General features: G+C 49.1%; 5 protein-coding genes across 6 annotated transcripts; all 5 read right to left on the reverse strand.

The window, feature by feature from the left end:
* Nucleotides 1-16,363: 16,363 nt before the first annotated feature.
* On the reverse strand, nucleotides 16,364-25,460 carry LOC111157813 (keratin 71). Its single transcript, XM_022519474.1, has 9 exons — nucleotides 25,014-25,460; nucleotides 22,449-22,663; nucleotides 21,704-21,764; nucleotides 21,112-21,207; nucleotides 20,585-20,749; nucleotides 20,261-20,386; nucleotides 18,631-18,851; nucleotides 17,900-17,934; nucleotides 16,364-17,122 (listed from the first exon to the last, which is right to left on the reverse strand). Exons 1-9 carry the CDS (start codon nucleotides 25,458-25,460, stop codon nucleotides 16,911-16,913), a joined length of 1,578 nt encoding a protein of 525 aa, XP_022375182.1. The 3' UTR covers nucleotides 16,364-16,910.
* Nucleotides 25,461-36,805: 11,345 nt separating this feature from the next.
* Nucleotides 36,806-44,072, reverse strand: LOC111157798 (keratin 74). The gene is made up of 9 exons (XM_022519454.1): nucleotides 43,446-44,072; nucleotides 42,626-42,840; nucleotides 42,180-42,240; nucleotides 41,605-41,700; nucleotides 40,968-41,132; nucleotides 39,653-39,778; nucleotides 37,977-38,197; nucleotides 37,498-37,532; nucleotides 36,806-37,017 (listed from the first exon to the last, which is right to left on the reverse strand). Exons 1-9 carry the CDS (start codon nucleotides 43,914-43,916, stop codon nucleotides 36,806-36,808), a joined length of 1,602 nt encoding a protein of 533 aa, XP_022375162.1. The 5' UTR covers nucleotides 43,917-44,072.
* An 8,324-nt stretch (nucleotides 44,073-52,396) lies between these two features.
* LOC111157797 (keratin, type II cytoskeletal 72) lies at nucleotides 52,397-63,806 on the reverse strand. 2 transcript variants are annotated; one of them, XM_022519451.1, is made up of 9 exons: nucleotides 63,345-63,806; nucleotides 61,556-61,770; nucleotides 58,726-58,786; nucleotides 58,254-58,349; nucleotides 57,395-57,559; nucleotides 56,655-56,780; nucleotides 53,998-54,218; nucleotides 53,325-53,359; nucleotides 52,397-52,587 (listed from the first exon to the last, which is right to left on the reverse strand). In XM_022519451.1, exons 1-9 carry the CDS (start codon nucleotides 63,804-63,806, stop codon nucleotides 52,397-52,399), a joined length of 1,572 nt encoding a protein of 523 aa, XP_022375159.1. The 2 variants fall into 2 exon arrangements, with proteins under 2 accessions (XP_022375159.1, XP_022375161.1); XM_022519453.1 differs by lacking the exon at nucleotides 56,655-56,780.
* Nucleotides 63,807-72,187: 8,381 nt separating this feature from the next.
* On the reverse strand, nucleotides 72,188-82,099 carry LOC111157799 (keratin, type II cytoskeletal 73). Its single transcript, XM_022519455.1, has 9 exons — nucleotides 81,653-82,099; nucleotides 79,899-80,113; nucleotides 79,028-79,088; nucleotides 78,291-78,386; nucleotides 77,325-77,489; nucleotides 74,863-74,988; nucleotides 74,252-74,472; nucleotides 73,221-73,255; nucleotides 72,188-72,444 (listed from the first exon to the last, which is right to left on the reverse strand). The coding sequence occupies exons 1-9, from the start codon at nucleotides 82,097-82,099 to the stop codon at nucleotides 72,188-72,190; spliced, it is 1,623 nt and encodes a 540-aa protein (XP_022375163.1).
* A 20,581-nt stretch (nucleotides 82,100-102,680) lies between these two features.
* LOC111157800 (keratin 2) lies at nucleotides 102,681-109,934 on the reverse strand. The gene is made up of 10 exons (XM_022519456.1): nucleotides 109,625-109,934; nucleotides 109,293-109,576; nucleotides 108,119-108,333; nucleotides 107,714-107,774; nucleotides 106,860-106,955; nucleotides 106,070-106,234; nucleotides 105,642-105,767; nucleotides 104,611-104,831; nucleotides 103,245-103,279; nucleotides 102,681-103,147 (listed from the first exon to the last, which is right to left on the reverse strand). The coding sequence occupies exons 1-10, from the start codon at nucleotides 109,932-109,934 to the stop codon at nucleotides 102,681-102,683; spliced, it is 1,980 nt and encodes a 659-aa protein (XP_022375164.1).
* Between the last annotated feature and the right edge of the window lie 19,096 nt (nucleotides 109,935-129,030).

The raw sequence follows: 129,030 nt of genomic DNA on the forward strand, positions 1-129,030 counted from the left end.
TGTCAAGGGCCCATGGAAACGGGTCAGCCTTTTCCAAGAGAGACACAATGTCCAAGGCAACTGTGAAAACACTTGTACCAATTATTTCATCATTTCTTCGTTTAACACAAGTGTTTTGAGCTGTTGTGGGGGTTCCATGCAGTGAGCCGCCACCGTGGGAGTGTGACAGTGAACAGGACGGGCCTGTGGGGTAGACACAAGGTCTGAGGACAGGATTGGGTCCCCCTGATCTCCTTGCCAGGCCCAGGATGGTGACCCCTATCAGCCGCCTGCGTTCAGCGGGTGGTCGTGCAAGGGCTGGGTGGAGACTGGCCTCTGAGCCAAAGTCGGCACCAAGGCCCTTTCCCCTGAAGACATCTGCCCCTGCCAGGCCTGGTCCCTCCAGGGGCTGGTGCCAGAGATGATGAGGAACAAGTACTGGAAACCCCTTTGCTCCTGCCTTTCTCCCATCCCTCCTCCCACTGATGGAAGGAGTGAGAATCACACACTGTTCACCTATGTCCAGACCACATTGTGTACTCAGCTAGCTGTCTACTCAAATCCATATCCTCTGGAGTCATTTTCAAGGGCTCCCATCGTCCCTCATCCCACCCAGTCCCTGGATTTCCATGGCCGTCCAGCCAGCCAGGTGGATCCATTCACACCCCTACCCCTGGGCCCACCCTCTCCCTGCCTTTCATACTAAGAGGGGCAGTTACCCTGAGTGTTGCCTCTGTCTCTCCATCTGTCTCTGTCTTTCTGTGTCTCTCTCTGACTCATCCTCTGTCTTGGCTTCTCTGCCACAAAACATGAGACAGAGACCCAGAGGCTTCTCAGGCAGTCTGTTCCAAATGGGTGCCTGACAATGGCTAGTTGGGGTGCCTTTCTGACCCTGGACTTGTCCATGATCCCGAACCACTGGATCATGCTCAGGATGTGCTCTGTGGTATGATAGAAGACAGTAACCATAGGCACACTTAGCACCGGCTGAGGGCCAGGCCCAGGTCTGGATATAGTAATTCATTCAATCTTTACAACATCATGAGGTGAGCCAGTTATTATCCTTATTTTACAAATGAGGAAATCGAGGCCCAGAGAACATAAGTAGCTGGTAAGTGCCAGAGCCTCGACATGAACATGGGCAAGTAAGACACCAAAAGCCCTTGTCTTCACCATTGTTGATGCTCAGGTTTTTGGTCCATGACCCTGACTTGACCTGACGAGGACCTCGGCAGTGTCTCTGGTCTCCGGGCAGCCTGTGAGGGCAGCAAACACAGAGGGCCTCAGATGCCACTCAGCCATGAGTGTGTATCAGCATCTTGCAGCAGCCCTGGTGAGGAGGAGTGTCCATCCTTGAGTGGGGATAGAGGGGTGGTCCTTGGGGAGACCCCTTCCCTCTCGGGACTGCTAGGACCTGGGGTGGGGCAGCTGGGAATCTGGGGCAAGACTCCAGAGGACTGGGGTCATCCTATACAATGTCCCTGGGATGGAAGCTTGGAGATCGCCTACTACCACTCCTCTCCCTATATCTCTGGCACCAGACGTGGGGCAAAGGCCCAGATGTTTCTGCGGCTGTCTACCCCAGATGGCCAAGATGTGTCTGACCACCACTTTTCCCAAGGCCACATGTGTGACCAAGTGTCTTGGTTTGACCTCCAGCCTTTCCCTCTATTGCTCCTCTTTCCCACCCTTGAAACTCTCTACACCAAGACACCGGGATAGTGTCCCCCAGAACTTTACTCTGGTTGAAAAGAGGCCATGAATACAAGTGGCTAAGAAGGGGTGACCCCGCCTGAGGGTTATTTGGCATTTTTGATTCTTGGGGGTGGACGGGCTACCAAGTGACCTCATAGGAATTAGACTAACTCCTTGAGTTAGGCCACACTATTCGGAAAATAAATGAACCCCATCTCACTCAGATGAAGCCTCATTTCTTTTGGTGACATTGGACCTGATTTCCTCTCACTCTTCTTTGAAATAAATGGCTATTGAAGCCTCACTGTGTGCCTGAAATTGTGCTAAGATTGAACATACCTTGTCTTATTTACTACTCACATTACCATAGGCAGTAAAGCCATTATTATCCCTGTTTTCTGAACCTCAGAAAGGAGTTGTGTCTTGTATAAGGTCATCAGCTAGTAAGTGGCAAACCTGAGATTTGACCTCAGGTCTGGCTGTTCCTAATGCCTACGTTCTCAACCAGCATCCAAGTGGTGATACCCAGGGGACCCCAAGGAGCCCAGCACAGCCATAAACTCCATCAGCAGCCCACACACCAATGCCTCCTCAAATCACCATACCACCTTAATGAAAATGGTGTGCTGCTCTGCCCACCAGTTCTGAGCCAGCCCTGTCATCCCATTGCCCCTTTCCAATCATATCACAGTCCTTAAGCCCCAAGCCCTGCTCTTGCAGAAATTCTGGAGGCACCCTTAGGACCATCAACACCATGATGCCCCCACAAGGTGAGACTTCCTGACTTCTTGGATCTATGAGGCCTGGTTCTCCATTTACCCATCTGCCTTCCCAGACAGGGTATGTGTCAAGGAGTGAACAAAAGCTTCATTCACAGTGATTCCCCCCACCCCGCCCCCACCATGCCCTACTTCCCTCCTCAGTGGCCCAGGAGCCCCAACCGGTTTGAGTCTGCCTCTAGGGCCTGTCCCACCCATCGACCTCCTCACCCTCTAGACCTCCTCGGAAAGGGCAGTCTCACCATTCAGGACCGGGGAGACACTCGGTGGCAATCGATATTTCCCAGCCTTCTACCCAGGCTCTCAGGCAGTCCCTAGCTCCCAGATGACCTAGGCATCCCCGAGGGCTGGGGCCCCTCACTCTGGCGCCAGCTATGGCCTCCTGCAGGTTGGCACATTGCCCTCAGCAGAGAACAATAACGTGTTATGGTCTGCAAGACCTCAGACATAACATGGCTTCATTGTTCTGAGTCTGGAAAATGATCTCACATTAACCCTGAGAATTGAAGTTATCCCCCAGTCACTTGGTAAAGCGTGGCCTTCCTTTGCTCGAGAACGCACAGTAGCTTCCTACTGGCCTTATACTCACCTCCTCATTCCTCTGGATCCCCCTTCCTCACCACCCCTACTACCATCTGGTATGGGCACAGGTCCATGCCCTAATGCCCACAACCTGGACAATGATATGTTACCTGGCAAAGGGAAATTAAGGCTGCAGAAAAAATTAAGGTTGTTAATCAGCTACCCTTAAAATTAGGATAATTACCCTAGATTATCTAGGTGGATCCAACATAGTCCCAAGGGTCCTTAAATGTGGAGGAAGGAGGCAGAGGGGAGGTCAGAGTGATGTCAAGCCAGAAGACCACCATGGCCACTTTTGAAGAAGGGACAAAGGGACCTGTGAGCCAAGGCAGGTGGGTGGCCTCTAGAAGCTGCAAAGGGCAAGAAAATGAATTCTCCCCTAGAGCATCCAGAAGAAACACAGCCCTGCCCACACCTTGCTTTTAGCCCAGCAGATACCCCTTTCTGACTCTGACTTCTGCAGCTATGAGATAATAAGTTTGTGTTGTTTCTATCACTGAGTTTCTGATTGTTTGTTACTGCAACAGTAGGATACAAATGCACTGTCTCTATCCAGATTCTGCTCTGGCCAAAGAACCTACTCTTTATCCTCCACACCACACCCAGTTAACCCTCTCCCAATCTCGAGACCTCACCCCTGCCTCTTCCACCCAGTGCTGCCCCACATCCTTCCAGTTCCTCTTCTCACAGCCTTCTTGCAAAAGCTGCTCACACCAGACAACCACCTTAGATCTCATTTATTTGCCCATTTCCCATGTTGTGCCATCAGGAACTGGACTAGGTCCATAGAACAGTACCATCTCCTGTAGCTCCTCTGCCAGATACGTTTTTCTGACCCAGGAACTATATACACTCTGAGTTTTTGTTCACTGATCTCAGTTGGAGAGGTCACTCCAGATGGGTTCCTGAGTCCATCTTCCTCAGCACTGACCTTTCCCTCTTGACCCCTCCACATTGCCTTGCCCCAAGGTGCAGCAGGAGCAGTGCCTGGCACAAACTGACAGTCACAGGTGCTCACTTGTTGGTGGAGGATAGGAAGAACCTGGGCTGGAATTAGACCCATCCTTTGGTTACTATTTGATAGCTTGAGCCTTCAAGTTCACATCTGCTCCATCCTGCAGCCTGGCCTCTTGGGCGGGGCCCAGGCTGCTTGGTAAAGATCACTCCACTTTGCCAGGCTTCATCCTGGTTGTCTTGAGGGGAATGGTCTTGACAGCTCAGTGGCCTGGTCACCTGATTTTCCTCATTCCTGTTTTTGTCCACCTTGGGTTCTCCCCCTGTCACTAGCTATAAGTCTTCATGCTGGTGTGACCAAGAAAGGCAAGAGGTCAATTTGTAGGGAAGTCTCTGACAGTTGGTGAAGAATGTGTCTTTCCTGGAAAATGACACCACAGCTGGTATCTCCCTGAGGACTTTGGCCTCATGGACAAACACTGACATTTCCCAGTGGTCCGGTTCCTTGTGAAGGAGGCATTGGAAATGGCCCCACCCTTTCCCAAACATCCCCAGAGGGCTTACCCCAAACAGAATGGGCTCTGTTCATCCTCCCAAAGCCCCAGTTTTCTTGGTTGGCCAAAACAGAGACTGCCTTTTCTTTGTATTGGGATCTTGACCGAGGTTCTACTCCTTGAGAAGAATGGGACATGCCTAATATGAAAATAGCTCTGGATATCTTGGGAATTCTGCCCTCCCTGTCACCTTGCACCCTCACGAGAACTCCCACAGCCTGGTCCTCTCCACATTCCTCCAGGGAAATGAGCATGGCTGGCTCACGGCTCTTCCACTGGTGAAGGATAGCCCCAGATGGAAGTAGGAGTAGAGTAAGTGATGTCTTAGTTTTGCTCCCTGAGGAAACCCAGGCAGCATTGCTGTCCTAACACCCAAACACAGGGTTCAGATTGCCAAATTGGGCCCCACCTTATGAGTCAGTTGGGCAGACACCTCCAAAGGCCTCCAGCACCGACAATTACCTGCCTCAGTGTGGTACGGGGATTCAAGCTGGGCCTCAGGCTGGGCAGCAGGTTGGCCACGTTCTTCATTCTGACACGTTCAGCTCCAGGCTGTGGTTGTTTTCCACGGACCAGAATCTCAAGATGTCTGAGGCAGGGCCTCCATCTGAACATCTCCTGAGATCTGAGGGAAGGAGTACATTCTGTCAGGTTCCACAGAGTCTCACTCTCCCTGTTCTCATTCATTCCATTCCCAACAACCAAAGTTGGCCTCAACTGGCCATGAGCCTCTTCTCAGCTGCCACTGAGAGCGTGGTGGTTATGTCCCTCCCACTTTGCCTCATTGGAGAGTCACACTGTACTTGCCAGGAGGAACCCGAGGGGAGGGGATGCCCTTCCCTAACCCTACTGGAGGCCAGTGAGAGGACCACTCTGCCCTGGCTCAGGGCCCATTTTCAGACAGTTCCCTTTAGAAGAAAGTCCTTCCTCACTACATGTTGAAGTCACCTCCCCCCAACATATACTTCATGGTTTTGGTTCTGCTCAATGGAGAGACACAGATGAGGCTCAAATTTCTCTTTCCCTTTGCCAAATGTTTCCATATTTGGGGACATTTCTGAGTCTCTACCCCCTCTCTGACTTGGAGGACACTTACTCCCAAGGAGAAAAATGTGGTTCTATCCTAAGCTGTCTACACCGTGGCAGCTTGCCCAACCCTGAGCTTCTCACAGCCCTCAGGAGCTGGCCCCACCCTGGCAGCCAACCCAGAGCTGTGCTGGGATAGCTGGCCTCTGCCGACGGCGCCTGTTTGCCCCTCTCTAACATGTACATGTCTCCTCCAATATTTCCCCATCTACAGCCATTCAGGTGCCATGTGGGATTTTGCCCATATCTACAAACCACCTGGACTGTCATTTTCTTTAATATTTTTGCTTTAGATGGGCCTGCAAGTTTACCCAATATATTTACTTTTAAGGCAACTTTTTAAACGATTGAATGACATCTTTTCTAATACACATCAAAATAACGTCAGGACTATAAAACAGGTGATGGCAGAGCCTGGGCTGATTTCGTGTGCCAGCACAGGCTGGCATCTGTGCTTTGGGAAGCAGCCTTTCACCTGTCTGCAAGGAGGGAGCTGGGTTCCAGTGTCCCTCCTGCTCATCTCAGCCCCATCCTCAGGACTCTGCCCCAGACTCCTTGCTAACATGCCTCCAGGTTCCTCTTGGGGTTCTCCAAAATAGGACTAGACCATCCACTCTATTTCCTGGCTCCCTGCATCTATTCTCCACCACAAGTCTGGGTCTTGCTCTCTGTTCTCAGGCCTTCTCTCCCACCAGGTGAGAAGGAGACCCTTCTGTGGCACTTAGGGCAGGTGCAGGGGGAAATACCCGGGCTGCTTTCTGTCTTCAGAATGTTCAGCTACAAACCTTGGGCCAACAGGTACACCTGACCCAGAGTCAGGGAGGTGGCAAGTCCATTTCTGTAATTATACCATCGAGTGTCTGGAAACCACAAACGAGCACTTAGAAAGCGCCAAATTACAGTCCTTAGAGGGCGAGAAGGTGAATGTAGCAAGTAGCAGCTTCTGACAGGGTAGTCAAAACAACTGGGGCTGTGGCCGATTCAGCCCTGGTGTGTTTTGGGGAGAGAGGGCGGCTTTGGCACCTGACCCTACCCACCCTGGGATAGGTGATGCCTACCTAGAGATACCGAGAGCCACTATCACTGACCCCAAGCAGAACCCAAGAGAAATTCCTAAAAACCTTCTCCTTTGAAGGCATTTGCCCCCTCCCCCACATACCAGGGGTCATTACCATGGTCACACTGGCCCTCCCCTAAAGATGACCTTGACCATGTGGCACTCGGGCCCTTGCATGTCCTTGAGCATATCTGGCAGACCTGCCCAGTTTGCAGGACTGGCTCCAGCCTCACCCTTTGCTCTCTCACACCCATATCTTTGGTCCCAGAGTCCCCAGCTTCATAGTACACCTCTACCAATACCAGTGTCTCAGACCTGGCTTCCAAAGACAGAGCCAAGGCCTGGGGCAGAAACAAGAGGGAAACAGAAATTCCCTCTGCCCAATCTCTAGCACACATGCACCATCCAGGTAGGAGAGTGTGGGGGCCACTTCTGGTTCATGCCCCAAGTGCATTTCATAGTCTCTTTGCCCCTAAGTTTTCTTAGTGTGGGTCCTTATACTAGGTCACTGGGGCCCCTGCTCTGGACCCTTCTTTAGCAGGCCCTGTTTTGGTCCCTCCCAGCTGTCCTCTCCCCACAGAGCTAGGAGGAGTCTGTAGGGTCACTGAGACAAGCTCATCTGCAGCCACTCTCCTCTATTAGGCAATCCAAACCCCAGAATTTCCTACCCACTACCCTCAGCCCATACCCAGGCTTATACAGTCCTCTTCCCAAGGTCCATCAGACTGCTTTGCTGGTGGGCTCTCCTCCGGTCTGTCTGCAGCTGTGGCTGGAGGTTGGAATTGAAGGCCAGTGTTTGCATGAGGTCCTTACAGTAAGGACAGAGCCAAGGGTAGGAAGAGAAGGGCAGGCTATAGGAGGGGAGTTGGGGGCCCTCTCTGTGCTGCCACATTCAGACTTGGAGCTCTGAGGAGTCCAAGAAGATTCCATTTGAGCCTGGCCTGCTGGCCCGTCTGTTGCAGACCCAAAGCCTGGATCAAGAACAACTCCTATATGCTCCTGTTCCACCAGCCTTTGGCTCAGTGTGTAGGGGGGTTGGGGCTATCTGGGGTGCTTGGGGCTCTCAAGAGGTCCGACAGTGAGTCTCCTTGGTACTTCAGCTCTGTGAGGCAAGGATGGGGATGCAAAGAAGATGCTACTGGGTCTCCCCTTGTGAGAACAGATGCAAGGCCAAGGTGTCCAAATATGCAGACCCTTTCTCAGAGAATAATAAAAGCTACTTAATTTAATCAGTTGTTCTCATGTTTTTTTATTAGGCATTTCATAGTATTCTTCCCATTCTCCCTGCCATTTTCTGAAGTTGCCTTTCTGAGAGACCTGGACCACCCCCTCCCAACCCCATCAATGCATATGGAAATAAGTTGCTAACTGGGATAATTACATGAATGTGTGAGTTTGGGCATGAATGCATAAATTAAAAACATACTTAATCTGTATCAAGTCAAGGGGACCTGATTTTTCCAGCTACTAGCTGTCTGACCATGGGCAAGTTCTTTGACGTCTCTAATCCTCATGTTCCTCATCTACTAGATCTCTAAATAAAATCTAAGAACAAAACTCTAAACCAACTCTAAAACTCTGGTGTGTGCCCTCTTTGCTCTTCCTTCCCTTTTATTCTGCAGTCACACCAGGGTAATCATCTCCTGAGCAAAGTGTCCTTCCCATTCCTGCCCCTAAAGTGTGATGTCATCTAGGAAGCCACCACTGCTCTTGTCATCTGAGAAGACACCTCAGCAGCTGGAAGAGAAACTTCTCATTCAACACAGAGGAAGCTGAGGACAAAGTGAGGCAATGACCTGAAGACAGAGCCAGATGTCCTTTTACCTCTTCACCTCTGGGGTCCACAGCCCTTCGGGTCACCTTTAGAGCTTGCACAAGTTATGGTTTCTGCAACCATCTGTGCCTCCCTTAGATCTTAAGACCTCTGAGGGCCAAAATCATATTCCCACCCTCCCTTCCCTACACCAGTCCTCTTACACAATCCCTATGCCAGAAGGGACCTTAATGTTTTTGTCAGAAAGAAACAGAAACTAAAAAGAGATAGGTAGATAGATAGACGGATGGATAGATAGATAGATAGATAGATAGATAGATAGATAGATAGATACAGACATTCATTATAGGTAATTGGCTCACATGACTGGGGAGGCTGAGAAGTTCCAAGACCTGTAGCCAGTAAGCTAGAGACCCAGGCGAGGTAGTGGTGTTGTTCCAGTGGGTGTTCGAAGGTCTGAGGACCAGGAAAGCTGATGTGCACATTCTAGTCTGAGGGACAAGACCAATGTCCCAGCTCAAATAGTCAAGCCAGCAAAGTTTCTTCTAACTCAGCATTTTTGTTCTATTCGGGTACTCAGTGGATTTGATGAGGCTCACCCCGTTTGGGAAGACCATCTGCTTTACCCAGTCTACAGATTCAAATGTTCTCTTCATCTAGAAACACCCTCACGGACACACCTGGAATAATGTTTGACCAAATGTCTGGTAGCACAGTTGAGCTGACACATAAAATTAACCACCACTGTCAATAAATGCCTGTTTAGTTCAACAAAGAGAAATCCTATTTTCATTTCTGCCAAAACCCATTGGCCCCTTTGAAGCCTTTCTTTTTTCTTATCTCTCGCCAGTGTTGTGCTGGGGCAAGTTCAGTGGGCTGACGACAGCCAACTGCTAGATTTTTAAGAATTTGTGGGCTGCTTATTATACAGAGCCATAATTCGACTTAAATTATCTAAACTTACAATTAGATAAATTAAACTAAAAACAAAGTTAAGAAGCATTTAAAACTCATAACTTCTTAGTTAAGTTACTATTATCTAAGCTCTTGAGATGACTTACATCTCTTGAATCAGTATGGTAGAAATGCTATGCAATGATGTACACTCTGTAATCAGCAGCATCGTATTGGTGATGGAAATCACCATTATGGGAATATTTATACCAAAGGAATCACCAAACACTACAAATCAAAGCTTCGTTCATTGTTTTTTTATAGTTTTAAAAATTGAGATATAACTGACACATAACATTATATTCGTTTTGAGTGTACAACATAACGACTCTATATGTGAACGTATTTTGAAGTGATGTATTGTTCTGTTTATTGTCTAAAGCCATAATGTCTGTTAAAATTGCCACTAGCCCCACCTGGTCACTGAACACTTGAAATGTGGCTAGTCCAGTTTAGATGTATTGTTAACATAATACACATGCCGGATTAGAAAGTCTTAGCCTGGGAAAAGAATGTAAAATATTTCATTTGCAATTCTGACATTGATTCCGTGTCAAAATGATAATATTTGTGTTAAGTATAATATATCATGAAAATAAATTTGAGCTTTTTTTTTTAATGGGGCTACTAGAAAATTTTAAATTATATGTGTGGCTTGCATTGCACTTGGATTGGACAGTCCGGGCCTAGATTTAATTATTAGAGAAGATGTGGTGCAGATTAAATTTAAAAGTGTGTCATTTCTGTAGCCATTACATGATAAACAGCAAAAAGAAAGAAAGAAGAAAGGAAGGAAGGAAGGAAGGAAGGAAGGAAGGAAGAAAGAAAAAAAGAAAGAAAGGAAGGAAGAAAAAACCCTGACAGAATAATCTTCCAGTATCCAAAAACTATGACCTGATTCGCTGGCATCATCACTCCCATCTCTGAGGAGCGAGTGAAGTTTCAACATCCATCCTCCTTGCTTTGCTTCCATCTTCAGCCTTAGGATGATAATAAGGACCAGCATCTGTACCTATTTATATACATATGTACATATATGCATGTGTATGTATATCCATGTATACACATGTTTTTCAGAGAACTGACAAAGCTTTTATCAGGTCACGGCTGTCTCCAACCCTCCGGCTGCCCCCTGCCCACCCTCCAGGCCCTGTCCTCTGCAGGGTTGGCCAGAATGTCCCTCCCCGTGCTTCATTTCCACATCTGCAGGCATCAGAGGTTAGTTTCCCGAAGGAGGCAGAGTTCAGAAACACGGACTCAAATACAAGAGCCTGGGGTACAAGATAAAGACAGGAGGAGACGGTCACTCTCGCTGGCGGGAGATCAAATTAGGATCAGAGTTTTCTGGGAAGCCCTAAACATTACCCAGATTTCCTAGATGGTTACCACTGTCTCAACAGTAGTAGTGAGAATAATAGTAATAAATAATAATAGCAGCTCAGATTTACTGTGGGGCTGGCATTTTGTGTCTCAGTTGCAACGGTGCCAGGAGGTAACACTTCTTCCCCTTTTTGCAGAAGAGGAAACAGACGGAGAGAGGATAATAAACTTGCCATAGGGCGTGGTGCCGCCTTCCACACCTGGAACCAGAGTGACTGCCCAGCAACGGCTCACAGCCTCGTCTCTGCAGCGTCACACCCGCAACACTGCAAACACTCATGCTGGGTCCCTACCAGCTTCCTTTTGTTGTTCCTTCTGACAATTTTGTAAACACTGTGTAGTTGACAGAGTGATTTTATCCTCCTTGTTGAGACGAGGACACATAGATCACAAAGAGATGGCAGCTTGGAGGGGTTTTCCCTTGTCCTGTGCGAACAGAGGAAAATTAAGAAGGGGCAATATGGGTTGTCACGTGGGGCTAACTTGACTTACAGGATTGAACTTCATTCTGAGAGGCGTCCTTCCCACTGTTAGATTGTCCTTTTCCTTTATGAGATGATGAAAGTAGGAGATGGTAATTGTTGCTTTTTTTTTTTTTAAATGTCCCATTTTGGCAAAATGAAAGGCTGGCCACCGTAGTATCTGATTTGAAATCCTAACGGATAGTGGGCTCTCTGCATCCTGCCCTCCGGTCCTGGAGCGCAGAGGTTTCAGAGCTCTCCATGGCACCCCTCTTCCAGTCTGGCCCATTTACCCAGGGGCTCCATTGCTGCTGACAAAGTGTGAAGTATACTCAAAGGGTAGTGCCCAACCTGCCTCCCACTGAGCTGGAAAGACGCCCTCCATTACCCTGGACTATGAAGGAGGGCATCTCAGAGAGAGCAAGGGGCCTGGGCTGACCCGGCCACTGACGACGTGCAGAGGGAACACTCTGGGCTTTCTGGCTTCAGAGAGTGAGTATCCCCACCAACCCTCTTCAAATCTGCCCCTTTCCCTGCTGCTCCACTTGTTTGTCTGGGGAAGAACGTCCAGCAGGGATCCCCTCACCACCTACCCTTATCCCATCCCTTCCTTGTCCTTGTCCTTTTCCTATCTGTCCTGAAAGCCATGATTCACCCACCTTGTCTTTCTTTTGAGGATTTTCCATGGCAGCCTGGAGGCCCCTCCCTCCTGATTTGGCTAGATTCCAAGACAATCAAAGAGCCACTCAAACAAACAAACAAACAAACAAACAAAAATCAGGGCCGTGTGAGGAGAGCTAGTTCCTAGAGGATAAATATTTTCTGTTTCTAATAAATGGAAAAAATCCTTAGGTCATCTGTGCTTCTGAATGACCTGTTTCATGGCTCGTTCTTCATTTTTGGGTGGCTCTTTCTCCTCCTCCACTAGCACCCATGAGGACAGGGACCGTATTCCAGTCTAGCGTGGGGGGACGGGAAATAGCCTCGGCAAAGGAAAGGAGAAACTTTGGTTTGAAAGATAATTTTCCTCCCTCCAGCTGTGCTGGGATTAGCCCCCACCTGACAGAGTGAGCACAGGAGAACCAGGCCAGCGAGGGTGGGCGGTGGGACCTGGGAACCTCCAGCCCTGAGAAGGGCAGCCGGGGAGGGAGCCAGACAAGAAACAGTGTTTATTGCTGGGCAGGACAGTGCATTCATGCCAGAAGCCGAGGTCCTGTGTATCTGCAGAAGGGTGGAGAGGCAAAGCAGAATTTTCCTAATGCCAAGTTACGAGACATGAGAGCTCCAGAGCCTCCTCAGAGTGCTCAAGAAAAGCAGAGATGGGGGTGCCTGGGTGGCTCAGCGGGTTAAAGCCTCTGCCTTCAGCTCAGGTCATGATCCCAGGGTCCTGGGATCGAGCCCCACATCGGGCTCTGCTCAGCAGGGAGCCTGCTTCCTCCTCTCTCTCTCTGCCTGCTTCTCTGCCTATGTGTAATCTCTGTCTGTCAAATAAATAAATAAAATCTTTAAAAAAAAAGAAAAGCAGAGATGTCTCTGCCAGCAGTGGTGGCTGTCTTTGGCTGGCTGGGTTGGTCACCGTACCATTGTCTGGAGAAAGGACAGTGCCCGGAAAAGCCCACTCCCATAAGCGTGTCCACCTCCTTCATGCTGCTCCAGATTCTTCTTGCTGGTCTGGGATTTCGTTTTGATACTTCTGTTCCCAGAGCCCAGCCAGCTTCTCAGGATAAACTGTCCACCCCAGTCAGCTTCAGCCCATTCCCTTCAAAAGCACCCCTCCCCACTCACTAGGTCCATCCCAGGCCACCTCTACCACCTTTTTGAGGCTCCCTTCTTGTCCCCTCCTGCTCCTACTCCAGATCCAACACCACCCAGCTTTCCTGGCCACCTCTGGCACAGGATACCAGAACTTCAGGGGGGAACTTGATCTAAGTGCTGCTTTGAACACCCCTAACTCCTACCACTGAGGGGATCTGATTCTGTGACTGGCAGGTGGCAAGGGGCCACAGCCTCCGTGGGCAGCCTACAGTGGGGAAATCTGAGATGGGTTACAGGGCAATTGTAGGCATAAAAGGAACCCAGCTCAGTGCCCAGGACACAGAGCCATCAGGCTTCAGATGATGGAATATGATGGAAGTTCCAATAAACCATGGGCAGGGAACCCGCAGGCCATCAGGGAAGCCTGGGAACGCATAGCAGCTGGGTGGGCAGAGGCAGGTGGTTCCCATACCGGGAGGCAGGGCGGTGATGTGGAAAGAGTGTGGGCTTCGGAGAGGCAGACCTCATGGAATTCTGGCTGCATGTTCTGGCTCTGCAGCCGTGGCTATAGCAGATGTCTGTCTCAGGAATAATAACGCCCACCTCAGAGAGGTGACACAGGGGACATGCCCAGCTCAGGGAGATTCCAGCCCATGGTAGGTGCTCCATAAACATCAGTCTCCCAACCCTCGGGCCCCCATCTCATATGCTGGGCCTAAAATATAGGAAAGGGCTGAGGGGGGTGAGGCTTCACAGATGGAGAGGAGTGAGTAGTGATCAAGGCGGGAGGCCTCAGCCCCCTTGGCGGGCACCCTAGGAACCCTGTGGGAACCTTTTTGTTTCCTTGCCCTCCAGAGACATCCTGAAGGTGCCAGCTTGACCCACGGCAGTCCCCCAGCTGGACTGATGCTGTGTCTGGCTTGGCCTGTTGCAGGGTCCCCTCCAGGCAGTGTCCCCAGGGCCCGCTCCCATCAGTGGCCACAGCAGCAGCCTGGAGCCGGGGTCCAGAGTGCAGAGGGCTAGTTATTCCACCAGCTTGTGCTCGGTGCAAATGGTGTGCCAGACATAAGAGTACAAAGGTGAGGACAGTTCAGGCCCTGTCAACGGCTTTGGGGGAGGGGATACAAAGGACAAATAAGGTGGGCTGAGGACTTTATTCACTCGCACCACTTTTTCCTCCACCTGGATCCTTCCTGAGTGGTCCATAGGCCAGAAGGTTCCTGAGAGCAGGGGTTGGAACTTCACTTTCTCTCTTTCCTGCATCCACTCCACAAGCGTCCCTTCACTCTGAGGGGAGGAAGACAGCCTCGTGTCTCAGACCCAGAGACAGGATGTGAGGCCTGTCACAGTGCTCTTACCCAGCTGTCCCTCAGCCTCTGTTGGCGTCCCATACCACCTCTCACCCTGTCCCTCAGCACACGGCCTTGCACCTGACTAAAGTCTAGGCTATTAGGTGTAAGTGTTCTCAGTGCCACAATCCCATGTCCCTTTCAGAGCCTGTCCCGCCATCTTAATTCCTTGACCCCATCTCCATTCCCTCATTCCAAAACCTTGCTCCATTTGCTAGGAGTTTGGGTCTCTTTCTCAGCTGATTATATTCTCAGCTCTGAATGCTTGCTAGAATCCCTTCCCTGACTTTCAAAAGATCCCCATGAGCACCCGGACCCTACTCCAGGAGACCGCCTTCACTGGTCTGGAGTACTGGCTTAGACCTCCGTATTTTTTCAAAGTTCCCAGGTTATTTCTGAGCCTGTGTAAAGCACCACGGTTCTTGGCAACTGGGATCAAATAGCCACTTAGACTCATGGGACTTCATGGTCACCGTCCCTGCGAGTCATTGTCCTTATTCTCTCTCCTCAGAGCCCTCTTTTGTCCCCCAAGTCATCCATCAGCTCCTGCCTGGTCTGTAGCCCACAGCCAGCTGAGCCCCCTCACTCTAACACCTACCAAGCTCGGAACTCGGTTCTCTGCCGTGGGCTCTCACGATCTCCCACAGGAAACCCCGCTCAGCCTCCAGCACCCTGGTTAGCTGCTCTGGAAAAAAAATTCCAAACCCAGGATAACTCTGCCCACCCAGGAAACCCCTGTGAGCTCTAGGGCACAAAGAGATGTGGGAGAGTTCTTAACTTCTTCCCCAAATCTGGGTGAGAAAACAGTAGCATCTAGAGAATTAGCCTCCATCCCTCCATTTGAGAAGCCAGTCTTCTTCTAAGCCTTTCAACTGGAAAGTTCCTTCTGCTATCCCAGCTCAATTCTTACTGTTGCAAAGGTAGCAGGGGCAGTGGTTTTATGTGGATCCTTTGCTGAGGAAGTGACAGTGTCTCTACCCAGTTCTGAAAACGCGCACACACACACACACACACACACACACACACACACACACACAGGCTTGGCCTTGTTGACCAGGGAAGCAAACTTGCCTCTGAGCCTTGAACTCCTGGCCCTCCTCCACCCACACGGTGGTGTTGACACCCAGGTTCAGTACGGTGGGAAGCTCTCGTTAATAGCCACCTCCTGTGGCAAGGGGTTGAGCCTGGTCCTATGACCTTGGCCTGCACCCCAGCCACTACTCTGAAGTTCTGTCTGTCAACCTAACCTATTCATCCCTTTCTCCAATCCCTGTACCTCTGATTTTTTAAGCTCCTCAAGCCCCCAAGGACTTCCTGGCTGAGGTTTGCTGGCTCATGCAGGGTCGCTGGGTGATCTGTCTGTCTGTCTTCCTTATATTCCTCCTCACTCCAGGACAGACAGGTATCTGGGCCAGTGACTGACACTCACAGGCTGCCCCGACCCCCAACTAACTTCACCCTCGTCTGGCCTCAGGGTCTCCGAACTGGTTCCCTATCTTAGCTTCCCAGCAGGCCCAGAGTGTGGCGTCTCCCTCAACTCCACCCTTCCTGGGTGATACCCCACAAGCCCAGGCCTCTGTGCAGTGAGGAAAGGGTTGAAAAATACAGACCCCTGCCTGCCACACCCCCAGCTTCCCTCTAGGAAAGATCCAGTTCTTAGATGGAGGCTAGGGTCCCTGTCAGGAGCAGGACCATTTCTGCCGGTAGACACAGGTACTTCTTTTGTTGAAAGCCACAACCATGCTACACATTCACCCTTCCCATGTTCTTCCTTTTTTCTCTCTCTCCTCTTCTTCCTCCGTCCTCCCTAACTCGGCCCCACGCTTCATGCGTGCTCTGTTTTTTCGGCTCTACGGAGAAAATTCCCCTAGAAACACGGGTTGCACAGGCAATCCGCAGTGTGTTCGGTGTGTGTGTGTCTGTGTGTGTCTGGGTGGTGCCTGCTCCTGTGGGCTCTGGACTGCGGACGTGTACACACCTTGACTACTCAGAGACCAAGCCATCAGATCGTGCTGTTTATTGAGGATGCAATGGGAGGACCTCTAAGAAGAAAGGAGATGTGGAGGGGCTGCCTCTTCTGTTTCTGGATACAGGAGAGAGAAGAGAGACCTGAACCGTGAGATGGGGCCAGGTGGTGGGGACTGGGCTCTCTTGTCCTTCGGCCCTCCCAGAATAGGCAGTTGTTGGGACTGAGGGCCCAGTGTGAGAGGGGGGCCTGGGTCCGAGATCCAGTAGCCGGACAGAGTAGTTAGTGACTAAGCGGGATGTTGTGTCCAAGGCGGAAGGCCAGGAGCCTGGAGCTGAGCCCATCGCCTGGCTGGGGGACCTCAGCCAAGAAACTGAATGCCAGGCACGTACCAGGAGGAATTTCACCAAGTTTAGCCATCCACACCTGTCCAGGCTCAGGAAGACGCAGGCTGGGAGAAGTGTGATGGCCAGAGGGACAATGGCAGGGCAGGGTGGAGAGGGGGCTGACAGCAGGCTGGGGGACAGAGCATGTGGAAGACAGCTGGGGATGCAGGGGTGGCGGGAGGGCAGGGGGCAGCCCTCTCTACCTGCTGGCTTTCTTGGAGGAGGTGCTCTGGCTGGAGCCCCTCCCCAGGGTATCTTTGTAGTCACTGCTGCTGCCCCTGCCCCGGACGTCCCCGCCGCGGACGCTGCACACGCCAGAGATGCAGCTGCTGCTACTGGCCACGTAGCCGCCGCTCACGGAGCTGGGCCGGAAGCCATAGCCGCCGCTGCCGCTGGTGCTGCTGATGATAGCTGCAGAGGGACAGCGGGGGGCGGTACCCTCAGGGGCGGGGCTAGGCGAGGCCCCAGCCCCCGCCCCGGGGCTCAGGGTCTCTTGGAACAATGGGTTAGGTGCCCGCCCCGCGGCTCCGCCCCCTCCCCTGGGGAAAATAGCCCAAAGACCGCTTCCCCCTGGTCCTGTCCTTGCCATGCCCCCGCCGTAGACCCAATCTAGCTGATTAATTCTCAGAAGCCTAACATTTTGGTCCAGGTACCAATACAACCACCTGTTTTTCTGGATACACACCCCCTCTTCTATTAGCCTTTTTGCCAAACTTCCCCTCCAACCTTTCTTTCCCTCTCACTAGCTGCCCTATAAATGGCATCTTTTGGAGCTCTGGTTAAACTCCTAGTCCTGCTGAGAAATACAGAGATCCAACACTGTCAGCTTATGCTCTGAGGTCCCCATTCAACAATTCCTTCAGCCGCCTCTAATTCTCCAGCCCAGGGCTGGTTGCAACTTGTGGCCCTGGTGCCCCAGGTCTCACAGACACTCATCCTCTACTTCCTCTTCTAGCTTTCCTAGAGGCCACCCCCTGGGAGCAGGGAGACAGAGGGATAGGGAGGAAGAACTCTGCTCTGGGAGTCAGGAGAACTGATTGCTGGCTATGCCTCTGCTATGTGGCTGTGTGATCTCAAAGTTTTTGCTCCCCGGTCCTGAGTTTGCTCAGCTACACACACGGGGTGCAACTAAGGCCCTTTCCTGTCTGCAGATTCTACAGTTCTAGGGCCCAGCACACAAGTACTTACAGATGCTGACTGGGGAGGGAAATTCTCCTGACATCCTGTAAGGGAGAGAAATAAAGTAAGAGCAAGCAGTCATCCAACCCACAGTCTATTAACCTCAAAGCTAGTATCCCCACCGGCCTGTTGTGGGTTTTTGAACCCAATAGGCACCTCTGGAAATTTCCTGGGCTTTTGGTGAAAGCAGAGCTTAGGAAGCTGTGGCTGTAGCCCCTGAATCTTTGGGGGTAAGCAGGCAAAAACCCGAATCAAACAGTAGGCACAAGGTACACATGCAGGCTGACATGCACACTTCCCAAGGACCGGCCTCAGCCCTGAGTCTTTCTCGGCTGCTGAGAACATTGGGGAAGCTGGAGTGGTTGCCCTGGGACACGTCTGATAAGCTCATCTTATTTCTGGACAGGTAAGGATGATGGAACAAGAAGGCCTAACATAGTAATGGGGTGGGGTTTATTTTTTTATTTTTTGGTTGGGGTTGGGGGGGTGGTAGTATGCTGAGGTATACCCAGGAAAATTGTAAAATGGAATGAGCTAATCGCTGAGGTGCAGTGCTTGGCATGAGTGAGGGCTCACGCAGGCGTAGGTATTATTTATTACTGTTATTATTCCCATCATCACCACCCCTTCACTCCCAAGGACTCATCTTTTCTGGATGAGTATGTTAAGCATTCTCTTTTGTCCTTCTCAAACCCCCCTCACCCCTCCCCCGCCTTTCCTGCCAGAGCACCGCCCCCCACCTGCACTCCTCGCTCTCCAGCAGCTTGCGGTAGGTGGCGATCTCCATGTCCAGGGCCAGCTTCAGGCTCATGAGCTCCTGGTACTCGCGCAGCATCCGGGCCAGCTCCTCCTTGGCCTGGTGCAGGGCGGACTCCAGCTCATCCAGCTTGGCCCGGGCGTCCTTCAGGGCATTGTCACCCCTCTGCTCAGCATCCGCGATGGCCGTCTCCAGGTTGGAAGCCTAAACAGGGAATCAAAGAAGCTGGAAAACTGGACGGGGTGATTAGAGTCATCCACATCCAAACCCCACTAGTGCTTGGAGACTCCTAGGTGGGGATGCCCACTTCTATCTTTCCCACCTCCCACTCCTCTAATAGGCTGGAGCCCCTTCTGGGGCCAGCAAGTCCTTCCTAGCTCTATCTCCACTTGCTTGTATTTAGGCATTGGTGGTGATGATCAATAGTGCACCCTGCCCTCCTGCTCTCCTATGATTGTGGCCAGTACCACGTCAGTTCATTAGGAAGACATTTACTTGGTCATCCATGTGCCAAGGATACAGAAGAGCTTTCTGCTCTTGAGTTGTTTCAAGTCTGGGATGACAGATCCTTAGAATGTTGTGTTGTGGGTACAATGAGAGTGGCTGCCCAGGTACATAGGACCACAGATGAGGGGCACAGGGAAGGAGGTTCCCTAGAACTAACTATTACTTCCCAAGTGCTTACCATATGCCTGGCACTACCCTCAGCCCCGACATGCCTTTTGTGTGTCTTAGCTCATGCAGTCCTTAAACTCGCTTGTGCAGAGGACAGCTAACTTGCCCCACGTCATGGAGTCACTAAGTGTTAAAGCCCCTGGGAAGGTGGAAAGAGCACTGGACTAGGAGTCATCGTGGGTTCCAATCACAGCTCTGCCATTCGCCAGCTTGCAACCCACTTAACCTCTCTAAGGTTTCCTCATTTGTAACAATGGGTAGCTCTTGCCTCATAGAATCTTTGAGACACTTCTGGGTGAGAAAATGATAAGAGCCACCGCTGTCGTTATTCTGTAACCTCATCCTGTCTCCCCATCTACTCAAGCTGAGACTGCAGCCTAGAGCCCTGGGAAGAGTTTGAGCAAGGCCTTACTGATAGTTAAATAGTTACAGAAGGCTCTTGAATGGCGCTCTCTGAGCCCACTTGTCAGTCATTTCACTAACAAATGTTTATTAAGCTGTTACTATGGCCTGGCACTGTACTAGATGCTGGAAAAGCAATGGGGGAACAGAACAGCCAGCTCCCTGCCTTCCTCCAGTTCCATGGAAGAAGGGACAGGTTGCTGTGAGGCAATCACCAAAGTGTGACAAGGACAAGAGAAGCACAGATGCCAGAACAGCATGCGATTAAGGCAGAAGGCACAGGGGGGTGTGGCCCTACCCCATTCTGGGGAATGAGAGAGACGGCTTCCCGTAGGAAGGGCATCAAAGCAGAGGTTCTTGGGGAGAGTGGGAGATGAGACGCCCCAGGGATGTCTGCTCTAAGTATTTGAGGCAGTGACCTCATTGGTTCCTTTCCTTTCATGGGCAGAGATTTGAGAGGCTGATATTCTTGACCAACCCTTTCCCCCTCCAATTATGCCCTCCTGCCCCAGGCCATGGGCAACCAGTTCCCTCACCTGCTTCTTCACATTCTCAATCTCTGAGCGGATTCTCTGGATGAGCCGGGTGAGCTCTGAGATCTCATTCTTGGTGTTCTTGAGGTCATCCCCGTGCCGGCCAGCTGCCAGCTGTAGCTCCTGGAACTGGGACCCCAAAGCACAGAGCATGGTGAGCATGCTGGATGGTCCATAGGACCACATGATATCTCGGGATTGCTGATGTCATGGGGGAAGGACATGTTAGACACTTAACTGGACATGGCCTCTGTTCTGAGAATGATCAGGCCCAGTCCTCATGCCTGCTGGGGTTGCCCTCCCCAGTCCTGCTTCAGCCCAGCTCACCTTGGTCTGGTACAGCGCCTCGGCCTCGGCCTTGCTTTTCAGGGCGATCTCCTCATACTGGGCACGGACCTCATCAATGATGCTGTCCAAGTTCAGATCCCGGTTGTTGTCCATGGACAGGATGACGGACATATCGCTGATGTGGGACTGGATCTGAGCAATCTCCTATATGGAAACAAGGCTGGTCTCACGTCTTGACTTTCAGAGGCTAACAGCCCTCCCACCCATTCCTTCAAGCAAGATAAGCAAATCTGGGTGATGCTAACTTAGAGGCTCTGGGGCAAAGCTGTTGCTCCCTGGGCAAAGTGAGTTTCCTCCAGGCCGCAGATAGATTCCTGCCACCATGAAGCCAGGACATGGACCATTTCCTTTCCACCCAGAAGGTGGAGACTGGGAGCCTCTCAGGGCTGAAGTGGGAGATGAATGGCTAACCACGGGGTCTCCCTGAGATCAAAGAGCCTCTCTCAGCCCCCAGAACAGAGTTTTACTTACTGCCAGCAGACGGGTGGGTGGAGACAGAGACTTACGGCTTCATAGAGACACTTGAAGAACTTGATCTCCTGGTCCATGGAGTCCACTTTGGCCTGAAGCTCAACCTTATTGGCATAAGCAGCATCCACATCCTGGAAGATGCCCCCAACATCCCTTGGTCACTGCCAGTGCAGCAGAGAAGGAAACACCCCAGCCTGGGTGCCCGGCACACTAAAATAGTTGCCCTTTTCTCTCTGAGAGGCTCATGGGAGAGGAGACGACGGAGCAAAAGGCCCAGCCTTGCACAATCCTGCTCCTTCAGCAGGGATGGGGTACCCCCCCCAAGGAAGGGAGCCCCAGCCAGGCTGCTGTCAGTCATCCCTTTGATGTGTAAGTTGGGCCCTGTGGCTGCAGGGGAGCCCCTGTGTGTCATCTTCTGCTGTTTTTTACTGTAGACATGAAACACTCAGAAAGGCCATCATCTCTCTGCCTTTTCATTCCCTTTTTGGATAGTCCATTGTGTTTCTCCTCAGCCTTTACGTCATTAGTTTGGAATCAGCTCTTTCACTGAGAGCAGAGGATACTGCTAAGCTCAGCTCTCTCTGGTCCCAAGCCAGCCCTGGACTCAAGGCCTGTCTTGCCTCTCACCTTCTTGAGCAACACAAACTCATTCTCTGCAGCTGTTCGCCTGTTGATTTCTTCCTCATACCTGCAAGAATGCCAGAGCTTTGTCAGTGAATATGTCTCACTTAGAACCTTCTCACTGAAAACCTCTTTCACTCAAAGAAAACTTTAAGAGGCAGTATGGTCATTTGAGGGACAGATGCTAATGGGCCACAGAGACCTGGGCTAGTGAGGCCACCTGGCAAGGAAGGCTTCCTGGAGGAGGGGACATGGTAACTAAGTCTGGAGGGGAAAAAAAGGTGATTATTGAAGATCCAGCTACAAAACTGAGGTAAGAGCATGTGGAGCAAATGTTCTATGGGAAATCTTACAGGAAGCAAGAAGCAAACTCTTCCTTGAAAATTTGAATGAAGCCTTACAAATGAATGGGAGTGTTTTCTTTGTTCCTCCTCATAGCCATTCCTCCAGTGAGGACCCAGAAGCTCCAGGAAATTATGAGTAGCTTCATCAAGGTTTCCCTCATCCAGGCAGATAAGGTCCTTTGACCACTGTTCAGCTCAATGGACATTTGTCCCAAGGGCCAGACCAGAGGCTGGAGGAGCAGAGAGCAGTTTCCAGAGTTGTGTTGGGATGATTCTGCCTGGTAAGACGAAGAACAATGCCCCTCATCTCCAAAAACTTTAAGCCGGGGGTAGCTGCCACTCCTGCAGAAGGAGCTCAGAGGAAAGGGACAACTGTCCAGCTGCAGGGGGATCCCTTCCCCACTCACTTCTTCTTGTAGTCCTCCACCACATCCCGCACGCTCCTCAGCTCCGAGTCCAGCCGCACCCTGTCCCCGGACAGCGTCTCCAGCTGCTTCCGCAGGTTGCTGATGTAGCCCTCGAGGATGGGCTCCAGGTTGTTCTTGCAGTTGTTCAGGTCCAGCTGCTGCAGCAGCTCCCACTTGGTCTCCAGCACCTGGTTCTGCTGCTCCAGGAACCGCACCTGGGACCCAAAGAGCAGAAACTGTTGAGCTCCCATGGGAATAGTCACACCTGTCATTCACAAGGCTCTGTGCAAGGCGCTCTGCCTGCATTTTCTCCTTAACCCGCTCACAACAGCTGTACGAGGCGGGCGAGTTGTCAACCCCATTAGATAGGAAGGAAATGGACCCATAGAGAAGTTGAGCCTCTTTCCATGGTCTACCAGTTTGTTAAGAGGGGGAGCCCAGAAATAAACCCAGACTTGTGTCCCATAACTCATGCATCCAGTCACTTAGAACCCCATTATGGCCAATCCAGCTCAGGATAGGGGAGTGCCTAAAAACTACCAAGACAGGGTCAGGCTGGGTCCATCTTTGGAAAAGTTGACCGTTCTGCAGAAGGGAATCTGCTCTTCATTTTGTAGCCTATCAAACTCAGTGAGGCTCAATGGGCCAAGAGCTTCTGGGTGTTCTAAATTTCTGCATCAGGCCCCAGCTCCATCATTGCTCATGGCCTCCTCCCTCCGCCCTAGTTCAGCCCCTTAGAACCATCTTCCACAGAGCAAGCATGGCACGTGGGGCAGGATGGATAAATAGGGCTCCCCATGCCACTGTCACCTCACTGGGCCAAGAAACTGACCAGAGGGAGGGGATCTACATACTTTTCTCTTGTGCAGTTTGGGTGGGGGGGCACGACTTTTAAAATATGACTTAATCCACATGAGCACAGCCATTATCTAAATAAGGTTGTGTTCTCTATTATCATAAGCACAGGACCTCCAAAAACTGGCTGGGATTCAGCGTTGAGATGGGAACAGCTGCCAAACTGCTTGCCCCCTGCAGATCATCCAGCCTTGGTTTGGTTTAATCAGTCCTGACTCTTTCACGTATATCCCTAAGACTGAGCGTTAGTCGCAGAGTAAACCCTACACCCAGGACGCCACAACTGGCATCTGGGCTACACATTGGACTGTCAGGATCACAAATAGGTTGTGTCCTCATTCTGAGGAATAAAGTCACAGGGACAGTGCTGGCCCCTGAGGCAAACAAGGGATGCTCGGAGCAGGAGTCTAGAGCTGGGGCTTGGGGTGGGGAGATGGGGAGGCTCCAATGGCCAATGCCCATTTCAAGCATAAGCTTTGTCCTGGGTTGACCCACCCTTGGTGCCTTATTGTCATTTAGTCAACGTAGCCCCCAGCGCCCAGGAGTGGGTCTCACCTTCCTCCCTCCTGCTCCCACCCCAGATGCCATACCCTGGCAAGGCATGTCCCTCCATGCTTTTGCAACTCATAGAATGAGAGTAATAATTTCTCATCTATCAAAAGTCAGGGGCATCTCTGGCTTAGATGATGCCTTGAGCCCTCCTCCAGACCCTGGATCCTCCCCTTCTCAACCCTCCTCCCCCATCTCTCTGAAGATGAAAATGATAGTAACGCTAACCATCCCTTCGGAGCACTTCCGTCTGTGGGAGGAGGCACTGTGCCAAGATCTTCACATGCATTTTCTTTTATCAACCTGACAAAACCCCGGAGAGGCAGGCTATTATCTGCATTATAGAGATAAGGAAACAGAGGTGCAGACAGAATAAATAACTCTCCACACAGCTGCTCCGTGGCTGGCTTAGTCAAGACCCAGCTGGTAAGTGATGGGGCCAGAGCAGAAGCTAGGTCTGACTTCAGAGCACTGTGGAGGCGTCCTCCCCACTGCACTCTTCTGCTTCTCTCTTGAGTCCTTAGCCAAGTGAAAAAAATGCCCATGGCCAAGCCATCTGGCAATGACCCGTCAAATGACTAGTGGATGAGACCTGCTGATAATGGACGAGAGGAAGACTCTGGGGCAGATTCCCTCTCACTGCTTTTTTTTTTTTTTATTTTTTTTTAAGATTTTGTTTATTTATTTGACAGGGCAAGATCACAAGTAGGCAGAGAGGCAGGCAGAGAGAGAGGGGGGGAGAAGTAGGCTCCCTGCTGAGCAAAGAGCCCAATGTGGGGATCAATCCCAGGACCCTGAGATCATGACCTGAGCTGAAGGTAGAGGCTTAACCCACTGAGCCACCCAGGTGCTCCCTCTCACTGCTTTTTCCACACACAGCCTGCACGGACCCCAAGCTTAGCTATGGCACCAAGCCAACCCTCGATTAAGAGACAGAGATCTTTCCTTTGGAGGTCCTGCCAGTAGCCCCCATCAGCCTCTGCCAGTAGAGACAGACCTCCCTCTGTGTTCTCTTGAGAACGACTGCAGGGAACCATACATAAGTCACCTCAATGAAAGAAAACATCTGCTTTATCCACATTCAGTGCCTCCTCATATCTAAACTGAATCCCTGCTCCTGTAACAGAAGCTCATGCCCTGAGAAGAGAAGGTTAGACCCACCTTGTCAATGAAAGAGGCAAACTTGTTGTTCAGAGCCTTGATCTGCTCCCGCTCCTGGGCTCGCACTTTCTGGATCTCCGGGTCCAGCTCCACATTGAGGGGGGCCAGGAGGCTTTCGTTGACAGTGACCTGATGGATGCCCCCTGGAGGGCACACAGATGGACACACAGGCCCCAGGGCCACACTGCCAAACATGCTGCCAGCAAAGCCACTGGCCCGGCCTCGACCAAACCCATAGCCTCCACTCTTTCCGCTGCCGCTGGTCATGTTGAAGGAGATATTCCGGATGCCCCCCAGGCTGTAGAGGCTCCGGCTTCCAAAGCCCCCGCTGATCCCTTTGCCCCCTGCCCGGTAGGAGGATGAGCTGCCCCCTGAGAGCACCGCTGAGCAGCCACTGAAGCCCCCCTTGGTGGCAGCTCCCGACTTGCAGGTGAATTGGCGGCTCATGCTGGTGGTGGAGAGAGGGTTCAGATGCAGGAGGGATGAAGACCAAATCCTACACAGGCTCTACAGGTTGCAGTGAGGACCGGCAGGCACCCTGCCTTATATGTGCTTGGCGTTGGGGCTCATGGATGGGCAGTCAAGAGCTTAATTCATGGGTTTGACTTGCCTGGGAGCAAGAAGTCATTTTCTCTATGCTGAGCTAGAGATCAAGCCCTCCCCACCTCTGAAACAACATGAAACCTTCAAATTGCTGGGCTTGCAAGCCTTGCTCATGTAATTTGGGTTTTATCTAATTAACCTGCTGTTATAGGGTAATTTGCCCCAGGCCCCAGCCTCTCCAGAGGGATGTCACTGGACTTCACCATCCCTATCCTGATTAATCTCTGGGTCATGGACTTCCTCCTGGGGGCTCAGGGAGTTAGAAGGAGATAGACCCTCGGACAGGGCAGACTCCTGGGTATAGTATCTGGGGGCTCCATCCATAGGTGTATCCTCCTCTTTCATGGAAAGACCCCCTTCATTCAGGCCTCCCAGAGAGACACCCCACTGGTGCCCCCTTCACCTAACCCACAGAGGACAGTGGCCATGTCTGCTGGGCCGTGTGGAGTGGAGTGACCTTCTCCCTGGCACAGGACATGAGCCCATGGGGAGTCATATGCTTTCATCAGTTCTCCAAGAACTGGGATCTCCACACTTCACCTCTCTCAAACTCCTACAAGGCAGGAGGGAGGCCACACAAGTCACGATCATTGTCTGATCCAAATGCTGGACAGAGTGAAGGAGGCTGGGATTGCTGCAGGTGGGTGAAAATTCAGGCAGTCAGCACAGAGGAGGCAGGGAAATGGCAGAGAGAGGCTCGCCAGGGCCTGGAGGCTTCGAGGGAAGACTCCTGTACCAGCGGGGGATGTCTGCACATTTCTTCCTTCTGATGTGTATCTGTTAGTAAGAGCAGCAGCAGCTGAGGACAGGAAATATTTGTTTGCTTGTTTGTTGTTTGTTTGGGACCATCTCTTTAGAGATCAAATGGAGGAGCTGCTGTCGGGTGACATTGAACCCTGATGCCTCTCTCCAGACGCATGTGAGCCAGAGGTCCAGGCTGGCTGGGAGCCCCCCAGAGAGCAGGCATCTCCACAGTGACTCTGTGGGCTGCTCCCATGAGTTCCCTCTGAAGGCTGTGTCATATGTCATCTCAGTGTTCCTTTGTAAGGAAAGTAGATGGTCCTTCGGCTCAAAGACCCCCTAGTTATTCCTCCCACCCTCCCTCCATCCCTCCTTTTCTCCCTCCGGTCACCTCTATTGAAAGCTTCTCTGTGCCAGGCAGGTGCCCACTGTAGGGGACATGGGGGCTAGTGGTCTAATGCTAAAGGCTTTTCCCAGCTCTTGGAACCCATCCTAGCCCTATGTCCCCCTTGATGGCTTCGCTGGCTGTATGGCTTCACTGGGATGTGCGTAACAGCTCACCAGCTCAGGCTTCGACATCCCCACAGCTGCCATCCTGTCCCACCCTGCCCACGACTGTCGTCCTGACTGTTCCCTGCCTCAGCCAGGGACATCTCACCCACATTCCTTATCTCCAAATATTTCCTTGGTTTTGCAAGGAAAATCCCTATGCAGCCTGAAACACCTTTTCTCCCCAACTCTTCTGATCCAAATCCTCTGCTCTTTCAAAACAACACTTCAAACCCTGGTTTAACCCCGTCTCCTCCTCTGTGTGCTGAACTCTTCTGTCCACTGAGACCTGAGCTGCTGTGTTCGCTAGGACCTGGGGTCTGGGTGAAGGTCCAGTGTCTCCCAGTCAGCTCCTCCCTCTGTACCTTTCCTCGGGGCCCAAGACCAGCCTCTGGACATCCCTTCCCATGTGCCAGAGGACTGCCGGTTGTTGGAGCAGCGACCAAACAGCAGGGACAGTGCACCTTCAGGGAGCCCCTGGGCCTGCATCCAGCTAGAAGGCCACCAGGTAGGAGCCCAGACGAGGAGCTGGCTGCAGGGGTCTGAATCCCACCCCACCACCCAGCAGCACATAACCTCTCGAAGCTTCCATTTCCCTGACATAAATGGGATAATAAACTCCTCATAGGGTAGTAGTGACAATTACAGGCACTGATCCGTGTGAAGTGCTTGATATGTGCCTGCTGCTTATTCAGTGTTTAACAGATATTTCAATGACCAAAAGTAGGGAGTAAAGTGGAAGTTAGGACTCAGGCTGTCCTCTCCTCTTCTGCTCTCTGTCCTTCTTCCTGTCCTCTGGAAGAGGACGTCTGGATCAGCACATCTCCATACGGTGTCATCTGCTGTTGGAGGACAAGGAGGGACTGATGTTCCCAGAGACCCCAGGCTTAAGGAATCTCTCCACTCAGACCATGTCTGGTCATGGAAAATTCGCCATTAGAAAGAATAATAATCGCCGCTGTCTAACAAGTATCTGCCGAGTGCAAAACTCAGTAGGAAACACTTTTCAAACATTAGTCCTCTCACAATTGATCCATTTATCAGATACTTACTGAGCACCTACCAGGTGCTGAGGGGGGCAACACCAAGCATTCTGTTCTTAAAGAACTTAGTTTCTGGATCCATCCAAAGGCAGGTGTCCCTGGGAAAAGCATCTCATCAAGCTATTAACAAGTCATTAACACCTTAGCGTGAAGTAGTTAATCAGATACTGGCCATCGGGAATGAAACACCCAATGTTGTTGATGAGGATGATGATAGGAGAGGAAGGTGAAGAGTTTTGGACCACCCACAGGAAGGGTGGGCCCATGTAGGTCTCCTAGGGTGTCTGTGTTTTTGCTGCAGGAAAAAGGGAGGGACAGAAGGAAACCAGAACAGAGCCACAGTTCAGCAAGGTTACGAAGGCCCCGCCCTAGCTTTAAGTCTCTGGAGAGATTCAGGGGTAGGAGGAAGCAGAGCCCCCTGCCTTGGGATACCTCTGCCGCTGGCAGGGGAGACTGGAGACAATTTCCTACATCCCATGTCCCAGCTTCATCTTCCCTCACACCCTTTGAGGTATCAGGATCACTTGGTTTTCTAGGCGAGAATTAAATTTGGAGCCAGGCACGGACATCTCTGAGTCTCCGTTTTACTCATTTGTGAAATGGTGGGGAAGTATGTCATACCAGAGAATCAAACCCCCAAGTTTCCAGGACCCCATAGTTTTCCTTAGACACTCAAGGAAAATTTAAATTGCTTGTTAAATAAATGACATTTGTATGGTTCTTGATTTTATAGCCAAAATGTTTTATTTCATTTACCTAAATAATTTGTAGCTTTTTTTGGTGGTCTTTGTTTCTACATTGTGGTGATCAGTTGGACATGCTTGTGATCCCATGGCTCCAGTCGAGACCCATTGGCTCCTTACTCTCAGCCTTTAGGGTCTGATAAACCACGAGAGAAGGTCTCAGAGGGAGACAGGCAAGAAATCTAGTATAATCCAAGAGAGTACTTGCTAGATGAGAGAAAAAGAAAAAACACAGAGGAGAGGGGACGCTGAATCCACAAGGGCTGCCTGGAGGAGGGGGTTTGGGTTCCAGTCTGTTAGGGGAAAAAACCTTGGGTAGACTGGCAATGCGGAATGGCAAAAGCAGTCCAGGAAGGGCATTTGTGAGGAAAGTACCCTGCAGCCGCAGCAAGTACTAGTGAAGGGCAACCACAGGTGAGGACTCACAGAGCCCAAGCTCTGTATGTGATAGGATGAGTGATAGGGAGCCATTGAGGGCTCTTGAGCCAGGCAGAACCTAAGCAATACAGTCTGAGGAAGCAGAATGTGGCTGCTGGTGGGTAGGAGTAGCGGGGGTGGGGAGAGGCTGGAGGCACTGAGAGAGGGGCAGGTGGTTCTCTGAGCAAATAATCGTCTCCAAAATTAAAGAGAATGAGCTGGGTTATTTGGATGACATCAGCTTGGATCCTGCCAGCTCTGCTCAGCAGACCGACTCAAGAAGGGAGCATGCTACCCGTGAGCCCCCCGCAGGGGTCCCTCCTTGTACCCTTGTACCCCCTGCAGTTCCAGGCAGGTGAGGCACTGAGCCCCAAGCCAGCTGGATGGAGTGCAGTCTCTGGGGAACTTGGCCGCAATCAGAGCCACTCATCTGGGGGCAGGATGGCTGCTCAGCAGGTTTGAAGCTGGCAAGGCTGAAGGTGAGCTCATCCCAGAGGAGCTGGGGTATAAAGGATGGAAAAGGGCTGTCCTGGCAGGCACTCAGCTCCACTCCCACCCACAGTGTGGCTGCCAGAGAGGCTTACTCCTCACTCAGCTCTGGGGCCGGGAGCATCTCCTTCGAACTTTGCTGACCATCTTCTTCCTCCAGTCCCACCCTAAGCTTCTGGTGAAGGGTGTGGATTATGGGAATCTGAGGACCCAGGTCCAGGTCCTGCCAGGTGACCATGGGCAGGTCTCCCAACTTCCTAAGCCTCTGTTTCCACATCTCTAAAAAGGGGGCTGTTCATACCTGCTGCACCTGCTCCCAGGGGTGGATGGGAGACACCACTTAAATAATCACGATGATGATGATGCTGATAGTACTAATGATAGCTACCACACGCTGTGAGCTCTGTGGGGTACTGCTCTGAGCACTTCCCTTGTAGTAACTCATTTAGTCCTCTCAACAGCTGTGTGAGGCAGATACTATTATTACCCTGTTTTGCAAATGGAGATACTGAGGCACCAAGAAATTAAGTAACTCACTGGAGGGCACACAGCCACACAGCTCATGAGCAGGGGAACCAGGGCTCAATCCCAGCAGCTTGGTGACAGTGTGCACACTTAGCCTCTACGCTGTCCTGGCTTAATCGTGTACAGATGTCCAGCACAGGTGCCTGTCCTTTTCCAGGTGCACAGGACCATCTCTAGTCTCCCCCAAGCTCCGGTTCTGTGTCCCTGCTCTCCCTCCATCATCTGAACCTCAACGTGATGAAATGTGCTCGCCAGGACCGACTTCCTCCCACTCTTCTTCCTGCCACCACAGACCCTCCAGCCAGTGGGATCTGACCCCATGCTCTCCTTCTCAGCCTTCTCAGCTCTCCTGAAGAAAGTTAAGGTAGTGTCAGGACTTGGGTGAAGATGGGCAGCAAGAGCCTATGAGGTGGTTCCGTGTTTCTCACACACAGCAAGGCTTTTCCCTGATGTCCTGCTCTGGACTGTTCCCCCAGCCTCCTGCCCACTAGGGCAGCTTGTCCCATCCTTTAAGACAAACCAAGACACACCTCCTCTAAGAAGCTCCTCCCCAATTTCCACATCCTGCCTCTCAGGATCAGCTGCACCTCTCTGCACAAGCCTGATTGCCCATGTGCTGTGTGCATCCCTCTAAAATGATCAAAGAGGTCCCTCCAAGGTCAGGCAATGCATTTTGCTCCTGTGGCCCCAGGCTCCAGGGCTTGTGCCAACTGATAGATGTGCTCTAGCACGTGTCAGAGGGTGCATGTGGGTGCGTAGCGGTGTGGGGGTGGTCATGAACATGGATGTGAGCACCGTGGGTATCCAGCCTGTAGGGAGTGGCATGGCGGTCCCAGTGATGACAGTTACTGTGATGGGCCAGAGCCCAGCTGTATGGGCCTTCGAGCCGCTGGCATGTGTCTGAGCACATATACACTGGCTTCTGGTGACAGTCCACCTGACAGTGGGTCCCTCTCAGATTAGCTCTCTGTTCTTCTCTGTTAGTGGCACATGGGTGACTGTTCCACCTTCATCATATCCTTTTTTAATTTAAGATTTTACATATTTATCTGAGAGAGAGAGAGAGTCCACACAAGTGGGGGGAGAGGCAGAGGGAGAAGCAGGTTCCCTGCTAAGCAGAGAGCCCGACGCCAGGCTCGATCCCAGGAACCTGGGACCATGACCTAAGCTGAAGGCAGATGCTTAACCAACTGAGCTACCCAGGCACCTTTCTTCTTTTTCAATAATAGCCAAAGGAGGAAGCATGGTGACTCCAGCTGGTGACCAATTGAGGGAATCAAATTCATTCATTCGTTCATTCATTCATTCAACATCCCCTAAACCATGAAAATTCGAGGTTCTAGCTAGCTGGAACTGAAAAAGCATTCATTCCACTGAGACCTTCTCTACCAGAGAACACAGATGAATCAGTGAAAGCCTCGCACAATACCAAGTTTGGAAGCCAGGGAGAACACTTCTACAGGTGAGAAAATGGGAAGGTTTGAGGCCAAGGGAAAGGCACAGGAAGGAAAGGCTTGGAAGAGCGGCGGCTCCAAGAGGCAGGGCACATACATTGTGACTGCCTTCTTTCACATTGTGTGATTCATTCTCCAATTACGGAGCAAGCAGTCTGGGCCAGAGGAAGACGGAGGCTGGCAAATTCCCGGGCTTGCCCTTGGCCAATCAAACAGAGCGCTAGTTATTTCCATGCTCCTACTAGCCCCATCTGCTCCCCCATCTTTATTCCAGGTTGCTATTTGCCATATGGTGGGAAAGGCCAGGAGTGTGTCCAAGGACGTGGTTTCTTTGGCGTCTTCCTTGCTACCCTTCTGCCCCCAAATTTTATTTTTTATTTGGGTGAGATTCACGTTACATAAAATTTACCATTTTTAAGTGAACAATTCAGTAGCATTTAGTGTATTCACAGTGTGGTATAAACACCACCTCTATCTACGTCCATACATCTCATCACTCCAAAAGGAAATGCAGTACCCCCTAGCAGGCACTCCCCATTCCCCTATCCCAGTCTCTGCCACTGCATAGTTTCCATGGATTTACCTGTTCTGGACATTTCATATGAATGGAGTCATACAATATGTGACCTTCCACATCTGCCTTCCCTCACTTAGCATCACGTTTCCAAGATTCATCCATATTACAGCACATGTCTGCACTTCCTTTCTTTTTATGCCTGAATAATACCCTGTTGCAAAGCATATACTATAATTTTTTTATAACCATTCATTGTGGACATTTAGGCTATGTCTTTGTCCTGTCAGGCTGCTGCAACAAATACCACAGACTGGTACCTTATAAACAACAGAAATTTACTTCTCACAATTCTGGAAGCTGGGAAGTCCAAGGTCAAGGCACCAGCATGGTCGCACTGCAGGGGGTGCACAGCCAGCAACTTCCCCTATGTCCCCATGTGGTGGGAGGGGCTAGAGAGCTCTGGGCGGTCTCTTTATTAGAGTACCAGTCCCATTCATGACCTAAAACCTAAGTACTTCCCAAAGGCCCCACCTCCTAATACCACCATCTTTGGGGATTAGGGTTTCAACATGTGAATTTGGGGGAGACACAAACACTTAGAGCATAGCAATCTGTTTCTACCTTTGGTTATTGTGAACCATGCTGCTGTGAACATGCATGTACAAGAATTTGTTTAAGCACCTGTTTTCAATTCTTTTGGATATATAGACCAAGGAGGGTAACTGCTCTCTTGCCAGTCCTATGTTTAACTTTATGAGGACATGCCTGACTTTTTCACAATGGCTGAACCATTTTACATTCCCACCAGTCACATACAAAAGTTCCAATGTCTCCACATCCTTGTCAACACTTTTTATTTTCCTTTTTTTTTTCTTTAATTACAACGGTCCTAGTGAGTGTGGGGTGGTACTTCACTATGGTTTGGGTTTGCATTTTCCTCATGATAAGTCACATTGAGCATCCTTTCATGTACTTTTTGACCATTTGTATATCTTCTTAGAAATAAAGTCCATTGAAGTCCTTTGCTCATGTTTTAATTGGGTTGTTTGTCCTTTGGTTGTTGAGTGCTAAGAGTTCTTTATATGTTCTGGATGCTAGACCTTCAGCAGATAGATGATGTGCAAAGGTTTTCTCTCATTCTGCAGGATTTCTTTTCACTTTCTTGGTAGTGTCCTTGGATGTACAGAAGTTTTAAATTTTGATGAAGTTCAACTTAATCTATTTTATCTTTTGGTGCTTGTGCTTTCATGTCGTATCTAAGAATCCTTTGCCAAATCCAGGCTCATGAAGATTTATCCCTTTATTTCTTCTAAGAGCTTTCCAGTTTTAGCTCCTATATTTAGGTTGTTGATCGATTTGACATAATTTTTGTATATATTGAGAAGTGGGAGTCCAACTTCATTCTTTTGCGTGTGGCTAGCCAGTTGTCCCAGCATATCCAGGAATGGTGTCTGCATACTTGTCAAAATGGCCATAAATGCATGGGTTTTCTCCCCCAAATCTTTTAAACGTATTTGTGCTAGGTAAGAAGACCCTATAAGCACTATCCTTAGGTGTCTCTGCTAGGTGAAGCTTCCTTAAGTGGAAAGCCCAGCAAAGAATAAAGCCAGTCCTTGCCCTCGAGGCCCCCAAGTCTGGCACTGATGGAATCAGTCACACAGAAAGATCATCTCAACTGCATGTGGAAATGTCATGTTGGATGTGAGCAGTGGGCTTAGCAAGGTCCTAGAAAACAGACACTCAGACAGGCCTAAAGATTCAGAAAGATTTCCAAGAGGAGTGAGTACCCAAATGGAATGTCAAAGGAGCAGTTAAGAGTTGTCCGCATAATAAAAGGTGTAAATGGAAGTCTCCATGCCCAAAGACCGTGTGAGCACAGGCATCACCCAGACAGATGACTCAGCCCCTAAGTGGACGTTTGCTGAAGGTCTACAGAGAACAAATGAATAAGATACTTATGCTCCCAGACAGTGTGGACACTCCTTCACTCCCCACTCCTCTAGACTGCTCTCCAATCAAAACTTCCATGCACACATCTTCCTTCTGGTCTCTTTGCCCTGTGTGCTGAAGTCAGACCCACAGAATTTAAGTTGGCGACCATGGTCCTAGCTCTATGATTTCCTCTCTTGGGCTTCAAAGGAGTCTTCAACTGAGTCATAAAGCAAGAGCGAAGTCATCCTTGTGCACTTCTCAGGATCTTAATTAGGCCCCAGATGACAAAGAATTTCTCCATTTCTCAGGCAGATAAACTGCAACCAGAGGGGTTGCCCCTCTGCCCTCCTCAATACCCCAGCATAAGACATGTTCCCTCAGTTCCCCAAAATCACATCTGCCTAGCCTCTGGGTCCTTCATTATGCACCCAGCACCAGGCACAGCACCCAAGCCTCATATCCCAATGGCATACCAGCACTCTGGTCCTGGAGGAGGCAACTCCATGGATGTTTCATGGGTTCCTCTAAAGGCTGTCTCAGGTTGTAGATCCGATCTGCCCATCCCTTCCCCATAGCCCCTCTTACTGGGTCACTGGGAATTTGGTCTTTGGGGAAAGGCAGAGTATCAACACTGGGAAGGGCCTTAGGGTTTTCTGGTCCTGGGGTTCATGACCCAGGGAGTCCATGGATGGGCTTTGGGGGGTTTGCAAACCTCTGAACAGGTAGACATAATTCTGTACCTTTTTCAGGGGGAAAATGTCCATAGCTCATCTCAGTTGGTCTGAGTGTAACAGGTGACTGGTTAGTGGCTGAGCCAGAACAGAACCCCTGTAAGTCCCAGGGCATTATTCCCCATAGTCACCATAGCAGTAACATCAGAGGGAGGCATTTGGGCAGAAAACCCACCAGACTCTTGGGCTCTTGTGATTCCCAAGGTTTACTGCATCTTGGCATACAGATGAGAACCTCCATAATACATGAAAGACACAGTGAGGCTAATGGAGTTGGCAGCTTGGGGCCTCTCGCCCCTGTCTTTGGAAGACCAGCCACTATTACCCTGAGGGATGGAGGAGCAAACAGCTCAGGACACCCATGCTACTAGATGGACCAGAAAGCACATCCAAGGGCTGAATTCTGCATACCAAAGCTGAGGGACTAGAAATCCCACCCAGCCCCGCTACCCACTTCAGAAAATCTAAGATCTCCCAGCCCTCACCAAAACCTATTGTGACGGTGTGATTTAAGTTCTCTCTCCAGGAATCTATGTGCCCATCTTTCTAGTTATTTGATTAAACTTTCCTTCTCCTCTAGGAGGCCTTCCTTGTTTAGCTTCTACATCCTGGTCCCCAATCAGCGATGCCACACAGGGCTTCCCTTTCCTGATTTGTACCAGGACATGGTTTTATGCATATGTCCATCTCTCCCATCAGCCTTGAGATCACGTCCAGAGCAGCCTGCTCTGATCTGCCTCCAGACTCCCTAAAGGCTTGTATACGTGTGTGGGCTGGAGCCCATTATCATTAGGGGGTGGGCAATTTGGTGAGATTGACACACTGACAAGACTGACACACTGATATCACCCAAGGGCAGTTTATTGAATGTACAGCAGAAATCCTGAGTCCTTAACCCAAGTGATGGAGGGACTGGGTGTTGCCATTCTTGGGAATATTTACACCAAAAGCCATGACTTCCAGGCTGGACAGTGCCACCAGAGATGGATCAAGCTCCCCTCACTGAACACAGCTCATAGCAACAGGAATGGAGGATCACAAGCACTGCAGGATACGGCCCTAGCAAGAGGACTAAAGATACATCACATACCATAGTCCTTGACAAAAAGGTAACATAATCATGTTGCCCTCATCAAAAAACCTAGTGTTTGAAACAATTCCCTCTGTTACAGAGGCAGTGATATGCCATGGAAAGAACATAGACTGCGGAGTCAGCTAGACCTGGGCTCTACTCCCAGCCCAGGGAACTTAGTGGGTGACAGGGATGGGTTCTGCAGCCTCTCTCTTGGAGGCTGGGACTTCTCCTCTGTCCTGAGGTTGCCGATTGCACCCACCTTGCAGGCTGGGTAAGCACGAGGGGCAATGCATGCAGGGAGCCTGGCACATAGCAGCTGCTTATCATAGGGTAGTAGCTCTTACCAGTAGTAGAGTGGGTGGGTGACACAAGGTGGCAGGAAACCCCCAGTTCTCTGTCACTTGGCTTTGTGAAGCTGGGTATAGCTGGTGGTCTGAGCATACACACCTTTTCTCCTGAATAAAGGGGTCATTCAGCAAAGAGCTTTTGGAGGGGACAGGCAAAGCCTGGCTGACCGTGCCCCTCCCGGGAACACACCTTCATCCTCACCCCCGAAGCTGGGGTTGTGGGGGGGGGAACTTCCCAGACACCTGCTGATTCAGCCTAAGCCCCAAACAAGACTATTCCTCTTCCCCTCCCTCTCCGCCTCCCTCCTCTTCTCTCCCTCTGGGGAGGACCATAACTTCCCAGAGCCAAGAAGGCAATTATAGCCTGGGTCTCAAAGCCTTCTGCCAGCTGAAAGCAGTAAGGAAAACAAGAAGTCAGTGTCCACACGGGACCTGAGAGGATAGAGAGGCGATGGTGCCAGTCAGAGCTGGACAGCGAGGGGGGCCAAGGCACAGGTGGTCAAGTACACTACAGACAGTCCAGGACTCAGGGGGTGGAGGATGGAGAACAGTAGCCATCTCTGGGCTTGGTGGCGGCTGCAAGGGCATCTCTTCTCCCAGATCCTGAGGGGAGTGGGCCCTCGGGCTTATCGGGCGGCTTTTCTGGCTGGGGTGCTGGCAGAGGTGCTCTTGCCCTTGAGGTCTTGGGAGTCCTTGAGGTCTCCCCCACGGGCCTCTTTGGCCCTGGACTGCCCAGCCCGAGAGCTGCTGTAGCTGCCCACCACGCTGCTGGCCCCGGCGTCGGCACTAGAGGAAGAGCTGGGATGGTAGTAGCCGCTCCCACCGCTGCTGATGACGGCTGAGGAGGAAGGGCCAAGAGCAAAGAAGAAGGGAAGCAAGGATCAGTCAGAAAAGGAGCCATCCTCCCTTGTTCCCAGCAACCCTCAGCAGCCAGGAAACACCATCAAGATGAATGAGCATCCTGCAAAGTGCCAGGCTCTGGGTGAAGTGGGGACCACATGACACAGACGCGGTCTCTGCCCTCCTGGCGTTTCCTGGACCATTTGACACCCCAAGTGCACATTTGCAACCTTGTCTCTCATTAACAATGTCCCGGGGAGAGACAGAGAAGAAATGCAGTGGGAATGACTTCAGCCACTCTTTCCATGGGCCAAAGGGAAATAGGTTTCCTTTGAAGCCAGAGAAGTTTCAAAAGACAGTAACGGAAACTCCCCAACTGGGGGAGACCATGAGTGGAGGTAGCATCGCCCTATCCTGGGGTCCCCGCCTGCCTACCCAGCCAGAATCCCCACCCGACCTATCTCTCAGGGATACTTACAGATGCTCACAGAGGATGGATTCTCACCAGACATCCTGTAAGACAGAAAGTTAGAGAAGGATAAAACCTCAGTGAAGTGTCTACACTCAGCTACAACCTTGATGGGCACCTGCTTTACCATGTACGTTATTTTTACTCATCCTTAAAACACTCTGTGAGATGGAAATTATAATCCCATTTTATAGGTGAAGAAATAAAGACACAGAGACACTAAAGGATCTGCCAGAACCACAGCTTGTATGTGCCAAAGGAGTGAGGAAATCTGGTCTGTCTGATCCCACTTGCTCTTTTCACAGCATCACCTGTGCTGCCTGCTTCATGTTTGAGTTCCCCTTGCAGGGAGCAGGAGCTGAGCTCCCCAGTCAAACCAGCACTCTGTGCTTATGTCTTTCATCTTCCACTTCCCAAATGTCCCCAGCCCAGCAGGGAGCCTCCCACATCCCTTCTCCCCAGAGTTCCCCTCCACATCCCCCCACAACCTGCACTCCTCGCCCTCCAGCAGCTTGCGGTAGGTGGCGATCTCCATGTCCAGGGCCAACTTCAGGCTCATGAGCTCCTGGTACTCGCGCAGCATCCGGGCCAGCTCCTCCTTGGCCTGGTGCAGGGCGGACTCCAGTTCGTCCAGCTTGGCCCAGGCATCCTTCAGGGCACAGTCGCCCCGTTGCTCAGCATCGGCGATGGCCATCTCCAGGTTGGCACACTGAAAGCCAAAGAACAGGGAGCTCATCAGAATGCAAAATAGTTCTCAGATCTTCTGGGTTTGGGAGCAAAACCCCCTCACTTCCCAGATGAGGCCCAAGGTGACAGTGAGTAAGGCTCCAGGGACAGGACTATAGCCCGGCCTCCTCTATTTTCTATTGCAGATGGATTTTCTGTGAGAAGCTATTGAAGTAATTGCATTTCACGAATATAGGAAGAAACTTGTGATGTTTGTGAAGTTGACTAGTTCCTGCTGTTGGAGGCCACCAATGGCTCTAGGCTGAAAGGATACCAGGTCCAGGAGAATCATGCTGAGACCCCAGCCAAGTCACCTCTAGGGATCAGACAGCATGACAAGGCACCACTATAGTCAGATTCCTGTCTGCAGGACAGCTCCCTGTGGGGACCCTTGACCTGTTAGCACCAAGAGTGAGCGTTTCTGGAACACTCCAGCATTTTGCAGGAGGGTCTGGCTAAACACTTCCCTTGTCAGCTTGAATTGGGTGAGGGAGGCTTTCCTTAGAGCTGGAGGTTAAAGGCATGAAATCATACCTCAACCTCAGAAACTGGGTTCTGACAAACATCTAGCAGCACTGGGATGCTGCTGGATGTTTGATGATGGAGAGGAAGGCTGTTGCCATGCTCCTTACATTGCCTGGCGTGGAGGTTGTGGGGACACAGGGAGGAGAATGGGCTCCAATCTTTCACCTTGGTGTCCTATCACTAGTAGAGTTGACCTGGTTCTTTGAGGAGGACAAAGAAAGAATTCCCCACCCCTTTAATATTATCTCCCCGCTGCCATGGTGTTTAAGCTTTGCTGCTTTCAGGGAAGACAGGATTCCCTAGATGAAGTGGACATGGTACCATGATACAGGGAAGGGACACCCAGGAGGGCTTCATCTGCTGCTGTCCTCCTTTGGTCACCAGGATGATGCCCCACCTTAAGGGCAGGAACTTAGCATGGCCACAGAAGAGCCTAGGATACATTCCCTATGTGCTCCTCCATATGTATTATGTGTATAGTGGGAAGAGAAGGCGTGGGACGTGCCATCAGAGGATACGTCTGAAGGGAATGTAGGGCAGGTTTGTTGCACGCAGAAAAGGTCTGAGTAAAAAGAGGAAAGAAGGAGGAAACCTGATTTCTGTCCTGACTGCTGATAACAGCTGGGGACCTTGGGCAAGTCACTTCCCCTCTCCTCATCTGCCCATCTTCTTTATCTGCAAACTGGGAGTCAGATGAAGTAAGCTCAAGGCACTTCCCAGCTCTTAGCAGAGTGCCAGCTCTGACCAAAGGTACAGAGGCAGGTAGGAAAGAGAGACGTTAGATGGCTGTGGGGCTCCCAAATCCAAATTGGGAGATATGCTTTTTACTAAACTGGGCTCCAATTTCTCCACCGCAGAGGATGAAATTGAACTTCACAAAGAACTTGACATTCTTGGCAAGGTTGCTGCCCACCTGCTTCTTTACATTTGCAATCTCACACCGGATCCTCTGGATGAGCCGGTTCAGCTCTGACATCTCGTTCTTGGTGTGTTTGAGGTCATCACCATGCCAGCCTACTGCCAGCTGCAGCTCTTGGATCTGGTTTCCGAGAGATAGAAAGTTGGTTATGAGACAGGACTGCACCCCCACCCCCCATTCGAAGTAGGGGAAGGGTCCTGAGCAAACAATTCCATGGCTGAGGCCAGACAGGGGAGGTGGGTCCAGGACAGGGCACAATGGAGCCGGAGCCTGGGCATCCCTCCGGCTGTGTGGTGGTGGTTCCCACCGGGAAGTCCACCCACTTCTCTAAGCGGAAACTGTGCACTGGACACACTCTTTCTCTCTGCCCTGCCTGCAGTCTTTTCTGAGCTGGCTGAAAGAAAAGTACAGGTCACATTTATTAAGCACTTTTGAAATGTAAGAAGAACTCTCTACTCATTAAGCATCTCTATATAGAGGCCTCTGCTAAAGGCCAGATTATACTACTCCATGTGCTAAGGATGCAGCAATGAGCAGGATAGGTGAGGTCCCAGCCCTCACAGAACATGAATTCTCCTGCAGCCCTTTCTCAGTGACAAGTGGAGGGCCAGAAGCTGAGGGCAGTGTGTACACTTGGGGTGGTTGGATTGTTAGCTCAGGGTTTGTAGCTCATACCTTCCCCTCTTCCTTGCCCAGTCCTCCAGAGAAGAGGGGATGGCATATCCATGGACAGGGGATGAGGAACCTATGATCTTTGCTGTGGGTGGGATTTAACAAATGTGAAAAGGAGTGCCAGAACAGGGCAGGTATAAAACCCTGGAGAGCAAGCAGGTAAAGGGTCTTCTCCAAGCATTACTCCCAGTACCCAGAAGTCAGATAGACTTCCACTTCCTCCTCTTGGAAGTCTTCCCATATTGGCCAGAAAAGAGCTCATGGCTTCCTTTTTACTCCCTACCCCACCCTGGATTTCCCATAGCTGCTCTCCATCATATTTGTTACTCTCTCTCCTTCTGCCCCATGATGGCAAGCCCTAATCCCTGGAAACATATTTGTTCTACAGCAGAAACACCTCTCTTCTTTTCTCCATCAGATGATTGCCTGTCCTTTTCTGTTGAATGTGCCCATCAATTCATCTTTGATAACAGTCTCTACTGAGAATTCTTTTTGAATAGAATATCATTAAAGCATTGGTTATAACCATCCTTTCATTCAACACATCTACAAAGGTCGCTCTTACATTCCCTGGTGGAGGTATCCCTTCCCAGGAAAGGAGAGGCTGGTGGAGGACAGAGATGCCCCTGGTGCCCACCTTGCTCTGGTATAGCGCCTCGGCCTCAGCCTTGCTCTTCAGGGCGATCTCCTCATACTGAGCTCGGACCTTGGCAATGATGCTGTCCAGGTCCAGGTCCCGGTTGTTGTCCATGGACAGGATGACTGAGGTTTCACTGGCATGAGTCTGAATCTGGGCCATCTCCTGAATTGAGAGATAAAGACAGAGTCAGGGTCCCCTAGCCTGCCTTGGTTGCCTATTCATCTTCTGGGCTGAAGTGGTGGGAAGAAGTTCCTGCTCCAGATCTGAATGTTGGAGCCAAAGGAGAAGGCTCACAGCAGCAGGATGCACCCTTCATGGGCAGTGGGCAGTGAGAGACATTTCCTATAATTCACAGAGTCAAGAGCCTGTGCTTGAATAAGACCTCAATGGGTCATTTTTTTCTGCCTGAGTGAAAGATCACTGTCAGCCCAGGTAGGATTGTCTCTTGTGTATGGTCTCTGGGGACCAAGATCCTACACTTCCATGGTCTCTTGTGCAGAGTTTTGCACCTTCCTATCAAAACGTCCTTCATTCTGTTATCCTAAATCCCTCTTACTGGCATCTCCCCAGAAGAGCCAAGTGAAGCCCTCAGCTGGAAAGAGGCGGGGTGGGGGAAAGGCAGGAGCATCCTCACCGCGTCATACAAACACTTGAGGAACTTGATGTCTTTGTCCAGAGAATCTACTTTGGCCTGGAGCTCCACCTTCACTGTGTAGGCTGCATCGGCATCCTGCCAAGAGGCACCCAAAACATTCAGTCAATACAACCCTCATCTTGTGAGCTTTCCCTGTCCCTGCTCCCAGTGCCATCTGACTTCCTATTGTTTGCCTGCAAAGGGAAGCATATGGATGAATAAAATTATTCAATATTGCTTTTTCTCATACTCAATGACTCTTTGAAAATAGAGAAAGGGGAAAGTTGCTCTGTTCCACTGGAGGGAACAAAGTCCAGAGAGGTAGAATGAGTTTCCCCCAATTCACACAGGAAGGCCAAGCTGGACCAGAGTTTCCCTTTTCCCAGAACAGAATTCTCTCCTGTCTGTCTCTGTCCTTTGGTTGGGTGTATATCCTGCCTCTAGCTAGAGGCCAGAACCATGACTCCATCCCAACTCAGGCATCTGCCCCTCTCCAGAAGGCCTGAGCTGGAGTCCTGAGCATAGTTAGTTAGGAGGGGGATGCAAAAGAGAGCATAGGCTCTTTGTTCCCTTACCTTCTTGAGCACCACAAAATCATTCTCAGCTGCTGTGCGCCGATTAATCTCCACCTCATACCTGTGGGCGAAGAGAGAAGATAGCAGATCCCTGCAGGATCTCCTAGAGGTGAGTGCCACATAGGCTGGGGGTGGCAGGACTCTGCCCCTGAGTTACCTCATATATATTCCACTCACTGGATCCTATGAAAATATCCAAGTGCCTATTAGGTTCCCCAAACTGGCCACTGAACCAATCACTGGATCAAAGAGCAAGAAACTCCTTCTGATCAACCAGGTAGGAAGTTCTCATCAAACAGGGCAGGCTCTTCCCCCACAACCAAGGGAGGGGTGTGAGCCCCTGGCACTAGTTCTTGCTCTTTCCCCTCCTAAAAAGTAGGCACAGAGATTGGGTTTCCCAGGAATCTCTGGGAACATGACCCACGACCTTGGTAGGGCCTGCTCACCTCTTCTTGTAGTCCTCCACCACGTCCCGCACGCTCCTCAGCTCCGAGTCCAGCCGCACCCTGTCCCCGGACAGCATCTCCAGCTGCTTCCGCAGGTTGCTGATGTAGCCCTCGAGGATGGGCTCCAGGTTCTTTCTGCAGTTGCTCAGGTCCAGCTGCTGCAGCAGCTCCCACTTGGTCTCCAGCACCTGGTTCTGCTGCTCCAGGAACCGCACCTGGGACCACAATGGAGGTGACCATGTCCATGGACATAGACTATTGACTCTCAGGTTACATAGATTTTTCTAAAGTCATTAGTCTCAGGTGTTGACTCTACACTCTTGGAATTCCATGCAAACTAGACCCTGTACGAATGCTCATCCCATAGCTTTCTAGACAAAACCAATCCCTGAAAACTCATGGAGGAAGGAAATACCATAATTTTCTTTCATTGTCTGACTCAGCATACAAGAGATGCTCCTCCTGATGACTCAGCCAAGTGTTTCTTCTGTACCGTGAGCCCTCCCCTCCCACTGGTGTTGCCTCTACTAGTTCTTCATCTTCTTTAAAGAGCTGGAGATTCGTCCAACTGTCCTCCAGAAACCCAGTACTTCTTTCTCAAGATGGGGCTACACTTTACTCAATTTTCCACCCTTCTCTGCAAAATACCCTGCAGAAGCAACACATTCATTTATTCCTTTGTGCTACCTAGCTTACAGGATGTTATGATGGAGGAGCCCCAGGTGCCACCTTTCCATCCACAGTGCCCTGTCCACTCCCAGGCAGCAGGGAATTGCTCACATCTCACTGAACTCTCTCATCCTCCTCCCGTGAGACCCACCTTATCAATGAAGGAGGCAAACTTGTCATTCAGAGTCTTGATCTGCTCCCGCTCCTGGGTGCGCACTCTCTGGATCTCAGGGTCCAGCTCCACGTTGAGGGGAGCCAGGAGGCTCTTGTTGATGGTGACCCGGTAGATACCCCCAGGTGGGCACATGGATGGGCACACAGGCCCTGAGGCCACACTGCCAAACATGCTTCCAGCAAAGCCAGTGGCCCGGCCCCCTCCATACCCAGAGCCAGGCCCAAAGCTATAACCTCCAATCCGAACACCACCACCTGCCATGTTGAGGGAAATACATCGATTCCCTCCAAGGCTGTAGAGGCTCCGACTGCCAAAGCCAGCCCCGGGTCCTTTGCCAGCTGCACGGTAAGAAGACGCACTGCCCACAGCCTTCCTCAGCACCACTGCTGAGCGCCCACTGAAGCCACCCTTGTCACCACCAGATTTGATGTTCAGTTGCCGACTCATGGTGGGAAATATGGAGTTGACAGAGTTGGAGGAAAGCAGTCACTAAGGGATAGAGAACGAACGCTCCGATGAGGCACCCAGAGTGCGGCCTCCTTTTATCCTGTCAAGCCCAGGACACCGGAAAAGGGCGTCTCTCCACTATCTTCTTTCCTTGTGCTGAAGGGCCAGGAGCCATGGGTAATTTGTAGAACAGAGATCTCCAAGCTCTTTGTGGCAACAAAGCGTTTCCGATAGCCAGCAGAATATGCTGCCCTTGCAGACTGGAGTGGTCTAATCGGGCATTTATCTGCGCTCTTAATTAGGGACCTGGGGACTTATCCCCTTCTGAGATCTCCTAGCTTTCTTTTTCCAGGGCTACCTCCTTCTTGCTTATCTATCAGCAAGGAGCAGGGGAAATGTCTGGCTTTATCAAGAAAGGGCTCCTCTGAAAACCCAAGGTTTCCTTCCAAGATAATACGTCTCCTAGTATCTGGTCTTGTTGAGGAGTCAAAGTGTTCATGCCAGAGAAAAGGAGACTCGGAAACATGAGGGGTGTCTTCAAAGATCTAGATCCAAGACAGAATTTCCAGAGTCACTCTTTGTGTCTCTAAGAACCCCAGCTGTCCAACGGTGGAACAGACCCCAGGAAGATAGTGGAAATGACCCCACAGAGTCTGCATGGTCCTCAGCTCGGGTATTGTCTGGGGATTTCCGTGGGTGAGACCTGGGTGGTGGTGACCTTGATGTTGCCTTTTCAACAGTGAGAAACTTTTCAGGCAGCTGGCAGTTCCTTCAGCCACATTTTTGCTCCTGAACAAGGTCTGCCCCATCCTGGGAGCCCAAGCATTAGTTCTTCCCTCCTTGGGGAGAACATCTTCCCAACTCTTATGCTCCCTGGGGAAACATTCCATGCCCAGGTACCAAGAGACAGAGGTCCCTGAGTCTCACTCATGGGTTCAGAGTGGTCTGTTCTGCCAGTTTCCAGATCACTTCAAGAAGTTACTCAAGTTGGGGACATGAGAAAGCAGTCCCTTGTTAGCTCAGGTAGTCCTGGCAGGGTGAAATGTTACAAAATTACTCCAAAAACAGACATCTGGTAGCTACCCTAATGCAGGACTCTGACCACTTCCTATAAGTAAACTGAGCAGCTTTAACCCATCTGGATCAGCCAGATAGTGGTAGATCAGTGTTCCCACTACTGGGGAGGACGGTGGAGATGGTGCTAGCCAGCAGGCTGGAGCCTGGAATGCTTCTCAGAGGGTCTTCCCTTCACATGGTGCTCTCCTCACATCCCAGAAAGTGGCAGTGGGAGTTCCTTCTCTAGGAACCCTGTCTCCCCACCTTCCCGGCAGGGCCTAGCCCCAAGGCATAGGAGGGCATAATTTAAATGGTTTCTTACGGTTTTCTAAGCCAAACTGAAATTGCTGGTGTGTGCATGTCAACAAACGGTGTAATTCCCTAGACCAACATATGGCCCCAGTCCCCAAGGAGGCTCCAGACCAAAGAGAGGGATCTACATAAAGAACTGAATCTGGGGCCCATGCTCCAGACTGACAGAAGAGCTTTGTGAAGCAAGGATTTGGAGGTATGTTGGGGAAAACAGGGTAATTTTGATTTTAAAAAATCAAATTTTTTAAAATGTCCGGGTTTTAAAAATGTCCGGAAGGCTGGGCTTGTACCCCCACCAGCACTCATAGCAGGGAGTGCTTCCCGGTAGCTTCCCCCTGGCAGTGGGGACTGACATACTACTTGTAGTAGCAGCAATGGTGGCAGCAATAGTACCCACCATAGTGATCATCACAGTCATAACAAAAAGAGTCCATATCCGTTGTTCACATTGCATGAGCCAGGCATCGTGCTGAGGACTACTAAGATGTCTATTTCAAACCTGATGTTACTAACTTCCCTTGACAGGTGAAGAATTGGAGGCTTAGAGATGTTAAAGAACTTGCCCAAGGTCACTCAGCCAGTTCATCAGAGCTGGGACTGGAATCCGAGGGTGTCCGGTCTCAAGGTCATGTTCCTAACCAGCACGTTAAGTGATAGGATGACAGCTAGAGGGAAGACACGGGGCTTTCTGTGTTGGGGACCAGGAAATAAAGGGGGCAGTGATGGTGATGATGGTGACTTGGTGGTGACTGTGACACAGAAGGAAGAGGAGGAGGCAGAGGGGGATTTCCTGACAAAGGTCATCATGGTGACCACACAAGATGTCCCTCCTAGCTAATGCTAGGGGATGTAACTGCAGGGATTGTCTCTGCCTACCCAGTAGGATCTCCAGCAGTCCAAACCTTTGTAGCATTGGTTACCTTCTAATCAGTCACCATACTCCAGACCCCAGTCTTTGGGTTCATTGGGCTAATGGGTGTTCCAAGTTCGGAAGAAATCAGTCATTCAATAGCTATAAAATTTAGCGCCTACTGTGTGGACTGCTCTATGCTGGACAGTGAGAGAGAAACATCTAAGACACTCTCCTTCTCCCCTAAGAAATTGAAATTGGAGTGGAGACAAAATACAAGCTTGTCAAAGTTTGTTTTGTTGTTGCTCTAGTGGTCATTTTCACTCTACATGCTTGCATTGGATCATGAGTGACTCGGACAAGCAGTTACTGGAATCCTGATTTCTTAAAAAATCAGAATAATATACAGGGGACTTTCTGAGGTCGGGTCAGGAACCAGAAGGTAGGCCAGGCTGCACATGGGCAGGAGAGAAAGATGGTGGAGGAGGCTGAGACACCCCCTCCTTGCAGAGAGTGTGGAATCATGTGAGGGTAAAGAGGAGAAGACACTTCACACTTTAGGTTAATGAACAGGCTCTGCGTTGCATGAGATCCTGTCAGAGAGACAGGTACCCAGGGAACCCCAAGGAAGCTGAGCCTGTGAGCACCATGATCTCCTGCCATCTTGGCTAAGGATGCTCCTGGAGGTAAGAGGCTCACTCTGCAGGGCACACCACACTGGTGGTAAATCAAGAGAAGGGCCTTGAATAATCCCAAATGGACATAACCAAAGTCGTGTCTGCTTGGTTTGGGAATGGATACCAAAGGCCATTTTTCTCTAGTCCACTGGGCCTTTTGACTACCTCTCAACACAGTCCAGGAGTGCAGTATTCTGTAGATAAAGGTCATCGATAGAAGAGGGCACCTGAAGGATCCTCGAGGTAACTTTGGGGTAACAAGACCTGGAGACAAACCACAGCACCTTAGAAACAGGAAGGACCTGAAACCAAATTCTCTGATTTCCTTTTGAAAGTGAGCTCAGTGTAGAAACCTAATACCCTCAACCTGTCTGAACCAGTTTGAAAAGAGGCTGTTTTCCCATCCTCATCCACATTTAGCTAGCTCAAACAATAGAGTTCATCCGCTTTTCTCCCATGCTCACCACACCCCCTCCTGGCACCCTTCCCCTCCCTGACATGAAATGCTCTGCGTCCTGGAACATCAAGTCTGACAGCAGGTGGGACATGCACCTATGAGTTGGGGCACAGCCCACTGTGGCAATCTGGGGCTCTAGACGCAGGACTAGACGCAGAGGGGCAGGTGATGTGGAGGGAGTGAGGCAGAAAGTTCTGTGTTAGTGAGAAGGGGTCCAGAACATGAGGGACGATTGGGAGTAACCAAAGACCATTTTGTAGGGAGACCAACTCTCCCGTTTGCCTGGGACTGAGACGTTTTCCCTCAGTGCTACTACCTGGACAGCTCTGGACCACCTGGACATTGGATCATGCTAACACCCCCTGTATGGCACAGTACAGAGTCGCAAATTCTCCCGTAGTCTGTAGGGATCACTGAAGTGACATCTCCCCCAGTCTGTAAAACTTTAAAACCCAAGCAATGCTCTGGTCTCTCTCCATCTGTGCTAGGCCCTCCTCCCCACGCCACCCCCACACGTGTTAGCATGAATTCCCCCAGATTGCCTTTAGCATATCCCGGGCCTGTCTCACTGAACTTCTCCATTCCTGTCACTTTCTTTCTCCCTGCGCTCTGGCTCCTAAGGCTTTGGTGGCTGGAAAGACCCCCCAGCCCTTTAGTGTAGATCAGGTACTTTATAGCTCTTGTCTCCCCTCTTTTGAAAAGAAAAGCTCTCTGAACTCTCCACAGCTCCACCCCACCACCTACCTAGTCATCCTAGGGAATTTTCCTCTCAGCCCAAATGCACAGAGGTATGTGCAGACAAGAGCAGTCTTGCCCTGGAAAGGACATATTTTCTTCCATTCGCTTGTTTCAAAATACCACCAGGCCCCCATTCCTGTATTACTTCATCCATCTCCTTACCTCAGACCCCTCCACCCAAGCCCCTTCCGGAAGAATTTTGGGAAGTATTTCCTGCCCCCTCCCCACTTATTGCCTGATTCTCTCTCCCTCTCTCCTCCCACCCTTTTTTTCAAAGACAATGGAGAGGCTGGGGGAAATGAAATGCCTTAATCTTTTGATCGTGACTATGAAGTTGGTGCTTGATCCGCCTCTTCTTTTGCCCGTTTCCAAAGCAAACAAGCCGGGCTGTGTGGTGGGCTATAATTAAGCCTGTCATCACTAATGACATGCTCTCTATCTCCCATCGGAGCACAGCACAGCCCTGTCCAAACAGTGGGGGGAGGACCATCCCCCACCCCCATCAGGAGTGGTGGTTTGAGCCTGGGGGGGCACCTGCCTCAGGTGTGGGGGGAATGGCCATCCCCCTTCCTGTGTCCACATCATAGCTGAGACTACGGGGTCCTGGGGAAGGGAGTTGGGAAAGGGGCAGGAGAAGAGGAGAAGAAGGCAAGCAGGACAAAAGCACTAAGGGGCCTGGGTGACCACAGGCAAGGTAGGAGGTGGGAGGAAAAAGGGAATGGTAGGACGTCCAGAAAGAAATACAAGGAATAAGAAGTGGGTATTTAGGAAAAGGAAGCTGGAAAAGATCAGGTCAGTGGGGAGGGATGGGTGGGTCCTGTGGGCAGGGAGTTAAGGCATAGACAGTGTGAGGAAGAGGCTATAGGCAGAAGCTTGAACTGAACCCTCCACCGTTCCAGGAAAGGCAAGTCCATCCAGGCCCAGCCTGGGTGGAAGGAGTGAGTTACCTACTGGCTACTCTGCCGAGGGACCCTAAGCACCACCCTCCAGGATGCCAGCCTGCCAGGGACAGAGAGGCTCAGGCAGGTGGGGCTTAGGTGACGTCCAGCGCTGACACCTGAGGTTAGGCTCAGAGCTCTATTCACAGCGGAGACCCAAGTGGAGCCCCCTTGTAAGATTCTATCAACTCTCCCTTCTAGAGCAGGACATCTAGAGACCAAGTCCCCATCTCTCCAGTGTCACGGGTCCCCACTGAGGCACGTGAGACTTGATGGCCAGGCTACTAGGTGTGACATGCAGCGGTGTGTTCATGAGGCTGGTTGGATCTGCCCTGCAGATCAGAGAGTGGGGGACAGGGGCGCACAAACCAGGACCCAAGCAGTCTGGAAGTGGGAGCCAGTAGACACAGGAGACGGGTACACCGACCCAGCTGGGCAGCATGAAGCAAAAGTGGGGGCTGCACGTCATAAGCTAGAGCCAGGGAGAGGGTTGAGAGAGATCAGCAGCCTGGTTGCCTGGGCAACACGGAAGCTGAGGCCACCCTGGGCATGCTAGAGAGTGTAAGTGCATTTCCTCCAGCTGGCAGCCCTGTGGTGGGCACAGAACCTGTCCTAAATTATCCCCAACCCAGGCCAAACGCGCACTGCCCCCAGAGAAGTCTTTCCTCACCACCTTGTGGACAGGAGGTGCAGTACCTGGGGCTGCTGGCAGAGGGCAGTGTGTGCACAAACTACAGGCGCCAGAGAGTTGTTTCTCGGGCTTAGAAATTACCAGTCCATGACTACAGGGGAATGTGCCTCCATGAGAAGATCCAGTGCCCTCCATCCTGCACTCAGCCCCTGTCAGCCAGGTCCCTGGGCACAGTCCTGCTGTGGATCGATGGGTCCTGAACCAGCGCACAGCCAGCAAAGAAGGCCCCTGCACACAGGTTAATAATAATTATTATAATAACAACTAACATCTCTTGGCTCCAAACTGTATTTCAGGCACTGTAGTACTCCCATTATTCCCTTCCATATTCTCAACACTCCTCTACGATGAGAACTTTGTCAGTTATGAGGCGTCCTATCTGGAGGTACGGGCTCTGCCGTTGGACTGGGATTCAGCTCCCAACTCTGCCATTTACTACGCAACATCAGTTGGTTTCTTTTACCCCTCAGAGCCTCAATATTCTCATTAGTGAGATGTGCATTATTATAATTGCACCTTATAACAATAATACCCATCAGATTGCTGGAAGAATTCATTGAGTTGCTGGCCATGAAGAGCTCAGAAGTGTCGGTGCCGAGAACAGTGCCTGGGCCAGCTTGTATCAGTCTTATTTTGCAAGGGCAGGACCTCGCACTAGGACACAACTAGCCATTGGAAGAGGCAGGATTGGAGGCCAAGCCTAGGACTCAGCCAGTACTAGCAGGTGGGCCCTTTGCCTGAGACTGTCCTGGCTTATGCCGGTCATCTGAGAATCCCGTTCAGCCTGGGTCCAGAATCAGTGTTCCAGTTTGGTCGATAAATTGTATACACTGCATATGCACAGATGTATGTCAAACTCAAATTTATTAGCACAGATGTGTTTCACCACGCACAAACCAAGTCATCGGGACACATGTGTATGCCCAGAGCTCCTTCTTCCCACCCAGGGTGGGCTAGACTGAGCCAGGCATTCTTGCAGAAAATGTATATTGTGTGCCATGAGCCAGACTGGGGATCCTGGGGTTGAGGGGGAGTGGGATGAGGGGACAGATGTCTGTGCCACTACCTCGACACCAGGAAAATAAAGCCCCAAGTATAATGCAGATTCGGGACCGGTGCCGTGGGTGTGTGGGGCTATGATCTTGGGGAGGGCGCTGAACCATCCAGGCCTTTGCTTGCTGGCCTATAAAGTGAGGGGACAGGGAACGGGGAGAACAGTCAGGCCACCAGTTCTAATGCTTCCTCTCATTTAATGCTCAATGACCTTGCTGGAGTCCGCCAGGAGGGACCAGAAAAAGCATGAGCAAGGGACGTGGCATTTCAGCGGGCCACAAAGGATGAGCCGGCTTGCAGTAAAAGGGGCCTGAGCACCTGCAAGTGAAAAATCCTATTTGTAAAGGTCCTTGAGTGTGAAAAGGCCTGGCCTGCTGGCAGAAAGATTGGAGGATAAGGCTGGGGATGCGGGAGGAGGAGAAAGCGTCACGGGCACCTTGAACACCCCCCTCAAATGAGGCTCATCCTTGGAAGGTGGTCTCGCCCTTGCGGATTCTCCTGTTGAGCACCTTGCTCAAGCCAACTGTGGAAACGGATTCTGGGAACACAGACACCCTTGCGGAAACCCACGCACACCTCAGAGAGCCCCCTTCTTCATGTAATTTCCCTTCAGAGAGGGAATCGCCGCTTGCCCACGTTACGGGTTATCTTTGCTAGTTGCTTATTTTCCCTCTCCCCGTGGACTATAAGTTCTATGAGAGCAACGTCTGTGCCAGTGGGTTTACTCTGCTCCTCCCAGTGCCTGGATCGCCTCAGTGTGTAAAAATACTATATATACACAGTGGACATGGACGCATTCAGAAGCCTATGTGTGTGCAAGCCTCAGACTCTGGGGTGGAAAAGAACGGGCTGGAAGAAGAAAGCAGGGCCTTTGTGGGGGAGCAGGGTTAAGGGGCATTGGCAGGAGAGCCAAGAGGTAAGGAAAAGGAGGGAATGACCACTCTGGAAAAAGAGGTGCTTAGTGTGGGGCTGTGGGTACTTTCGAGAAGTAAAGGGAGAAGACACCCCAAACCCCCATGCCTGTTCCCAGCATGCCCCGGTTCCTTGCTCACTGCGATGTTTACATACCCGCCTCGCACTGTGTGGACTGGTGGCCCAGTGCCGGGGAAGCCCCAAGCCTGCCCAGAGGCATGTCAGTAACAAACTCAACTGCTGACCAGGAACCACCCTCACCAGTCCCTACTGGGCCAGAACGGGACGATGGAGACTCATGTCCACGCAGAGACCCAGAGGGAGGCAAGAGTCAGATGGAGAAAAGGCAGAGGGACACTGTGGATGCTGACATCCCGGGCAACATATTTGACACCGAGAATCCAATGGCTCTGATTGTTTATTGCAGGAGAAGCAGAGAACTGGACATGACCCAAAGCAGAGGACAAAGAGAGCCCCTGGGCTGCGATGGCCCCAGAAAGGCATGGGGACAGAGGGGTTCACACTGGTCACAGGGAGACATCCACATAGCTGTGTTATCTCTGTGTTGGGGGCAGTGACCCAGTGAAAAACAGCCAAGGGGGAGGTCACCGGGAGCACCCCCCATGGGACTTCCCACCTCACAGCATCCACCGCGTGGAGGACCACAGGGCTAGGGGATGGCACGGGGATTGCGGCCACAGAGGAAGCACCTCCTGGCCCGGACAGGGAAGGGGCAGGGGGAGCGGCTGGGCCCTGCGGCTTTCTGCTCACAGAGCCAAGGGTCACCGCCAGCCCTTCACCTCGAGGCCTTCCTGGCCGCACAGCTGCCGCCTGAGCTCTTAGGCAGGGGATCCTTGAACTCGTTGCCACAGCTGCCTTTGGTTTTGACGTCCATGGCCGCTGGCTTGAAGCTGTAACTGCTCGAGGCGCCAAAGCCCACGCTGAAGCCAGCCCCTCCTGCCCCTGCGCCCGTGTTGCTGATGACAGCTGGAACAGGGGAGAGAAGATGCAGGGTTGGGGGTCTTTCTGGGGCATCCCGGCCCACTCCCTCAGTGCCTGCCCTGTGGGGACAGAGTCCCTCTGCTGGGTCCTTTCAGTGTCCTTGGAGGTTTTTGGCAGTACGGATCATTTCTCAAGGATTTGGCCCCATGTATTTGACCTCCCGTTAGTCTGTGTCCCTCCACCAGCATCAGACTTGGAGCCTTCGTGGGCTCTCTCAGTGAACCTCCCCCCACAGGACAGGCCACGTGAACCAAGGCCCTTCACGGAGGCCCCTGGTGCTGTCCCCATGGAAGGGGCTGCGGGCCGACACCCCCTCTCCCAGGAGAGTGCCTCCCTCTGCACCTGCACTGTCTCTAGCTTTTCAGTCTGCAGAAGGCTGTTATGGCCCGCCCTCAGTCCCTCCAACTCCCCAGGTCCTTCTTACTGCAAGCTGGAGCCTTGGTTTCGGTCTGGCCTCAAGAGAAATACAACATGGCCAGTAAGCCTCATTTTAAAGGAGACTTTGGATTCACACACTGTTAGATATCCTTTGATCTCTCTATAGGCTGTACTTTTGTATTTCATGGTATTATTTTTCTCCATCACTGCTTCTCATCGGTGATTCAAGCCAGCTCCCTCTTGTTGCCCCTGACTCTTTCCTGAACCTTCTCTAGTGTCATGGAATTGGAGGCTCAGACTTCTGGAAGGTGACCACACCCAAACCTGGTCCTGTAGGTACTTACAGATGCTCACAGAACTCGGATGTTCACCAGACATCCTGGAGAGAGAGAGGAAAGGCAGGTAAATGCTCTGTAAAGCAGGACGGTGTCTCTCCAGGGGGTCACAGTGGTGCCACTGTCCCCCTCATCCTTCCTTGGGGTGTGTGTGTGGGGGGGAGGAAGCATCCCTTCCCCCTACACACACACCCCAGTGGGACGTCCGCTGGGAAGGCTCACTTCTCTAGCCATCAGAGTGGCTCTGGGTGATCTGATGGGTGGGGTCATTGTGGAGGCCCTGCTCACCTCTGTTATGCCAGTGGTCTCACACAATTAAGAGGAATGAGTCCACCTGCTCGCTGGGTCCCAGGCTTTGCCGGAGTGACCTTACACTTAGCTGACTCTTGGAAGCCATCTTGCCCCTCCCCCCACTTCCCTAAGCATGCAGCACAAAGGGCCAGGGAGACTCTGTTTCTCCAAAGCTGCTGATGTTCATATTTCCTCTCCCACCTCCTCTTTGGGATTTTGACAATGCAGTCCTTCCTGCAGCCTAACTTTGGTCTTTCCTGTTGTACCATGTCAAACCCATTCCCTATAAGGTGTTACCCAGTAGGACCTGAACGGAACCAAACTGTTTGCCTTCAGTCTTCCTAAAGCAAAGAGGTAACTGCTCCAAATAAAAGATATCTGGCCCCCCTACCTGCACTCCTCGCCTTCCAGCAGCTTGCGGTAGGTGGCGATCTCCATGTCCAGGGCCAGCTTCGTGCTCGTGAGCTCCTGGTACTCGCGCAGCATCCGGGCCAGCTCCTCCTTGGCCTGGTGCAGGGCGGCCTCCAGCTCGTCCAGCTTGGCCCGGGCGTCCTTCAGGGCGCAGTCGCCCCGCTGCTCGGCATCGGCGATGGACGTCTCCAGGTTGGAGCACTGAGGGGCAAATGCATTCAGCGCTTTGAGTCAGAACACAGTTCTGAGATCCTGCCCAGACATCCCCTCTCATTTGGTCCTGACTGATAGTGAATGCATTAAGGTCCTCCTAGTTTCTCCACTTTGGGACATCGCTAGAGATGAATCTGTCCTTCTCCTAACTCAGGGCACGGTTCACCTCCACTCATGCATTGTCATATGAAGATGGCCCTTCCCTCCCTTGGGAGAGAGACGAAAGGCACTGAGAAGGGGAGCCTCCTGGGCCAGTGGCTCCTGTCCTCTCCCTCCCGGTCTGTAACACTGGCCACAAGATTCTGATGCCACCCTTGAAAACTTTTGGGGCAACTAGCTTAATTCTGCCCCACAGTAGAGGTTGTCTTGAGAGATCCTGTAAATTGTAAACAAAACAAAAACCAAAAATGAGAGAGAAAGAAAGATAGCAAAGGGGGGGGGGATACTAATAAGGTTACTACTAATAAAATTTCTGTCCAATAAACCTGCCACACGGAGTCTAGCTCCCAAAATTCCATAGAGAATCCTGGTATGGGGCAACACCCTCAAAAGATACTTTTGTGAACAACAGGTCTCACTAGCTTATAGACACCCGCTGTTAGGTGGGAAGGTAACTTGCAGTATGAAGCTGGGGAAGGGGCTCTCAGCCACGTCCATGAGAAGGTGCCAGGGGTTTCTTGAGTCTTTAAGTCTTGGGAGGTTTTTCCCATCACTTGGCCAAGTCTTGGTGGGATCTAAATATGGCTTCTCTTTTCTTGTGTGTCCCCTTTCTCTGGAGTCAAATTTGTTTCACCCCAAGGAGAGCAGCCGGTCCCAAGGCCAGACAGAATTCTAGGCTGTTGCCCAGCCGGTGCCTCCCCCTCTGCCAGGCAGACCCCCCCACCATGCAAACACCCACAGTGTTTGGATGAGTGGTTCACAGCCTCTGCAGAAATGCCTAGGACCCAGCTGTCTGGCCACACATGGCCATGTCCCGTCCTCGGGACTGTGGAGGTCTAATCATTCAAGGGATGGCCAGACACTCTGTGACCTGAATTCTATCAAACCATGCTCTGCTCCTTTTCACTGACTGAGGTCCTGCAGGGTGAATCGGGGAGACTCTTGGGTCTTGTGAAAGTGGCGTGAGGTGAGAGGGCATGAAATCTGGGCACCCTTGGAAACAATTATCACATGGATCCTGGGATCACCGAATGCCAAGAGAGTCTGCAGGTGCTTTTTCAGTGGAAAAGCCAGAGGGCAGGAAACCACCTTGGCTGGGGGCCCTCAGTAGGAGCTGCGATGGGGCCTAAGAATCAAGAGTGAACCCCACTGACTCCCCATGGAGGACATCTTCCCTGACCTGCCTGATGGCATTCTGATCACAAAGTCACTTTCTAGTAATAAGTTCACCCAACCGTGAACATGTAACATTTTATTAGATAAATATAATCGGATACTGAGGGCGGCCTCAAACACCTTGTGTTTTTCTTTCATTTATGCAGAACTTAATTAAATGAAAACACCATGAGTTCTTATTTAAGAGGTCTTTTTTCTTCCCCTCACCATGAGCCTGGTGCACAGAGATGATGTATGTGCATGAGTCTGCATGTACATGTGGGGCATGTGTGTGTGCACGCGCACACAGGCCAGGGAGAGGCCACTAAAGAAGAGGGCATGGGGACAGGGCCACTTGACTTGTCTGGAAAGCTCAGAGCCTTTGTGCCAGCCTCCACAAACTCTGGGAAATTCACGGGTTTGCGTGCATCAGAAACATCAGTGAGACCAATACTGCACCCAGGGTCATGGGGTCACTCAGTGCCAGGCCACCACACACAGCACAGCCACGGGGATGGACAGACACAGAGCAGAGCCCTGGGCCAAGCCAACAGAAGGAGGCTTTCTCTCCTCCCCTCTTCTAAATTCCATGGCTGGGCTCTCCCTCCAGCATGGATTCATCACGTGAAACCTTCAAACAGCTCCTTTTAACTTACTGCATTCGGTCTAAACTCCACTGCCCCACTTTGAAGGTGCCCCTAACCTGCCCGTCCTATGTAGTGATGTCCTGCCGCCTGCCATCCCAGCCATCGTGGAACTTCTGCTTGGGGTAAGTGTCTTTCCTCCCTGCACACACGCCATGCGGTGTCCACATTGGACCCACTGCTCCTGCTGGCTCCTTCTCCTCCTTCCCCTCTCCTTCCCGCCCATGCATCCCACCTCCTGCAGGAAGCCTCACTGGGGTCTGCATTCCGTTCTGGCCACTCGGGCTCCTTAGGGAGCAGGCTGCACAGTGGGTGGAATGCTTCGCCCTTCTATGTAGGTTCGGGCTGTTCCCTCCTGAAGGATTACACATGCCCTAAGGAGGGGTTATGACTTGTTGTTCCACATTTAGTCTCATACCTTGGGCGTGCAATAAACCCGCTAGCTGACTCATTTCATGGAACCCACCTGCTTCTTCACATTCCCTATCTCGGAGCGGATCCTCTGGATCAGGCGGTTGAGCTCTGAGATCTCAGCCTTGGTGAGTTTGAGGTCATCCCCATGCCGGCCTGCGGTGACCTGCAGCTCTTGGATCTGAGGTTGGGGGACAAGAGAAGAGGAGCCCAGGACAGTTGGGAATTTGCCTCTTAAGGGTGTTGAACATGGGGAGTGGGAGGGGGACCACATGTTGTTCTCATTGCCTGAGCAACAAATGCACAGTGAGGAGGGAGGGAGAGGAGGGAGGAGAGGGGAGGGAAGTAGGGGGAACCACCTTTTTCTTCTCAACAAGAAAGCCCTGACCCAGCTCAGTAGGATCCTCGGGCTCACAAATGTGAAACCCTAGGTGGAAGTAGAATATCCCGTCCTCATTTTGACAAAGCAGGAAACACAAAACAAAGCCAGGATAGATGGATTATGCACAGAAACCGTATCAGAGTCTCCCCAGGGTTGTGGCTAGTGTGGCCTCTGCTGTCAACAAGGGCAACCGCAGGGCGAGGGCTGAGCCCACATACGCCCCCAGCACATGCCGAGACTGTGGAGGACCTCTCGGCCCCACAGAGGGAGACATTTCCACGAGGCCCAACTCTAAGACAAAGGCGGTCTCAACCCAGCCTGGTACACACACCACACAAGCGCATGCAGTCAGGCATGAGGAGAGAGAGGCAACTGGGGTCCCTGGGCCTCGGCACACCTGGCATGCAGCCCACCTTGGTCTGGTACAGCGCCTCAGCCTCGGTCTTGCTCTTCAGAGCGATCTCCTCGTACTGGGCACGGACCTCATCTATGATGCTGTCCAGGTCCAGGTCCCGGTTGTTGTCCATGGACAGGATGACAGAGGTGTCGCTGATGTGGGACTGCATCTGAGTGATCTCCTGGAGAACAGTTAGGGAAGTGGAGCCACTTAGAGGGTCTCCACGAGGGGAGCCCCTCTCCTGACCCTCCCTGGCAAATCTCTTGCGGCCCTTCCGTGGTGTTTGAACTCCACCTTCAGCAGAGCCCGCCAGCACCGCTGCCTGCCGAGAGCGAGGTGCCCGCATCTGGCTTTCAGCCCCAGTGTGGGACGCCCCTCTCCATCCTGCACTCAGGACTGCTCCCACCCCTGTTCCACGCTCTGCAGCAATGACCACCCTTCATCTGTAGAATTAAGTCTGATCTCCTTAGGTGGCCCACAGAGCCCTTCTGGAGTTGCCAACCACCTTTTCTTCTCCAGGCCCTACTCACTTGACCCAGCTCAGACCGCTCATCCCACTCCTTCAGGCTGCATGCCAGGCCCTTCTCAGCATCCCTGAGATCTTCCTCCTCCTTCCCCGGGAATCTTCCCTGACAGCTTGGACAGAATTCCCTACAACTTCCTCTGCTCTCCCAGGGCTCAGCCACAGAGTGTGATTTCCTAGGGGACAGGAATCATCCCTTCTTCTTCGTGGCTTCCTCAGAGCCCACCTCACTGCTCCGCAAACATCAGCTGCACGGAGCTGCCAACCTTTGGTCCACACATCCATGCAAGCCAAGGGACAGGAGCCACTCATGGGAGGAGCAGGCCACACAGGAGCTCCGTGGAATCCTTACCCCTTCATAGAGGCACTTGAAGAATTTGATCTCATCCGTCAGGGAGTCCACCTTGGCCTGGAGCTCCACCTTGTTCATGTAGGCGGCGTCCACGTCCTGGGGGACCAAAAGAGGAGCCAGCTGCCTTCCCCTGCCCTCCCTACCTGTTGTAAGGAGCCTCAGGTTCCCTGCTCTCGCCACTCCCCTCACCCTGTGCTTCCCAGTTGCTGAGAGCAGACCAACCAATGTGCAGGGCAATGGCCGTGCCAGGAGTGTGCCGAACGTCTGGATTCTAAGCAGGCAGACTCTGGGAGCAACACGCATCCCAGGCAAAGGGACTCAGACAGAGGAACTGGGAAATGAGAACCGCAGCCACCCCTGCCCAAGGGACTGAGTGACCCACGGAATCCCTTTCCTCAGCCTACCAACACCACCGTGTCAGGTACTCAGGGAGCCTCGAGGTTTCTTCCAGCCCTCCCTGTTTCCCTCTTACCTTCTTGAGCACCACAAACTCATTCTCAGCAGCTGTGCGTCTGTTAATCTCCACCTCGTACCTGTGTGCGGCAAGAGAGAGGCGGTGGCATTATCATTGGGATAATTCAGTTCTGCAAACACTCACTGAGCAGTCAGTGAGCACCGCTGTGCAAGAGCTGCACGGCCGTGACCTACACACTGGAGTTCCCGCACCCCTGGGGTATGCACAATGATCAAAAGGGACCTTGACCGGAGTAGGTTTAAAGGAATCAATGTGCAGCTCCTTAGTTCACATGTAACCTACCCTACAATGCCTCTGCCCAGGAACGCACCTGTGATGGGCTTCCACCATCCTTCATCCCTTTCACAACTACCCCTCCCTTGTGAGAGCAGAATGATACCCCTTCTCCCAACAGGGACATTAATTAGTACAGGGCATTAGCCCAGGGCGCAAAACCTCTCAGACACCAAACAAATACTACCCCCACCTTTGAGTTGTATGTTCTGCTTGTTTTTTATACATATTTCTGTTCCAGGTGAAGCAAGGTCTTAGAAACAGGATGTTTGGATAGGGCCGGGATGTTCTTCACACAGATACATTGTAGATTGGGGAGATGGGAGTATTGATCCCTTACAGACCTCACTATTCCAACTCTTATTATTGTCAAAGAATGTATTGCAGGATATTTGCATTGGGAAATGAAATAGAACCCTGAAAAGAAATAACTAATGCTAGCAACTGGTTTCTTTCCATATCCTTTCATGTGAGCTATCCTTTTCAGCTTCTTACTCCTTCCTAAGGCAAGCGGCTGGCTGCCAAGGGGGGGAAAGCCTTGTCAGATGACAGTATAGGTTAACGAAGTGGGTTATTTTAAAAATGCAACTGGAACATTTTCTGAGACTGCCAGATTGTGTTAGTTACAGTGGATAGAACACACAGAAAAACAATTGATATGATTTATCTCAGATTCCAGGTGTGTTATTTAAAAGGTAAATGAATACTTTCTTGTATCAAATTATATTATGATAGGGTTGTTTCTATTATAATTATCATTATCTCCTATTATCTCAGAAAATATTCCATTTTTCTTCCTCCTGTTAATAAATAAGAGCGTATGCTAGTTGCAGACTAGTTTTTAGCTTACCTTTCTGTTTCATAAAACACACAGAAAAAGTTTGGTCATGATGGCTATCAAATTAATGACATTTATTAATGACATTTTCATTATTTACTTCTAGAGACTAAACACCAGAGCACATACACATTTATAAAGAAAATCAATGCATTTTTAGTACTATTGGCTTTATCAATAACTCATGATTTACAAAATACATTACGATGTACAATTAAAAGTTAAGCCATAACAAAGTGTAGGTTAATTTTTCTTGTCTTAGAGCACAGAGGTATTAATTATATCACATCTACACCACTTTAATCTCCAGTTCTTCCAGTAACCTATTGTACAAGATGTCACCTTTAGTTTGCAGCTAGGTGGATTTTATAACAATTCCTAATTCATTTCCTTATTTCATTTCATCCCACAACAACCCTATCAAGTAGATCCTATCATTATCATCTCTCAATTTTAAAAGCAAGGCAAAGACTTTTCCAAGGTCACAAAGCTTGTCAAGCTAGGATCCCAGTGACATCAGGGAAACAATGCCTTAGATTTGCCTAGAACTTCGGTTCTTTAAAGAGATGATAATACATTAGTAACAGCATTACCATCTCAACAGCTCTTTTAGGTGGTAAGGCAGGTGTCAGTATCTGAATTTTACAAATATTAAAACTGAAGTCCACAGAGAACCAGGAGGCTCACCCATCATCAGCTCAACTGAGAGGTATTTCCAGAACACCTGGCCTTCCAGAGGCAGCAAGACCTTTGGGGGCCTCCAACCTGACATCTGGGCTGTGCCTGGAAACCCCCTCTTCTTTTTTTTTCCAGAATTTTGCTCCACACTGTATTCACAATGTGGATTGAGATTGATTTAGGCTGCAATTTCCATCTGAATCCCATTCAATCTCAATCCACACTGTATTCATTTCACTTCCTGGGGGCTCTCTGAAAGTGCTTGTCAAGCCTGTCCCCACAATCTGGATGTTTTCTGAGGGGAGAGACCATGCCACCTCCTCCCTCAGGACTCAGAACAGAATTCCACTTGAGGGTAGTTCAGAATAGGGATGGCCCGGCAGATTGAACGTGGAACAAGAGAAATCGCTCAGCTCTGATCAACTCCATCCCCTTGAATTGTGGAAGAAGTTATCTTTCCCTAAAAATCCTGGCACCTGGAAGCAAACTTCCAAAATATCAGATCATGCTAAGCCAGGATGTGTCATGCTCTCCTCACTGGCTCAAATCCAAGAGAAATTATTTCTGGTTCCAGGTACATTTTCAATCTTTCTCTTTAATGGTGGGATTCAGCAGCACAGAGACACCTCAATATGAAAAAATTTTTCAAAACTTTTATTTGCTTAGCTTTAGGATTTGTTCTGGGATTGGTGTTATGGTTCACATTCTAGGTACTCCCACAGAAGACCTCACGCAGGAGGAGCTACAAAGCCATCTGGGTTGTCCATCTGGTTTTGAGACAACTCTCTTGTACCCATTTCTCCATTTCCAATGTTAAAAGTTGGGCACACCATTTCCTAGAAATTCAGGGCACCACCCTAGATAGATCTTTTCTCTTCCTAAGTCTCAACCTGTCTGGATCTCCCCGGCTCCCCTATGGAAAAGGAAATAGCAAATGTTATAGTAAGGGATTGAAAAAGGCAAAAATGCTGACTCCAAATCGAAACCTCATCTGTAATCAAGACCCTCCAGGGGCAGATTCTCTGCCTTTCCACTCACCTCTTCTTGTAGTCCTCCACCAAGTCCTGCATGTTCCTCAGCTCTGAGTCCAGCCGCACCCTGTCACCTGTCTGTGTCTCCAGCTGTTTCCGCAGGTTGCTGATGTAGCCCTCATAAATGGGCTCTAGGTTCTTCCTGCAATTGTTCAGGTCCAGCTGCTGTAGTAGGTTCCACTTGGTCTCCAATACCTGGTTTTGCTGCTCCAGGAACCGCACCTGGAACCCAAAGGTGGTCAGAGCCCAGAATCCCCACGCTGTTGCCTCTCAACAGTGGGGAGAGGGCCCCAAAAATCAGATAGTCATCCTATGGTAGGAGGCAGTAAAGACCAAGATGCATCAGAGAATGGATTCAGCCATGAGGACGTGCTTATCTGGGTCTCCAAGACAAGAAATAAGACTCAGTCTAAAAGAAATCAAGGGGGTAGGTTTAAGAGTTATCACATGATGCAGGTAGCTTCTTTTGCCATAAATGCTGGGCTTTTCAGAGTGAGGAAAGATGGGAACCAAGGGAGAAACAGTAATGGGGGAATGGGACGGAAGGTAATTTTGGTGGTTAACCTGTCCTTTCTTAGGTGCAACCTCAGTTGCTCTTGGTTGTCTGGTTTCTTTGGTTTTCATTTCAAAGTGGGTTATCACGTCTTTACAAGGTTCCTGCATACTCGACAAAAGGTCTCACACGTTTGGACTCAGAAACTTCAATTCTCTGCTACTCACTAGCCTTCCTCTTCTTCCCTTTCTCTAGCTTTAGGGAGAGAAGGGAACGTGAGGGGAAGAACAGACTCTGAAGAGGAAAATGAACCCTGTTCCCTGGGATAGCAGCTCTGTTTCTTCTACTCCTGCCCTCTCACCTCCAACCACCTCCCTTCCTCTTCCCAGGCACAGTGGTGAGGAACACTATCTGCTGTTGCTCTTCTACCAACTTGGGCATGTTTCTTAGCCTCCCTCTGTCTTGGTTTCCTCATCCATGAAGCAGAATGATAACAAAATCTTGGGTCACGTGTGATATATGAGGACCCCTTGGGACAGCACCAGGCACTGACTAATGTCAGCTTTTATCTGGATTATGTCCCCTTTGAGTCATGGTCCAGATCTTCTGCCCAGGCTTGGATATAGAAACCTATTCATTCTCTGCTCTCTATCCTTCGGGGTCACTGCCTCTGAGTCACCAGGAATATCTTCCCTTTTAAACCCTGCATGTCCCCCTCCCCACAGACACACAAAATCCACACATGTGACTTGACAGGCCCTCCTCAATAGCCCCACCCTTCCATCTTCTGGTCCTTTTCTCTCATCTCCTCCAGAACCCTTCCTGGCTTATACCCCCATCCCACTTCCTACCTTTTAAGTCCTTTCCCTTCACCAAGCATCATGTCCTGTGATACTCCCTGGTCAGTATCCCTCTGGTGCTCCTGTCCTAGATATGTGTCCCCATCTCTTCGTCTGATATTGCAAACTCTCAGAGGGTCATTCCATAGGTCTCCTGCCTGTGGTGCACCCCCTTCCATCCCAGGGTCTTGCCCGGGAAGGAAAAATTAGGCTTCTGTTAATCATGGGGTGGGGCTCGAGAGAGTGAGTGAGAAGCTCTGTTCCAAGCCCTTTATAAACATCCAGTTCATCCTCACATCATCATGTGAGGTAAGAGCCACTGTTTTGCCCATTTTACAGATAAGCAAAGGGAAGCTCAGAAAAGATAACCAGGTCGCCCAAGTTTTCAAGTAACTGTCAGTGGCAGAGGGAGTACCCGTGGGCACACTGGTAGCTGGGGGCCAAACCGACATCTGAGGACCCACCTTGTCGATGAAGGAGGCGAATTTGTTGTTCAGCGCCTTGATCTGCTCCCGCTCCTGGGAGCGCACCTTCTGGATCTCCGGGTCCAGCTCCACATTGAGGGGAGCCAGGAGGCTTTTGTTGACGGTGACCTGAGGGATGCCTCCGGGCGGGCACACGGACGGACACACGGGTCCCAGCCCGGCGCTGCCGAAGACGGTGCCGACGAAGCCTCCCAGCCGGCCGCCGCCCGAGCCAGAGCAGTGGCCCAGCGCGAAGGCGCCGCCCCGCCCGGCAGCGGCGCACAAGGCCAGGCGCCGGCCGCCCCCTAGGCTGAAGAGGCTCCTGGAGCCGAAGGCGGTGGTGCCTTTGACGCCGGCCCGGAACGAGGCGGAGCTGGTGCTCACCCGTCCCGAGATGACGGCCGAGCAGCCGCTGAAGCCTGTGCGCTCGCCGGCGGGGCGGTGGTGCAGCTGGCGGCTCATGCTGGGGGGACGGGCTGCGGAGCGCGATGCGAGGTGGGACAGGGGCGCAGAGGGCGGCTCCGCTGGCCTGCCTCGCTCCCCCCTAACCCCTTAAATAGCCGGCTGCAGGCAGCCTAATTTGTAGGTCCGGGACATCTATTAGCCACATGGGTCCTCTCAGGTTCTCCGTTTAGGAAATTAACACTCCTCCCTGAGATTTTTGTCTCTCCCACCCTGAACTCCTCATGAATTCCCTATAAAATTGCCCTGAACCCTGCATTTGCTTTGCTTACCTCCTGCATTATAATAATTTGGCTACCTTATCTCCACTTGCTGCCCTCCAATTACTAGGGTTATCACGGCCAAGATCTATGGTAGAAGCTTCCACTGGGTCTGGCTGGGGTGGGGGGGGGAGACACCCTCCCACCAGGTGGAGGAGCGTGGTATAGGGGAGCAGATGTCCAGGCCAGTTCTGCTTCAGAAGGACATGAACAGGATCAAGAATATTCCAGAGAATCATCCTTAGCCTGTCAGCTAGCTGCTGCTTCCCCCAGACTTCCGGAAGAGGACGGCTCTATCCTGAGTACTGGAAGGAAGTCCCAGAGGGTAGAGACATCTGGCTTATCTGCAAGGAATTCTCAGTCTGTTGGGGGAAGGCCAGACACAGGGACAGAGTTCAGGCCAGTGAGAGCTCTGGTCACAAGAGCTGGGGTGGGTGTGGTGGGGGGCAGAGGGGGGTTATTTTGGTTCTCCAGAAAAGCATTTCTGTAATAAATAAATAAATATATATATAATATATATATATATAATATATATTATATATATATAATATATATTATATATATATAATATATAATATATATATATAATTTATAATAAATAAATAAAAGTGAGGGAGATACTAACTGGGAAGAAGGGAAGGGGGCCTGAGGAGATGGTACAGGAAGGTGGTCTGGAAGACAGTCTTACATGAGTTTGAGTTTTTTCTTTTTCTTTAATTGCAGAAGAGAATCATCCATCCCATCCAAGGAACCTCCAATCAGTACATTCTTTGCCCTGGCATTTCTGATTCTGGATCAAAATGTGACTGAGTATTAAGAACAAGTTGAGAAGGGCCAAGAAAGACACCTCCAGTCTGAAAAATCAAGAGCTAGATTCTTGAACTTCATTCCAAATAAGCTCATAAGTATCTTTTCCAATATAACCCACTTTCCTTTTTCCAACTTAAGTTGCCTTTAATTCTCCTCTTCTGTCAGAAAAGCCCCTTCCCATACGGCTCTTCTGGTACACAGGTGGTATTCTATTTCATCACTCCTATTTCTCAGTCTGTCTGAGTCCTGGGTGTGTGTCCCATTTCCACCATTAGATTAATAGGTGCCTGGATTAACCCTTCCCTCCCCTGCTCAGCCCATGCTCAGCCCTGGCCTCAGCACCACGGACATTCAGGATGAGTGTGAAACAGACAAGGCTCATCGCTGTGCCCCCAGTTATACCCTGGGGCCTGGGCTCCTCTTGGAGCCCTCATGGGGTGGTCAGGTGGCACCTGAGGGTAACTGAGTGACACAGCCTCAGCTGAACCAATAACAGAGCATAATAACAACCAAGGTGTTTATCCCACAGGGAGTGAGGCTGGGGGGGAGGGGCGGAGGGGAAGCCTCGGTGAGTGATCGAGATGGCGCCAGCCACAGATGAACAGATAGAAGAGTCTGGAATATCCTGGGTGTGAAGATGGTGGGCTCTCTATGCTTCCTCAGGGGAGACCCTATATCCCATTTCCTCTGGATAGGGAAGAGGCAGTGTCAGTGAATCTGGGCAACCAGCAGGCCCCTCAAGAAACTCAAGGTTGTACTCTCCATTATTTCATGAGATTGCTTCCTACAACCCATAAATTTAACCAGTTTTCTTTCCACAAGTACAGGAGAGAGTTTATTAACTCTGGTCATTGAGAATAGAAAAGTGGAAAAGTATTTCAACTGAAATAGGAGAAATTTATATAAGATTGTCTTTCGAAGGGAGCCTTTGAGGTCTTCTTTTTTCTGGAAACTTCTTAAGAATTTGAGATACCCATTTCTGTAGAACCAAGCCACTTCTGCCCAGGATCAAGGAAGAGGAAGGATGACCTTTTCTTATCTTCCTGTGAGGGGGTTGACAGGCTGGATGAATCAGGAATTCCTGAACCCACAGGCTCACCTTTCTTACAGATACAGACCAAAGTGGCATGTCCAGGTTTCAGAGGCGTTGGATGTATGGGGACAGGACAGATCAAAAGGTGGCTGAAGCCTGGGAGGAGGGCTTCTCATGGCAACTGCCTCTGACAGTGTCTTCCTGTGTCATCTTGGGCCTCATGACTACCTCCACCATTAATACTGGGTGAAAGCAGCCCCTGGATTGGGAGACAAGCAACAAATACCACCCTTTGAAACCAGAGCTCAACAAAAAAGGATAGACAGATGGCTTCTCCAAGCAAGGATTTGCAAACATGCTGTGATTAAACAGGTTCTTGTTTGCCCTAAAACACTGGTTCTTAGGAGATTAATAGGTATCATGTAGGAAAAAAAGTGTGGGGATGGATTCCCTGTTGGGTTAAAAAAAAAAAAAAAAGATGAAGCCAGCATCACATTGCCATGCTTTTTAGATCTGTCACTGTGGACACTTAGGAAAGCTGCTCTAAAGGATGCTACAAAACTCAGTGCTTTCCAAAGACGGTGACTGGAAATTAGATCATTAAAAAATGAGGGTTTTTTCCTACTTTTTAATATTTCTGAATTTTCTCATATGAGCATATAGTGTTTCTACAGGTGAGTTATTTAAAAAACAACTACATTTTTTTCATGTGTCTCTTAGCCATTTGTATGTTTTCTTTGGGGTTCATCATCATTAGCCATCAGTGAGATTCAAATTAAAACCACATTGAGGGGGCGCCTGGGTGGCTCAGTGGGTTAAGCCGCTGCCTTCGGCTCAGGTCATGATCTCAGGGTCCTGGGATCGAGCCCCACATTGGGCTCTCTGCTCAGCAGGGAGCCTGCTTCCTCCTCTCTCTCTACCTGCCTCTCTGCCTGCTTGTGATCTCTCTCTGTCAAATAAATAAATAAAATCTTTAAAAAAAAAAAAACACATTGAGATACCACCTTACACCAGTTAGAATGGCCAAAATTAACAAGACAGTAAACAAATGTTGGAGAGGATGTGGAGAAAGGGGAATCCTCTTACACTGTTGGTAGGAATGCAAGTTGGTGCAGCCACTTTGGAAAACAGTGTGGAGATTCCTTAAGAAATTAAAAATAGAGCTTCCCTATGACCCTGCAATTGCGCTACTGTGTATTTACCCCACAGATACTGATGTAGTAAAAAGAAGAGCCATCTGTACCCCAGTGTACATAGCAGCAATGGCCACAGTTGCAAACTATGGAAAGAGCCAAGGTGCCCTTCAACAGATGAATGGATAAAGAAGATGTGGTCCATATATACAAAGGAGTATTATGCCTCCATCAGAAAAGATGAATACTCAACTTTTGTATCAACATGGATGGGACTGGAAGAGATTATGCTGAGTGAAATAAGTCAAGCAGAGAGAGTCAATTATCATATGGTTTTGATTACTTGTGGAGTATAAGAAAAACATGGAGGACATTAAGAGAAGGAAAGGAAAAGTGAATTGGGGGAAATCAGAGGGGAAGACGAACCATGAGAAACTGTGGAGTCTGAGAAACAAGCTGAGGGTTTTGGAGGAAAAGGGGCTGGGTGGTTAGGTGAGCCTGGTGGTGGGTATTAAGGAGGGCACATATTGCATGGAGCACTGGGTGTGGTCCATAAACAATGAATTTTGAAACACTGAAAAGAAATGTAAAAAATAAATAAAAATTTTAAAAAATAAAATAAATAACAACTACAGGGGCACCTGGGTGGCTCAGTCAGTTAAGCGTCTGCCTTCAGCTCAGATCATGATCTCAGGGTCATGGGATCAAGTCCCACATTGGGCTGCTTGGTCCCTGCTTGGTAGGAGTCTGCTTCTCCCTCTCCTCCCTACTCATGCTCTCTCTATCTCTATCTGTCTGTCTGTCTCTCAAATAAATAAATAAAACTAGAGAAGTTTTGGTAAAGACCAATAAATAAATAAATAAAACTAGAGAAGAAAGGAGAGGTAGGCTGACTTTAGTATCAGAAATAAACTAACTGTTATTGTTAAAAAAAAAAAAATCCAGTGTCTTCCAAACCTTTGTTTGATCATAGAGCCCTCTTTTTGGCCAAATATATCTTATAGGAACCGGGGTTTCAAGGAATGTACTTTAAGAGACACAGAACAGGGGCGCCTGTGTGGCTCAGTGGGTTAAAGCCTCTGCCTTCGGCTCAGGTCATGATCCCAGTGTCCTGGAATCAAACCCTGCATCGGGCTCTCTGCTCAGCAGGGAACCTGCTTCCCCACTCCCTGCCTGCCTCTCTGCCTACTTGTGATCTCTATCTGTCAAATAAATAAATTAAATCTTTTTTTTTTTAAAAGAGAGAGACACAGAACAAGTTCTCTCTATTTCACCATTAGATAGACTAACATTTCCCAAATCCAGAAGACTTACAATATCTCCTTAAAAACACGAAGGCAAATGAAATATAATTACTGTGGTGTGTGGCCTGACCTAGCCTATGGCACTGTGCCCAGTATTACACTGTTAAAGCCAAAGTCAGGTTGTTTGCTTGGACCAGAGCTCCTGTGCCAGCCCCATCCCAGCACGGCTCAGGGGGAAAGAATTCTCTGGCTGGTGACTGATGTTGGGGATCTACACTGAGGAAGGCTGTGCCAGAGACTTCCAGGGCTTATCAAGTATCCTCCCTCTCCTCCTCATTTCCCAGCCTCCCTGGGGGATTGGTAAGGGCTTGGGGCCATGTTGGCCAGTTAAATGTGAGGGGCATTGACGCGTGTTGATTCTAGGATGAGGCAGTTAGCAGCCCATGAGTCTCCTTCTTCTCTCTTTTCCCCTGTCCCAGTAACGTTGGAGGCCACGTGTCCTGTGTGTCAGGGCTGCAAGCAAAAAGCATGTAGGTCTGTGAGACATGCGCTGGGAGAGCCACATGGGAGAGCTGCCCAGATCCACCATGGACTGTGAGTGCAAAGTGGACCTCTGTTGCATTAAGTTAAGCCACTCAGACTTCAGGGTTTGTCCTTTGAGGCCGTCAATGTTAATGTTCTGGATCCAAGGATACAAGTCGGAAGGTAGAAGTATCTCTTAATAGCCAATGCTTTTTCTCTTGAGTTCCTGTACATCAAATAATCTGATGGCTAATAGACCTTCTCTATCTCACGTCTCCCTTAGGCTTTCTGAAAGACTCATCTATCCTAGTAATACTAAGAGAGTTAATAATAACACTGATATAACAGTAACTATCTTGAGCATATACTATGCAGCAGGCACTGAATTAAAAAGTTCTCATGCACTCTTTTGTTAAATTTAATTCTTATTTAATTCTAATAATTAATAATTATTAATCAAATTATTTATTAAATAAATATTATTTATTTAATTTTTATATAATTTAATTTATTATTTAAATAAATTTGAATTTATTGTTTATATTAATTTTTATTTTATTCATTTGTAAATTTAATATTTATATTAAATTTAAATTTATTATTTAAATAAATTTAAATATATCTAATTTATTTAAATTATTATTCAAGGGGCTCCTGGGTGGCTCAGTGGGATAAAGCCTCTGCCTTCAGCTCAGGTCATGATCCCAGGGTCCTGGGATGGAGCCCCGAGTCCAGCTATCTGCTCAGCAGGGAGCCCGCTTCCCTTCCTCTCCCTCTGCCTGTCTCTCTGCCTGCTTGTGATCTCTGTCTTCCAAATAAATAAAAATAAAATCTTAAAAAAATTATTATTAAAAATCATTAACTTTAATTAATTTTAATAAAATTACTTCTCATTTAATTTTCAATCTCACAAGTTTATGCAGGAACTTCTATTATTAACTTTTTACAGATAAAGAATCTGAGCCTCATGGAGCAGAAGTATTTTTCCTAAGTTGAACAGTTAGTGAATGGCAGAGGAGGACCCAAACCTGGGTTCCTCTGACACCCAAGATGTTGGCTTCTCCCAAGAAACTACAACATAAAATCCCAGCTTCATAGCAGATTTTTTTTTTTTAAAGTAGCCTCCACACCCAGCATGGAGTCCAACCTGGGGCTTGAACTCACGACCCTGAGATAAAGACCTGAGCTGAGATCGAGAGGTTCCACCTCATAAAAGATTGAAAGGACCTCTATGATGTGGCTGCCACCTGCCTCCCCAGCCCCAGACGCCTCTGCTCCCTCCCTCTCCACCTGCTGGGCCTCTTCCAACCTGTAACTTCACACTCCAGCAATCAGACCTGTTTTCACCATGCTAGTGCCTCTGACCACAATGCCCACCCCCTCCTCTTGTCTGCCTGTAAACTCCATCCTGTAATGACTCTGCACCTGTTGCTTCCCCTGACCTCCCTGGAGCTCCTACTCTCCTCTTTGCTGTCTCTGTATCTTCTTTGGTTGCCAGTATCTCTCCATGTTACAGTTAACATTTCTTATGGTTATGTCACCATCCGGGCAGTGGACCAGATTTATATATCTCTGTATGCCCAACGCTAACACATGCCAGATAAATGCAAGATATTCAACAAGTATTCCTCGACCTGACCACAATTTCTTTACTGGTCCCGAGAGTGTATTCCCTGAGACTACTCTTCAACCAGTCCTCTTTAGGGCAATAAATAAACTGGCATATAGTTTATGAGATGGTGTCCTTAAAGTTTGGAGCTTGCAAATTGCTTCACCGGCACTAAACACCTCTTTTAAGTGACCAGATTTAGTCAAATGTTTGAAGCAAAAAAATTTGAGGACAAGACTCTGTTTCCACTGAATGTTTATTAAGTATGAACTTTGTACCAGGAGTTGTGTAAGGTGTGTTTATGTCACCTCATTCTGGCCTAAGAGTAATACACAGGTGCTTAGTCTGTCTATTTTATAACTAAAGAAATAAGACTCAAAATGAAACTCTTGAACTCTTGAGAACTTTGCTCTTGATCCCCTGTTAGTTGCAGAGTCTGAACCTGAATTCAAAGCCGTTGAGTTGAACTCTAAGACTCCCTGGATCCACAGTGATCCCGTTCAGAGGCACCTGGGAGCCCAGCCTGAAGGGCTGCCAGTCTCTCCCAGGCTCTTTGCGTCCTGAGAGCATCATCACGACCTTGGAACCTGACAGACGTCTCTCAGCACAAGAGTGTTTTGGAGGCTGGGTGGTGGGTGTCACAGTGATGGTCCATGCTTCAACACAACTCATACTCATAGACATTCACTTCACCAAAGACCAAGGGGACATGGCTCATTACTTTAAAGAGACTCTACTTTGGTTTTTTCCCAGAGAACAGGGAATAGCCATTACTTGAGCCCTAGGCTTTCCAGAACTGGCTTTCTGCTGCTTCTGGACCAGTTTTAAATTCTGCCACAGATAAGTGTTGTCCCTCTCTCCCTGCCCATAATCTGCGTGTTGTTAAAGATTGCCTACTCCCTGGAGCGTTGGCCTGAGAAAAGCATGAATCAAAGGTGCATCTGCTGAGGATGGCTGTTGGAGAGGAATCCTGAGTGTCACAAGACCCACTGTGACCCTATCCGTACAAGGATCTCTTTCCCCCAGATTAAAACACACTTAGGGGCGCTGTGGAACACCCCAGACCTCTATGCCCCAGATTCCAGGCCATTGATCTCCACATATGGAAGAGATATGGCCTGGGATGAGGATCCCCTTGGGAGAGAGAAGCAGCCTGGTCCTACATAAGTTTTATTAAGTTTATTGGTGAGACACAGGAAGCAGAGAGGTAAGGCCTAAACAAGGACAAGAACTCTCATATTGAGGGCACAAATCCCTTCATGGATGGGACCAATCTTCAAGGCTACTCCCAGCTCTCCATACCTGAAGGGGCTATACAAGATATAAGCTATAACCTGGTCTTTCACCTAAGCCAGTGTTGCTGTAACAGGAGACAGTCCCTGTGGATCTGTCAGTGGACCTATACTCTCATGACCCCATGGAGCTTGTAGCCAAACAACCAAAGCCAGGGCATGGAGGGGGTTACGACTGAGGAGAAACCTTCCTCCAGGGGAGGCGTGCAGGCCAGAACAAGGTCTGAGCCGTCATTGTTGGCAATGCTTCAGGAAGGGGGTCTGAGTTAGGGGGTCTGTCAGTATGGAAGCAGAAAGATGGGATAGAATCCTGATTCTAGATTGAGAAAGACTAATGTAGGATGTAGAGGAGAGGAAATGTCAGTGGCAAAGGAAAGCAAGAAGGAGACCAGGAGAAAGGTGAGACAGGAGTTTCCTGGAGAAGGGAGTCCAGAGGAAAAACAGGGTGAGGTGGACAGCTGGAAAATGGACTTTTGCTTTATCTTGTGGTCTTCTTGGCAGGGGAGCTCAGAGCGGAGGTCTTCCCCTGGGGTTCCTTGAACTCGCTTACACTCCCCAGCCTGGTTTTGGCCTCCCCGCGGGGGCTGCAGTTCCCACTGCCAGTGACACAGCCCCCTGACAGCATACCATAGCCCCCCGAGACAGAGCTGGGCCGGTAACCATAGCTTCCAGTGCCGCTGAAACCAAAGCCAGCCCCAGCACCTGTGGTCCCCGCTGTGGTGCTGCTGATGACCGCTGTGGGGAGGCAGAGAGGAGTGATAAGTGTATGTCCCCAAACAGGAGTGACCCCAAGTCCCCTCCAGTCTCCCAGCTGCATCTAGCATAGATGTCTCCCTCTTAAGCAAACAGTTCATATCAACTGTGGATTCTAATGACATGCTCAATGCCTGAGTGGCTCAAGCTCTGGAAAAAATAGCCCAGATCCCAGATTCCAAATTGGGCACCTTCTCATTCTTTGCACCAACAGGAATAACAAGAGCTTCCCCCAAAGCATCACATAAGCCAATAGGTCTTGCATTTAACTTCATAATACATTCTAAATTTTTTTCAAGGAAATTCCTAATTGCCCGATTTAGGGAAGGTTTTGCCGGCCTGTTTTAGAAGGAGACCAGGCTAAAAGCTGCAGAGCCAGCATTAACACAGGTGCAACCCCGTGTCTGTGCACTGGTCTCCACTCTCAGTGAGGAGGTGGACTCGGGAAGCTCACAGCTTCCATCATGCAGGAAAGCCCGTGTGGGGGAGGCAGAAGAGGGCAGGCTAGGAATTTTATCCCAGCACAGATGAGATTTCTGGGGAAGGGGCCCTGTGAAATATCGGAATGTGATGGGAAGCTGGCAGTGGGAGCTCCATAGAGGAAGAGGCAGCAGGTCTCAGCAAGTAAGGCGATGGTGACCATGGTGATCTACCAGGCAGAGCCCAGGCTGTTCCATGGGGGCCTGGCAGTAGGTACCTGCTTATTTCCTATTCAGTGATGGGCTACAAATATTCCCTCAGAGGTGTGAAATACTCACAGATGCTCACAGAGTTGGTGTATTCTCCAGACATCCTGTGCAGAGAGAAAAGTGTAGGTGAATCTCCAGTGTGTGGAATCTGAGCTCCCCACACCACAGCTTGAAGTCAGCAGGCAGCCTAGCCCAGCCTCCAGCAGCCCTTCCAGCCAGCCAGCCGGCCTCGGTGTACCTGCAGTCTCTGTGACCCCCACCCAGAAGGCTACTCTTCCCACCAGAGATGTGCCAACTTGCAAACCTGTGGCCCCCAACAACAGTACCCCTTGGAGTCCCTCCCCTGGGCTTCTCTTTATCCCATTTGTTCATTCCTGCAAGGCTAGTGCCGGAATAAATACATATGTGGAAATATTAGCATCGAAAGTGCCATTAAGTGTCATTAATCAGACATTAATTCTGATTTTAGGAACCATAACTTCTCCCCTGAGAGTCTCAGTAATATGGTGGTGTTCAGTTAGAACAAGGTTTTCCCACACTAATGCTTCATATACACTTGTCTGACTGCTGTTTTGAACATGTACTGTTATATATTTAGTGCTTGTCATTGGCTCTGTCTTTTATAAACAAAAAATGCGTTTTTCTTAAAAAGAAGTTATATATCACCAGGGTAAGTAAAAAGCCAATGCTACCTGACCAAAAAAGGGGGAAAAACAGTAGTAATAAAAATAAATATAATGAAAATAAACCAATTTAAAAATTTTTGGCTAGATATTATTGTCTGCCAGAGGCTCTGAACCTGGGATCTACTGTCTCTTTATTAATAGGGATATTTGCAATGATCAGGGCAGTGTTAAAGACACAACAGCAATGGCACCACACTGAGACTTTCTCCCTGTCCTACTCTGGAAAGTCGTAGGAGAAATGAAAAGGACATCACCGTCTCATTCACTGACTGCTGCTGTTCCAAGCTGCTTGTGCGTGACGTGAAAAGTGTCTCCAGGCCCTCCAGCAACTTCTCCCACACTCTGGGAAACTGAGTCGGGAGATTCCAAAAGTTCTTCCACCCCCAACATTCTAAGAGCCCTCCCACCACCCACCTGCACTCCTCGCCCTCCAGCAGCTTGCGGTAGGTGGCGATCTCCACGTCCAGGGCCAGCTTCGTGCTCGTGAGCTCCTGGTACTCGCGCAGCATCCGGGCCAGCTCCTCCTTGGCCTGGTGCAGGGCGGCCTCCAGCTCGTCCAGCTTGGCCCGGGCGTCCTTCAGAGCGCAGTCGCCCCGCTGCTCAGCATCGGCGATGGCCGTCTCCAGGTTGGCACACTGAGGGTCAGGAGGTAGTATTCTCCCATGAATTCTAGGGCTCTCTGGGCCTCCCCTCACCCCTCACCCCAATGAGCTGACTGTGGTCGGACCCTCCTCTGTCTGACCCCACTTCCTAAAGCAAAGCCACATTCATGGTGAAGGAGTCCTGCCAACGTGGGTCAGAGAGGATTGTTACTCTCAGCTAGCAGGCTTTCCGAAAAGACCCTTCCAATTGTTCCAGACTCAGGTGAGAGGTTAAGTGTTGTGGATGAGACCGGGGGTCCATCTGAGAAACCAGGTTCTGAGATGGAGAACCAAGAGCAAGAGAGAGACCCAGTGGAGTTACGTGTGATAAACAGTTCACTCCTTCTTTGGGAAGTAAGCCAGGACCCGCCAAAGCCCCTTCACCTGTTTCTTCACACTCTCAATCTCCGAGCGCAGTCTTTGGATAAGTCGAGTCAGTTCAGAGATCTCGTTCTTGGTGTGTTTGAGGTCATCCCCATGCCGGCCGGCCACTAGCTGGAGCTCCTGGAACTAGGGGGACAGGGAGCAAAGTAGAGACCTCAACTCGGGGCCTGGCTGAGCTCAGCCTGGCAGACTGTGATTTTGTCTTCAGGGTGTGAGGGGTCGATGGGGGACCCCAACCTCACCAGGCCTACCAAAAGCCTCTCACTCAACCATCCACTCATTGAATATATGTTTGCCTTAAGCACAGTCACCTCACTGATGGTTAGATTTGGCCATAAGAACTCTTGAAAGCCTCTACTCTCTGCACTGCAACTTTAAAACACTCAGTTCCAACTATGATGCTCCTCTACCCACAGCCCTTCAAAGTCAAGGTCAAATTTAAACTATGAGCACGGCATCAAGGTGTTCTCAGGTTTGACATCCACCAGTCTCTCCAGACTCCTTTCTCACTGCTCTTGCCCTTCATCTACTTGTCTGTACACCTGTGCCAAACAGTTCCATGTTCCATAAATGTCCCCTGTGCTCTCAAGTCTCTGAGTCTTTGCATGAGCCACTACTTCCACCTGGAAAACCCTTCCTCATCCATTTTCCTTTTTTCCTTAGCTATTTCCAACTCAGCCAGGGCAGAGTCACTTCTTCCAGGAGGCCTCCCTTGATTTCCTAGTTGGGTGTCCTTCTATTTCCATAACTCCTGGCACTCCAGTCCATAGATCTTACCACATTGTACTACAAGCACAACTTTCTGTGTTTTCCCTGTCAGACTTAGCATGACTGGATGGCAGGGACCTGTTTTCTCTGTGGCTTCCTCCTCTTCATAGCTCAGCTGGGTCCCAGGCTACCGGAAGTCTTTCCGGTCATGAGGAAAAATTCAGAACTCTGGTGGCTGTGCACTGTTTCTCTCTGCTCCTGGTACTTGGCCTTGGGGGTTGTCATATCTGACCCTAACAAGCCCCTGGGTTCAGGATTCCTCTTAAAGGTGCCAGGTCCCCTAGAAGGCAGGGGGGAGTCTCGTGTTTTATCTTTGGTGCTAATCTTGGGACGATAAACACTGGGGCAGGACAAGTGGTCTTTTCCTGCTTCTCTGCAAGGCTGCGTGAGCAGGATGGCTCTCCCTACACACCAACAGAGAGGGAGGCACTAAATTCCCCAATTCTGACACCAAGCAGTATCCTTTTGAAGCAAACAGGTGAGCATCCTTCTCTGTTCCACTCCCAGCCTACCCCAAATCCTCACTATAAACACTTCTTACCAGAGTCATGTCCTGATCTTTTGTCTAAACACTGTGGAATTGGCAGTCAGTTATCTAGATTCAATCCAGTTCCATCACTTACCAGCTAAGTGAGCTTGGCAGGTTACTGACACCACATGAGCCCTGGTTTCTTCATTTTGAAAGGGGAACAATAATAATAAGACCTCATAATTCTGTTGTTAGAACTACACTAATGAAACTCTGGTCCATAAATGCTTACCCGCAGATGAAGAAGTGCCAGTGTGGGTAACCCCAAATAGCAAGTGAACCAAAAATCATGTCTGTGCAGACCTGCCTGACTCTTCTGGAAGGAACCTGGGGTTAAGCACTGGCCACTGACAATCCAGAATGGCTGGGCCACATGGCCACATGGCCATCCCTGACACTGGCTTGCAGCAGTCACGTGAAGGGATATGGGGAACTAGAGGCTTGAGTTTGAACTTTTATCAAGGATAAAAGTTGTTGTTCCCTGGGCCTTGAAAGCCTCCCTTCCTCTCACCCCTGCTGGCCACATCTTTCTGTCCTTATAGTGGCAAGGAGGCAGGGGGAGGGACAAGATAAGTCCTCAAGTGTGTGAATCTCCCCTGAGAAGGAACCCGATAAGCAGCATGGAACAATTAGGAAGCTGCCATCTTGATCTGAGAAACCAAATTATCTAAAGAATCATTTCCCCACCCACAACCCATTAGAGGAGTTAAGATCTAAGGGACTCATACTCCCCCTTTATCCTTGCAGTTGGACTTGAATGAAAGGTAGGAATTACCTGATCTCAGATCACACTCAAGAGACCCCCTAATTTATTGTAATTAATGAGGGAGTTGAGATGCTAACTACCTATTTTTCGCTCCCTCTCAGACTCAGTTCAAAACCCTCTGCCTCCAGGAAGTCAGTCCTGACCTGCCCTACCTGGTCCCCCAACCTTCGTCTCCTCAACATCCTGGACTCTGTCTGTGCCACATTCACTTGTGCTTGGCTGTAGATGTCTTCCCGTGGCTGCCCCATGTGGATCCCATGTGGATCCCCAAGTGGATCAGTCTAAGAGCTTCATCTTCTCCGCCTTTTGGGTTCCCCCCAGCACCCAGGACAGTTCTGTGCTCCCAGCAAATGTGTGGGACATGGTGGGTCATGGACTCCAGGGAGGTGTGCAGCCCACCTTGGTCTGGTACAGTGCCTCGGCCTCAGCCTTGCTCTTCAGGGCAATCTCCTCATACTGAGCACGGACCTCAGCAATGATGCTGTCCAGGTCTAGGTTCCGGTTATTGTCCATGGACAGGATGACAGATGTGTCGCTGATGTGGGACTGTATCTGAGCAATCTCCTACATGGGAAAGAAGGAAACATGAAATGCCTTTTGTGGGCAGAGGAAGGTGCCAAGGTGATAGCCCTTTCCTAGCAGGAGATCCCCTAGGCCCTCATAAATAGGTGCAAGATACATTCCCCCAAGCCCCCCATTGATGTTTCAATACCACATCTGAAAACTGTCGAATGAGTTTGAAGCAGCTCTGGAAGAAAACAGCCCATCTGTCTGTCATTTGAGACAGGTCAGGAGTATAGGAAGTAGTGGGGAGACAACCTGGCCACCACACAAGAGACGGTAAGGACACAGAAGCCCACATATGCTTGGCCAACAGGTTTGGGCTTGAAGCCAGATGGTCAGAGTCAGTAGAGAGGGTGTGAAGACTCCCTACCTCTGTCCCTGGAGATTCCTGCTGAAGACCCAGGGAGACACCCAAGTGTCAGTGAGAAGACAGGCAGAAATGAGAATATCCTTGTGAAGACCAGTGGGAACCCCATAAGGGCCCATTGCTTCCTGAAGGAAGTGAAACCAGGACATCTGGAGGCCAGGCTGGGACTGATGGCACTGAGAGTCCATCTCAGTTGGGAGCACTGAGATAGAAGTCATGCTTTCCTTTGGTCAAAATGGCCCCCAGCATCCAAATGCTGGAGATCCCCTGGGCTCTTAAAGTTACTAAGGAATGAATAACCAACCACTCATTCATTCACATATCTGTCCTTTCAGAAGACAGAGCTGGGAATAGGACTGGGGGATGGAGCATTACCCCTTCATACAGGCATTTGAAGACAGAGCTGGGGATAGATCTGGGGGATGGAAACTTACCCCTTCATACAGGCATTTGAAGAACTTGATTTCTCCATCCAGAGCATCCACCTTGGCCTGCAGTTCCACCTTGCTCATGTAAGCTGCATCCACATCCTAAAGCAATCCAGAGATGCCCTGACATTGTCATTCTTCAAGCCCAGTCAGGGCTCTCCCAGGAACTGGCATCTGAGCACCAACACTAAGACTATCAAGCTGCCCCCAGGGAATGGAGTCAAGACCCAGAAGGCAGGAACAGGACTTCCACCCAAGACTCACTGCGAGCCTCTGGAACTCCTCTGTGCCCCGTCCAAAATGGAAACTTTTTACTGCTCTATTTCTCGAAGAGAGGGTTTATGAGGGAGTGCTATCTCCCACACAGGGGTCATTCGGCAGTCAGAGCCCAAGACAGCCACAGTGCTTTGTCAGAGACAGGCAGAGTTGGAAGGTAAACCTGCAGCTCTTCTCAAAGCATGTCCTGTTTCCCAAGCCAAAGTGGACACAACCTGGTCATTGACTATCCACGTCTGGGCTCCTGCCCACTCACACCAAATGTAAAAAGCAGACAAGGTGATATATTCTAGGTTAACATCAAAGGGTCCCCAGATGTCCCAAGCGGTACATCCCTCCGTCCTCTTCTGGCACTTCAGTTCGAGTTCATTCTACAAGGAGCACAGACCTCAGTCTCCCCTCTGTTATCTCTTCTGCCCTCCATACTCCACTGCCTAGGTGACGAGAAGTATGCACCCCCTCCTCACCTTCTTGAGCACCACAAATTCATTCTCGGCAGTTGTGCGCTTATTAATTTCCTCCTCGTACCTGCAGGAAAAGCATTGCGGTGAGCAAGGCGGGGTGGGTGTGTGTCCTCATCATGAAAGCAGAAAACTAATTGCCCATACTATGTCCCATATAGCAGGTGTTGTTCTATATCTTGGCAAATCTGTCCAGCTCACTAGGACTTCTTAGCCAGTGCTACAGACAGGGTTTTCAAGCAATTCCCTCCCAGGCCAGGGGACCAGATGATTTGGGGTCTGGATTTCCCTGTTGCCTGAAGAGTAAGTATGTCCTTCCTCTTCCCATTAAGTGTCCAAATCACAGGAACATCCTGGTGTCTCTTTTAGCTGTGATTCCTATGCCACTCCAGCTGCCTGACACCCTTGTTAATAACTTCACCCCATCTCGAAGCATGAATCTTAAGGAAGCCAGAACTATCCCCTGGGACAGGAAGAGGGGGCATGGCCCAAATGTCCACAACTTGAAGGAGATTAGAGAAACTCCAACTCCCTGCCCTGCTGGGTTGAAGCAGTGGGAGGTAGTTCATTGGAACTTGGGAACCCACTGAGCAAGCTTAGGAGCTGGGAGGCTCTCTCCAGTGGGGAGCAGGAGGGAACATGCCAAGGAGGTGACCACTTGCCAGGACAGTCCTCTCACTGCCTGAGAGGCTGACTCTCCACTCTCCGGACTGCCCAGCCACCCAGAGACGGCCTCATCTTGCCTGGGTAGGGGAACTCAGGATGGGCCACTCTCATCCAAGCTCTGTGTCCCTGAGGTCAGTGGCAAGTGTCCCAGTGCCTGCTGGGAAAGCCAGCTCTGGCAGGCCAGTCAGCCTAGGTGCAGGGTCCCACTCACCTCCTCTTGTAGTCCTCCACCACGTCCCGCATGCTCCTCAGCTCGGAGTCCAGCCGCACCCTGTCCCCGGACAGTGTCTCCAGCTGCTTCCGCAGGTTGCTGATGTAGCCCTCGAGGATGGGCTCCAGGTTGTTCTTGCAGTTGTTCAGGTCCAGCTGCTGCAGCAGCTCCCACTTGGTCTCCAGCACCTGGTTCTGCTGCTCCAGGAACCGCACCTGGGCCCCAAATCAACAGGTACTTGGTCAGTAGGGAGGCTGTGTGGTTTCCTTTCCTGGACAGTGGCTGTGCTGTCCTGTGCTACATTAGCTTAAAGGGTAAGCCTCAGCCCTTGGGAAATATCCCTCACAGCCCTCCCGCACCCAGGGCCATTTGTTTGACTAAGGTTCCCTTTCTAGGGACAGCTCTATGATCAGGCAGGACTGCATCTTCATTTCCTGCTAGTTAGATCTGTCTCCTCTGCATCTGTCTAAATCTGGCTGGACCAGTATCCACGGGCAGCCCAGGCCACCTCTCTAAGGCAAATCCTTAGAGACATAAGCTGGCCTGTCCCTGCCTTCACACTCTTGAACACCCCTGCTCAGGGCCTGGTGGTCTGGCCTGTGCTTTGTCTCCTCTTCGTCTCCTCCATCATAGTATCTCCCAGCCCAGCCAGAGGCAGGTACTCAGTTGACTGAGGGTCTTGGGCCTTCCTATATTGCTTTCATGTCCAACTCTCTGATCTCAGAGCATTTCTCCAAGCAAAGAACCAGCATTCTCAAGTTGTAGCCTGCAAAGGCCATACAATTCCCTTGCTCAAAATGCCCTTGTGGTTCCCTATCATCTGCAGGACCTAATCCAAATTCCTCCCTGTGTTCTTCACAATGTGCCCACCCCTTCCTTCTCTTCCTTCACCATTCACCTGACTCTCACAAAGCCAAATTCTCCTCATGCTCCTGACAAGCCTACCATGATATGTGGGATGGCTCCCTCTCCCTAGGCTTCCTTTCCCCACCTCCAACCAGTGAACTCCTATTCACACTCTGCCACCCTACTCACTGTCACTCCGGTGAGCTTTCCCTGCTCCCCTGTGCTCAGGAAGTCTCCGTTTCCCAAGGCCTTGCTACCCCGTTGTTCCTCAGGGGTTCTCAAGCTCAAGTGGGCATTAGCATCACCTGGGGGCTCCTGGTCTCACTGGAGAGCTCATGATTCAGTAGGTATGAGACAAGCCCTGAAAATGTGCATTCTACAAGTGCCCAGGTGATCCTAATGCTGCTGGTTTGGGGAGCACTTTTCAGGACCACAGCTCTAGTACATCACTGATCCCCATCTGCCTCACCTTGTACATTGGGCATATTATAAGCTATGAGTCTGTCTTTCAACCAGAATCTGAGCTGGTCTGGGTCTCATGAGAGGAGAAACTGGGTCCCACAGCTTTATAGATATCTTAGGCTTCCATGGAGCTCTCCGTTGTCCAGCTTCCTAGTTTCTTAAACTGTTACTCTCCAACTTTCAACTTTGAGGCCACTTCTCCTGCCTCCTGGAAACCTTCCCAAACCAAACTCCCTGTCTCCTCCTGCCCCTCTGACCAATCCCCACCACCACCAGCCCCTCAGCACTGATTTCAGGTTTGTCCAGTTCTTCCCTGCTCTGTCCTCACCGTGTCTGCATCCTGGGGAGTGTCCTGCCTTCCTCTCCTTCAGACAGGGAGCCCCTTAGGGCAGTGAAAATACAGGAAGGAAGGGGTTCTATGCTTGGCTTTCTCCAAAAAGTCCCACCTTATCGATGAAGGAGGCAAATTTATTGTTCAGAGCCTTGATCTGCTCCCGCTCCTGGGTGCGCACTTTCTGGATCTCCGGGTCCAGCTCCACGTTGAGGGGGGCCAGGAGGTTCTTGTTGATGGTGACCTGGTGGATGCCCCCTGGAAGGCATACAGACGGACACACGGGCCCCAGGGCCACACTGCCAAACATGCTGCCAGCAAAGCCACTGGCCCGGCCTCGACCAAACCCATAGCTTCCTGCCCGCCCACTGCCACTGGCCATGTTGAGGGAGATGCTCCGGGTTCCCCCCAGGCTGTAGAGGCTCCGGCTTCCAAAGCCCCCGCTGAATCCTTTGCCCCCTGCCCGATAGGAGGATGAGCTGCCCCCTGAGAGCACTGCTGAGCAGCCACTGAAACCCCCTTTGGTAGCAGCTCCCGACTTGTAGGTGAATTGGCGGTTCATGCTGAGAAGGTCAGAGAGATGGAATAAGATGCTAACCCTTTGCTGAGATGCAATTCGCCAGCCTACAATCTCAGGATCCCCATTTATAGGGCTCAGGAGGAAGCCACTGCCCTAATTTGTGGGTTTAGTTTGCCTGGGAGCAAAAAATCATTTTCTCCCAGCAAAATCAGAGACACCAGGTAAATAACTTGAAAACTCCCAAAGTGCTGGGCTTGCAAGGCTTGCTCATATAATTTGAGTCTTATCTAATTAACATGGGATAATTAGCCTGACCAAATTATCCCTAGAAAGATCTTGGCTGAGAGGTTTGTCACAGCCTCAATTGCCCTTCCTCAGGGAGGGGGGAGGCTGGATTGCAGGGGTACAGAGGAAGACCTTTAATTGATAGCCTCATCTGTGAGAGATCTCACGACTCTACCAGGATCAGATCAGGGACCCTGACTGAACTGCTTTTATGTGGTTAGGAAAAGACTCTGTGGCCTGGCTTCCCAGGGCTCCTGGAGACGGGAATCCAGAGCCTCTGCTGTGGCCTTCCAGGCAAGTCTTCTGCTCCCCTGTGAAGCCAGACTTCCCTGCACACACCACCTTCTTTGTTCCCGTGCTCTCCCACCACCCCACACTTGACCTTGAAATAATAGCATTGCCACCATTCACGATGGCTGACAGTAGTACAGCACTTTACAGCATTAAAAGAGCTCCTTGAGTACTGAAGCTCGCTTGATCCACTCAGTCAGCCTGGGAGGCATATGATAATCCACATTTCACAAATGGGAAAACAGAGGCTCAGTTAGTTGAGGACAGCAAACATTTCATTAGCCCTTTTTTTTTTTTAATTAGCTTATTAGCCCATTTTTTGGTATGAATCCCAGAGGATGTAAAAAACCATCAAAACAAAGGCCTCAGCTTTGAGGTTCTCTGGGCTGGCCTTCTGACCCTACATACAGACTGTGAAGGCTGTATTTGTCCATCTGTCCACCCACCTGTCCCCTGACCTACCCATTCCTTCATCCATCCTTCACTTAACAGTCTTCTGTTAAGAGTTGACTCTGTCCCAGGTACTGTGTTAGGATCTGGGGTCATAAATTAATAAGACAGAAGCCTCGCTCACAATTCTAAGGGGGAGAACAGACACTTGAATTTTATTAGAGCCTTGGCAACACCAAAGTATTTGACCTAAGTATTTCACAGTTCTCAAATCCCAAATATATACATAGTATATAATATCCTTCATAAAAATGCAATTATTTCACCAGAGTACTTGAATGAAGTTTGCCAATCCCACTTTTCTATTTCTGTCCAGAAATTATTCCCCTATTCTGTATTAGGTAATATAATACACCAGTATTTTGCCTCTACTGTAGAACCAAGCAACTGCCAAATTATTAAGAATAATCATTTCCTTAGATGGTCTCAATTTTGATACCACCAGCAACAGCACTTAGCAATCTTTTCCATTGACACAAAGGTTTTAGCCCTTTTTAATTTCTTCATAGGCATGATGAATGAAGACCAACAACACTGTGTTGTGATGAGGATATAGAGTGTTCCAGCCAGAATCACTCCATAATTGACTCCTTTCAGCACACCAGCATCAAAGAAGACATGATTCAGACCCATGTCTCAGCAAAACTACAGACTGCTGTCACAGGCCTTGAGATCACTCCCTAAGGTCTGACAGCCAGTGGTCACACTGTGAACATCAACTCTGCAGTGCAGTTGTGTGAGTGCTAATGCCCAACCTGCCCTCATTCTACGTGGCCTTTACTACCCATCTCCCACCCTGGCCTTTCTTCCTTGTGAACCTGCCATATGGGTACCCCAGGGAAATTTCTCTGGTCTACATCTCAATCCAACTCTCTTCTCTGGCCAGCCTGCTCTAAGTGTACCTATTTTTTGCTCTAATTCAATGTTTCCATGTGTGTTCCAGGTTTGTGCTAATCTTCCCCAACAGCCAGAAAGGTTCCTAAGGATAAGACCCACCCTTATCCTCCCTGTTCACTGCCAGAACCACAGGAGAGATAGACTCTCAGGAAATCATGGAGGGACAAAAAGATTTTTCAATGTCCCTTGAAATCATTCTCTCTAAGGACAAGACCCTTGGCATCTGTCTTTAAAAATTCCACTATGTGGGATATCTTATAGTTCATATCCTGACACTGCTATTGCCAGGGGAAACCCAAAGCTAGCTGAATCCTTATCTGATCTTCACCCAGTTGCTAAGTCAACTCCATTTCCCACAGAGGGCCAGTGCTGCCATTAGCCTTTGCTCAGGCCTCTAGGCAGGCATCTCTGATGGGTTCAACACACAGGAGGCAAGAAATCAACCTCACATCTTCCCCAAAGGCAATAAAATCATGTTGTAAAAGGATATTTAGTATTTTCCGTCCAGGAAAATGGAGTGGACATACTTTCCCCTTCTTCTGACACCGTTTTAGCAGAAGAAATAGCATGAACACTATTCTTCTACTTACTGCAACTAAGAACCCAGATATTATGTATAAAACAAACATAAGAAGATTCTGAAAGGTGAAGAGAAAAAATCACACTGGCTAGAGATCTTGAGAGCCAAGAAACAACTTGGTAATTAGTTTCTTGGGTTTCTTATTTGTTTCATATATCCCGGACTTGGAGCAGAAGAAAGCAATAGCCTGGAAGGGTACAGATTTTCCAGAAGCCCTACAGAAGTCTAAGCTTTTCAGCCAAATATCCAGGAATGGAAAAGCCTAGAAAGGAAAAGGTATAGAGAGTAACTACTCTACTCTAGCCAAGCATTACAAAAAGCACTGAGGTCCCATCCCCACCTACTCAAGCAAAAGTTGAGCAGGAGGGCTAGACTCACCAGACTATAATGAGGCACCCTGGGTGATGCCAGGAAAGGCCAAGGCAGAAGCTGGGATTTTCATTCCCCACCAGGCAATTGTCCCAGATCCATCCAGCACCAGTGGACACCATGGGGAGCTCTGACTTCCACCCCTACCTGGCAGTAATAGGGTGGCACCCAGTTCTTTGCCCTGCTGGAGCAATGTCAGAAGAAAACAGTTAAAACAGAAGACATAAATAAGATCCAGGGTCTTATAACATAATACCCAAAATGTCCAGGTTTTGATCAAAAATCACTTACATATCAAGAACAAGGAATATCTCAAACTGAATGAAAAAAAAGACAATAGATACTAACACTAACATAACAAAGATGTTAGAATTATCTGATGAATATTTTTAAAAGATTTTATTTATTCATTTATGAGAGAGAATGAGAGAGAGAGAGCACGAGCAGGGGGAGGGGAAGAGGCAGGGAGAGAGAGAAGCAGACTCCCTACTGAGCAGGGAGCCTGACACGGGGCTCAATCCCAGGACTCTAGGATCATGACCTGAGCCAAAGGCAGATGCTGAACTGACAACCACCCGAGAGTCCCATGATGAATATTTTGAAGCAGTCATCATAAAAATGCTTTGGTAGCAATTAAGAGCATGTAAAGCAGATGGAAAAATAGAAATCTCAAAAAAGAAATAAAATATCAAAAACCAAGTGGAAGTTTTAGAATTGATAAATACAATAATCAAAGTAAAAAAAACCCTCAAAGGATGAGGTTAACAGCAGAATAAAGGGGTCAGATAAAAGACTCTGAACTAGGGGTGCCTGGGTGGCTCAGAGGGTTGAGCCTCTGCCTTTGGCTCAAGTCATGATCTCTGGGTCCTGGGATTGAGCCCCACATTGGGCTCTCTGCTCAGTGGGGAGCTTGCTTTCCCCTCTCTGTCTGCCTGCCTCTCTGCCTACTTGTGATCTCTCTCTCTCCCTCTCTCTCTGTCAAATAAATAAATAAAATCTTTTTTAAAAAAAAAGACTCTGAACTATAAGATAGAACAATAGAAATTACCCAGCCTGAACAACAGAGAGAAAAATAGACAAGAAAAAGAAAGAAAGAAAGAAGAAAGAGAGGGAGGGAGAGAGAAAGGGAGGGAGGGAGGGAAGAAGAAGGGGGAGGAAGGGGGAGGGAGGAGAGGAAGGGAAGGAGGGAGGAAAGAAAGGAAGGTAGAAGAGAAAGGAAGGAAGGAAGGAAGAGAGAGAGAGAGAGAGAGAGAGAGAGAAGAAGAAGAAAAGAAAAAAAGGGAAAGACAAGACCAGACCAGACCTGAGCACCAGGGACCTGTGGGACTATAACAAAAGAGCTTGTATTCATGTTATTAAAGTTTCTTGAGAGAAGAAAGAGGACTGAGTGAAAAAGTACTCAAAGAAATAAGAACTGAAAATTCCCCAAAGGACATAAATCTAAAGATTCAAGAAGCAGACAAATGTAAAGAGAATAAATCCCCAAAAATCCACACCAAGATAGAGCCTAGTCGGAATTCTGAAAATTAAGAATGAATTAAAATTGTGAAAACAGCAAAAGAGAAACAACACCCTACCTATAAAGGAAAGTATTTCAAAGGGAAGCCAAAGTCTCATCAGAAACCACAGAAGTTAGAAGGGACTGGCACAGTATTTCTCAAGTGATTGAAAACAAAAAACTGGCAACATAGTTTCCTATATCCAGCGAAAATATCCTTCAGGAATGAAGGCGAAACCCTAACACTCTTAGATGAATGAAAACTAGAAAGATTTGTTGCCGGCAGACCTACCCTAAAAGAATGGCAAGAAGAAGTCCTCTAAACAGAAAGAATATGATAAAAGAAGTAATCTTGAAACATTGGGAAGAAGAAAAGAACATGATAATAAAAAAAAATGGGTAAATTCAATAGACTTTCCCTCTCCTCCTGAATTTTCTAAATGATATTTAATTGTTCAAACAAAAACTGTAACACTGGGGTGGTTCTAAATGTATTTAGGGGAAATATTTAAGAAATTATATCATGAAGGAGGAGGGCAAAGGGATGTAGAGAGTTAGGGTTTCTTCACTTGCACTAGTCAAATGTTGACAGCAGTAAACTGTTGTGAGCTCTGTATGTGTCATACCCCCTGCAACCACTAAAAATAGTATACAAAGACACTATAAATATCAAAATAGGCTATTAAAAATGTTCAAGCAACCACAGGAAGGCAGGAAAACAAAAAGAAACAAGAAATAGAGAACAAATAGAAACAAAAAAATAAAATGACAGACTTAAGCCTTAACATATTCATAATTATATTAAATATAGTCTAAATACATCAGTTAAAAGACAAAGATCATAAGGGCTCAAAAAACATTAGCCAACTATGTACTACCTACCAAAAAAAGAAGAGAAACTACCTCAAATGTAACAATATATGCAAGGTAAGAGTAAAAGTTTAGAAAAAGATAATATCATGCAAATATTAATCAAAGAAAATAGGAGTGGCTATATTAAGATCAGATAAAGTAGCCTTCAGAGCAAAGGGAAAAAATATGAAACAGAAAGAGACATTATATCGTATAATGTAAAAGGGTCAATCCACCAAGAAGACATAACAATGCTAATGTGTATATGCCAAATGGAAGAGCTGCAAAATATGTGAAGCAAAATATGAGAGAATCAAAAGAAGAAATAGATAAATCCACAATTAAAGTTAGAGACTTCACTATTCCTCCCTCAATAATTGGTAAAAATCACTAGAAAGAAAATCATTAAGGGTATAAAAGATCTCACTGACACTCTCACCCAACAGGATCTAATTGACATTTATAAAATGCCCAACAAAAACAGAATAAATATTCTTTTCATGTTAATGTGCTCAGAGCAGTACCAGGCACATATTAAGTGTTAGATAAATGTTGCAAGATCAACAGACACTTTTTACAGATAACTTTTTACAGAAACCGAGGCACAGAGAGGTTAAGTTACCTAGATAAGACCACACAGCTGCAAACTGGGAATGGAAGTCAGGCAGCCCACTGTAGAGCCCATGCTCTTAACCACTACTGCCTGAAATATTTTTTTAAAACTCAACCCTGCAGTTCTTATTCAAAAGGTTTGGGGGGAGGGTCTGAATTTATAGAGTTTCTTAAACTTCCTCACATTTTTCTCTTCGGAGACTGAACCTACTCTTAGGGGCTCTGCCTTTTAAGGGCACAGTCTGGAGCATGGTATGATTTCAACTCACATTCCACTGTCCATAATTTGTTTCATAGCCGCAGTTATTTGTAAAGGAGACTTGAAAATGTTGCCCAGAGGTGGGTGGTGGTGTGCTCATCTGTTAATTTCTATTTCTGTTGAAGAGGAGAAAGGATATTGGGGGACAACTGGCAGGCTCAGGCACACTCTGCTCGATAAACACTCTTGCCCCTGCATCACTCTACTGTTAAATACGTTGGGATGGAGTCCAAATTGCTTGAGGTAACAAAGCGGCAGGACGACCAACTATCCTGGTTTCCTGGGACTGAGTGGGTTCTCAAACATGGGATGCTCAGTCTTAAAAGTAGGAATGTCCTGGGAAAACAGAACAAATTAGTCACTCTGCCCAGAAAGGTCTTCACCAATCTGGGCTGCCACACCTCTCTCTCAGCGTCACCAGACTGCACTTCTGGGAAAGAGCCTGAAGAGCCAAACTCTTGTCAAGCTCTTTTTCAGTCCTTCAACAAATATTTATCGATTACCTACTGTGTGCCAAGCACTGCTCCCATCACCAGGAGATAGAACTTCTCTCCCTCTCCCGCTGGCTGACTCCTCCTCAATGTTTAGGTTTTAAGGTTCAGCTTGAGGGCTCCTCATCAAGGAAGTTTTCCCCCATCTTGCTAGTCTGACCCCTTGCTCCTGATAGGCACTTCCCCTAGACAATACTTATATCCTGTACTCTGCACATTCTCTCATCTTTCTTCCCAGTAGACATAGGTCTTGGTCGTCTTTTTGTATTAGTGTCAAGGACAGAATCTAGCACATAGGAAGTGCTCAATAAAGGACTGTCAAATGAATGAATGCCTCTCTAGAAACCCAGGGTTTGCTCAGATGAGAATTTATGCCCATTGTCTCCCTGGCTGGCCATGTTCCCTCCTTTCAGCACTTCCCAACAGTGCTCATGACAGGGAAGGGATAAGACCATCCTCCCAATCTCACACAGCTGGACTTCATGGGGTGTTATGCTGGGAACTGCTTTCTGAGGGAAGCAGGAGACAAAGTAGCGGAGTTGCCCTTGTGACCTGAGCCCCCAGGCTGCTGCTTCCCACTTCACTTCCGCTAGCTATTAACTGATAATAATTCTTATAATGAGAATGATAACAAGACTATTATCCTTTAATTAGGCAGTAATGACACCAGCTTGGCTGCCAAGCAAGTCTGGAGGACCTGCAGTTAATTGTTTTAAAAACAGATGCTTCTTCAATAAGGAGGGGAAAGAAGGGTCTTTTTTTCCCACCTTCCAAAGTGAAGTAGAAATAATACGCCCTTCTGTCAGCATAGGTAAGTGGGTGTGGGGAGGAGAGTGAGCATAGATATGTGTATGGGTGTGTTTCAGGGTGATGGTTGGGAAAGCGCAACATTCAGAGCCCATCTGAGTAAGACATATTTTTTAAAGTTCCCAAATGAATGAGTTTCTGATGAAGTTTATTAGAAAGTATGGTGGGGTCGGTGGGGGGAGGGGAGGGCAAGAAGTAGGAAGGTAGAAGGAGGCAGATCTTCAAAGGGAAAAATAGGTTATGAGATCTTCTTCTTAGATAGTAGGGCCCAGAACTTGCACACCCTCTAGCCTAGCAGGTCGCACTGGGTATGTATTTTAAACTGGAATCTACTTGGAGTATAGTCCTAAGACATATTTGCTTCTGTCATATTTTTATCCCCATCCCTGGGAAAGAGGAAACACATGAACTCAGCTGCTGTCACACTTATCTCCAGGTGTTGATGTACACAGGCTTTCTCAGGGAAAGGGGTGGGTCTGGGCTGGCATGCTCACACCCTCCAGGTCCCCAAAGACCTTCTTCTCTACTCCTCCCTTTGGTAAGTACCCAGGGTCTGTGAATCTGTAGGAGACAGAGTGTCCTGATGTCCCAGAATGGGTCAGGTGGGGCTTCAGAAAATCATCAAATCAAAGCAAGTTCTTGATAACCCCAGGTTATCAGTATAATGAATGACACCCATTAAGGTGGATAACTGAGAATTGATAGTGATAGTAGAAAATAGGGTATGTGTATGCCTGTACTTCAGGACTGAGATGGAAGAAGAGATTTTGCTTCTGTACCACAGAAAAGGACAGTGTGGACTAGGAGCACTATGGGGATGCCAGGTAAGATAGGCAAGAAGGTGAGTGATTGCCCCATAGACCCACTGAGACTACATGTGAGGGGTTTCCTATGAGGTCCCCATCTTTGGATGTATGAAAAAAAGAAAGAATTTGTTTTGACCCAGGAGCCTGCCTTCAAATTGCAAAAAAATGAAAAAATTAAAAGATGGTATACAGTCAGAAAAGATATGAACAAGGTGAAATAGGTTAATGGACACCATGAGATTAGGGCCAGATATCATTTTGTCTCTAGGGGGGAATTCTACAGGTTTCTGTGTGCTCAGCTGGAGTCCTGGTTAATCACTGAACTGGACTCCTCGTTTTCCACACCAAAACCAGTGTCTCCAGAATTCCCAACTTGAGATCGGGACCCTCGAGGGCTCCCACTGTGCCCTGCAGACCTCAAAGCCCAGGTCACAGTCCCAGGTGCTACACCAGACCCTCTGAAGGTGTTGCCTCCTCTTGCAGAGACTCTGCCCCCTGAGCTGACGCCAGATGCAACCACATCAGAAGCAGAGCCTGTGCTTGACACCACAGCTGTGGGGAGACAGGAGGAAGGTTTCAGGATAGCTCTGGGCATCCCTATACAATTTCTACATCCCGGAACACCCATATCACACAGCATTGAGGGGCTTCTCCTGAAGTGTTCCATAAAGGAACAATGGCCACCAATGCTAGTCCTCCTGCCCCACCCATCCTTCTGGGCCAACTCTCCACACGAGACTCAGGGGGTCCTAATGGCAGGATCTCTATTTCCTTTACCTAGAGATGAGCATGAGATCCTAGAAGCAAAGGAAAACTTGACCTCGTCTACTCGAATCCCCTTCTCGTCTTATGGTCTGTGGGGTAAGACACACAGCCAGTGCCCTCAAGAGTGAGGTCATGGCTGCAGGTCTCCAGCCTCCTAGCTGAGAGCTCCTCCTCCTTATCTCAAGAAAGGTCAGGGGTGACTCCTGACTCACCAACAAAGGAGAACCCCTCTTTATTCACAGTAGCTCACATTGTCAGTTACTTCTCCAGACAGCCGGTTGGCATGAAAACAATCAGAATAATCAGTAAATCCTCTGACAGGGGATCAGAGGAGGACAATTTCCAAAAGGAAGGATACCCTAGCTGTGGTCCATAAAAGTGTAATTTAGTCTCACTCTGGCAAATACCCGGGCTCCAGAATTGTATCAGTTCCCACATGGAGTAACAAAGGCAGCTGTTCTCAGTCTCCCCTGCCCACAATCCTGACTCTCGGTGGGTACATTGCCATTGTTCCTCGACTCCCACAACTGATCCTCTCTCCCCAGCCCCCTCCATCCAAGAGTCCTTCTCTATGTTTTCCCCCGCTAGGGCTCAGGCCAGCCATACCTGGACTGAACCAAGCTAAGGAAAACTCTTTTTCCTCTGTCTTTCTCAATGGCAGGGAATTCTCCCCACTTTGCCTTCGGTCCAGAGGTGCAGAGGGAATTTGGAGGAGTTAGAGACTCCAGCATATAGGACCAGGACCTGCACTACTCAAGTGCACTCTGGACAAAGGTCCTGAGCAGACACCCACTTCCCCACCACTGACAAAGCTCAGGTGATGTTTCAGGAATAAGTGAGTTAATTGATTGTTCATGATACAGATGGGAAGGTTGACACAGGGTCACCATTGATGGACACACATGTTCTATGCCCCCTGGGTCACCTACCTATTCTCCTCACTCTCCAGCAACTTGTGGTTGGTGGTGATCTCCATACCCAAGACCAGTTTGGCTCCTAGCAGCTCCCAGTAGTGACACAGCAGCAGGACCGTGTCCTCCTTAGCCTGCTGCAGGGCGGCCTCCACCTCAGCCTTATCCTGGTCATCTTTGAGGCTCACCTCACCCTTCTGCTCTGCCTCCAGGATGGTGCTTGGCAGGGGGGCAGTGCTCTTCCAAAAACCATCAGCAAGTAAGTGGGGCACAGAAGACCATATACCAAACCCCTTGCTGTGCTTCTCTTTTGCCCACCTTCATAATTTATTATAGAAGATGTGCAAATATAGAAAAATAAAAGAATAAAATAATCTTTCTTAACTCCACCCCTCAAAAGCTTCCACTGCCAAGTTGGCACCCCACCTGTTTCTTAAGATTGGTGATTTCCGCTTGAAGTCTCTGGAAGGCTGGGTTCAGCTCACTGACATCTATCTTAATCACTTTGAGGTCATCATTCTTTCTTCTGGCAGTGGCCTGGAGCTCCTGGCACAAGAACCAGGAAAATGCAGGAATGAAAGGTAACACAGGGACAGCCAAACCCAGAGTAACCCACCCCAGACCTCTAAGCTTCACTCAGCCAGACTCATGTGCCCTGCTCAGTCTAGTCATTGTGGCTGAAACCAATCCATAAAGGATACACATTCCTAGCTGCTGGGAAAGCAGGGTCTGGTTAAGGAAAGAAAACCTTCCTAACCAGCCTAGTTAGGCAACTACCAAAGATCACAAAACCAAATCTTGGGCAGGAATACACCTCTGGTCTGTCCTTCCCAGCCAGACCCTGACAGGAGAGCTAGCCAACAGGCTACCCACAGTAGGAAGAGGGCAGCAACTATTTCATGTGTGGACTTGGAATTATTATTCCTGTTAAGGAACTTCCTTCAACCATATTCCACTCAGGTGGGAAGATCAGGATCCCTGAAGATATCCTCCCACGGGTATGGGGAAGGGAAGGCAGTTGGAGCAGGTCCTGGTAGAAGGAAGCCAGCCTGGGTGAGACACGGGCTACCATGATGCATGGGTTGAAGAGTTGGCTGTGCAGGTTTAAAAGCCACCATGGTATCTCTAGATGCATCTGGGTCTGCAGAGTTGGGTTAGCTTCCCCAACAAAGGAATAGCAAGACCCACTTCTAGTGGTGGCTGAGCCAGAGACTTTCACAGTATCCTTCCCCATGAATCTTCAGGACAAGACATATGAGGTCAGATGACCCTACCAACCACAAGCCAAAGGAGCATGTCAGTCTCTACTGGCAGGAGTGGGGATCCCATATGCCCTCTGGGCATAACCCAGAGGTGGGCACCTTGGTCTGACACAGGGCCTCGGCCTCAGTTTTACTCTTTGGGTGGTCTCCTCATACTGGGCCTTGACCTCAAAAATGATGCTGTTCAGATGCCAGTTGTTGTCCATGGACAGCACCATGTTGGTGCCATTGACTGACTGCTACACCTGGGCCAGCTCCTATGCAGCAGAACAGGGATCAGTCCTCTAGAAATGCTTGGCATCCACCTTTAGGGGGTTCCCAGAGCCATCTCACAGCAGCCATGCAGAAACTCAGGGGCAGCCCAGGGAAACTTCTTTTGCTTTCTCAGTTTTCCAGCCATCCCAGGGGCTCCCAGGGAACTTAGACCCCAAACTTACAGCAGCATAGAAGACCTGGAGGAACTCAATTTCCTGCTGCAGGGTCTCCACTTTGGCATTGAGGTCCACCCTGACCAAGTAGGCACCGTCCACATCCTGAAAGAAAGGAGGCAATGGTCCCAGTGGTCTCAAGATTCCAGGAGGAGAGTGATATCGATAGGACAGGCACTGTGGGAGACTAACAGAGTAGGGACAATGCCAATGGATTTGTTATCTTTAAGAAGTTGAAAACAGGACCTCTGAGACAGAAATCAGGGTAGCCTTCATTCTTACCACTTCTTGCAGCCTTGCCCACAGCCCAGTTCTGACTTGGCAGTTAGCTGGGGCTAGGGATGCTTCACAGCGGAAGAAACTGAGCCCAGTGCAGAGCAGGCCGGAGAGAGTACCAGAACTGAGCCCTAGGGGACAAAGCCAGCTGCCTCTCCCCTTCTCCAGCACCACAAAGTCACTCTCAGCCTTTGTGCTGCTGTTGACCTCTACTTTGTATCTGGGGGCAGTTTGTGGATGAGAAGACTGTTACATCTCGAGGCATTCCCTTTTCTCTGCTGCCCTACACTCTGAATGTATGTCCACAAACAGATTCACGAGAAGAAAACAAACAGAAAAAGACCCCACAAGTTCCTGGGAAGAGAGGTCAATTCTATGCCCTAGCATTGCTCCCACACCAGACTTGGGAGTCACACATATTTTGACCCAACACCAAATGTCCCACCTTCTCCCGCCACTCACTTCTTGTATTCCTCCATGGCATCCTGGGTGATCTTCAGGTCTGCTGCCTGCCTCATCTTCTCTTCTGTGAACTTGTCCACCTGCCTCCTGAGATTGCCAACATAGCCCTCAAAGTTGGGATCCAGGCTAGGGTTGTGGGTTCTGACACCCAGCTCCAGCAGCTCCCACCTGGTTTCCAGCACTTGGTTCTGCTGCTACAGGAACTGCGCCTGGAAGCAGTAAGTCCAAGGGCTCAGCCCCAGAGGACAGCCAGAAATGGGCTTGAACCTGGCGAGAGTGACAAGTGACTCTAGTTTAGTGTTAATTCCCGACATGCTATGGATAGAGGTTAGTTAACCCTATTATTTGAAGAGGTTTTAGGCATGTTTACACAGAAGTCCAGGTTTCCAAATGTAGGATATGGTCTGGACTTTTGAATGTTTACCAAGTTCCCTCCTTGATTCTTATTTGCACCAAAGTTTGAGAATCATTGGCTTGCATCATTTGGGAAGAGGTCAGGAAGAGACTTACCAATGAGCCAACAGAATAACTCACTCTTAGGAATATTCTTTTCTCAAATAGGCAGTTACTTGATGTGGACAAAATATTCCCTTTTCCTGCCTTTCTCTCTGTTTTCAAGACATTGCAAGTGATAGCCACAATAAGTAGCAAAAGAGAAGAATTAACTGATAATCAATACCTTGAATGTGTTGAGCACCTTCTTGGTAAAGCTCATGAGACACTGTCCTCCTACAGTGAATCTCCTCTGCTACCCATCCCTCAACTCCTATTCCCGTCTTTTAGCCCATCAGCCCTTGTCAGGCCATGAAGGAAAAGCATAGTTTAGTTTAACTTTTTCCCAAGCTGGAGCTTTAATCAAGCAGGAGCCCCATACAATTTCCCACATTTTTTCAGCCTTATAGAGGTATAATTGAGATATAATAAATGGTAATATATTGAAAGTGTACAACATAATGATCTGGTTTATGTATACATTGTGAAAGGGCTCCCACAGTTGAGTTAATGAACACATCCATCACTTCACTTAGTTATCTTCTGTGTGTGTGTGTGTGAGAGAGAGACAGACAGACAGACAGAAACTTAAGTTCTACTCTCTTAGCACATTTTAATTACACAATACAGTGTTATCAACTACAGTCATCATGAAAGAATGTAGCTACTTTTTTTTAAAAAAAGATTTTATTTATTTATTTGAGAGAGAGCACGAGTTGGGGGGGAGGGGCAAAGGGCAAGGGAGAAGCAGGCTCCCTGGCGAGCCCAGAGCCTGACCTAGGGCTTCATCCAGGACTCAGGGATCATGACCAGAGCCGAAGGCAGATGCCTAACTCCCTGAGCCACCCAGGTGCCCCAAGAACATAGCTCCTCAGTACACCATCTGCAGTGGTAAGATGGCCCTAAATCCAGAGCTCTGGGCACATTTACCAATTGTACTTTATTTCTTACTGGCTTCTCCTTAATTTTTTCCCCAGCTCCAAGTCTATGCAATAGTGCTAATCCATAGTTGCTCCTCCCTAAGGAAGAGCACCCTGAGAAGGGTGGGGCTGGGCAGAATTTCAGCATTCCACCCAGACAGTCCTGAGCATCCCATTGGAACAAACTCAGGATGCAACCATCCTGCCAGCCTCATTTTCCCCAGAGTTATTCCCAGTAAACTTCAATCCAAGGTTGCTCCAAGAGCACACAGTTTGGTGTAGTTAGTATAAGAAGTCTGGCCTCCTTTTGGTGCTAAGCCTGGATGAGATCTGATGGTCAGGACTCCTCCAGGCTATGAATATAGTTCACCACTCTCAGCCTAGCCAGGAGAATTTGAAAATCACTTGGTCAAATCATTTGCGTTGGCCCCGTACTCCTTTTTTCAAAAGCACATTAACTGAACCACATCCAGTTTTTGTGGTCTCCACTCACTGGCTTTGAGAGTGGAAATGCCAGTCTGATGGAGAGAAACTCTAAGACCTAGAATAATGTGGCAACTTATGGGGAAGAAACCATTTGCCAAAGTCAATGTGTCCACTTACAAGATATGTTTTGACTTCTTTGAAACTGAACCTGTCAGGCTGTTCAGATTTACTATACACGCAAAATAGATTGCTTTATTTCAGGGTGAGACCGTAAGGCCATAGTTCGATGCAGTGGTGTCGGCCAGGTAGCTGAGGGTTAGATACAATCTCCTAGGGAGGCTTGGAGAATGAAAAATAAAGTGGGCACCTTCCACCAGGGCCAATTTTAAGAGACAGGGTCTGGGCTAGTTGACCTCAGAAAATCTAGACCTGTACTGTCTAAGATGGTAACCACTATCCCATTTCCATCCTGGAAGAAAGACCTGGAAGAAGGCTACCTTATCAGTGAAGAAAGTGAAATTGTCGTTGAGTTCCTTGATCTGCTGTCACTCCAGCTGCTTCACCTCCTGGATCTTGAGATTGATCTTCACATTCAGTGGCCCAGCAACCTATGATTCATTTCAATTTCTTGGGTGCCCCCAAGGCAGACTGCTGGACATACAAACTCCAGCCCCCCAAAACCACCAAGAACAAAGCTCACCCTACTGAAGCTACCCACCCCAAAACACCCACCCTCATACCTCCCCAGAATGCTGCATTGGCCCAGACCTCTAGCTATACTGATGGAGAAGATCCTGCTCCCACCAAAACTAAGACTCTGGCTACTGTAACCTCCCAGCCTGGTGTGGACTTGGAAACAGCCACCACTCTTGCAGACAAACAGTGAGTTTACTGCCCCTCTCCAGCCCCCTCTAGGCAGGATGGCCAAGCCACTGCCAAAGCTCCTGCTCTGATACCTCAAGGAGTAGATCTGCCTGCCCATGGTGATGCAAGGGACATGAGTGACACTGAAGAGGTGGGAAGAGTCTGTCTCAATGTTTCTCTGCTAGGATTCAGAGGGATCCCCTCATATATCTCCTGGAGTTGTCACCTGGCCAAGGATAAGTTCTTGGATTTGGTGCCCTTGAAGCTGAAAGTGATAAGAAAAGAAAGCAAGCACCATCTATGTGGGAATAGTATGTCAAATAATCATCACTTAGTTAGCAGGGTTTTCTTATTATTATTTATCTATCAACTATCTGCTGACTTAGGCAACACAAAGTGTGTGCGATCATAATCCCAAAGCTCTCAGATAGTTTTCTGAAACCATTGTATTCCAACATTTTTAGTTTCTACCAGAGTGGTACCGAAACTCAAAGTACCTCTTCTAGAGGCTTAAGATAGTGACACTGATGAATTAGAAACTGATCTGGAAAGAATGGTGATTCAGAGAGACCCATTCAATGGAGTTTTTTATATTGGTGGGAGTTGCTTCTGCTTCTCTACTACCCACCTCCCACCCTCCAAATATGTGGGTGAGTATGTGTGTGTGTTCCCAAAATATATGTCCAAAAAAGAATAGAAAATAGTAAAATGAACTGTGCCCATAAATGGAATATTATATAGGTAATTTAAATGATGGTTACAAGTTTTATGCAAAGGAATTTTTTTTTCTGTTTTGTTGTTAACTGGTAAAAGGAGAAATCAAAATTGAGTAATCAGTACGACCACAAAGTCCAAGGTACAGAAAAAGAAGACCTAGAATAAGATTGGAGAGTGAGTCTGAGTGTAGCTATATATTTTTTAAAACTGAGTAAAGCTAAAAGCCTTAGAAAAATATGCTCAAAATATTAAACATTTGTATCAAAGTGTCAACAATAGTTATTTCATATAATGGTTGATTTAAAATTTTTTTGCCTTTCTGTATTTCCAAACTTGAAATAATGAGCAGGTGTTGTTGTTGTTGTTGTTTTTAAAGATTTTATTTATTTACTTGACAGAGATCACAAGTAGGCAGAGAGGTAGGCAGAGAGAGAGGAGGAAGCAGGCTCCCCGCTGAGCAGAGAGACCGATGTGGGGCTCGATCCCAGGACCCTGGGACCATGACCTGAGCCGAAGGCAGAGGCTTTAACCCACTGAGCCACCCAGACACCCCAGGTGTAGTTTTTATAATACAGGCAATCAAACCCTACAATTCTCCAAACCTCTGCAGGGAAATGAAACTGCCATTTCTTTAGAAAATGCTCAGGGAGACCAAGGACACTGGTCCCTTCTTTTAGTCACCCCATAATTGTGAGGGCAGCTGCCCAAGGGAATATTCTGGACTCAGGCTCCTCTCACCACCTGTCATCCAGGCCAGAAAAATGCAGGTTACCACACTGACCCACAGCCCCAGCTCAGATGCTTCATGCTTCTCTGCGCCCTGACCCCACAGGCCTGCCAGAAGTCACCTGGTAAGCCTGAGCATTCACACGTGCACTGGCAGGGCTCAGCGATCTCTCCTAGTTGGGCTCCTTCTTCAGACCCAGGCTGAGAAGCTGAGATGTTTCCCTCATTCTATAATCTTGTACCTACCTGCCTGCTCCTCCAGGCTTAATTAGCAGGCCCCACCCGTTGTACAAACACCCCTAATCCAATCCAGGCAAAGAAGGAAAACAGAAGGGGGCATAGTGGAAATGATGGGGGATATAAGATGTACACCCTTCATTCTTTGTTACAGCTCCATTACTTCCCAGTTTCTTGACTGTGGGCTCTTCAGCCTCAGTTTTGTCATCTGTCAAATGGGGACATCTGTCCTTGCTACTTAACTTATATAAACCACTCAAAAGAATGTAAGTAACTACTAATTTTCACCACTGGCATTTTATTAAGTCCATGTCTTTCTCCAGCAGCAATAATAGCACCTACAGCCCTAACGTTCACTGTCCAATCACTGTGTTCCAGAGTGTGCGCTGTGCTTCACAAAGATAATCTCATTTAATCCTCGTGGCAGCACTGTGAGGTAGATATCACCATTATCTTCAGTTTCTAGAAGTAGAGACTAAGGTTCAAAAGATTAAAGGCTTTGCCAAATACTTCAACTAGTGGAGAGGTAGAGGCCGGCTTTGACCAAGGCAGACTGATTCCCGAACTCAATACATAGATGTCTAATTGAATCAGATATTGAATGCATCAATGAATGCATGCGGCGGCATGGACTGGGAGCCCTGCTTGGAGGTGGTATACTTTGGCTACTAGACTAGCCTGGGCCCACTGGGAGAGAGGGGGTCTGAGGTGGTGGGACTGGGCTTCCCGGATAGAGGCAAAATGTAACAGTCCTTTCTGTTTTGTCCTCTTCAAGGAAAGGCTGGGATTCTAGTGAAAGTCATCACTATTTTGAAAATCATTTTCTTGAGTACCCCAGGCTCATTCAACCCTGGACCGATCTCTGTGGAAAGTCAGGAGCTGGAAAAAGCATTCTCCCAGCCCTCAGGAAGTTTCCAGTCAAAATGGGCATAGAAAGAGCCAGCTGCAGTGGGTCCCAAAACTTTTTTTGCTCCCGCCTCTCCCTATGCACCTTGGAACACCCTTCTCTGGACCTCCCTGACTGAAATCCCATCCCCCCTCCAGCCCCCACCAACTCGACAGCACACACAGGGCTCCCTCCACCTGAGCTGAAGAGATAGGTAGAGATAATCTCATTCTGTCTCCTTGGGAAGAGGAATGACTAGTCTGATGTTGCACAGCTATTACCTCCAAGGTGAAGGTCAGCATTTAAATCTCCCAACTCCTGATGAAAGGTCTTCCCCTCGTCACAGCAAAGAAGAGCTTGAGTGTCCCACTCAAGCAGACTTTCTGGAGGTGGGAAGCTGTCCAAGGACTCTCATTTGAGTTGAGAGGAAAGAAACCATGTGGTAAAGGGGTCAAGAGGAAAGAAGTTCATTTGAATTCATACAAGAACTCACGGGTAGAGAAAGGAGGGAACCACAGTACAGGGTTTTCCAAGTACTCTGCCACATCATCAGAATGTAAATATTTAGCCCAGTTCCTTATAGAAATAGAGCTCGTAAACCATTTTGCCTGTGCCCATCTCCCTTCTGAAGCCCAAAACCTGACAAGTCAGTTACCAGATTTGGTGGAAGACGAGCAGAGGTAGGAGGGGTGTGACCCAGATTCTGGACTAGTTTCCTATGACACTTAGGAGGAAAGGGAAATCCAACCCCCAAAGCTGGTGCCTCACTCCACTACCTGCTTACAGCCAGATTTCTTTCAGACCTCAGGCCTGTGTCCCTCTGAGCTCATCTACAGTCTTGTTTTGCTGTTTTGGAGCCCAACATAAAAGTAACACGAGTCTGAGTAGATCCGAAGAGAAGGACTTCATCCCAGGTAGAGTAGAAGTGAGGAGTACAAACCATAGAAGAGGTCAAAGACTCATACCACCAATAGTCTCAACAATTAAGATAGTTGAGAATAAAAGCTGCCACCTTACCTGCCTCACCTTCTTTCCCCTCAGAATGTTATCAGTACAGATTACTGTTCCCAAAGCCTTTAAGCAGTGCGTGATTTGGGGAGTGGAGGCCCGGTTTCTATGCCCACCCTGGACTTTATCTCTTTCCTTATCTATACTGGTGGCTCAGAATCACTGATGCCAAAGCTCCCTTCCAGCCCTAATGTCTGGGAGACTAGCCCTGTTTAAGGCCATGTTCATGTCTCCATAGTAAATATACTGTAAAACAGCCAGAACCCTTGTCCTTCTCCTTTCCAGCTGGCACCCTCACCTCCACAGACCTCCCCCACCTAACCAAGGCTGCAGCAGGCACAGCACACTGGACTGATCAGCCTCAGGTACTGTCTGTCACCCTGTGGCCCGTAGCCTTCAGAGCTCTTTCTGTCCCACACCCTCAGACCTGGGGACAACTGGTCTGGGATCAGATGAAACTATCTATTCCTTATTAATGTCTCCCTGATTTTCCTGAAGTCATCTCAATAGCCTCTAGCGATGCAGAGGGGTCTCACAGACTCAGCTAAGGCCTCACCAAGATTTTGAAACTAAAGTAAGATGAAAGAGAAGAAAATCCCCCAGGATTTTTTTTTTCTGGTTTTAAGCCACATCTGCTGCATTGAATACCACATACATATAGCTTGACCTGACCCAACCAATGCTACCAACTCCCATTTGGGCAACTCTGGCCAGTTTAATCCCAACCTCAAGAGCCCAGCCCTTCCTCAGCTCCAGGAAGCTCCAGTGAGATGACAGGCCTTTGTGGGAAAGAGGCTGAAATCATCCCAACCACAGGGGAAGTCTGCCCTGATTGGGACGTCCAGGGCTAGGGGGTCTTAGAGGACAGTTGGATGTGAGACAAGAAAAGGGTCCAGTATCTGTTGGATATGTTGGGGGATTTCTCTGATGGAAGTGGAGAAATGTTCTGTGAAAATAGTGGTTATTTTGGAGATTATTTTATAGTCCTTCCCCAGAGACTTCCCCAGATCCTCTTCTTCAGCCTTCATCGAGAACTCCTGCGGAGGACTTAGGGCTTTGGGGATGTAGAGTGTTCATGACCTAGGTTGAGCTAAGGGAATTTTACATTGGAAGCTCAGAGCTGCAGACAGCCTGGATGGAACTCAAGGGGCCCAGCTGATTTGCCCTGAGAAGAAGGAACTCAGGTCAGAACTCTTGTCAGAAGACAGTTGGGGTGGGGTTGATGCTTGGGGGTAGCTGTGGGAAAAGCTTGTTAAGAGTGGCTTTTTCTGGGAAAGAGAATTTTCCACAAATCCCATCATCATCCTCCTGGCAATCTCACAGTCCCCAGATCTGGAGAATACTTTATAAGAACATCACCCTCACACCCTGACTCCAGGGCTTGCCCCTCCTGTCTCTGTTCTTAAAGACTTCCAGAAAAAAATACCCTTGGCTTCTCCCAGCCACACTGCCTCAGGGCAACATGTCCCTGTTCCAGGAAGCTTGTCTTTTATCACTTCCCAATCTCTCCATTTTCTGGTATCTTCAATCAGACAACAATGAGTAATAGCTCTTGGATACCTACTCCTGCCAAAGCTTGACATTAAACACACACCACATGTTATCCATTGCAAATGAGGTTTATTATGCAGACACCAAGACCACAGTACTTCAGATGCAGAGCCAGCAAGGTGGGCTATATATACAGAAACATGTTTCTCTGGGGGCAGGGTCACGAGAAAAGTACAGGCTTTGAGATGGGGCCCTCCACAGAATAGTCATCAGGAGAAGGACCACCAAGTGGGCAATGCAAGGAGGGGCCAGGAAAGGGGCCACGGCAGGAAGTCCAAGCCCAGGCAGTGCAGAGCCTTCCCTAGGGTTCAGACAGTGTCACTGGCTCCGACTAATTGGTGTGGAGAGAAGATATTTCAAACAGGGTATGTGGGCATCCCTTTCTTCCAGAATGCCCTCAGAGGTGGATGACGAGGTCTGACTTACTGTCAATTGGATGTACAGAGACAGGCTTCTACATTCTAAAGCAGAAGAGTCAAGAGGGGAACTCCACCCTTATCTAAAAGAGAAGGTCACGCTGGAACCATAACCTTCACCTGAGCCAGAACCCCCCTTTTCAGAGCTGGAACCCCCTCTAGAGCCACCTCCAGAGCCATATCCCCCTCCAGAGCCAGAGCCTCCCCCAGAGCCGGCACCTCCTCTGAAGCTGCCTCCAGAGCCATATCCTCCTCCAGAGCTGTATTTTCCTCCACTGCCACCTCCAGAGCCAGAGCCTCCTCTGGAGCTGCCTCCAGAGCTGTATCCTCCTCCAGAGCCAGAGCCTCCTCTGGAGCCCCCACCAGAGCCATAGCCCACTCCACCGCCACCTCTGGAGCTTGAGCCTCTGCCTCCAGAGCTGTAACTTGAACTTCCAGAGCTGTAGCCTCCGCCTCCTCCAGAACCGGATCCTCTACCTCCAGAACCATAGCTTCCAAAGCCAGTCTTGGAGGTCACACTCGATGACATGCTGCTACTGGTCACAGCTGCAAAGAAAGATGGCATCCCCATGGAAATTCTGACTGCCAACGCCTGTGTCCTCCCGACACACCCCACACGGGACAGGAAAACCCCACTACTTACACATAGTGACGTTGTTACTGAGGTCTCCAGACATCCTGTCAGGGAAAGAGAAAATAGCTCATGGCAGGGCCCTTAGGTTCCATGTACTTGTTCTAGAGCTTCCACCTACAAGCAGGCACCTCGACCATTAACCACCAGGGCCTTCCAGAGCCTGCTCTCTTCCATGCTGCCAGACCACAGAGATGGGCAGGCCCCACGTTTGTCCACATGGCATAGCAGCCCAACACATCTCAATTTTTTTTTTTTGAAGATTTTATTTATTTATTTGACACAGAGAGAGAAAGATATCACAAGTAGCCAGAGGCAGGCAGAGAGAGACAGGAAAGCGGGCTCCCTGCTGAGCAGAGAGCCCGATACGGGGCTCGATCCCAGGACCCTGAGATCATGACCTGAGCTGAAGGCAGAGGCTTAACCCACTGAGCCACCCAGACACCCCCGCATCTCAATTTTTTTGGCTCAGATGAAAATGATCAAAAAGCAAATTCACTTCTGATGCACAACCCGTTTTTGTATTTAAATCCTTCGGAGGGATTCTGCTATTCCGAATCCAAGCCACACTAGAAATTTTGAAACAAGTCTGCACTGCGAGCATCTAATTCAGAAAGAACTGCAACCCTGTACAACCTCCCCCATTCTATCTTCCTGCCCCCACCTCCTTGGCTGCATCCGAAATCTTTCCCACTCCTTCCTGCAGGCTGGGGGTAGGGGGCATGGCCTTGAAGACAGATGCAGAGCAATAGCCTAAGCAAAGCTTGGGCTCCTTCCCTGTCATGCTGGCTTGCTGGTGGCCTGGACTACCTTGTCCCCTTCTGGTTGCTTCAGCCAGATAAAATCACTGGAGATATTGCTAACACAGACAAAGGGCTCAGACAAGGTCTTCAGACAGGGGAAGGAAAGGTCCCCTTTTGGGAGTTTGTCACCCCGGAAATCTGCACAAAACCAGGCCTGGCACCTGCTGCCAGGGAACAGCCAGCCAGTCATGCCTCAGCCAGTCAGAGCCTTCCAACGTGGTCCCCTGGCTCTGGGTCACAAGGTGGAGGGAGAAGACGCCATGCACCCTGCTTACCCATAAGCCAGTGTTTCAGGCTGTCTAGGACTGACCTGTTTATACCACATGTTATTTTCTCTTTCAGGAAAGACCAAGATTAACTTATTGCTTAGTGTAATCTGCTTTGACAGTCATTCCTGTACTGATAAATCTACAACTGTACACTAAATGCTTTGGGTCATGAATGGCTGTTGGAGGAACATAGTGAGGTCAGCTCTCAGCTGTCAGAAGGCCCTGCTCTACCCCCAGCTTTCCCTGCCTTAGTCTCCCTTCCTGGTTCTAGGAGAGAGCAGCTTCGGCCTTCCCAGCGCCCCTCACCTGCACTCCTCGCCCTCCAGCAGCTTGCGGTAGGTGGCGATCTCCACGTCCAAGGCTAGCTTGACGTTCATGAGCTCCTGGTAGTCGCGCAGCAGCCGGGCCAGGTCCTCCCGGGCCTGCTGCAGGGCGTCCTCCAGGTCAGACATCTTGCTCTGAGCGTCTTTGAGGGCATGCTCTCCCTTCTGCTCAGCATCTGCGATGGCTTCTTGCACACTCTTACACTGGGAGAGAGGGAGAAAAGTTTTCTGTTGGTTATGGAGAGTGGAGTCTGCCTGGCAGGTGGGGAAGGGAAACAAATGTGTTCAGGGTGTGGGAAGCCAGACTCACTGGCCCTGGAAGGGTTGGGTCCCTCTGGAGTTAATGCGAGTCACAAACAGTGATGCTAAGACCTGCTGTCATCTCCAGGGCATCGTCTTCCAGTCACCTCTGACTAGACCCTTTTGCTTTCCCCATAATGACTTTTGTCCTCACAACACAGGACATTATCCCAGTTTACAGCTGCAAGTGAAAATCTCGGATGTGGACCACTTCATAGAACTTCTGCTGCCCCTGGAGTCAAGTCTCCATCCCATGTGGATCTCTTCCAAGCTAAAGTCCATCCCCTGGCCATCTCCCTGCCACAGCCATTGCCCCACCACCACACCACTGCTGGTGCTTAGGGTTGGCACCCAGTGCAGAGCCTCTAACCCTCCCCCCGTCCAGCCAGATGACCTTGTGCTTTATTTGTTATCACTCCCTTTCATTTGTGGAAGTGATCTGAAAGGTAACACAGTTCTTTCCCTGCACCGATCCTTGCTTTGGAATCTCTTAGACCACCATAAAAATTGTTACAAGCCTTAAATTATGTTGTACTCGAGATGTTTGGGATCAACATATGCTAGATTAGAATTTCTCAGGTTCTCCTCTCTCTTATTCTCTCTCACACACATACTCACACACTCCCACTCCCTACACACACACACACACAACCTCCCACCCACATGAGCCCTGCTCGACCCCCGGAGCCGCACAGCCCTGAGGGCTGTGCCTACCTGCTTCTTCACGTGGGCGATCTCCCCTTGCAGCCTCTGGATCATGCGGTTCAGCTCGCTGATCTCCATCTTGACCTCCTTCAGGCTGTCTCCGTGTTTCCCTGCGGTCACCTGGAGTTCTTCATACTGTATGGGAAGAGGAGGACAGTGGCAGCTTAGAGGAAGCCTAGCTTGAGCCAAGGAAAGTCTAACACAGGGTGGGTCAACCAAGCTGACTTTGAGAGAGGTGGGGAGCTATCTCATATCCCCAAAAGGACTCGGTGCCATTCTCAGTTGAGGGCAGTTGTGGTCCTGTGCTCACTCTTGCTTGGGAATGATGCCCAACTGCCATTAGACAAAGGCACCCCTCATCTCAAGGACGCTCTCCGGCCAAGGTGAAACCCAGCTTGTCAGACAGCTGTGGCTCTCTCTGCTCTCCGCATACCTACCTTGCTGTGGTACAGGGCCTCGGCCTCGGCCTTGCTCTTCTGGGCAATCTCCTCATACTGGCTACGGACCTCAGAGATGATGCTGTCTAGGTCCAGGCTGCGATTGTTGTCCATGGACAGAATGACATTGGTGTCGGTGACAGACTGCTGCATCTGGGACAGCTCCTGCAACACAACAGGAGGTCTGGCCATGGCTTCCCTGCCCACAGCCAAAGGCTGTGAGGAGGCATCTGCCTCCCTGGTATTAGGGAAATATAGATGCTCAGACTAAGTTGAGTGGGATTTGATGGGTGGAATGAAAGTGAGACAGCCACCAATCCCAGGCCTCTGCCAAGGATGTCCAGAGAATTATGGGAGAGGAGCCTATTTCTGAGCCTCCTGCTGTATAACCTTCACCATTTAGACAGTTTTGTTAAGTTTGATGCCCCCAGAAAGAAACCTGTGAATGACAAATGTTTCAGAAGATATGTGTACACATGGGCATGGAGGGGTGGTCTGAAGTACATTAGACATAGGGATGGGAGACAGCGCTCTACCTAAGGGCAGCTGGACATTTGAGGAATGGAGTGGAGGGATGTTGTCCTGTGTTTCCTGAGCCTTCCTTCCTGTGACATCAGAGGAGATAATTCCTCTCCTCCAAGAACTACACCCCAGAAACCCCATAGTGGTCTGGAATGGTGGCAAGTGGGAGTCAACCAACCCCACTCATCCCACATTTTCACTCATTGGGAAGGACTGCTTTGGTGGGAAGGGTGGGAAGCAAGGGTCTCTCCAGGAGAAGCCTCCTTACCGCATCAAAAAGGAATTTAATGAACTCTATCTCCTGGGTCAGCACGTCTGTCTTGGCCTGCAGCTCCACCTTGGTCATGTAGGTATTGTCCACATCCTACAAAAAACGTGAGGGGCCCTCTGGCAAAACTCACGCACGGCTCAAGGTCTGGGCCCCACCCTCTCTTTGTCTCTCTCTTCCACCCAGTCCCTGTCAGCTGCTCTCCAACACCCCAGGCACCCCAGGTGAGCCAGGTATCCACAATGTCATTTGGCACAGAGCCTACAATGCATCTCGACTAGGGGCCCCCATGCCCTCATTCACTGCTCACACACTCCCATCAGAGCTCTGGCGGGACAAGCTTTGTCAACCATTCTCTCCCTCCTGCTTGAGACACTGTGCATTCCCACTATGGGACCTCTGTGGCTTTTAACAGTCCTCAACTCTCCCATCCTGTCTGTCCATCCCACCTCTTCTGATCTTCTCTGGATTTTACACCAAATCTTCTGCCTTCTAGCCTGAACTTGTCAGCACAACCAACAATATCTTTAGGCATTCTAAGGGAGGTCCACCCCTTCCTCAGCACTTTAGAAGAAAATTGAAGTGTTCTCTGTGTTTGCATCGTGCACAGCCCAATATAGGCTTGAAGGAGGTTATTGGCATTGAAATGCTCTGGCAAATGTGCAGAACAGCTCCAGAAGCTTGAACTGTAGAGACACTTCTGTTTTCAAGAGAACAAGTGGTGGACATGTTTCACCTCTTTCCCCTGGTTACTGCTGTTTCCACTCAGAGATGTTCTCCACCCTGTCTGCCTGGACCTGGTGGGCCTCTGAAGCCCCCTCAGTCCCACCCAGCCATGACATTCTCTTCCTCACCTTTTTGAGGGTCACAAAATCATTCTCAGCAGCTGTGCGCTTGTTGATTTCATCCTCATACCTGTAGGGACCCGGGGACAAAGCTGTTAGATTAGTTCTACTTTGTTTACTTTTTTCTTTTCCTTTTCCTACTGGACTCATCCCAAATCCTCCACTCTCTGAGTATGAAACACTCCTTCACTCTCCAAATGGTAACTGTGATGTCCCAAATAAGGATGCATTTCTATAAATTAACTCCCAAATGTGTGAAGAAAACGTGATCTCTAAAGCCCTCAATGTCTTCCTCACAAAGAATTGGCACACACAAGTTATCACCGCAAATGCAAGGGGGATATGAGTGGCCTCCTAGAGGAAAGAGCGGATGGCTACGATCGCTATTTACTCAGCATTTACTCGGCCACCTACTTCTTCTTAAAATCCTCAACAAGGTCCTGCATGTTGCTCAGCTCTGAATCTTGGGATGTTCGTTCTGCAGAGAGCGTATCCACATATTTCTTCAGCTTGGCAATGTACGCTTGAAAGATGGGCTCCAGGTTGGTGGTGCGGGTGCCCACATCCAGCTGCTGCAGCAGCTCCCACTTGGTCTGCAGCACCTGGTTCTGCTGCTCCAGGAACCGCACCTGCAGGGACCACAGGAAGAGTGCAGGAGCTCTGGAATGCCCGTCCCACCAGTGGGCCTCACTTGCCAGAGACAGCCCTGACCCTGCTTCAGGACATAAGGAAGTTTACGTGACTTTGTGCTCACAAGATGGATGCTGGATCCAGCCCGAACTCCATATTTCCACAGACTCCTAATGTTACATCTGGTACTTTCCATGCAGAAAGCTCCTTTTCCTAGTATACCGCCCACTATCTTATTTGCAGCTGCTCCCAAGACTCCAGGCCATTTCCCTCTCCCATTCCGGTTGAATTCCCGGCAAGTCCCAGAAAGTCTTGGGCAAACCAAAAATAGGCGTCCACTGGCACTGCTCCTGAAGGTGCTAAGTGTGAGAGCACCATAGGGCAGGGCTCCTCGGTCTGATTTTTAAGAGCCTCATAAATTTCTTAGGCAAGTTCATCTGCCTTGAAACAGGACAAAACCCTGGAATGCTCAAAAGTGACACCCATAAAGACGTTACAGGTCACAAAACTGAGAATGCTTCTCTTGAAGGCAGGAATTTCGTTCGTCCCCAAGCAGGTTCAGCTTCCCAGAACTTAAGAGAGTGATAACTTCCAGGGAAGGAAAGACTATCTCAGAAGATGTCTTACCAACTTCTTCCAACACCTGCTGCCACTTGGCCTGACTCCTCAGTCCATTACTTGTCTAGATCAGTTTTCCCATGATTTTCAGAATTTTCCAACAATCTTACTTATTTAGGCTGAAACAATAAAGCCAGAGGCATACATAATTCCTAACTGCAGACTATTTCAGAAGACGCAGCTCAGGAAGACAGCATCTTTCCCATTTGGGAGATAAGCCATGCTAGTTGGACTACACCGAGGGCTCCTAAAAGAAACGAATCTGTGCTGTTTACTTTCCAGTGAGAAGTGGAAGTAGGGCATCCTGAGCATCAGACTGAGCCAGCTTCTCATGACTCACCTTGTCAATGAAAGAAGCAAATTTGTTGTTGAGCGTTTTGATCTGTTCCCGCTCCTGAGACTTGACATTCTGGATCTCTGGGTCAATTTTCACGTTGAGAGGCTGCAGAAGGCTCTGGTTGATGGAGACTTCGTGGATGCCTCCACCAGGGAATCCTCCAGGCCCAACACCGCCAGGACCCCCAAAACCTCCAAAGCCACCACCACCTCCAAAGCGTCCTCCGCCAAAGCCGCCTCCACCGAAGCCACTGCCTCCGCCAAAGCCGCCTCCACCGAAGCCACTGCCTCCGCCAAAGCCGCCTCCACCGAAGCCACTGCTGCCTCCGAAGCCGCCTCCACCGAAGCCAACGCCGCCTCCAAAGCCACCTCCTCTGCCACCAAATCCACCACCGGAGCCAAAGCTTCCACCTCCTCCAGCCACACTAATGGAGATGCTCTTGGTGCCTCCAAGGCCAACAAGACTCCGACTGCCAAAGCCGCCGCCATAGCCCCCTCCGCCACCACCATGGCGGCTCAAGCAGGAGAAGCTAGAGGCCGATCTCCGGCTCCCACCGGAGACCACAGCTGAACCGCTGCTAAAGCCCCGGAATCCTCCACCTCCTCCTCCTCCTCTTCGAGATTTGCACGAGATCTGACAGCTCATGATGCCTCTGCCCAGCGAGGAAAATTGAGGTTTCCGAAACGAGTTAAGGCTGAAGATTATGCTCTGCTGTCAGGAGACTGTCAGGGTCCCCTTTTATACTTGCCAACTAGGTGTTGGTGTGCATGGGTGTGGACACACTTTATGCATGGGTTTGGTCTGCCTGGAAGCTACGCCTGGTTAGTGATTATCGAGCTAATAGCCATTAAAAATCTACTAATCAGCTCCATCCCAAAACTTGCTTTGACTGCAAACTTCTCCTGTTTATCTGGGCATCTGTCATGCAATTCGATTTTTGTGAAATCATCAAAAGAGGAGATCAGGACGTGGGTTTCTCAATCTGAAAAATAGACCTTCTGCAGAATGCTGTTCCCTGCTCTGGACCAACCCAAAGGAGGGCAACTACCACCGGGCCTGTGCCGGCTTGCCACCCGATGAGGCTGATGAAAGAGGTGACAGGTTTATTAACTTCATGGGGCCCCTCAGTAGCCGCTTCAGAGTCCTTGCTTCTCTCCCTCTGCTCCAGGAAGAATGTCAACAAGTGCTTTTGTGGAGTACAAATGTCATGTGGGCAAGTATTCATACTCTTACAGAAAGAAGTTGGCTAGGATGCTTCATAAGGGTTGTCATTTTTCAAAATATCTTAACTCCTTCCCATACTACACCAGGAGAGCACAAGAGCCAGTCACTGAAAAGAGGAGAATTTTCTTTCTTGCAACTAAAAGTCTTTCCAGCTATCAACTCTGTCATTTTTCGACTTGAAAACCCAGAGGATGAGGGACTTAGGGAAAACTTCTCTATTCCTGGGTCTGTCTGACTCTGGGTAGTCAACAAGAGGTTGCCATCAAAGGCTTTCCATAACTCTGAGGTCCAAGTGTGTATTGATGTAACTAGTCACTAATCATGGATTATCTGGTGATTCTGCTGAACATCCAGGAAGTCTGACTTCTCAAGATTACCAGGGATGGATGAGTATCAGAAAACACATTGAGTCACCAAATGCAGAGAGCTTCCACACCTAAACTCAATCACAGTCCTTCCTTTGCCTGTGTGGCCAGGCACATGAGTCCTGGAATGGAACTTAAGGTCAGATGGTCTAACTGTGAATAGCAGTTAGTGATTTCCTGGCTCTGTGACTTTAAATTCAATGTTGAGGCTCTGTACTCTTAGCTATAAAATGGGAAACTCACACCAAGTTGTCTGAAAACCATGACATGATACAAATGTTAGGTATCACTACTATTTTGGGTGAAGCAAACTATCTCCTTCTCCTTTCTGGTGCTAAGGGCATGCATTCCATGTAGGCCTGTGAGTTACAAAACCAGAATTTCTCAGGGCCCAGGAGAAAGAGAGCATAACATAACATAAAAAACTTAAGTTTTGGGGGTGGGAGGTTGGGTGAGCCTGATGGTGGGTATTATGGAGGGCATGTATTGCATAGAATACTGGGTGTAAGCATAAACAATGCATTCTGGAACACTGAAAAGAAATTTTTAAAAAATAAAAAATTTTTTAAAAGAGCATACAGCATGATACTTTATTAAACATACATACATCACAAGACCAAAAAAACCGTAAAGTTTGAGTTTAAGTCTCAATTTCACTGTATTTTAGTTAAATGACCCTGGATCATTCAAAATGCTCTTTGAGCCTGAATTTCCTCATTTCCAAAAGCGAATAAGAAGAAGAATATGGCTAGTGCAAAAACAGAACAGAGCAAATATGCATGTGCTAAATGCAGTTCCTAGTTAGTAGCAGAAACTCAAAAAGTGTCATTTTCCTTCTCATATCCCCTCCCCTCAATCTCCAATCCTGTGTCTTAACAACAAGGCCAGAGCAGGAATGAGGGTGAAGAACAGGGAGCTACCGGTTCATGTTACTTAGTTTGCAGTAAGAGAACGCTGAAGGAAAGCAAGCCCATTTGCCACTTTGGGTTTTTTTCTCCCAATCTGGCTTATATAATCATAATCATGCCAATAAATCCTGAGGCTGAAAGATTTGGAGAGAACCTCAATCCAAAGTCAAATGTGTCCTTATCTGTGGCTATCTGAACAATGCCCTAATTGTCCATTACTCCACCATGACTGTGCCCAGGCCATGCCAGCCTCAGGAGTGTCTTAGTCCCTCTGTGAAGGAAAGGAATGGACATTTATCGAGCATCTATTATGCCCCAGGCTTGTGCCAGGCACACAATCTGCATGTGTTCCTGCTCTGTGATTCTGCTTTTACTCCAAGTCTCCCTTCCCATTCTCTCCACTGGACACCTTCCCTTTCTAGAGCTATTTCCAGTTTTTGAAAGTCAAGTTGAGAAAGGAGAGTCCACCTCTTCCCTTGACTTTGATGTCATATACTGTTTTACTTCCATATTTTTCACTACTTTTACATAATGTCCATGTGCTTAAATATTAGATAGCATTTTATTTCCATTATTTCTAAACTTCACCTTTTATATCACCTCAGTGTGCTCATCCAAATAACATGTCCCACATTCTCTCTAAGGCAGTGCAATGGGAGTGAAGACTCAGTTCTGGCTGTGACTTAGCAGCTGACTTCAACTGTGATCCTCAACACCTTCACCTATAAAATGGGAACATTTGCCCTGGATCCCGACTATGCCACAAGGATGTTGACCTGTTGGTATAATGAGCTTTAAGCTCTGCTGTCTCTGATAACAGAAAAGGGATCATCCTGCAGGACAAAATCCTTCTTTCAACAAGCTGCGGGCAAGCACAGACCCCAAAATGCTTTCCCTCATAAGTTTTCAAAAGCCTCTAACCTGGCCAGTGGAACAAAAAGGCAAGCCGCCAGTGTGAAGGGAACCATTCAGCCAGTAAGAAATACACATGGATGCTGAGGGCAGACTCTCCTGGCAGGACTGAATCTCCCCAACCCCCCGCCACCTCCACCCTCTGCACACTCCCTTGGACCTCTCTCACAGCCTGCCATGTTCTCCTTATGCGGCAAGGAGCCACATCCCTGGACGTGAGCCAAGGTCACATTCATCTTTATCCCAAACCTCCAACCCCTCAGCACAGAGCAGGTGCTCAGAGAATAAGTCTAGGATCCAATAATCATGCTTAGGGTTTGGGATTGGGAATTAGCAACCTTCCTTGACACGGGAATGTGATGCGACCAATGCTTGAGTCTTCACAGGCTGCCCTGCACCTGTTCCCCAAGGATTCCACCTGGACCTTGTCTCGGGCTTCTGACTCAGCCCCATCAGGGAGGGGCTCCCCTCCACAGACCAGCAAGGTGAGTCTCTCCTTCCAAGGACTCAAAGCATCACTGAACCAAGCTGCTGAAACCAAGCGGTTGGATTTCAAACACAAAACAAAAACAAACCCTCCTCTTCCAGCCCCAGCTGCTAATTTCAGGGTGCTCTAAGGACTAACAGCCAGGCAGAACCCAATAGTGTCAAAATGTTTAGAAAGCACACAGGCTGGAAATAAGCCATCCACAGGCCAGCTTGCGCAGAGACCTGTAAAGGCAGCAGATATCCCATCCCATCCTCGCACTGGTTGCTAAGCAGGGAGTACTCCATCAGAGGGTCTAGATGATGTTCCAAAGCCTGGTGGCTCTGGGACCAAAGGAATTTAGGACAGGAGGCTTACAGGCTCCCAGCAGGAGCCACCCACTCAGTATCTCCTCGGGGACAAGTCATTGTCCATGATTATCTTAACTCTGCTTGCTCATTTCCCTAGTCCCAGGGTCATCCATTCAGCCTTAACTGCTCCTTTCCTATCTGATGTGTCCTTTTTTGTTGATTTTTTTTTAATTTGACTCCTTTTTTTTTTTTTTTTTTGGCCATGAAGCCCATGACTGTTGATTTGAAGGTGTCCCGGTCAAACTGGTTGTAAGAAGACAGGCTCGTGGACGGCCAGGCACCCACAGCATGAAGTGTCCAACACTCCACATTGTGGACCCATTTTGGAAAGCAGACCCCAGAAACAGTAGGATAAGGGCAGGGACACTGCCCAGGACACAGCAGGGCCTCACAGCATGCTGCTTGAACTCCAGCACTCCAACAATCACGAAATGAAACTTCCAGCCTAGTGCCTGGCACACAGTGGACACTCAACAATGTCACTTCCTTTCCCACTGCTGTGGCCATAGAGGTCACATGTAATTCTCATTTTCTATTTGCGAATTTTCTAATTCCCAGGAGACCTGCACCAGACAGTGGGAAGTTACCCCTCCTTGCTCCATTCTCCACGGGGTCGGTGCCTGGGGCAGTGCACAGGGTCAGTGACCAGGGCAGTGCACGGGGTCGGTACCCAGCTGCATGAACTCAGTGCTGTTGTGGCTACCTACACCTCATGGGGGCCAGTGTCTGGATGCTTCCATGCTGTCTGGTTAGTGATACCACTCTGGCACTTCTGTTCTAACCTGCAACACGTCTTCAATCACAACACAGAGAGCGGGAAAATGGGTCTTCATGGAAAGTTCTTGCTGTTCCCAGCCCCAACTCCCATTTGGGACTGTTTCCCAGGCCACGTTTTCCTCCCACGCTGGCACCAATGTTCTTACTCTTGCCAGTTAACCATATAGCCACCCCAGCATAGAAGGACAGACAGCCATCAGATAGTCCATCCGGCCCCGCCCTGGTTGTGATTTCGGGAATATGGGGGCGTCACAGATACACCACTCAGGCCTTCCTCACAGTCCAGAGATTTCTCCAGGTTTCCCCAGACTTAATGCTGTCTCCCTCTTCCCTACCCTTCACTCTCTGGATGCCTTCCCATTAATCCAGTATTACCCTGCTGCCATCCGCCCTCAGCGACTCTACCTAGACATCTGCCAATTCTTCAGCAGTGCCCCCGCACGGAGCTGTCAGCCCACACATGTCCTCCCACCTCCAGCCCCCGCCTCACCCCTCCCCATTATTAAAGCTGCCCCCTCCTGCATGTGACCCCTTTTATTTCTTTCAAGGCTTCCCATGTTGGCCTGTTTGGGGATAATGGCAGGAGGAGGCAGGTGAAGAAATCCTCCCCCTCAAAAAATGAGAGAGAGAAATGCATGAAAACAAATGGAATGTGGAAGACCAAACAAATCACCTCTTATTTCAAGAGATTCCTGCTCCTCAGTGTAGCAAAAAAACTCTTCAAGATGCCTCAAACCTATGGCTCTGGGATGCCTCATTTGGAAGGAATGGCCAAAGGGCTTGCTTCTGGATGACCTGCTTGCCACAGGAATTTTTATTAAGGGAAAAAAAAAGATAACTGTTCAAAATTCTTAGGCCACCTTTTTTTTTTTTCCAAAGCAGAAACCATGGGTCTTCCAAACTCTTCTTTAAGAACCTTTTAAAACTTAAGAAAAGCAAGTGAAATCATTGCTAATTAAACCGTAAATGTCTAATAGGATGAATAAAGCGATTTTTTTAAAAGATTTTTACTTATTTATTTTTTTGAAAGAGAGAGCGAGCATGAAAAGAGGTGGCAGAGGGAGAGATAGGAAAGGGAGAAGCAGACTCCCTGCTGATCAGGGAGCCCCATACAGAGTTTGGACCCAGGACCCCAGGATCATGACCTGAACTAAAGGCAGATGCTTAACCAACTGAGCCACCCAGGCGCCCTAATATAGCCATTCTTTCTAGATGTGTTACACTCGTGACACGAGCTATAGTTGTATGAGCCATGGGCACTCTTCAAAGCCAGTCAGGTAGTCAAAGCAGTATATTTGTTTCTATTTAGCAGTACTTTTATGAGGGAAGCTTTGTGACAAACTGGAAAGAGCCTGTTGGGTTGTACATGTTAAGTCCCTCTGCCTAAAAGTGACTGTGACCATGGCATGTGACCCCTCTTGCCAGGCTTCCCCTTCCTCACCTGTGGACTGAGTGGTGGAAACCAAGAGGACTGGGAAGAACATTGGAAGTGGAGCCAGAGGATCTGCATTCTCTTTGCAGTCCTGTGACCAACTGACTCTAGAACATAGAGGCAGCCTTTGGCTTTCTGAGCCTTGATCTTCTCATCTGCAAAATAGAGACATTGAAAAACAGACCTGGAAGGATCCTTTCAGTTCAGAAGTCAGCCCATGCTTCAAATGGACATGGAGAGGTAAAGCCCTGTGAGTTGAGGCAAAACTCTGGGAGAACCTGGAGAACAAAATGTGCAGACCCAGACCTTTCATTGATCTTCTCACCGAAAATAGAGCAATGACAGGAGGGGAGGAGGAGAGGGAAGCTGGAGAGGAAGGAGAAGGTCAAACAGGTATGGCTTCAGCTGGTGAAGGAGAGCTTTGTCAGCAGGCAGGAGCAGAGCTGCCCCTGTAGGCTTGGGGAGTTGGGATCTGAGAGATGCGATTTCATTCTGTCTTGAACACCACCCCTACCCCAGCCCCCACCCAGAAGCTCCTCCAGAGTGTATATCTCTGTTTTTCAAAGATGCCTAGAAATAGAGTTTCTAACAAATAGTTGTGTCTTTGAAGTAGCATTTCACCACCTCCAAATGCCGAGCACAGCAGCTAAAGCCTAGGTCTGCTGCTTCTCCTTCCATTCCTTGTCCTGGGCATCAGAGTTCACCAGCAGCCCCGGGAGCAGCAGAGAACTCAGCCTCTCCTTCCAGGACCCCACATTAGCTAGTCACAAAAATTTTAAGAGAAGTCCATCTGTCTGAGATTTGGAGCCCTTGGAATGTGAAAGCTCCAGGGTCTCTCTCCTCCCTTGGGTGGAAATACCTTTGCCGTTTCCAGCATTTGTCTAACTGCTGACTGGCCTGGGTTTGCAGGCTTCAGTGCTGTATCTCTTCCACACACAGCAAGAGCCAGAGATGGGAATGTCACAGGATCTGTCAACAAAGATGCCGGGGGGCAGAGGTGGCAGTGGAGAATCTATATGGACCCCACCTTCCCCACCAGGCCCCCAAATCAGCATTTCAGCTGCCCCCTAGACACCAGAGGGTAATACGCTGACTGTTTCCCAGGTCCTGTCTTGCAGGGAAGCTCTCAGACAGCCATGCCCTCTGGTCAAGTCCTGTCCTCCAACGATCCATTACTCTGTTCATGGATTTGGCTCACTGTCTATACAACTGAAGTCCCCATGGGGCCAGGATGATACCCATACTTCTCTACGTGGGCTTAGCTCCATGTTGTTCACTATTAAGCAGAAGCAATGCTCTGGCAAGAATGAAAGACGAAAATGACGTTGTGGTAGGGTTGTCTAGGTGAGCACATGACACTTCCCATTGCCCTATGCCATGTGGGTGCTCACCAAGCACACATCCTCCCATCCGTAGACAGCAGAAAGGAGGGTAGGAGCCACCAGGCGGGCTTCCTTGGGAGCAGTTGACACAGTAGCTGGAGGCACTGACCCTCGGAGGGGAAGGCGGTGGGGTGTCTGCCTGGTTTGGCCTCTTGGCACGACCTCAATGTCTCCCATCTGCACTTTGTTTGGGAGATGCTTTCTCATTCCTCACTCTATTCCCCAGGATATGGTACAAGACAAGGAAACTGAGGCATGGAAGGGTTTGCTGTAAGGACACAGGCCTTGTGCCCAGAACACATGTTGTTCATCACAGGGATTCCCAGTGTCACTCCAGACACCAGAGGGCCAATAGTCTGGAATGAATATCCTCCTGGCTCCTCTCCACCCATCCCACTCCCCCAAGGAGAGGCTGCTCCGAATCCCTCTTTGCTGGAAAGCTTTTCAGATTGACCCCAGGGGTGCCCCCCCGCAGCACTGCACTCCCGTGGCCTGTTGCACCTGTGCCTTGTTCCTCTCACTTATTTATGGTACCCTTTCTCAAGTGGTCGAGCCATGTTTGCCTATCTCAGTGCAGACTCCCAAGCTGGGTTCTTAAGCATGGGTCTGTGGCGCTATCCATACAGAGACCATTACGGGGCTCTGGGCAGTTCTTACAAAGCTGTATTCTTACAAGATGCTTGTATGGGGCTGTGCCGTTTCACTGAGGAGACAGGGTAAAGCTGTTCCTGAGTCTCTGCAGGGCCCATGACCCAAATATGTTGACACACCACTGTCCTCAATTGATCTAACTTCCTGTGTCTCTTGTGCCTGTGCCAGGCCTTGGCTCCCAGAATTGGACTCAGGGCACCATGTTGTCTCAAATGTGCTGACTAACTCGTCTCTCTCAGGCCACTGCTTCACAGTGGCACAGGGTGGCGAGAGAAGAGGCCTTTTCCAGGCCAGGATGGTCAGGCTTTCTGTCCACACTCAAGGGGGTTGAGACAGTGGGCAGGGAGCAAGGAGGAGGATCGGATGTGCATGTGGGCCGAAGAGTTGGGGGGGAGAGAAGACGTATGATAGATCATCAGACAGAGTGCGAGAAAGAGGAGTGGTCTCCTTCCTCCTCCCAGAAAATGGGTGTGTCACCAGCTAGAAGGGACAGGACAAATTTTAGCCTCCTTCTCTTCCCTTCTCAGAGTGTGAATTCAGCTCACAGCCCCTATGGTGTGTTACTGCAGGAGACAGCAGGGAAGGGCCAAGGGTCTCGCTGAGAACAAGTTTCAGAGGCCCCTCAAGCTGCTGTCTTTGGGCACAGAGGTGCTGACACAGCAGTGCTCCGGAGGCAGTGCTCCGGGGCGAGTGGGAAATAGGAGTAAATGAAGCACACAGGTGGGGAATTTACCACCTGTGCTGTATCAGGGCCACCAAACCCCCCAGGGGAATGAGTCTCAGCACTTGTGGGGAGGCTGGGAACTAGAGAGTGTCCTGAGGGCTGGAGGGCCATCAGGGGGTAGACAGTGGGGTGGCCGTGACTTCATGGGTGAATCCCCCTGGGAGGAGTGGAGCAGGGCAGCAAAAAACAGGCAGTGAGGAGCCTGTCCTGCTGCTAATCTCAATGCTGTTGAAAGAAGTGCCTGGCTGTCTACACAGTATTTTAATAGCTCCCACACCCTTGGGATTTGATGTCTTACTCACCAGCTGTCCTCCTCCCGTATTTTCCACTTCTCTGCTTCCCTAGAGCAGCAGCTGGGAGATTGAGTTTAGCATGACCCCCAGGATACCCTGAACCTTCCTAACCCTTGCTCCTGAAGAAAGTTCCCTCAGCCCCAGTCCCCAAACAGACCCCAGCTTGGGTCCGGTGTCCTGGCTCTCCTAGGAGCAAACTGCTTCCCAGATGGCAACCTGGAGAACCTCACAGTCCAGCACTCAGGCTACTTAGATGGCCCTGGAAAAGTAGGTTTTCCCTTTGCCTTAAAATTCAGACAACCACCTGCCAGTGGGGAGCGGTCTCCATCAGCTTCTCCCAAGAGCCAGGGACAGGAGTAATGCTAGGCAGTGAAGGGGAGGGATTTAAGTTATGCTACTGCTGAGGCTGGGAGGTGTCCTCACTGGGGTTTTAGCAACAGCACTTGGCTCTCTGCTTGACACTGGGGAAAGCAGCCTCCTCTGTGCCCAGGCAGACCAGGGGCCCTTCAAAGAGCATAGAGAACAAGGCTCCTTATCAACCATTGTGAGGCTCCTGGTAGGGAAACAGCATGAGAGGGAACTTCTGAGACTGGGTCCAAGGTCAAGCTGCCCTGTTCTAACTGGGTCGTAGAAACTCAGGCTTCCAAAATGGGGCCTTTGGGAGCCCTTCCTATCCCTTCGGTCTTGTCCTCCCTCTCTGACTCCATGGAAAAAGTGACCACAGTCTCCGAACAAAAAAGATTCTGAGCAGGGTGCCTGGGTGGCTCAGTAAGTTAAGCATCTGTCTTCAGCTCGGGTCATGATCCTGGGGTCCTGGGATTGAGCACCACTTTGGGATCCCTGCTCAGTGGGAGTCTGCTTTTCTCCCTCCCCGTCTCCCGCTGCTTGTGCTCTCTCTTGCTCTCTGTCTGTCAAATAAATAAAAACCCTTTTAAAAAAGGAAGGAAGAAAGAAAGAGAGAGAGAGAGAGAGAGAGGAAGGAAGGAAGGAAGGAAGGAAGGAAGGAAAGAGGGAGGGAAAAGAAAAGATTCTGAGGGACTCTGTGTTCAGGGGCAGAAAAGCCATGGTCATAAGTGACCCCCATGGAGTGCTGTGTAACACACAAAGGCTACATCACATGCTGGTTAAGGACATGGATGTGTGTCACATGCCTTCAGTGAATCCCAGCCCCACCACTTATCAGCTCTGTGACTTTAAGAGGGTTACCTTCCCTTTAGAGGCCCCTATTTCCTCATCTGTAAAGAGGGCAAGATGGTGGTCTTTACTTCAGAGAGTTGACATGAAAATAAGTGGAATAATGTATGTGGCACTTAGCACAATTTCCAGCAGGAAGCACGTGTTTCTGCTTTCCCATTGCCCACAGCAGTCACAGATGTCTAGAAATGTCAACACTGTGGTGAAATAAATAAAATAAAAACAACAGCACCACCCAACCCTGCTCTCAAGACCACCACCCAGTCCCCTGCTCCCTATGCTCCTGTCCCTTCTCCAGCTGGGTCCCCACTGGCAGTCAGCTCAGCCCCACTCAGGTATTAACCAGCCACTCATTGCAGAGCTAGAGGTATCAATTATAGGAGATGAAACCACCCCATGGATGAGTACTTCTTTTAAAAGGAAGATTCTTGAATGCTCCAAGACCCATAAGAACAAAGCCATAGGGAAGAATGAGAGACAGGACTACACCTTGGTCCCCAAGGAAGTAACCTTCTCCAGGCACTCCAGATATGTGGCTGCCCACTGGCCCCACCTCACATTCAAGAGCTTTCTCCAGGACGAAGGACGGTAGTAGTGATGCGCCCTCCCTGTAACAGATCAGATCGCCCTCACAGATGTCACTTCGCTTTCATAATCTCCTGAAGTAAACAGGGCAGGTACTGTTATGCCCACTTCACACATAAGCAAACTGAGCCTCTAAGGTAATAAGAGATTTGCCTGCGGTCACCAGGTGAGTAATGTGGCAGACTTGGGACTTGTACCAAGTCCAAGCAGGCTCCATCCACATCCCTCTGTGAGCCCCATTTCTGCTCACTGCACCCTCTTCTGCCTAATGCCTGCTCCCCACACAGAGACTGGAAGAGAGTTCTCTGCCCCTCTGAAAGGCTCTCCACTCTGTTCCAGTATCTGGATTAACAGCTCAGAAACAGGTTAAAAACCACTCCAACCAATACCTTGATTTGTGAGAAGAAACGAGCTCAGTGACTTGTCAAGGTCCCGTGAGAGAAGAACCCACCCCACAAGCCCTGCCACAGACCCACCCCACACGCCCTGCCACAGACCCACCTACCCCTGACAGTGCGGAATTTCCAGCCAGAAAACGCCTTAGGTAAACCAGCTGTGAGGGCTCAATAGATACCACAATCAAAGCTCAATTACCCACAATAAAGGAAAATAGGAAGTAAATAGGAGTGTCATCCTTTCCAGGATGTTAAATCTTTCATGGTAACACTTCCCCAAGGCTGTTAAGGCATCAAACCACCTGCTCCTTCCTATCCACACCTCTGTGGAGGCCCAGGAAGAGGCTAATCAGTTGGGTCCAGGGGCAAGATCGTCCAACCCTCACTCCATCAGACATTCAATAACCACAAGCTGGTGATCGTCCTGCCACGGGATGTACTGCATTTCTCGCCCTGGTCCTGCCAGGGACAGTCCTCCCTATGGTAGCACGTGATAGGTCACAAGTACCAATGAGGAGACATGAGGCTCCTACCACAGAGCCTTGCCTCAAAGGCTGATGTCCTCACCATGGAAACATTGTTTATGCATTATCAAGCCAAGAGAGAGGATTACAGAGGAGAAGGCAAACAAAACTTGGCACTTCCCCTGGAGCCCAGAGGAGTTTCTCCAATCCCAAGCACACCCTAGCAGTGAGCACACTGTGAGTGAAGACACTCAAATGTTAACCTGCTGGTGTTGATCAGGAATGCTTTCAACAGCAGGAATGTCTCGAGCTTTCTTCAGGGACACTGAGGTAGCACACTGTCTTCTGCTTGCCTAGAATGTTCTTCCAGTTCCACCAGGTATAGAACAAAAGGGAATCAACTGTGCTGACAACAGGAAAAATGTTAAGGTTGGTAATAAAAGGGACTAATCAACTACCCTGTTGCATACAGAGTAGGAATGAGGAGAGTAGAAACGCATCGGTTGTTGGTCCAGAAAGCTAAGCCAGAGACCCGCCCATCCCCACACCCCTTCTCGTTTTCCAAATAACTGAGATTAATTAAGGACACCTGGATGTAGCTAGAGGAGGGGCAAGATGGCCTCACTGCAGTCCTTGCCTATGCACACCCCACCATGAACAACCCATGCCCAAGGATGGAATTCTGGCATTTTCTCAACTAAACAAACAAAAATATTCTCCAAATCACCTAACTGATTAGTTCAAACCAAGGTCTCACTTTTATACTTTCTTAAATAACGAGTCGAAATATTCTGGAAGTTGAATCTGAGACTTGGGGAAAAGAAGAGAGGAAGAAGAATATGGAGGATTTGGGGAAATTATGGGGGAAGGAAGAAGGAGGTCTCAAGGTTGGAAGTGGTTCCATTCATAGCTGACTCTCTCTTGAAGTACCCCTGCCTCAGGAAAGGCCAGTCTGCTCATGTATCTCTAGCAGAAATTAACTTGTCATCTCATCTTTCACAGGGTGTCACTGCCAAGCGAGAGCAGGCCTCAATCTCTTCCTTCAACAATGGCTTGGTCCATCTTCAGTGAAAGTGACCATCGTGCCCACCCTCAGTCATCTTTGATCTCCTTTCAAGTCCTTCCTTTGCCTCAGTTCTTGCCCCTGAGTTCACACTAGCTTTTCAGGGAATCCCTCAAACTTTCCAAATGCTCAGGATTGAATGCCACACTGCGGTGGGGGAGGGGGGGTGCACAATACATTTTACCCACTACCAAAGACTCTCTGTACCAAGAGGATTAGGATTTAGCTGCTTATGTCTTTATAACTATCAGAAAAGAACCAAGAAAAACATCTTTTTATTATTCCCAAGAACTTTCTGACATACTCAAATTACATGATCTTCGCCCTCACTACCCCTTGGAAACGACTACCTTGCCATAACTGATCTAGGTCCCATCGATGTGTGTAAAGGAACCTTTACACCAGCAGAGGACACTCTATACTACTTAGACAGAACAAACAGAGCCTATTGACAGATCGGAAACTGGGCGTGGTGATGAGGGAAGGGTGGGAATAACCCAAGGTGAACCTGGGAAGGTCATAAGTTGACTAAGACTGCTCCATTTTTCTGATAATGGGTGACAGGGAGTGCCACATTCCCTCCAGCAGATATGGGAGGGGCAACACAGTGACACAGAGCATCCCAGAGCAGCTCAGGTATCCATCCTTCCAACAAACACCAAAAATTGGTGGCGCCACCCAAATGTCTTGTGGGCATCTTTACCCTCCCTTTCATCTGGCACAAGATGCCTGTGACTCCAGCAACTTTATAGACCATTTCTCTGGCCTCCTGCTCTAGCCAGACTATTAGCCATGTCCTCTTCCCAAGGGAAGGGGCCAGTAGTGTCCACTTCAACCCTTTCACCTGCCTGAGTCCTGCTCATGTCTAGGCTCTTCTCAATGTGTCGCTCCTCCAGGAACCTTCTGCTCACACTTGACCTCTCTTCCTCGCTGTTTCTTGGACTGCGCTCCTTCCCTCTTGGTTTCCATGACATCACACTCTCATTTCTACTATCCTCCGCGACTGCTCTTGTACACTTTACTGCTTTCTCTTTCTTTTCTGTCCTTAGGAAAATGGTCTCAGGAATTTGTTCTTGATTCTTCTCTTTCTCTTCCTTTTTCTTTTAAGGGAGTAAGTTTCTTTAATTGTAAATGAAACAAACTAATGGAAATAGTCACACAAATCAGGGCCTATCTCTGAGATGAAGATATAGCTTTTCCACAACGTCTCCCACTCCATGGGTACATCACACACACACACACACACACACGCAGAGAGAGAGAGAACAACTGAAAATATGTACCTCGTATTCTCCAATGGGTGCTCTAAAAATGTCCCAGTTTCCAAGTGTCCTAAAGCAACAGTAATGGCAGCAGCTCTTTCTGCCCACCGGTCCTGTCCTTGTGCTTTAATAAAACCACCTTTTAGCACCAAAAAAAGAAAGAAAGAAAGAAAGCAACAGTATTGCCCTAGAAATCTTTCGGAAATCTGCGGAGTCATTTTTATGCTTGTCACTGTGATGGGGGGTGGCGGGGGAGGTGCAGCTACTGATACTTAGTGAGCATGATCCGGATTATGCTAGACTTCCTGAACAACTTTTGAATGCCCCACCATTTATAATGGCCCAGCCCAGAACCCAACTCCATGTCACATACACACACAAAGTGGTTTTACTCAGTTTTCTATTCTCAACAACAGAGTTGTTGGAAAATGCAACAGCTGTGTAAATCAAGAGAAGACTATATTTTCTTTTCATTAGAAAGCTTACAGGAATTTTCACCTTTTAGGAAAATTGTGTTGGTCAATGACAAAATTGCTCACAGTATTTAGATTGCCAGTACAGCAGACCTGCGTCAACCTGCATTTGTAGCTGACTGCACAAATGACGATTCCATCTGTCGGTGCAAACATCTAATGCTTCATTATGTTTTCTAACACAGTCCTGTCTGAGAAGTTATGGAGCGAAATATAGATGATATGATTACCAGTATTTTCCCTTTTGTGTCTCCTTTATATTGCAGTTAAGGCACTGTGTTGATTTGTTTTAATTATATGTGATTGCAAGATTTACCATCTATTCTTTTCTTTTCCTGACAATAAAAGCATATTGTTTTAATTTTTGTTATAAAACAGAGACTGATACTTTAGAATAACTGACCTGAAGAAAGAATATTCCTTTGCAAAGTAAACTCTTATCAGTGTCCATAAAGCCCCTGTTAAAATATCCACACACGTTTTTGATAGAGCAGAGTAGTTGAATGAGACTTCCTCATAGTCCCTCCTAGGGACCGACATTCTAATGAAGACTGTCCTGGGAGGTTATGGTTCCTAAAATTCCATGCAAAGCCATAAGCTCTGGCTCAAGATCATCTTTTGAATTTTCTCTCCCAAGGGCTAGTGAACAGCCCCTGAGGCTAGTTGAAGACCTTCCCCCAAGGGAGGGAGTGAAGATGGCAGAACTGAGCTAAGCTGAACTAGGAGCTGAGAGGTTGCAGGCAGAGCTGCTGCGTTCTGCTTTTTCCCCCCACGGGCACTAGATGATTGTCTGAGGCCTGGAATTGTAGGAGAAGAGGCACTCAGTGTGGGAGAAAGGGAGAAGGTGGGATGGTCATTCTTCTTCAGAGTTGGATGAATCTCAGAACTCTATTAAAGATATGGTTATGTTCAAGCCAGACAGTTATAAAAAGAAACTTTGGCCAGTTTAGAACTTTGGAAGAGTGACCTTCCACAGTGAACTGATGTCTGTGACACTGTGACCATTCAAGGAAGAAGAATGACCCAAAAGGAATTCCAAGGGTCTATGGAATGATTCTGTCCCTCCAGCTGAAATATTAGGAGTGAGACACATGGATCCAGACCCAGGGGAAGGAGCTGGATGCTGGCAGCTTAAGGGAAGGGCAAAAGGCTAAAACTGTCTCATAGACTGTGGCATGTGGGCAGAAGCCATAGCCAAATTCCAAAAGGTTCATCTGTTGAAGAACGTGCGGTTCTGGTGAGGGTTGTGGGGAGGCCAGGGTGCTAGTACCTCTGAGAAAAGAGAATAAATATTTAAGTATATTTTTACTCTCATGTGCATATGCACATACCTTTGGAAGGATATCCAAGAAACTACAGTTGCCCCAGATAAAGGGAACTTGGTGTTAGGGGATGGAAGAATTTTTATCATATGGTTTTATTTGTAGATTTCCATCCTTCTGAATACTTCGATAAGTACCTAGCATCAAATTTGCACTGGACTTACCCAAGGATGAAATATGGGGGTCTAAGGGAAGCCTGGGTGGCTCAGTAGGTTAAGTGTCTGCCTTTGGCTCAGGTCATGATCCCAGGGTCCTGGGATCCAGTCCTGCATTGAGACTGCTTCTCCCTCTGACTGACGCTTCCCCTCTTTGTGTATCTCTTTGTGTACTCTCTCTCTGAGAAGGAAGGAAGGAAGAAAGGTAGGAGAAATATGAGAGTCTAAGATTTTGAGAGGTCATCACTAGATCTCGGGGACCCCACTGTCTTGGCTGGAGAGCCCCTGAAGAATTATGTCTGGTCTCATGGACTTTAAATTTTCTCCTTTTGAGCAAGTTCCTCCCATATCTGTTTTTCTTTCCCACTGCGTTTTCTCGGCAATTCTCTCTGTACCCCTTCTTCCTGAGTTATCTCATAATTTAACTTTCAGATTTTGATGAAGTTCAGTTTATACTGCTAGCCCCAACAATTACATGGAAAGAGTAGAGGCAAAAAACCTAACTCATCATTTCTCCACATTAGCCCTCTTGCTACATTATGTTATTACCCAAGCCAGAAACATGGAGAGTTCCTCAACTCTACCCTTTGTGTCACCCATTCCCAACCCACATACCAATCCATCACCAAGTCCTAATAATTTGAATCCTAACTACCTGTGGAATGCAGATCCACACCCTCATCTCTGGCCACCCACCCACCTCTAAGGACCTGAACTTAAGGTGTGAGATTTTGCTGTCTTTTGCCTGCACCTTTGTGATCATTCCCTATCAAGTCTTCCTACTCCATTATGGTCCCTTCCAATCTGGTCTGAGTGATTCCTTTAAAACACCCATCCGACCATGCCAGTCTCCTATTAAATTCCTTCACTGGCTCCTTCTCACCTATAATAGCTGTTTCAGCCCCTAAACACTTGGGGGAAAAAAGCGTTTCCATAAGCAGATCTCTCATAAGCAGACCAGATTTCTTATAGGATATTCAGGTACAAGACAAACTGTGGTCCATGCTCAACTTTTACTCCACCAGTAAAACAACACTTTTGTCCTCTACTATCCCAGTACATAGTAGGTTGCAATAAACCTATAGATCCAAAACCCCACCTGAGAACTTCTGACCCACAAACTAGAGTCCAGACTCCTTTGATGCCTACAAGGAAGGTCCTTTCTGAGTGGATCTAATGAATTCTTCACCCGTATTTTTTGTCACTAACTTCATGCTCCTTCATATGATCAAACACTTCATGTAATTTCATTCTTCCATGTCATTACCCATATTATTTCTTCTTTCTGGAGTGTCCTTCTCTGCCTCGTCTGCCCAACAAACTCCTGTTTATCTTCTAAAACCCTGTTGTGCATCCCTTCAGTATGTACCATTTCTAGGTCTTCTATGTGTTTTTATCATCGCATGTTTTGGGTGCATTGTAACAGCACATTTGCATACAACCCATCACCCAAGCCTCTGAGCTCTTTGACAGCAAGAGCCGTGTCTTGCTCATTATAGTATCCCTGAACGTATGAACTTGTCCCTGATACATAGTTTGTGCACAGAACTGTTTGTTGCACAGAATGGAAGCCCAGATCATTCCTCTGCTGTCTCTCTAGTACTAATGCATTTTGACACTTCATATTATTCAATTTAGTTCTTCATTATATACTGACCTACACATGGTTTTCATTTAGTCCTGTGACCTGACAGGTTTTGATAAGTTTTACTGTAAATTGTAGGATCTGTGTTTCATGTCTGAACTTACCAAGAAAATCCAAGTCCAAACAAGGTCAACAAGGGTTTCTCTGATGTGAAATGTAACTGAAGAAAGTTATAATGTAAGAAAGAAGTTAGAAAATGTGTGCCCAAATACTAGAACATTCTCATTGGTTCATTCAGTAGTATTCTAGGCAGCAGTATTCTAGTATCTAGTGGCCCCAGAATTCTTCTCTCCCATGGAGGAAAGTAAACCATCTCCTTCAAGGCCACTCAAATCCCATTGTTCTAAATCAACAAGCACCAAGCCACCTATTCTGACTAACTCAGTTTCCTAAGTGTCTTGTTAACAGGATGGGGAGCTCTGGTATTTCAGTCACTGAATATATCACTAACTAGTACATGGACATTATGGTTTACACATCCATTGCTTATGTGTTTAGTTCACAAATATTAGCCCACTAGGAGGAAACTCAAATTGGGTGCATTAACAAAATCAATTCTACATCCCTACCAAGCTATTGCTGGGTCACAGTGACCCTACCAAGGCACTTCCTTCCTTGGTGTCCTCAGCAGCCAGCTGTCTTCTACTTCTCTGTCACTCTCTTTTAATTCCATTTAACCACTTCTATATAACATATTGACAATTCACAAAGCATTTCACATTATGTATCCTATCCTCTTGATGTCCAGAAACAAATAGTCTTATCCTCATTTAACCTACAAGACAAGTGAAGTTCAGAATGGCCAACTGATTTGTCCAAGGAGCCACACATCCAGTGAGCTGTGGATTATTTTCTTTAGCCCACCCCTTAAATACCACAGTAGCTTAAACCCAGTTTCTCTGAATTGAAGACTGTTCTTTTTCACATCAGTTCAGACAGGACTGGAGATGAGAGATATAGCTCACCAGGTTGTATTTACATTATACTCTTGTTGACATATACTCTCTTTATTCCCCTCAATTCTGCTTGACACTGGAGCTAGGAAGACTTTTCTTAACTGGAAGTTAATAGAATTGATCTCCAGGAAAGTTGACTTTTTCATGATCATAGAACCCCTTAGAAGCTGATGTTCATTGGTCTTTAGAGCAAGCATCTACTGAGCCATCTAGAGACCAACAAGATATGTTATGGTAGCCAGATCAGCAGCAGCAACATGACAATCAAAATGGCACTCGCTGCGTGCTTATAGCTTGTAAATGGGGTAGTAAGATCCAAACACAAGCAAATCCGCGTCCAAATGCCCATGCTTCTGATCACTATGCCTTCCTGTTGAACTACTTCACAAGTACGAGCTATATGTGTACAATTGAACTTGTTAAATTGAACAGAGCTTTGGGTATGTATCTGAAAGAGAGGAAATGATACCTAGCTATTCATTACCACTCTTGGTTCTTGAACTCCCTAGCCAAAGTCTGCATTCTGGCTGTAGCAGCTTTTGACCCTGTGTTATCCACACCCCTCTCATCACCGACTATTGCACATAACAATTACTCTTCCACACTATACTTTCCTTTCTTCTCAATACCAAACTCCTCCTTCCCAAACTGCCTGTTCACTGTCCTTTCCAAGAAACACTTCTCGGATGAATACCTTGATCTCTCCATTTCTCTATGACATC

Source organism: Enhydra lutris, unplaced genomic scaffold (assembly GCF_002288905.1).
Source record: "Enhydra lutris kenyoni isolate GAN:26980312 unplaced genomic scaffold, ASM228890v2 scaffoldscaffold56, whole genome shotgun sequence".
Lineage (NCBI taxonomy): Eukaryota > Metazoa > Chordata > Mammalia > Carnivora > Mustelidae > Enhydra > Enhydra lutris.

Excerpts from the sequence above, each read along its gene's own strand:
- LOC111157813 (XM_022519474.1), bottom strand. The coding sequence starts at position 25,460 with ATGAGCCGCCAATTCACCTGCAAGTCGGGAGCTGCCACCAAGGGGGGC. Across the intron at positions 20,750-21,111 it reads TCAAGTGTCTCTATGAAGCC|GAGATTGCTCAGATCCAGTC; the intron begins GTAAGTCTCTGT and ends GTTTCCATATAG. Across the intron at positions 17,935-18,630 it reads CTGGAGAGCGAGGAGTGCAG|GATGTCAGGAGAATTTCCCT; the intron begins GTGGGGGGCGGT and ends TCTCCCTTACAG.
- LOC111157798 (XM_022519454.1), bottom strand. The coding sequence starts at position 43,916 with ATGAGTCGGCAACTGAACATCAAATCTGGTGGTGACAAGGGTGGCTTC. Across the intron at positions 42,841-43,445 it reads TTGCCTCCTTCATTGATAAG|GTGCGGTTCCTGGAGCAGCA; the intron begins GTGGGTCTCACG and ends TTGTGGTCCCAG. Across the intron at positions 37,533-37,976 it reads CTGGAGGGCGAGGAGTGCAG|GATGTCTGGTGAGAATCCAT; the intron begins GTTGTGGGGGGA and ends TCTGTCTTACAG.
- LOC111157799 (XM_022519455.1), bottom strand. The coding sequence starts at position 82,099 with ATGAACCGCCAATTCACCTACAAGTCGGGAGCTGCTACCAAAGGGGGT. Across the intron at positions 74,989-77,324 it reads AGGCACTGTACCAGACCAAG|TTCCAGGAGCTCCAGCTAGT; the intron begins GTGGGCTGCACA and ends CTGTCCCCCTAG. Across the intron at positions 74,473-74,862 it reads TTGAGAGTGTGAAGAAACAG|TGTGCCAACCTGGAGACGGC; the intron begins GTGAAGGGGCTT and ends CCTGACCCTCAG.
- LOC111157797 (XM_022519451.1), bottom strand. The coding sequence starts at position 63,806 with ATGAGCCGCCAGCTGCACCACCGCCCCGCCGGCGAGCGCACAGGCTTC. Across the intron at positions 61,771-63,344 it reads TCGCCTCCTTCATCGACAAG|GTGCGGTTCCTGGAGCAGCA; the intron begins GTGGGTCCTCAG and ends TTTGGGTTCCAG. Across the intron at positions 57,560-58,253 it reads TCAAGTGCCTCTATGAAGGG|GAGATCACTCAGATGCAGTC; the intron begins GTAAGGATTCCA and ends ACTGTTCTCCAG.
- LOC111157800 (XM_022519456.1), bottom strand. The coding sequence starts at position 109,934 with ATGAGCTGTCAGATCTCGTGCAAATCTCGAAGAGGAGGAGGAGGAGGT. Across the intron at positions 106,235-106,859 it reads TTAAATTCCTTTTTGATGCG|GAGCTGTCCCAGATGCAGCA; the intron begins GTAAGGAGGCTT and ends GTTGTGTTGCAG. Across the intron at positions 105,768-106,069 it reads AGGCCCTGTACCACAGCAAG|TATGAAGAACTCCAGGTGAC; the intron begins GTAGGTATGCGG and ends CTTCCCATACAG.